This window comes from Ixodes scapularis, unplaced genomic scaffold, assembly GCF_016920785.2.
Source record: "Ixodes scapularis isolate PalLabHiFi unplaced genomic scaffold, ASM1692078v2 PGA_scaffold0__279_contigs__length_252992795, whole genome shotgun sequence".
Classification (NCBI taxonomy): Eukaryota; Metazoa; Arthropoda; class Arachnida; order Ixodida; family Ixodidae; genus Ixodes; species Ixodes scapularis.
Genome location: NW_024609835.1, coordinates 218,816,905 through 218,961,083, shown reverse-complemented (window position 1 = coordinate 218,961,083; position 144,179 = coordinate 218,816,905). Strand labels below are relative to the sequence as shown.

General features: G+C 47.1%; 4 protein-coding genes and 1 pseudogene across 4 annotated transcripts; 3 read left to right on the top strand and 2 right to left on the bottom strand.

Annotated features, from left to right (window-relative positions):
- The first annotated feature begins 14,617 nt into the window (after positions 1–14,617).
- LOC121047400 lies at positions 14,618–21,519 on the top strand. The gene is made up of 3 exons (XM_042294107.1): positions 14,618–14,731; positions 14,966–15,375; positions 21,426–21,519. The coding sequence occupies exons 1-3, from the start codon at positions 14,639–14,641 to the stop codon at positions 21,517–21,519; spliced, it is 597 nt and encodes a 198-aa protein (XP_042150041.1). The 5' UTR covers positions 14,618–14,638.
- Positions 21,520–23,869: 2,350 nt separating this feature from the next.
- On the bottom strand, positions 23,870–24,711 carry LOC121838077. Its single transcript, XM_042294105.1, has 2 exons — positions 24,345–24,711; positions 23,870–24,193 (listed from the first exon to the last, which is right to left on the bottom strand). The coding sequence occupies exons 1-2, from the start codon at positions 24,495–24,497 to the stop codon at positions 23,870–23,872; spliced, it is 477 nt and encodes a 158-aa protein (XP_042150039.1). The 5' UTR covers positions 24,498–24,711.
- Positions 24,712–33,109: 8,398 nt separating this feature from the next.
- On the top strand, positions 33,110–36,890 carry LOC115331002 (annotated as a pseudogene).
- A 19,793-nt stretch (positions 36,891–56,683) lies between these two features.
- LOC115331001 (serine-rich adhesin for platelets) lies at positions 56,684–132,296 on the bottom strand. The gene is made up of 5 exons (XM_029993045.3): positions 132,187–132,296; positions 123,227–123,283; positions 116,847–116,985; positions 105,201–105,297; positions 56,684–63,365 (listed from the first exon to the last, which is right to left on the bottom strand). Exons 2-5 carry the CDS (start codon positions 123,259–123,261, stop codon positions 58,438–58,440), a joined length of 5,199 nt encoding a protein of 1,732 aa, XP_029848905.3. The 5' UTR covers positions 123,262–123,283; positions 132,187–132,296; the 3' UTR covers positions 56,684–58,437.
- LOC115324321 lies at positions 76,163–81,777 on the top strand. The gene has a single exon (XM_029984852.3). The coding sequence runs from the start codon at positions 76,548–76,550 to the stop codon at positions 80,856–80,858; it is 4,311 nt and encodes a 1,436-aa protein (XP_029840712.2). The 5' UTR covers positions 76,163–76,547; the 3' UTR covers positions 80,859–81,777.
- Positions 132,297–144,179: the final 11,883 nt, after the last annotated feature.

The window sequence follows — 144,179 nt, the reverse complement described above, 5'->3', positions numbered from 1 at the left end:
GAGAGCGGTTCTTTTGCACAGCTTCAAAGCAAATGAACGAACATGTCTATTTAATCCCCACACCCCGGACCCGACCCTATCAGCTATTTTTCGCGAAGACCCGGAACACAGCCGGGAAGGTTTTTTGGAGATTATCTCAAAGTCAACGGAAATAATCCTCCAAGAACGTCGAACTGCCTGCGTCGCGGGCTGTTTGACGTTCGCTCTCTTCGTTCGTTTCCTGCGAAGGCCGAGCAGGCTACGAGCCCTGGTATTCCCTGGTTCTCACAGTGGAAGATAACATACAAAGGGTAAGCATCCTAAACAGGTGAATAAAGTAAAAACTTCCAAGAAAAGCCGGCGAACTCCGAATGCACAATGCAGGTGGGGAGTCACGCTGACCGGGTTTCCACAGCTCAGGCGGGTGCCAGCAATTCCTGGCTGATAGGGGTCGCTCGATTTGCAAAATGGCGGCGGCCAGAGCGCTCTTTTTGGAAAGGTCTATACTTCTGTGCAAATATTCTTCTAACAGTTTTGCAACGTTGGAAAGCATCGGAATGATTCAGAATCACTGCGGAGTTGATACTCGGGAAGATAAGACGGGCACTTGGGAGAAACGGACCGTGGCATTTGAGACAGGGGCACAACCGGGGGACAAACGTGCTACAATCGCATACCCATCCAAGGTCATCGCTTGGGCGACCGCGCGCGCGCCCAAGAGACCTTTTTTTTCTTCTTCTTAGGGGCGGTGGGGGGGGGGGGGGGGGGGGGAGGGGAGTGGTGTAGGCGCTGATTGTCTTCCTCCTTTATGGCTTTTGACAGACGCACAACGAGACTGGCAGAACAAGCGCATGATTCATTTCTTTCGATGGAGGCGTTCTGTCTGTGTATGCGAACATGATTTTTTTCCCCTTTTAGTAGTTAGTTGTTCTTGCCTTGACTCGGGTCCCAGTGGGTGCATTGTCGTTGTATGCCCACTATTTTTTTTTTTTTTTTTTAGTTTATGGTAGTTTTTGCGCTGATGGGGTATCAAGGTAGACAAAAAGAAAAAAAAATGAAATAGCGCCTCGACAAAAAAAAAAAAGTTGTTGCGACCAGGAACGTTTTCAAAGCGATTTTAGGAGCCTGCAGTGTTACCACAGGTGCAGGATTGAGAGCGTAACCCACGCACTTGAAGAGAAGGGGAAGCTCTCGTCTTATTGGAACTCTCTTTTATGGGTTTCCACGTCGCGATTGTCCTTCAAAATCAACTGTAATTTATTTCTCGCTCGTGGCTTCCAAGTACTGGAAGCCACGACTCGAGCCACAATAGTTTTGCGAAATCAAGGTTTCGCTGAAATGGATAACTCACGTACAGTTCGACGCGCAATACCTTTGCCGTATTGACTCGCGAGAGATGCCCCCAACACGGCTGAGTATGGCGGTGCTCCAGACCTAACATCTAAATTTTGTTGCCTTACCTGTTACTATTTCGCGCCCATTTTGAGCCATATCAAAATGAAAGCGCATGATGAAATAAAAACGACACTCGTTTTCCGCTCGATGGAAATTTCACGCCAGCTCGCTGTCTTTGCTGGTACCTTGAGCGTTTCCCAGCGATGCGAAGATTAAAAAAAAAAAAAAAAAAAAAAAAAACAAACACGTACGATGGCATCCTTTGCACACTGATTACTTCTATAACACTGAGCCACCTCGTATCCTTTTGTTTTTCTTTCATGGTACTAATTTCTTTCTGCGCATTACGGCTGTTCCGACGCTAAGTCTGTCTGCCCTTCGAATTTGAACTTAGGCTCAGATCAGGGACGAACCAGTTTAAATCAGGAAAATATAATTAACACTGTAGCAAAGTAAATCTATCATATCGATCGGAAATACGATTTGGCACATTCCATCTGAACACATATTGTGCACAGCGAATGCAATAGCAAGTCAGCGTGCAAAACGCCGCCACACTGAGCTACCATAACATCTCAGCGATTTTTGCATAGCACCGAGCACGGAAAAGAGAAAACAGTTATTCATTCACATAAACGAAGCAAATTTATTTAAAGCCCGGACACTCCGTACGTCCAATCTAGCTAAGGTTATCAATAGACTCGACCATGTCATTTGTCGAAACAGATAAAAGACGTTGTCAAAAATGATTAGACTGAATAAGTGAATTTAACGCACGTATTTTACCAACCGACGGTCGCGCGCCTTCAATACCCTTTCCAACTGTCATTGCGCACCTTGGACACACTTTGGGGAGCAATGCATATTTACATCGCCGCCCGAGGTCTCCATTGAACGTGTAGTGCTGACCCAACCTGACTCTCAATCGCTCACCGCAAAGGACGATTTCGAACAGGCGGTACTGTAGGTCACTTGAGATAAAAAAGAAAAACAAGCTATAGAAACGAGCGTCGTAAAAAAGGGGACCGGCATTTTTATTCCTACCTCCGAACAGAAACGAGCGCCACCCACTGCATCACACAGCGCAGAGGCCGGACTCGGCCACCGGGCGTATACACCAACTCATGTTTACAAACAAACCGGAGCGCCCGGAGCGCCCCTAGCGGACGCCACCGGCGCCGCGCATGCGCGGTGGGGGTGTGGGCAAAAAGCTCGCCGTCGCCCATAAACGAACCATTGAAATGCGATGTTGTCGGCGTCGGTGTGAGTCCCCCTGCCCTTTTTCGCGTTCGAATTGTTGGTTCTACGTCTTCCTGGCAATGTCTAACTACCTTGAGCGGCGTCAGCGAAATTACTGAGGCTCGTTACACCGCAAAACTTCGCGTGAATAATGTGACATGTGGCGATTCATTCCGCTTGGACGCCGCAGATTGTACGCTAAAGCCTGATTCGCATGATGAGATTTCGCTCGGAATTTTCAGTCACGACGCCGCTCGGGCTGCGAAAGCGTGAACCGTAGCTGAGATGGTCGACGACGATACTGAAAATAGCAAGCAGAATCGGACCAACTGAATTAGGCATAACAAGTCGGTGTTGGTCACTGGTAACAATGACCAACATCTCCTTGTATCTTCTGTTTACATCGAGCCTGCTTACCAACCTTCAAATTTAAGTCTTTTGAGGCCTGCACTCACTTCTTATCGCAAGTACCGGGCCAACATTTGGTTTAAGGACGGGCGTAAGAGAGCAGACGACAAGCAGAAACGTTTGAAAGAGCAGACGACAATTCGAACAATCAGGCGGCCGTTTGAACTTGAAGACGCACTGAACGTAGACAGGTGGTCCGCACAACTTGAGTTTTCTGGCGTTCATGTTGGAACAAAACAAATAAATCTGATGACCACACGTATTCGTGAATTCAGCCCAAAGTGCTTCCCGCCCAAGCAATCGTTGTCCGGCGGCGTCTGCTTTTCCCTTTTAACGGCAAATATCCAGATTCTCGGACGAACCGAACTCGTGAAAACTGACCTTCAAACCTTTCTCGACACTTTTGGTACGGCCCCAGTCGCGGCGTTTTGACGAGAAGGCAGGTTTTTGTCTGGTTCCTTTCAAAACAACGCAGGAATACACGTCTGGCATGGGGACTTCTGCCCACAGCCCCAGACCGGAAGTGCGACCGACGCGCCACCACCGCGCCGTGACGTCACAGAGATGAGTTGGTGTATACATACCAAGCGCGCCCGAGGGAGGGAGAAACTTCCTCCGCCGGGAGAACACGGCACATTTCGGGATCTATTTCACGCAGCGGATAACGCGGGCCTTTTCACACCTCGATACTGGCGCCATCTAGAAGTTGCGCGTTCAACCACGTTTCGAGCCGCGCGCCATCTGGTGGCTGAAACGGACGAATAAATAGAGGTACCGCGCCCTCTTAACGTCGCTTCGTCGATTGTTAGTATTTTTTACATTAACCTGTGCACCGCGCTCTATTGTAGAAGATGAAATAGATATGCCCATAATGCCTGTGAGCATGTGCGCAGACCTTGTGTTGAGTAAGCACCGAGGGTGGGCACAACAAAGGGGTCAGAGCGCCCCCTATATTTCAATCTCCTGCAACCACCCGTCCTGAATGCCTTCTTCTGAAAAGGCGTTCGATGAAACGACTTAGATGAAACGGCGTTCGATGAAACGGTGTTCGACGAAATGTCCAGACAGCCTCGATATGGCTACTTAAGGGAGCCTTCAAAACGCTGAAACAAGGAATCAATAGCTAAACTAACCCGCTCTTTTTTTATAGACTTGCCAGTTTGTAACAACACTACCCCGCCTCGGTCCAGCTCTTCCTTTAAGCGCGAAACACGTGTACGACGAAATCGTCCAATCCGACGTCCGACCACGCAATACGACGGTCGGAGGCTAGGGTTCTCAACGCTCTCCGATGCTACGAAAACCCTCGCCCCCCAAGGTCATTCCGGCAGTCCGCACGTCGGATCGGAAGGTTTCGTCGTACATGTATTTCGCGCAAGGCGCGAAATACATGTACACATGTTACCCTGCGCAGAGTTGTACGTAATCCGTTACATATTTTTCACGACACTCCCCCCCCCCCCCCCCCCCCCGGTTTTATAAAAAGGGTTGTTTCTATTTTGGCTCATTGACCAGCGCAAAAGGAAGCTTGGCACTCTTCAGTTCCCCAAAGCCTTTCTTTACAACACCAAGCCCCTGAATCTTTTTTTTAGACCCTAGCAACAATGTCAAAACCCCCAAATATGTATTTCTACAAAAAAAAAAAGAAGAAAGAAAGAGGTGGGGGCAAGCTATATCCGCTTTTTTTAGACCCTTTGTTTTTTTCTCTGCAATCGAAAACGGGGAGAGGAGGACACAAAGTGTTTGTGTGCTTCTTGGAGAGGCTCGAGGCGGTAAGTGCACAGACAAGTATTAACAATGTCCTTGTCGGTTGTAGTGACTACGACCATTTTCATCATGTCACAACACGAAACAACGCTCCGTCTACCCTAAAATACACTAAAGGAGATGTGATGATACTTGAAGGTGATATTGCCTCAAGCATCCTTGCTTGTTGCTGCACACTTCTCTTAGAAAACAGGATGCATTTTTTTTCAGCTTCTTTCCCCTTAATTGACCCTGCTTTAAAAGCTACTTACCTTTTTGTGTTCCAACTTCTAGGGTTGGCCCATTTTATTCGTGAATTTCGCAAGTTATCTGCTTCTCAGTCACCCTTTTTGTGAGTCAGCTTTTGCAAGCACTTCGAAAATGGTAATTGTCTTCCTCTTTCTTTTTTTTTTGTTGATGTTTGTACCCGAGCAGGACGCATCTTATCTCAAGCAGAGATTTTTACAAATAAAACATAATGATGGCTGACGTAGACTTGAGATTCTGGAATTGAGAAGTGGAAACATGTAGGCACCCTAGTGCAACTCATCGGTGGGGCAATAGTGTGGCTTAGTACTCTGCCCTTGACTGCCCGTGGTATCAGAGGACGTCTATCGGGAGAACACCGGAGTAAACTGCAATCGGTCCGTGCTCCGTGCGTTTCTAAAAGGCATTAAGGAAAGTGCCCACACGGCAAACGTGCGTTTACATTTCCTTGTTTTAAGCGACGTTCTTATTAGTTGTTGTTATGAACGTCCTGGTGTTTATTTTTTTTTTCTTTCTATTACTTATATTTATATACTGGAAACGTTTTCTTCTTCACGAACTCCTCAAACGATGCTCGACCTGTTCAGAACCAAAGGAAGAAGAGTATCGAGCCAAACCTTATTTATTATTTAATTATCACCGTACTGGTACCATCTATGTTTTGCTTTTGACTGGCAATATATGCCAGTACAGTAAGATTAACACAAATCAATTCTTATTTCAGTTTTGGCTAGTTGTATGACGACTTCAACAGCTTCGCGATTTCGACAATCGAGAGTTTTAGCAGATCATTCCGATACCTCCGATAACGGAACTCGATAACGGCATGACGCATGCGCAAAGGCGGTGGCGGAGTATCGGATGTCGTTATCGGAGTCATCGGGACGATTTACTAAAACTCTCTATTATCAGGCAACGGCTGCAATGATGAAGCTTTGCTCTATCTTCGAGGTAAATAGTATTTCCATCGCTTCGCTGAAGCTCAGTGCAGAGCATAAAGCACTCAAATGCTCAAGGTCAATAAATGAAACAGGTGGCAACAATAAGAACGCGAATAACCCTCTTCCCTTTGTTTCTCAGTTGAGGACAATAATTTTGAAAGTAACATTACGAAAGTAACGGATTACGTTTTGGTGTAACGGTCACTTACTTTTATTATTACAATTTAGTCTTGAGTAATTGTAAATGTAATTCCTTAATATTTTCCAGTGACGTGTACAAGTCTGATCCTGCGTACATCCCCAAAGCAGCGTTGTTCAAGTCTAAAGGAACTACCACTAATCTCGTCACATACTTCACTGACTGATTAAAAAACGCTGAGCGCTGTTTACTAGACGAAATTTTGTACACAACTTCATGATTATTGGCTACAATATCCAACCTAGATAAATATTGACTGGCTACCATATCCAGCCTAGACGAATATTGGCTACAATATCCAACCGTGGCGCCCTCAGAAGTAAAAGAAATTGAAAGAAAAGGCGTTCCGACTATATTTGTTCTCCGGGGGAGGGGGGGGGGGGGGAGTATTCTTAATAAAATGTAACGAAATACATTTCATCCTGATTGTATCGCGATACAGCAGAAGCCTTCCGAATGTATTTCGATAGAGGAATAAAAATACCGCTGAAAAAAAATGGATCGCGATACAGAAATACAGATACGAAATGTATTTCTGAAATACTATCGCGATACATCTATATCGCGATACTGCCCAACCCTGCCTCGCAGCTGGGCGCCTGTTCCCATGGTCGCCTCGTCGTCAGCGAATACGCCTTTTCAAAGCCGGTCTCCCCCGCGGACAAACGCAGACACGGATAATCCGTTCATGGGAGCACGTAGCGACGATGCTTGTTCACGTAATCCTTCGCGTCCTTCCGACCTTCCACGCCAGGGAGACCTCCTCTTGGTTTAAAACGGTTTGCTTGTCAGGCGTGTCAGGATCGTCAGGATACCATAGTCGCCGGCGAAAATTGCGAGTCACCCTTGGGAGGGCAGCATCCGCCCTGTTTTACCCGGCGTCAGCGGCGAAGTATACACCAACTCATGTTTACAAACAAACCGGAGCGCCCCTAGCGGACGCTACCGGCGCCGCGCATGCGCGATGGGGGTGTGGGCAAAAAGCTCGCCGTCGCCCATAAACAAACCATTGAAATGCGACGTTGTCGGCGTCGGTGTGAGTCCCCCTGCCCTTTTTCGCGTTCGAATTGTTGATTTTACGTCTTCCTGGCGATCTCTGACTACTTGAGCGGTGTTAGCGAAATTACCGAGGCTCGTTACACCGCGAAACGTCGCGTGAATAATGTGACATGTGGCGATTCATTCCGCGTGGACGCCGCAGTATGTGCGATAAAACCTGATTCGCATGATGAGATTTCGCTCACAATTTTCAGTCGCGACGCCGCTCGGGCTGCAAAAGCTTGTACCGTAGCTGAGATAGTCGACGTCGATACTGAAAATCGCAAGTAGAATCGGACTAAGTCAATTAGGCATAGCAAGTCAGTGATGCATGGTCACTCGTTACAATGATCATCTCCTTGTATTTACTGTTTACATCGAGCCTATTTACCAACCTTCAAACTTAAGTCTTTTGAGGCCTGCACTTACTTCGTATAGCAAGTACCGGGCCAACATTTAATCTACGGCCGGCGTCGTCTAAGAGAGCAGACGACAAGCAGAAACGTTTGAATGAGCAGACGACAGTTCGAACGATCAGGCGGCCGTTTGAGCTTGAAGACGCACTGAACGTAGTCCACAGGTTGTCCGCACAACTTGACTGTTTTCTGGCGTTCATGTTGGAACAAAACAAATAAATCTGATGACCACAAGTGTCCGTGAATTCAACCCAAAGTGCTTCCCGCCCTAGCAATCATTGTCCGACGGCGTCTGCTTTTCCCTTTTCACGGCACATGTCAAGATTCTCGGACGAACCGAGCACGTGAAAACTGACCTTCCAACCTTTCTCGACACTTTTGGTACGGCCCCAGTCGCGGCGTTTCGACGAGAAGGCAGGTTTTTGTCTGGTTCCTTTCAAAACAACGCAGGAATACACGTCTGGCATGGGGACTTCTGCCCACAGCCCCAGACCGGAAGTGCGACCGACGCGCCACCACCGCGCCGTGACGTCACAGAGATGAGTTGGTGTATACTTCGTTTCGTCTTGTTAAACCAAAACAACCTTCTTTTTTTTCTTCTTTTTTTTCAATATCGTAGCACTAGCACTGCAACGAGACGCGCAGTCGTCCGGATGATCTCATCGTCGCGACGCGAGACTTGAACCCTTGACGGTCAGGTGCACGTACTCGCTCATCGTACTTCCCGAACGTCGTGGGAATAAAGAGGGGCCAGACATAACAATCTCAACTTGCCGAAGAAAAAAGAAAAAAGGAGGAGAGTTTGTTACAAAAGACCCTCTAGCCGAGGCAAACCTCACATGCTTACCCGACCTCGCACAGACTGTTTCTCAAATTCGACGCTGCCGCTCAATCCAGCGCGTCGGTGGAACATCTTTTTAGCTTGGCTGGGGACGTCTTTAGGAGGGAAAGGGGAAAACTCTTCTATCAAGAACTTTGAAAGTCAATTGCTTCTGCGAGCGGATAAACTATTTTCGTGAAAACGCAAGCCATAAAGTGATTGAATTTATTTTAGGCTCGCAGGGTTTTTCACAGATCAGAACTGCTGTTCATTTTGCTACCACAAAAATTTAAAAAGGTAACTTCGAAAGTAACTTCAAAGTAACTCGCTACTTTTTACAGTAGTTAGTACTTTACTCAATTACTATTACCAATGCGTAATTTCTACTCTACTCCAATTACTTTTGGCGTCGATACTCAGTAACTTAACTTAACTACATTTTTTTAGTAATTTGTACATGTCTGGTTGTCATGCGGTAAAAAGTACATCGGGCAAACAGGCAGATGCCTAAATAATAGGTTACGGGAGCACAATTTGAGTGTTAATAACCACCGTGGCGGTCATCTTTCAGTTCATTGTCACGATTGTGGATGCAGGCCCTTGTTCAACACGTGCGCGATTCTAGCCGGACACAAGGATAAGACGGTCAGGGAAATAATAGAATCAGATTTGATAAAAACAGTCCGGATCACAATGTCAGCGTTGCCTCCATTGACCTGTTAGACAGAGAGATAGCGTTTTTGCGAGCGACGGTGAGGCCTGGGATTGGCTGAGGTGAAGCGGCTTGAGTGTATATATGTCCCCCCCCCCCCCCTTTTTTTTTCAAAAATAAACAGTTGAAGTAGCGCTCCGTGTTGTCTAGTCCCCCTTTTGTCCTCGTCTTAAGCGCCATCATGAGGTCGAATTCCCAGTATCAGCTATCCCAACATTCTGCATTGATGAGAGAGCAAGCCCTGGTTTTAAAGGAAAAACTGAAATTGAGTGGGGGCGGCAGCTTTCCTTGAGTCATGTCACTCAAAACCGCATGGATCGTCTTGCAGGTTGGTTACTATAAGTTCGACTTCGAATTTCGATCTAATGATGCATGCATTCTTGTGCTGCCGCACTCCACATTTCTTTGTGAGATGTTGAACTGCTGGTGGTCTGGAAATGTTCTGTTGTTATCCGGAGATGCAGAGGAAAACCCAGGTCCTGACAGCAGTACTAAGGAACTGCTGCAAGAAATATTAGACAAACAAAAGGAAATAGCTAAAGATTTAGCGGAAATTAAAGCAAACGAAAGAACCGCGGATAATAGGCTTCGGGGAATAGAAAATAGGCTTGGTCGACTAGATGAAATCTCAAAAATGATTACAGAAAACAAAAATAAGCTCGTTGAGGTCACAGTTACCTCGCTAGAAAAAAACCATTGAATTGCAGCAACAAAGGCTAAGTAACCTTGAAGATAGAGAGAGGCGAAACAATATGATTGTGTTCGGCATTCCAGAAGCGAACAATGAGACAGCTGCAGATTTGGAACAGAAAGTGATAAGAGATATCGTCTTAGGACAACATGGTGTAATTGTGACGTCTGTTGAAAGAATCCATCGTTTGGGCCCGAAACGACACAATAAGAACAGACCCGTCATCCTCAGGATGTATAATTACACCGAAAAGCAGCTGGTGTTCAAGAACTGCAAGAAACTGAGAAATACCCTCGTGAGCGTGTCTGATGACTGTTCAAAAGAGACAGTGGAAAAGCGACGGCAACTTTGAAACTCGGCACGACAAGAAAAAGAGAAGGGAGATAAAATGCGACTTCTGTATGACAAACTTTTCGTAACTGACGTAGCTTACGTGTGGGATTCTGTAACGAACACACGCATTCAACAGAATGCGCACGTCATACCAATAGCCTCTCAGCCAAATTGACATAAAAGGAAAAATGATTGAATAATCACAATAAACGCACAAAGTATACTAAACAAACCACCGGATTTGGAATATATTATTATTCAGCATGATCCACATGTTATTGACGTATCCGAGACTTGGCTACATAGTAACATTGCCGACTCCGAATTATTTCGAAGGGACTGCAGCGTGCTACGGAAGGATAGAGAAACTAGTGGAGGAGGCGTTGCCATTCTCATAAGGGACTCTTAAAATATGAGGCGTTGTCTGGTATTAACGACCATGAGAGCGTATGATGTAAACTATTCTTTGACGAGATGGTCTTCCTAATTGGTGGCGTGTATAGGGCCCGAGCACTCGAATTAATTTCCTCGAGAAAATAGACGATTCTTTAAAAACACTTGTGAAAAACAGAACTAATATTATTCTAACCCGCGACTTTAACCTGTCACATATTGATTGGCACGAACTAAGCCCAGGCAGAGGGGATAGATTACATGGAGAAAATTTGTTTGATATAATGCTTAAATATGGACTGACACAAGTAGTTCACGAACCAACCAGAATTCAGGGGTCATGCCAATCTGTATTAGATATCTGCCTGGTATCTGATTACTTTTCGAATCACAAAGTGTGTGTAAAGCACGGAATTTCAGATCATAAAATGGTTATCTTGACAATACAGTTGGGCAGTCTACGCTTTCAGAAAACGGACCCTAAAATTGTTAGTGATTTCACACGAGCTGACGGTACATCAATATTAGGTTATCTCGAACTATCTTTAGGCCGCATAGATAAAACTAATGACGCAGATTATTTATGGGGCTATTTCTCAAAAGCAGTCGCTTACTGTCTTGCAAGATTTGTTCCAAAAAAACAATAAAAAGAAACAAGTCTAATCCATGGATGACACGGGACATGATTCACCTTAAACGTAAACTAAAACTAAAAAGAAAGCAGAAAAATAAGAACGCTCTAGAGATTGCTAATCTAAGCCGTGAAGTACGATCAGAGGTCAAGGGTGCTAGAACAGAGTTCTATTCGACTACCTTGAACGATTACTTAAGCGATTCGCCACGCAGATTCTGGCAGTATCTGTCATGTAAGGAACATAGAGTTAACGAAATAATAAAAGATGGAAAAGTATGCAGCAATCCAGCAATTGTGGTGACTGAATTTAATAGGTTTTTTTTCATTCTGCTTCTACCGAAGATAATGACCATGAAAGTGTCATAACTAATGTTACTGGCCTGCCTGAAACAGAGATTGTAGTCTCGTATGAGGGTGTTCTTTCTATGCTACTAAATATCGATGTCAAAAAAGCACCGGGTCTAGATAACATTCGAAATGAATTTTTGAGGCGTTACTGTCTAAGAGTTACTGAGTTTTTAGTACTTATTTTTGAAGCGTCACTGAGCCAGAGGACGCTACCTATTGACTGGTTACTTGCGCGAGTAGTCCCTATTCATAAATTCGGGAGTCGACTTGATGTTGCAAATTATTGGCCGATATCTCTTACTTCTACTGCCTGCAAACTCCTCGAACATATTATTTGTAAACATCTCACAGAGTTCATCGAACAGAATGGCTTGTTTTACGAAAGACAACATGGTTTTAGAAGGAAGTTATCAACTGTCACCCAGTTATTTGAAACCATTCATTATTTCGCATCTTTTTTTAAATGAGCGTGGTCAAGTAGATGTGATGTCAATTGATCTGTCAAAAGCATTTGACCGAGTCACGCACTCGAAGCTACTAAACAAATAGTTGGATTTAGGGGTAAGTATGTCTATTGCTTCTTGGATAAAATCTTACTTGTCAAACAGATTTCCATTGGCTGAGATCGCGGGGGAAACTTTCACGCTACTGCCAGTCACTTCCGGGGAGCGGAGAAAAGCTCACCGGAGATAAGCTTACCGGAGATAAGCTCACCGGAGAAAAGCTCACCGCAGAAAAGCTCACCGGAAAAGTGTCGAATGCGGAGAAAAGCTCACTTAGATTTTGGTGCAAGTAAAAAAGTTCACTAAGACTGCCAGAAATAATCATTATTCCTACTTGTTTTCTTTTTTTTTGCCGAAACTGAATGAAACGACAAAAAAACTTTTGGTTTGTTGCGTTTTTATGTAAGAGAGGGTAAAAGCGCTAAAAACAACGGACAAGTTAAAGAGACGTACAACACAGAGCGCTACTTGCAACTGAAGTTTATTCCCAGGAAACACACATATATACACACCGTGAAATCGCGACATGTACTTTAGAAATGCGACATCACCCCCTCATCGCTCGTCTGTCCGCTATCTATTTTACAAAAGATTTCAAAAACGCCATCTCAGAGCCAAACAGGGCTATAGATGGGGCGCTCAAAAACGCCATCTCAGAGCCAAACATCAAAAACGCCATCTCAGAGCCAAACATCGTCCCATCTATAGCCCTGTTTGGCTCTGAGATGGCGTTTTTGAAATCTTTTGTAAAATAGATAGCGGACAGACGAGCGATGAGGGGGTGATGTCGCATTTCTAAAGTACATGTCGCGATTTCACGGTGTGTATATATGTGTGTTTCCTGGGAATAAACTTCAGCTGCAAGTAGCGCTCTGTGTTGTACGTTTTAGCGCTTTTACCCTCTCTTACATGGTTCTTCTGTCGTTTTTATGTATAACATCCTTCTGACTGGCGCTGTAGCTGAAGACCTTGACATTGTAGGGCATTCCTATTGTTTCCCATTTTTTTTCTGGGAACAAGTATTTCTCCGCTCTCTTTGTGAGAAATACAGTCTGCTTTTTTATTGGTCAGAAGCTGTATGGTTACGCAAGAGGAGCTAAAGGAAATTGCATATATAAACAGCACCTCCTATCAAGTGACCAGTCCTGCCTTCCTTGTGTCATGGAGGTCATTCTGACCAATAAGGGAAAGAAGAAAGTGCTTCTAGATGGGTACGAATATTGTATGAAAGTTACAAGAAACGACTGGATACGCTGGCAGTGCCGGTACCAACGAACAGGTTGCTGCAAGGGAGCCATCACCACCAATCTTGATGTAAGTACGAAATATCATACTTTTCGCTTGTGTGCAAGTTTTGCAGTAATGTTTCACTTTATTTGCACAAGCGTTTTTACGTAAAACTTTCTTTCGTTTTTACATTTAGAGTTACATATACATTATTGCTGACACAAATTTTTGTCATTTTTAAACGCAGATTACCCGCTTTTGGTCAGTGCAGGCGCACAATCATGCAAACAATCATGGCCTTTCTGATGTCACCAAACTAAGGAGCCAGCTAAAAAGGAAAGCTGTAGAGACCGCAGAACCTCCTAGCCGTCTGCTTACTTAGGCTTTGAGCAATTCAACAACATCCGTGCGCGAAAGCATCGGTAGCCTCGAGACTATTCGTCGTGACCTGCGCCAGCAAAGAAGTAAGGTGCGTCCGCCGGAACCCCAGACCACTGCTGATATTCAATTACGAGATACCTGGACAATGACCGGAGGGCCGGAAAAGCAACCGTTTTTGATCTATGACAACGGGCCGGAGAGGCGAGACCGCATGCTCGTTTTTGCAAGCCACGAACAGCTGCGGGCACTATCAACAAGCCGAACCTGGTACATAGATGGAACATTCTCGGTGTGCCCAAGACTGTTTAAACAGTTGTACGTTATGAGGTGTACAGCTGGGGAGAGCACCGTGGCGTGCGTTTATGCTCTGCTCCCAGGCAAAACCTTCTCCATATACGAAGAGCTTTTTCAAGCGATTTTGGACACGTGTGAAGCGAACGGTTATGCTCCATACCATAGCCTCCTCTATACGGAGAAAGCCTGGCGCGTCGCGTGAAAAGACGGCCGCCGTAAATGGGAAAGGAGGGGCGGAGAAACGGGAGCGGAGAGAACCTTGCCCGCTAGCGCCACAAAAAAGCGAGCGGCCAAACGCAGAAACAATCTTTTTTTTTTCCTCTCTCTCTTTTCTTGTCGCTATCGTGGAGAGGAGAAACTCAACGTCCACCCTTTCCCGTTTCTCCCTGCGCGCTTTCGAATCTCCGCGCCCGTTTCTCCCTGAGTAGGAAAACGAAGGTCACGAAAACACAAAAACAAGCGTGGTTCGGGGAGCGGCCGCTCATGACCCAAGCGCTCGCTGTCTAGGTCTGCCCTTTCTGCTCTGCGCTACCATATTGGTCACCGTTCGGCGCGCTCCTCCTCTCCTTTTTCCTGCGGCCACGCGCTCTATGGCTCCGTCGTCGATGTGCCAGGCTTCCTCCGTATAGAGGAGGCTATGTCCATACCCTGAGATCATCATTAGCGACTATGAGATGGCCGCCATAAGAGCGTCGAAAGCGGTCTTCGGAGAAGATGTCACCACGAAAGGCTGCTTCTTTCACCTCTGCCAGAGTACCCACCGCAAGGTAACGTTACTCCCAAAATAATCTTGAAAAGAAATATGGACGCCTCTAGTACCAACCATCTATGGCCAACCAACATAAAACCTATGATATGACATCAAAAACAAAGAAAAGGCATTTGACTAATTTTGAAGTGCTTAGCTCCCCAGTACCAAGATATAGCCTCTACGTCAAACTCAATTAATGCAACCGCATCAGGATCTCATCGTATCTCTTTTTGTTCTATTCGTTTTCAAGGTACGCGAGCTGGGCCTCATCAGCAGGTACAAGACGGACGACAGGTTCAAGAAGATGTGTGGAATGCTAGACGGCCTCGCATTCCTCCCTCCCGACCTTGTTCCAGTTGGGCTGGACTACATCCGTGGTCAGGCTCCAACAGACCTCGATGACCTCATCGACTATTTTGACGCGACGTATGTAAACGGAACGTTCCGAGCAGTGTCATCGAGAGTAGCCGATGGCGCATTAACCACAACGATGCGCCGACGACGCCCCGAGTTTCCGCCGACAGTGTGGAACGTGTTAGAAGCCACATTAAACAACGAAGACCGCACAAATAACGCATGCGAAGGATGGAACAGCGGGTTTAAGAAGCTTGTCGGGCACAGCCAGCCCAGTATATGGAAGCTGATCGACTGCTTGCAACAAGATCAAGCCCTATCGGAGGTAATACTGCTGCAAATAAGCCGTGGGGAACCGCCGACGAAGAAGACCAAAAGGGCGACAAGGCGCCTACAGGACCGCCTCAGGAACATCTGCCTGGACTATCTTGAGCACAAACAAGTTCCAGCCCTTCTGGAAGCGGTCGGAAATTGTATTCGATTCTAACGTGCGTGTATGAAAAAAATAATTCATGTTTGAGAGAAAATAAACGCAAATCATTCAATTTATGACTCCTCTGTGCAAAATCACTTTCGCTCTTTGATGCGGAAATAATATCTGGAAGTGAAAATAGACGAGTCACTCATTGAGCGTGGTGAGCTTTTCTCCGCCTTCTCCATTGGTCCGGTGAGCTTTTCTCCGGTGAGCTTTTCTCCGGTGATTTTTTCCGGTGAGCTTCTCTCCGGTGAGCTTTTCTCCGGTGAGCTTTTCTCCGGGAGAAAAGCTCACCTCAGGGCTTTGTTTTGGGGCCAATTTTGTTTCTTGCGTATATAAATGACATTGCAAATGAAATTCATCCGTCTGTTGAAGTCGGCATTTTTGCAGACGATTGTCTAATGTACATAAAAGTTAATTCACAAAGGGAACAAGTGCTATTAAACGACACGTTAGTGATTATGCACGAGCGGTGTCACAAATGGGATATAAAGATAAATTTTGAAAAGACAACTTTTGTAACAATCAGGAAAAAGAGGTCAACTATTATATTTCGGTATTTCTGTAATGATGCACTTTTTAAACGATCCGAAACTTTTAAATACTTAGGAGTCACAATTTCTAACGATCTAAACTGGAAGGTACATATAGAAAATGCCTGTAGTGCGGTTTTGCGAAAACTTGGTTTTTTAAGACGGACACTCAAATATATAACGCCTGAAGTTAAATTATGTGCGTACGAGACTCTAGTTCGATCATCTCTTGAATACGCGTACGTGATCTGGGATCCATATGTCAAATATCAAATAGAACAACTTGGGCGTATCCAGCGGCTTGCAGTAAAATTTGTTTATTTAGAGTATCGCCGCACGGAATCGGTAACAGAACTATTAAAAAAAAGCGGGGCTGCCAACCTTGGGTCAGCGGAGAAAAATTCGAAGGTTAAAATTTTTCAATCAACTCTACAATGGGCATTATAGCAGTTCGAGTGACTATATACAGCTTCCTTGTAGAAGGTCACCGAGAGTAAATAACCAGTTTGGAGTCAAGCCGTATTTCCCAGATCTCGATGTTTTTAAGTACACTATTCTCGTAAAAACAATTGAGGAGTGAAATAGTTTGGATCCCCTCTTTGTTGAGATTGACAGTGCCGATAAGCTTGAAAGTGTATTATGTGATTTTTATGCGGAGACATACTAGCAGAGCTGGCCAAATTACTCATATTTTGTAATTAAATTACATTACTAATTACTTTGCTGAAAATTGCTGAAATGTAATTAAATTACATTACAAATTACCACAGCCAGAAAGTAATTAATTACCATTACAAATTACTTTTAAAAGTAATTACATTACTTTCGCATTACTTTTGTATACTTGTAAATATAAAGGAGCTATTGATAACTTCCTTTTGCAGATAACTTTATTTACATTATTTACACAGTTCATGGCGCACAGCTAGAACTCTCTGTTGCATGTTTACCGATGGACAGAGGAACGCACGCGACTGATCCGTTTCCCACCCCAACCCGGACAACTATTTTTGGAGATGAGTGAGGACCCTACGCGGATTATCTCTGGGAGGGGGGAGAACAATTGTCATTGTTCGCAAAATCGCGTCGAGGGCCGTTCCACCAGGGGCCTTAGTTCGACCTACTTCCCCTCCTTCGTTTCCCGAGAATGTCGAGCAGGAAAGCTCGAATGCCAGGCACTTACCAGCCCTATTTCTCACAGTGGAAGATAACACAGAGAGGGTACGCAGCATGCATCAGAAAAAGTAAGCGGAAACTTTCAAGAGGGGCCAGAAAACGTCGAATGCAAAACCGCAAAACATAGGTAGAGAGTCGCGCTGGGCGGGTTTTCACAGTTCAACAGAGTGGCAGAAAATGTCTAGCTGATAGCGGGCGCGAGAGTCGCACCAGCCGCATTAGCATCAGCAACATAGCGGCGGCCAAAGAGCGTTTTTTGGAAAGGTATAGAGGAAAAAGAAAAAGTAAAATAAAAAGAAAAGCGCTCTTGTGTATTGCGGACACAAAAATTATGCCTGGTGCGAAAAAGTAATTCGGTAATTTAATTACAATTACCGTCGCTGGAGTAATTCATTACATTACTAAATTACCTGCTACAAAAAGTAATGAATTACATTACTAATTACTGGAACAAGTAATTAAATTACTGTAATTTCATTACAGTAATTACATTACTGCCAGCTCTGCATACTAGTATTCTTTGGTGGTGGTGACTTTTGGTGGCGTTGTTCAACCGCAATTGTACTCAAATGATTGTATTGTGGTGATTTTTCTTGATCTTCGGTTCTTTGTTTCTGTTGTTTTATTGCTGTACACTCCTGAAACAGCCCGAAAGGGCTTTCAGTATTGTAAATAAATAAATAAACAATATCGGTATCAGCGAAGATTTTTTTCCTTTTCGACTCGTTTGGCCCGAAGGAAGCTAATTGAGTTCGGGAAATAGCATGGAACTACGTTTAAGCTAAACTACAACAAATTATATCTGAATGAAAAATATTACGTCTATGAGCGCAAATCGGGAACCGTCACCGAACCGTTTCGTCCACATGCCTCCAACAGTGGTCCACGACATGGCACAACTGTTACTGTAACAGAAGGCGCATCCATTCCTACTTAACAATGGCAGAGGGGTAGTGGCCACCTGCATTCCTTGTCAAACGTATCTATTGTTTCTACAAATATACGGAGCTTATTAAATAAACGTGATGATTTATATTCTGCGATTGACTCCTGCGATGCTAGCATTATTGTGCTAACCGAGACGTGGCTGTCGGCAAGAATCGGGGATATCGATTATTCCTAGGACAAAACAATTCGCTACCTTTTGGCAGGACAGAGTTTCGAACAGGCGGAGGCGTGCTAATTGGAGTAATTAAGAGTATACCATCATTTGTTGTTAATATTAATAGCCCCTTGGAAATAATTTGGGTGTGTATCAACGTTCAACATAAAAATATATATATTGGCATGCTGTTATCGTCCCCCTTCATATGTCTCTGATTGTGCTGATAAACTACACGATGCATTGAATGTGATTATACGCCCTTCCTTTTGATAGGTGATTTTAATTACCCTAGCATTGTTTGAGACCCGGGAGATCCCAACTCTGACCTATTTTCAGCAGACTGTTCGAAGTTTTGAAGTGTGCTTTCTGATTTTCATCTTACTCAGCTAGTTCATAGCCCAACTAAAATGACTTCAAACATTTTGGATCTTGTTTTGACTACGATGCCGAACCTGATTGGTCCAATCATATACCTACCTGGCCTCAGTGACCATTGGTTATTACATTTTACCCTGAGAGTTCCTAAAATTTGTGTTAAAAACCATAGAAAAGTCATTCGGGACTACAGCAAAGATAATTATGATGCTATTAATATTGAATTATACATTTTTTAGATACTTTTTGGGGTAACTTCTAGGAATATTTTGTTGAATCCAACTGGGCGCGCTTTAAGGAACTGATAATTTTGTTCACTGAGAAATATTAACCTTTCATAATCATAATCGTAAACTCTAATTATCCGTGGTTCAACAGGGTGCACCTGAGATTGTCAAACAAAAAGAAGCGTTTATTTAGAGCTGCGAGGCACACATCCTGCTCAGTTCGCTGGCAGAATTATTTCAGTGCTGCTCAGTGCTACAAGAATGCTGTTCAGTCTGCTAAGTTCAACTTCTTCTCCTTACTACCTTCCAGGTTAAAAAATAACCCGCGTAAGTTCTGGAATCTGTCGTCCCATCGAGATAGGTCTTCGTCCATTTTATTGAAAACTACCGACGAAACTTTGATCGATGAATCCTTATGTGCCACCATGTTTCAGGAAGTGTTCATTCGATCTTTTTCTAACACCCAAGGCAATGTGAACCCAAGCTACAATGTTGATCCTTTCCCACTCATGGACCCTATCATAATCAGCCCCGATGGTGTTCTGAACCTTTTAAATGGCCTAAAGCTGTCATCGGCTACTTGTGTCTACGAAATTAACTCGAACTTCCTTCAAGCTACTAATCAGTACTCCTCTGTAAGTCTCGCCTATATTTTTCAGCAATTGCTTTACACATCATTGGTATTTTGCGACTGGAAAATTGGTAAAGTTATTCCTCTGCGTAAATCTGGCGATAAGCACTTTCCTATCATCTATAGGCCCATCTCGCTAACCAGCGTTCCCTGTAAAGTTCTAGAACATATAATTTATACGCAACTTGTTAACTTCCTAGAGTCAAATTCATTTTTCTCCCAAAATCAACATGGCTTTAGGAAATCTTTGTCCTGTGAAACACAGCTACTGTCTAACGCTAACAATTTTCATTCAGCATTTGATCAGGGATATCAAATGGACTGCATATTCTTAGATTTTGCCAAGGCGTGCGACAAGGTATCGCACAGACTTTTATTGCACAAATTAAGTAAACTCAACGTTGATTCTAACGCGTTTAACTGGTTGGTATCATTTTTAATAAATCGTTCGCAATTTGTAACATGTAACGGCATGAACTCCTCCTCCACACCCGTCACTTCTGGCCTACCCCAAGGAGCAGTTTTGGGGCCTTTACTTGTCCTGATCTATATTAATGACTAGCATGAGATGGTTTCTTCTTCAATTAAACTCTTTGCTGATAATTGTGCTATTTATCGTGGGATAACTAATGACTCGGGCTCGCGAAAACTACAACATGACTTCGACTCCATATTTAGATGGTGCAAACTCTGGTCAATGGAGCTTAACAATAACAAATGCAAAATCATGCGCATAGCCAAATTTACTACCGCTTATAATATTCAAAACACACCCCTGGAACTTGTGGCCTCCTACAAGTACCAAGGCGTGATCTTAAGGGACGACCTTTCCTGGAAACTTCATATTAACTACGTGATTAACAACGCTAACTGAATGCTTGTCTTTCTCAAACGTAACTTTCCTTTAGCTCCGTCGTCATTAAAACTGACTCTTCATAAAACACTAGTTAGGTCTAAGCTCGAATATGCAGCTTCCATCTGGGATCCCTCAACCATTTACCTCATCAACTCACTTGAAGGTGTTCAGAACAGAGCTACGCGCTTTATACTGGCCAACTATAACCGCACCTCGAGCGTAACGTCAATGAAAAACATATTACTTCCAACCCCCGCACATCGTCGCATGGTTTTTCGAATCTCCCTCTTTCATAAAATCTACCACCATGTCCCTTACCTCAAAGCCGAAATTATAATCCCCCATACTTTCTTTTAGCACGCCTTGATCATCGTCACAAAGTTGGTGTACCATTTTGTCACTCTAACGTTTATTATGCGTCTTTTATTCCGAGAACTTCTAAAGATTGGAACGGCTTACCTGCATCTCTCACATAAATTACTGACCACGCTTCCACGGAGTTTTCACGTTCACAATTTTCCACCACTTGAGTATGATGTCGATGAAAGTAGCTGTGGCCTCAAATGAGAACAGGTTGTGCTTCGCTCCAAGAGCACGCAACGCCACAGGCAAGGAATCATTGAAGATTTGCAAGGCAAGCTTTACGTTCCGCCTTTCAATATTCGACGGGCAAAGGGCTTTTCTCGATAGCCCATAGCCATATTTCAACAGCTGGTCACATTCTTTGCTGTGAAGGTCCCTGATTGTCGAAAATGACGCTGTTTGCATGCGCTCTGAGTGCCGCATTTGTTTGCATCTCAAGGAAGTAGAAGCAAACTTGGTCGTTCTTCTGGTTGATCCAGTTGTTTCGTATGCATTTTACTATGTGTACCGGGTCTATAACGAAAAACAGCGGCCTTGCAGGGTCTGATGGGTGTTGATACACAATTCTGTTAGAAGCGGGCGATTCGAAGTGGGACATTGCTTTTCTGTTTACAGAGTTGTCACTCACGACGCACACTACGCGATACCCAATCTTTTCCAGCCCGCAAATCACATCTTTCAGCATCTTGTGCAGGAACTCCGCGTCTAGTCTGTGCACTGGCACGATGTGCGCAACTTCTTTGAATTTGCACTTCAGGCTGCGCACCATGAAAACGAGCGCACAGTTTGCAGCCTCATTTGAGTTAAAGGGGTTGGGAAACGGAATTTCAGCGCTCATTTTTTGGTTTTAATGTGTTGCATGTTGCACCCTAACCTCAAAAACACCAGTCTTCCGTTGAAAAGCACAAGAAACCTAATTTTAAAGCTAAATAAACGATCTTTCAATGTGCACCTGGTGGATGCACGTCGAGCCTATTTGGGAGGTAGTCTAGCAACGTTGTGGAATCTGCTACGTAGTCGTGACGTAGCAGATTCCTTCGGAGCAGCGCCGCCTTTTGGATTTCCAACATTTTCCTTTTTAGCTTTCCTCCTAGCTCAACTCACAAATCGCGTGTTTTTGTTGTAAGCGTTGACATGAAATTATGGATAGAAAATAGAGTCATTGTACCAAGCGGTCCAAGAAGACGGAAAGGAAGGACTCCCCTCTTTCTCGAACCCTCGTTCGTGCAACCGAAAAAGCCACTCTCCCCCTAGAAGATTAGCCCGTCCCTCAAAACTCGAACAAAAGTTGCTTTCCCCACCCCGTTCAGCCCTAAGCTGACAGTGTTGTGGAAGCTACGTGCTCCTTGGGCCAGCCACACGCTCGTCACCCCATGGGTACTTCGAACGGCTCGGTTGTAACGCGCTGACGCTACTGACAACCCCACAACGCTGATAACGCCACCAAGGGCAAAGCTCATAAGCACGCCTGCCTTGCTACTCCACGAACGCGGGAAATCTTTTCTTTCTGGTTTTGTTTGCGCCGGACATCCCATGACGCATCGCGCTCTCCGCTCGCTTCTCTTCGAGCGCTTGCTCGAGTGCACCGTCTGGAACGAATAATATGGCCAATCGTTCAAAATACAAGCGTGCGATTATCATTTACGGTTATTGTCCGTCATGCTTGAATCCTTTCCGAACGAAATTTGAACATTTCAATTTTTGTTTCCGTACCCTTTAAAGGATGCATGCAAAGGAAAAAAACTTTTTTTTTTAACGGCTTAGATGGAAAAAGGACGCCATAAAACGATTTTACAACGAAGAAAAAAATTTTAGAGCTATATTTACGGCGCAAAACGAATTTGTAGTTGGCGCCCGCGCGCACCGCGGAAAAGTGGTCTGTATTTATCACGTGACTGGTCTTTATTTATCACGTGGTGCTTGCGTTCTTTCGGAAGCTTCTTATGGCCTCTAAAAGTAACTTATTCATCTTTGTTTGAAGTATAACAAAAAACTAAGATGAATAAGTATCTTTTAAAGCCCAAAGGAAACTCCTGAAAAAGCGCAAGCAGACGTGATAGACCTGTGCGCCGGCCAGACGACGGCGGCGGCGCCCCGAAGCAGACGAACTTGTGCGGCGGCGGCGACGGCGGCGTGGAGAAACGCGTTGAAGCGGCGTTCGCAGAACGCTCAGCGTGCGGCGGCGACGCAGCGCGGCGGCGCGCGGGCCTACCACGTGACCAGCGGCGGCTCCCGCGAGCGCCAACTACAAATTCGTATAGCGCCGTAAATATAGCTCTAAAAATTTCTTTTCTTCGTTGTAAAATCGTTTTATGACATCCTTTTTCCATCTAAGCTGTCTAAAAACATGTTTTTTTCCTTTGCATGTGTCCTTTAAGCGCAGCTCCGGTAATATTGCCCCCTTTGTATTCAAAGTAAGGTTTGATGTGTATTTCGTCTACCATTACGGTGACGAAGCGCTGGTCATCTTTGAGGTCAGAAATTTTTCTCGCCATGTAACTGAGGAATGCTTCACTCTGCTGCTCTTTGTTGAGGGCCCATGCCATAAGAGGAGCATACCGATCTGATCGTCATGGGATGCGGCAAAGTGACGCTTGCATGGCTGCGTATATAAGCGTATACGCATGGGGCGATATGGTGAAAAGAATGCAACAGAACGCCATGAAATCTGCAAAGTAGCGTCTGCGCTGTTTTTTCGCATGGAACTAGCTTACTTGCTCTCGCAGAAATCTAATGGAGTCGGCGTCGTCTTCTGCGTGGGACGTGGACAACTGATCCAGCAGTAGGCAAATAGCCTCGCAAATTTCCTTGATTGAGTTGGAAATCAGGTCCTCGTCCCACTTCTCGATGCCTTCGAGTTCTACTATACCCTTCTTACTGTCAGCAATTTTCGAAACAACCAGATTTGCACCTAACTTTTTTTACCGCCGGTTTCATGACATGTAGCGTCACGCCCATGTCTCCTTTTACGCAGACAGAGTACTTCAGCCACGGGGCCTCATCGTCGATGATGTGGGTAATAAAAAGCCTTTCGTCCTTTTATATTATGTTCCAAAACTTCATCTCTTGCTCCGCAAGTGTCCGATTAGTTCTCCTAAAGAATGGACTTTGTCCTTTTCATGTGCCCTGTTAAACATCTCCTCGGACTCCGCGATAGCTTTTTGCATAGCAGCGTGCTCCATGCGCGCCCGCTTGGAGTCGAGATCTTCTCCTCTTGTGGCTTCCCTAGACAGGTAGGTCGGGCAGCTAGGGAACTTCGTCGGTACAGCGTCAGGGCGAAGACGGACATGGGATAAGGGCACTGTGATGGTGCGGCCAGTACTTTTATCGGTATGCGATGCTTCTCGGATGATGTCCTCATGTCCGAAGTGAAGTTCGTATACCTAGAAAGGAATTTTGCGTCCAATGAACAAACCAAGGGGTATTTGACATAAAGCGCGGATTGCGAGCCACATTTATACGAATGTATGCATATATTGAATTTCCATTTCCAATGAAACAATTAATTCTCTACCAAAAAAAAGAAAAGCTTACCCTTGAATTCTCGATGACGGAGAGGTCTTCCCGTGGCACAGCGCGTATCCATGCGTCCCTCAGTGTTTGATCCTTTGGGAACTTGAACACGTACACTTTCGTGTCCACGGTGTAGTTTCCGCGGCATCGCGGCACACAGCACTTGCACGGCATCTCACCGTCACTCTTTTCACATTTCTCAAGCTTGCGAAGACGCGAAAAAACTCACTGCGACGCGCAAAACACGAGAAATTCGACAGAACAGATATGCACGTCGAAAAAGACACTCGGAAGCAGGCCGATTCTGCGGTGGACTGGTAGAGCTCACTGCTCAGCCGCACCTGCAATGGGGCGACATGCCTGGACAGGTCCGGACCCGTCGAGCCGCCTCTCGCAGCCGCCCCCATTAGCTGACGTAGTAAGAGTGGAAGGGGGCAGAACCGAGGCTTTCTCCCTTTCCAGTTGGTGTTGGCACGCCGCGCACATTGTTTAATAAATGTTGTTGAGTTAGTTGATTGAGCTTCAGCGGCCGCGAAGGCCGCCTGTAATTCCGTCTTCTAGTCCAAACGTGCAGAACATTTCGGTTGCATTGACGTTTTAGAGCGCAGCTCTTAGGGGCCCGTTTCCGGCTTGAGCGGCGTCGGCGTCGCCATCGGCGTAACCGCGCGGTGCATTATGGGAAATGTCCCATAATGCACCGCGCGAGCCCCCCACCGGGGTCACGTGACCTCGTGGAAGGGCACGTGACCCCCCCCGAGGTCACGTGACCCCCCCCCCCCCCCGAGGTCACGTGACCCCCCGAAGTCACGTGACTCCCCTGAGGTCACGTGACCCCCTCCTCGAGGTCACGTGACCCCCGCCGATGTCGCGTGACCCCCCGATGACGTCATCGTCACTGATGACGTCACCGGCATTCACATCGTCATCGTCATCATCACTGATGACGTCATTAGTGACGTCCTGATGATGTCACTGGCATACACGTCGTCATCGTGATCATCACTGATGAAGCCACCGGCATCCGCATCGTCATCGTCATCATCACTGATGACGTTACAGACATCCGCATCGTCATCATCACTGATGACGTCATCAGTGACGTCACTGGTGTCGTCACCGGCATCCGCATCGTCATCATCACTGGTGAAGTCATCAGTGACGTCACTAATGACGTCATCGGAATCCGCATCGTCATCGTTACTAATGACGTCATCAGTGACGTCAGTGATGACATCATCGGCATTGGGGGGTCACGTGACCCCCCCTGGTTAGTTGAACCCCCCCCCCAGTACCCTTCCCTCCTCCTCCTCAAGAGCTGCGCTCTAATTCGGCGTTACAGGGAGTTGTAAGCGGCTTTCATGTTTTTTATCACTAATTTTATCAAACGAGCAAACGAAGCCGCTAGAAACAGCGAAGTTCCGGAGCAGTGCCAGCAGCGCTACGTACACTGCATGGGTAAGATGCAACTAGATAGAGGGGCTTAGAGTGATAAACCGAAAGTTCGGAAGTGGCACCCCCCCCCTCCGGTTGCCGCCATGTTTTACGCAAATGTGACCACTCGTCACGTGACCTCACAAAAGGTGTGACGTCATCGGTAAGATGGCAGCGCCCAGAGCTAGTAAATGCGAGTTTGTTCGTTGCGCGGTAGCCGTGATGTGCAGCTGCTTCCGACGACTTCGGGCTTTTTTATGCTCGCTGACACAAGTATAATGTGAAAACATGAAGGAATGAGACATTATACCCTTTTTGCGCAAGATCGCTCTTGATCATCTGGATAGTAACGCCAGTAACGCTTGTGAGACAGCATCAGCCGTATGGCCATACCGGTGTTCGGATTACCGAATGTGTTCGAGGATTGATAGAACTCTGAGTGCTTTTAGCATGCGATTTTCGCATTCTCTTAGCTTTGGTTGAACGTTGGAATGTCTGAGAATCGACGCGAAATATATGCGTCGGACGTAGGGCCTAGGGGAATTCGTTTCAGCCCTAGGAAACTGCATAATCACAGCCAACTTTTAGCGAGGAAGTTCCTGCGACCTTTACGTATTGTGCTAATCGATGATTCTACATTCCCTCGCTTTTCTTCCTTTTTTTGTCAGTGCAAAGTGCACACTTAATTTCAGCTGCGAGGTAGACGTTTTATTGAGTGTGGGGATGAATAAATCGTTGCGGGCACCTGCTTTAAAGCTATTCAACTTGCTATAAGAACAACTGTTTTGGTGTACGCATAGATTAACTGCACATTTTTCTATTTCGTAGCATTTAATGCAGCAATACTTTTTTTCTTTTAATCACGAGTGCATTGTATTAGTCGGTCAATTATTTACTTGTTCTAATTACCTGGACAAGATAATTCATATTTGTGTTCACCCCCTGCCCGAAGAGCAGTCTTGTTGAAATATGTTGCCACATCCTTTCGGTCTCTTCAATAGACTTTTTTCAAAAGTGTAAGTTGCCTATACTTAGTATCACCATAATTCGGGAAAGGGCAACCACCACAGCCCCCTCGGGCCTATTAGAGAGACAGAGTGAAGGTATGTGACATATCTGGGCAGACGAGCACTCTGATGATATGTTGCCATGTGCCTCTCTCCAACATGCATATTGACTCACCGAGACTGTAGCCTTTGCCGTTTGCCAAATTGTGATGGAACGAATTACAGTAGCTACTACTCTAATTACCCAAGGCCTTCATACTTTGGGCATTTGTTCGTCAACAATTTTATGTCCGCCGTCACTGTGAACTTGGCTCAGCGCCTATTGGACCCGAGTGCTGCGTTAGCCTTCGACGTGAACTTCGACCATTCGTGTGCTCTACGCCTAAAAAAAATTGTGACAATTCCGTTGCTTGATGGGGTTTTGCGAATGGTCTATTGTCTCATTCGTATCGCAAATGTCCTGCTATAGAACAATGTATCAACACATTTAATTAAACTAGATGCTCAGAGCTGTATTCGTCTTTGCAATTAAAAAGTTACAGCAATAATTATTTCTTACAAGTGTAATATTTATTTTTGGTAGCTGGGTTGGTTTTGTGCTCATCAATGTCAGTGTGCTATGATGTTATTAACATGTGTGTAGTTTTAAGTATCCTCTCTGCAATGCCTACGCAGGCCCCGGGAGGGAATAAATTAATAAATAACATTTTCACATCACTGGAGGGAATACGTTAATAAATAACATTTTCACACCACTAGAGTTTATTTTCGGATGCACCACATGTTCAGAAGAGGTGGAACGAATGCAGCCCCGTGCAACAAGTCTGCCAGTCTGGTATGTCCCATTGATTAATACTGAGGGGTCAGAGATGGTGATTGTCCTCAGAAGGTCCAGCGTGTGCAGTAAACACACTTCTCGGTGTCTAGACTCTGAAGGCGTAAAAGCAAGCGTAAATATGTTTTTTTGGTTAGTGTATCAAATGTGTTTATTTCAACTTGATTACATAATTATGGATTCTTAGCAAATGGTTTCATAATGAGTCCTTTCTGTGACAGTCTCGTGTCAGGCGTTCAGTTGTTGTAACTCTACTCCTTGTTGTCGGATGACGCTCCTGGCACGTCTGTGTTCAGTTTGGTCGAGTGGCAACTTCTACTGACCGATGCCATCTTGTAATCATACGCCATGTGCCGCACCTGACATCTGATGCACTGGAGCTGCAGGGCTGGCCTCTAAATCCGCACATTTTCCTGGTAGCTTTCTGCGTCAATGCAGCAAGCTCGGCATGAATTGCTTACATGGCTTTGCCTTTTCCTGTACCATTGACTTGGTGGCTAGCAACAATGTTTAATTGCTATCCAAGCCATTTCACTTCCATTCCGTAATGATGATTTCTTCTGCATCATCCGACCACTGCAACGTGTGCAAGTCCCGTGTGGCAAAGTGAAGTCGGGTGATGCTTGGTGTCCACTTTTGAGAACAACCAACCATTCCATTTCTTCAAGTCACTCAGCGGCATTCTCCTTCAAAGTTAGAAATAGTTTGCTTCGTGGCGTGGACACAGATAATTAGTGTCAGCAAATTATTAGGTATTGTCCTTGGACGACAACCGACACCAAATCAACTGTCCTTGCATTGCCGCTCACCTGCTTTGTCGTGCTTACCTCCCATAGAGGTGAAGGGGATCAGAAGCTTCGGGGTAATGTTGGCACCAGGGACAAAGGCCACCGAAGATAATCCTTAATGCTTCGCGGACGCTCGTCGAGACGTGGTCGAGGGTCGTTCAGCTTGAACCCTTGCAAGCCAATTCATTTGTATGGGTACCTCCAGTAGACATGGTCGGCCTCATGCAATGGTAGCAGAGTGGTTCTCGGTCGACCATTCGCAGCACCTCCGTTTTCCTCGGTGTATTTTGTTCAGCGCGAACCTACGCAGGTTCTTCCTGATGTCGGGAATGCTTCGGTGTTGGGGTGTCTCGTTGAATTGATATTGGATAGTAACAGGTAGCTGGTGGCGGTCGTCGAGACTTTGTGGCATAAGCCGCCCTAGGTTCGTCAGATGCCGCTTCGGTCGGATAAGTCTCCAGTTGAAATGCCTGTCGAACTTGTTCCGAAACAATCTCGGCAATCAAAATAAAAGCCGGGCAACAGATGGCAGGAACTAGCTTCCTTATCTCCTCCCGGACACTGTTGTGGATGATGTCGCGGATGCCAGGGGGGCTGGCGTCGAAGTTGCAGCTGGACGACTCGAGTGTCGAGACGCTGGGGAGTTGTTGATATAGACATGCTCGGGCCTGCACCGTACATTCAATGTTGGAAGCCTCGGTGATACGAACCCTTCGACTGCTGGCGTGGGGTTGCGGACATGGCTGCCGAAGGTGTTGTCCCTCACATGAGGGACATGAAGTTCTTAGATTCTTGTCTTCTGTAGCATCAGGGTTGGCATTGGTGTCCGATCAGGCGCAAAACATCCTCCTCAAAGGCGATGACGCTCTCGTTGGGGCCGTGCCCTGGAGAGAATCAGGAATTTGGCTCTCTCTCATCAATGTTGGCTGATGAACATGCACTTCAGCTCGATCTTGCAAACTTCCCACGACGTTAAAGAGGGTTCGTGGTTCTCAAACCAGTGCCTGGTAGTTTCTTCCACGAGAAGTATAGGTCCTGCAGGAGCTGGTTGTCCGTCTACCCACTATAGCGGGCGACACGGTCATATATTTCAATCCAGCCTTCTACGTCTTCATACACCTAACGTGAAAGGTCATCGGAGTGCGATATGTGACGGACATGCAAACGATGGTGGGAGCGGACACGGTTTGCTGCTACAGATTTGTCATTGTTGGCTTCGTCAGGTTCGGTTTTTCTGGCAAAAGACTGAATTCCGGTGGTTCTTGCTGGTAGCAGCGACTGGCTCGGATTTCAGGTTCTTCGAGGTGTATTTCCAAAGTTCGTCCTTGTGGTAATCGCTCGTATTTCGGTTTTTCTGAAAGGCTCGGGATAAGACTTGGTTCACGGCTGGCCGGAGGTTTAAGACGCGGTATAGTCTGCCACCCGTGTCCCGTTATCGGGCAACTCGGCTGAGGAGCTGCCAGGGTGCACACAGAGTGAAGGGCTACGGGCAAAGTACCCAGCACCTCCACCAGAACATACGATGACTGCTGTGCATGGCCTGGAACTTTCCAAAACAGTAAATATTAATAGAAGATAGGACTGGAGCAAGCATCCGTGACAATATACAAAAACTAACAGAAGAGAGTCTACCCTTACCGCTAAAAAAGCTGCATTGTTTTAGAGACATTCTGCCCGAACAAATCCTCTCCTTCGGGGTTTGGCGGCTGCCGTGGATGAACTGAACTGAAATGAATGTGGGACCACTTTTCTGGTAATGAGCCGCTGCAGACTGTCGTCGCAAAGCGGCGTGAACGGGTGGACTGGGTAGGTAACACGCGCGATGAAATGTCAATACAGCTTGCAATTCGCGTACCGAGTGTTGATGAAACTTGTGTCGACGAAACGTGCGACAGACCAGCGGAATCAATACCAACTGCAACACCTGTGCTCCGCGAAAGTGCACGTCTACGCCAGAACAATTTAGGAAGCAGCACAGCATCACCTGAAGCACGGCACAGGAACTACCAACTTGAAGGGAGCTCTCCGGTGCGCCGCACAACCAAAGTGAGCTTCGGTCATTTGAACGAAGCGGCACTACGATTGCAAACTGCCAAGCACGATCGACTCACGCAATTTCCGTCGCTAAACCGTGTATCCAAATATATTGCACACGCTTCACTGCAGACCTGGAAGATTCCGATGGTCAACGAGAGCACAGAAACGTTGCCTTAAAATTTACTTGCGGTATCCAAATCAATCCGAGGTCCGAACAACGTAGGGCCGATTGTCTCTTTCGTGGCAATATCTCCGTCGGTCACCAGCGAAATGCACACCGTTCCTCCTTCTGCGCCCTACGTCAGACACCACGCTGAACTCTAAAGTCGCTTTCGACCGGCCTCATATGACGGCTTCCGCGTCTAAAATCAACTCGCCGACACGAACGACAACAAACAAAGCATCCGACAAGCTCCGTCCCAGTTGGGACCAGCCGCTGCCTGGGCGCTGCCCTCTTTCCTGTGACGTCACGTATTTGGTTTGGTCATGTGGCGAGTGGTCATATTTGCGTACAATAACAGCCGCCTTAAGGGGGTCACTTTCGAGTGCAGACCGGAACTCTGGTTTATCCCTCTAAGCCCCTCTACCTCGTTGGTAAGATGGCAGTCTCCAGATTGCGGGACCCACGCGGAACTACAGTAGCGGAACCACGCGGAGCTATGTCGACGTTTTCAACGTTATGGAAATTGCAGGAACTGCGTCCAAGACAGGCAGGTTTTGCTGCCGGCTGCCTTGCGTGCTGAGTTCGGTTCTGTTTTCCGATGTCGAGTGCCAACCTGCAATCAACGTGGCTCTGTGTTTCTCCGTGTCAGCAACATAGCAGCAACATCGTGATGGCAGTGTTGCGCGTTGTGAACACAGGACTGGATTATCGCCGATGTGACTGTGTGTTCGCGTATCAGTGGTGTAACAACAAGATGAAATGACGTAAACTGTCGGGCATTGATGCCGCTGGTCGGGCCGTGATTGGAGGGGGCGGGGTGTCGCAGGTTGACATTCCGCTCTACATTAAAGAGTTTAAGACCACTTGAAGGATTAGGTGCAATCGATCAACGTACGGGTAGTCATATTGGAACGCTGGTCTGAAAGTAAGTTCCTATCGTACAGTAGCCAGTGTGACTGTCGGTGGTCTCGATCCCCGAGATTCGATTGCGCTCTGCAGGGAGAGGACTGAACAGTACGAAATTATAACGGAAAGGCGTGTATTTACAGCGTGGAATTTTAGCATTAAAAAAAGTAGTATGAAATAACAAAAAAAAAATGCTACCTTTTATCTTGCTGTTTAAATATACTACGGTTCCTGGAGAAACTGCCCTCCAAGTGGGACGCTGGGATGAGCGATGGAAGTCTTCCAGCTCGTTACGGCGTAGCTCCGCACACTTAACAACTGCCGCAAGTCGCGGCTTTGACTGCATTCAAGTTGATCGAAGAGCGATGTCTCTGCCCGTGAAGCATCATTTTCAGCTGGTTGAATATCCGCCCTACAGAGATTAATTCAAGACGGCAAATGCAGACGAGCGCGAACAACACCGATGGAAAAACAAACACTACAATAGAAATGCAGGCTACGACGTGCCGTGCGGGAAAACAAACTCATGGCTTCGAACCGCATTGCAGAGCGGCTTCATTTATTGGCTTTCAAATAATTACAGAATGATCCAGCGTTTACTTTTTAATAAGAAATTCGTCCCCTGAGCCATTCAAAATACTCTCAGAGGCATGACATTGCTGAAAAAAATCAACAAGCTGGGAATATTTTTTATTGCTTAAGCAGTCACCGAAAAATTCCGTACGTTTAAAACGACCAGTATAAATGACGTAAACGCAAAGCTCGGGTGGAGTGTTCGGGTTAGTGTGCCGTTGTATTGATATTTGTGTCATGCATGTGATGCGCTCAATGTATGTTCACCTGGTGCTTATATTATGAGTATGTGTGTGTACACCTGTGTACAGTACAGGTTCCCGAAGATAGCGAAGCGCTAGATGGCCTGCGGAAATTGAAATGTTTTTTCTAGAACATGAATGGGGCGGTACCTAGCGCCACCTAGCCTAGCTACTAACCCAGCTTCAGCCACGGGAAGGGCGACGGCTCGGCGACGTCTTCGTGCAATCGGCTTGCTGGTCGGGCGTGTCGTACGGGATGAATATAAGTTCTTTTGATCGGTCCAAAATTTCACGTTTGAAGAAAGACAGAATTCGCCGGTACCGTGAACGACAGTTCTGAAGTAGAAATCCAACGCACGCCGTCCGCTGCCATCCGCTAGTCCCATCCCACGATACGCGAAACGAGTGAACGCACAGAATGCTTCCGGTTTTCTGTGTTACCTTTTTGTTTAGAGCGCATTTCTTAGGGGCCCGTTCCCGGTTTGAGCGGCGTCGCCGTCGGCGTAACCGCGAGGTCACGTGCCCCCCCCCCCCACCAGGCCACGTGACCCCCCCCTGAAGTAACGTGACCCCCTAAGGTCACTTGACCTCAAGGAGTCACCTATCCCACAGTGCGCTTCCATCCTCCTCCTCAAGAGCTGCGCTCTAATCCGGCATTACAGGAAATAGGCCTTATGCGAAATAGCTTTGTGGTCTGACAACACTGAGAGCGTCGCCATATTGAGTTTGTCAATCGTCGTGAGAGAACACCGCAGCCGCCGAAGCACTGGAAGCATCGGAAACACCCCGTACGGGCAGTGTGCGATGGCAGGGCCGCGGTGTTTTCCGCCTTCGGACCATAGAATGTGGACAAACAGCCTGACTAACTTGCCTCAGCTATCGGACGAAACTCCCGGGGGCCTTTGCACGATGGCGACAACCTCGTCAAAGCAGCGAAGCAAGTCCTACGTCTTCGCTGTGGAAGCCTACACAGTGCCGTCTTCCGTGCGGACGAACATCTGCGATTCAGGGTACTGTGAACTATGGCCTCTTTGGTTAACATCGTTAATAGGTGCGGTGCTTAATACTTTGTAATCAAAGAGTTGCGGCTGTATGCGTACGTGTGTGTGACGAGCGCTCTGCGTGCATTTCGTAGCGCGCGCGGGCGTGGTATTGGCGCGTTCACACCGGCGATGCGATCTAGTCGCGCGATAACTTTCATCGCAAAAGCGACCATTCCGGCAAAGAAAGCGACACGATTTGAGCAGTCGCTACAGGCGCATTCCCCCCAGCCTTTTGCGATGCGATCTAGTCGCGGAGCGGCTGTTCGGAGCGAAAGTTTTCGAGAAGCGACTCGCCAACGAAGGCGTTGGACTAGCTCATCGCGCACGCCAGTGTGACTATCTAATTTTTTTGCGATGTGATCTAGTCGCATCGCACGACTGCTTTCATCGACGGTGCGCACACGCCTAAGATCGGACGCATGGGCCCGTGCTTCTTGCGACGCACTGACACACTAGTGACAGTTATCGCATTGCAATGTGCTGTTTTCATCGCCTTTCTTGGTTGTTTTTTTTGGCGGCCGGCCAGCAGACGTTTTTACGTACTGGCACAAGCCTTTCTGCACCCCCCCCCCCCCTCGCACACACGCACAATCGCTCTGTGCAAATAAAGACCGTTATGAGCCATGCGAACACTTGACGCTGTCTCGTATGCTCGTCTGCTCTAGCGTTACAGCCCATGACAAAGTGCTGTATGAGGGAAGGGGGAGAGGAGGCCCCGGCAAAATGGTAGATCTGGGGGGCGGGGGGGAAGGGGGGAAGCCGGGCCCTATGGGTTCCCCCCCTGGCTACGTGCGTTATTGTAGCATTGTTATTGGAAGAAAAGCAAAAAGTAAATTGGGTGCAGCTTGTAATTTTTTTTTTGGTATTGTTGCAGCCTTGGGATCCTCTACGGCCGAGCGGTGTGCTACCGGAGCCAGAAAAAAACTGGTCTGCCCTACAACGTCCTCCTGGTGTTCAAGGCTGACAGTGGTGAAATTACAGAATCAAAATGCGCGTGCCCTGCTGGTGCATGGGGTGTGTGCAGCCATATAGTTGCTGCTCTACGGCTGTTTATTTTGTTGAAGAAAGAGGGATTTAAAGAGGCACCGGCTGAGCTCTCATGCACAGAACTTCCCCAGCAATGGAGGCGCCCTCGCCGACAAGGCATCACGCCGATGAGCGTCCAGGATGTAGACTGGGGGAGTTTTCGGGAGGGTGGCATGGAGATGGCAATGCCAGTGCAGCTCTACGATGCACGAGCTGAGAAGCAGGAGGACGAACAACAACTGCAGTCTTTTCATGCACTAGGAAGGGGCCTCGAGAACATTGGAAACTTTGACTTCGCGTCAGTTCTCCTAGCAGCACGAAGGCAGTCTGTGGAAACAAAACTCGGACCTGCCCCTGCCGGCTCTCCAATGTCCTAGCAGCAAGCTCAACTACCTGCAGGCTTCACAACATGGATGTCGGACAACATTGTCATGGAAGCAGGCACCATGAGCTTGGTTCCAGCACCGTCTCTCTTCAACAGAGCTTCACAGCCCACATTACCTGGCGGGTTGAGCGCTCAAGAATAGAGCATATTGACAGTAAGTGTTGTCGATGCGGATGACATGCCATCAAGGGTGTCATCAACAGTACAGCAACAGTGCCCATGCTGTTCGTTCAGGCGGTGATAGGGCAAATCATTTTGCTGGCTGTGAACAGTGTTCCACAACAGCAATGGCACAAGTAAATGCGTCTTACATGTAGTGCACAGCTCGTGAAGATAAACCACAGCCGGACTGAATGCACACTCTCTCACGGCCTGTGCAATGCGGCGTGAAACTGCCTTTAGTACTATTGCGGACTCTGTTAGCTATAACACGGCAGCCGTGGCTGATCCCTACCCCTGCAACACATAGCAGTTGCCCTCTGAAACACCGCACCTAGTCTGTGCGCCAGAATCGTCCTTCCAGGTTGCGACCACACAAGGTCACAACCTGGAGTGAGCATGCGCAGGTGGAACAGTGGATAAGAAGAGCTGCAGCGCCTCATGCAGAACGGCATGCATGCTTCTTCAATTCCGAAGGTTGTATGAAAGCACAGGAATCCAGTCCGGCCGTGGACAAACAAACACAAGTGTTGTAACACTTCACTAGTGTCGTATTGCACGAAGCACTGAACAACATTAAAATTTGGGGTCAAAATCAGATTTCATGTAGCGATGATCAGCGTAAATATCAAAGCAAGCTTCGCTTAACACCGATTCCCACATGATGTGGGATCCACATATTTTATTCTGTCCTGCTTTGCTTTGGCGGCAAGCAACAATGTAGCTGCACGGTGTACGACCGCTCCAAAGCCAGCCTGGTCACGTGCAGCTGAATTTGCGCTTGATGCCTAAGCGAGACCAGCTGCAAAACACAAAGCTAAAATGCACCTTAAAGCCTGGAAAGACTTTGATGCAGATTGATTTACTTTTTGTGGGGGTGGTAAAAAGCGTTCACAGTTTAAGAGTGAAAGGTTGTTCCAGCTATCAGTCGCAACAAGTGCGGCGATTGTAAGGGTGGGTAAATTTGCGGGTTTACATGCTGAACTACCGAATGGCATTTGGCACGCCCCAGTGGGAGACAGGGTTAATTTAGACCACCTGGCAATTTTTGACAGCAACCCAACCCCAATCTGAGTTACACAGTGCCTTTCCGCATTAAGTCTTAGTCAAGTTGCGGGCAGCTCGGCCAATATTCAAACACGCCGACTGGGGATCCATATGCTAGCACTTTGCATCTGAGCCACCTAGGCGGCTAGTGTGGCAAGTGTAAAATGCTGTGACCAAAGAATGAGCTGTTAAACACTTGTATTGTCCTCTCATGGAGTATTCTGTTTTTCGCAGGAAATCCAGCTTTCACCAGAGGAGGCGAAAGACCTGGAGCGTAATACCAGGCAGCAGCGACACAGTCAACGCTGGAAAAAAGCACGGGTGAACAGACTAACTGCATCGCGTTTTGGATGAGTCATCACACGCAAAGAGTGGACGGAGAAGGGCCTCAAGAACCTAATTGAGCCAAAGGACCTGACACGCGTTCGTACTGTTCAGCACGGGATAGGAAACGAAAGCTGTTGCAGTGTGATGAAGTACTATGGACACAATGTGTCAATTCAGCCCAACGGCCTATTTGTAGATCCATCATGCCCTGGCTAGGTGCAACGCCCGACGGACTTGTCTATGACCCAGAAGAGCTGTCGTACGGTATTCTAGAAGTCAGGTGCCCACATCCTCTCAAAGACAGTGAGCCAGACTATGCAAAGAAACAAAACTTTTCTCTAGTTTTTGGAGAGAATGACAAGCCACAGCTAGACAGAGACCACGATCACTATGCCCAGGTTGTGGGACAGATGGCTCTGACTGGCTGTTTGTGGGGCGACTACGTTGCTTGCTCGGAGAAATGGATCGGCGTGGGCCGTATTCGATTGGATCAAAATGAATGGCTCGAAATGCGCAAAAAGCTGGACAGCTTTTTCTTTGCATACAACCTTCCCTATCTTGTCAGGAGGCAGGACACGTGCTAGTGTCTAAAACAAAAGGCAATGAGCAAAAGCCACTTTGAGAGTGGAAATGCTTTCCTCACATTCCTAAGTAGCACACTTGACCGGCGCAAGCTAGAGGCATACCTGGCCCAAGCTTGTGCCGGTCAAGTGTGCTACTTGCGTTATGTAGACATTGCGACATTGTTAGCGCAAACACAACATAACTGCATTTTCTCATTTACTTCGAACGAGTATTAGTGGGGTGCAAAATGTTACCGCTACAATATAGTCCTAAATGAGCCCTTTCCATTAAATAAAAACTAATTACACCGTTTCGATTTCAAAAGAAAAACAAAAAATGTAATGGCTTGTTCGCACTAACAACGTCGCACTCTGTACGGCATTATACATTTCAGCACTATTGTTATGGACTGTAAAGGCGCCCTGGTGTAGCCGTGTATGTGGAACCTTACGGATTGCTGTGTTTGCAGTAGTTGTTGCTTTCCGACGTTCATTTCCAAGCTGTCTAGTGAGAGGTGTTTGTGCTAAAGATGTTGAGTTACATACATTTCTGGATCTGCATGTTGGTGATATTCACTAGTCGCAGCTAGTGCTGTAATCAGCAGACACTACTGCTGAACTGAAAGTGACATTTTGTTCTAAATTTTATTTTGTTCACATTGAATGTGGAACCGACAGATAAAGAAGAATCAGGAGCGCCATATTTAGCTCTACTTTAAACACCGGTTCATTCGCACAGATTTCTTTCCATTTTAGTTTGTAATAACAGGTTTGCAATGTTTAAACATTATTTGTGTGACTGCTTGCGTGAATATACCATGCCTGCCTCATGCCAGTTTCAAGCACCCTGTCACAGTATAAAGTGTTACTGTAGATTCTACACCAACTCGTTTGTAAATAAACCCGTTTGCTCACAGCAGCTGTGGGCACCGCGCACATGCAGAGGCCTGTTTACGAACGAGCTACGCATATACGCATGCTCCGTTGCGAGGCCATGGTAGTGTTGCCGAATGGATGCGACGTCGGAGACCTGAATTTTTGTATATGGTGGGAACGAAAAATACGGGCAATACAAAAGTTTCAAAATTTATGCAGTTTTAATATCTTGTCGAACTTTGGCACAGCATGCTGTCGCACTGCTCTGCAACCGCTCGGGTTACCACATTCTAGAAACAAAAACGCATTCAATGCAGCTGTTTTCCCCCAAAAAATGCACAAGCATGGTGTCCAGGATAAGGATTTTTGCTGCGAGGGAGAGATAGGGGTGATACTACGTCACACAACAAGAAAGTTATTTTGTGAAAGCCCACAGGCTAATACATGTATGGCCTCCATACTTGTCACTACTCAGTCCACCGTTTCAGGCAGGCTACCCAAATGCTGAATAAGCGAGCACTGAAAATTGCTGAGGATTGCTGCCACAGTCCAAATCTGGTTAATCAGTGGAGCCAGGGTAAGAGGTATGGGCCCATCAAAAATGTGATACGCATTTATCCTTTGTATCCTTCGCTCCACATGTATTCAAAGTGAGGCAATCTCTGGTTTCTTCGACTTGACTGGGCGAGAATATGCGGCTCGTCAAAAATGGGGGCAAGTTCAGCTTCACATCTTTTTTTTCCAAAAGGTCGTGGATGCGAAACCCTTTATCCGCCATTACGGCATTACCAGCAAAACTCTGTCTAGAAATCCACAGCTTATTACACATTCTCTGTCTGAACTTCGGCCTGTAAAAAGCTCTGAAACAAAAGCTACAAGCCCGTTCGGAGAGACACCAATAAGGCCCTTGAATGTGTTTGTGGACTTGTATGACGAATAGGTAGATGACTGGAGAGACAAAGAAGAGGGCACCTCACACTGAATTTCAGCGGCATCCAAAATTACTCGTGTCGACGGATACTTTTCAGCAAACTCTGGTGGCATGGTCGCATCAACTGTTTCTCTAGGCGCCCACAGAGGCAACACGTTTAGTTTGGCATACAGAAAGTTCATCCACGATTTGCAAATTCTTGAGACTGTCGATTGTGCGACAAAAAATCTATGAGCTAAATCTGCCTCAAATAGACCAAGGCGTAGCCGAACAAGAACTAGGAATAGTTCGTTTTCGGTGCTCAGCTTTCGTTTACGCTCCTTCAATGATCCTGTTCCGCTGCTGCCCTCTGCACGTGAAACGTTGCAGCCACCATCCCCGGGGTTGATGTAAAGAAGCAAGTCAACAAGGTGTTTGTAACTTGGAAGGCCGGTATAGAACATAACGTCTTCATCACTGTCCTTGAATTGTTGAATGGTAAATGGAGAAGCGTCTTCTTTTTCTTGAGCAAGTTGGCAATCAAGAGAGATCTTCTCTGCTTGCAGTTCCCGAATTGTTTCTCGTGCCATTTCCAACTGAGAAGTCCACACTCATCTCGAAGCCTTCCAATTTCTTTGTTCAAGCCTTCAATGATGCTTGCCAGACGTGCACTGTCTGTTGCGGGTAATGTGCTGTGGTCAGTAGGCTCTAGTGGGTTTTCAGCTGCAGCCTGCGCTTCGTTTGTGCAACACACAGCTGGATCATCCAGCATAGTGTTGTCTATTTGTTGGGATCTTGGCGCTGGTGCATCAGCCTTTAGTTGTGGCGGTGCACGCTTTTTTGGAGGCTTTCGCACTATTTTCTTTTTGGAAAAGGAGAAGAAAATGGATGGCACTGCCGTATCACGAAGGAGCTTTCGGCCACTCACAACGCTGGGTATGTAGTCACTTTCATGAAAGTGTTTCGAGCACAGCTTCGTCCACTTGCTTACTTGAAACTCGGGGCCTTCATCCCTTCTAATCGCGACAATCCATTTTTCGTAGACCATGGGATGTTTAGGGAAGCGATGGAATGATACCTACAAGGAAAAAGCAGAAGGAAAGTTTAATGAAATATTTCAAGCAGGGTTCACTTTCACTCTGGCTCACAAATAGCCAAGCATAGTTGCTAATCACCAGCAGCGTTCGTGAATGAATGTGCGCAAATGCCATCGCAAATGTGTTGAAGTAACCCCAGAGGCAACGTGAGCTGAAACGCTCGATTCGGACTTAGTCTACGTATGCGGTTTCCACAAGCTCCATAATTCTCAATTTGTCAAATAGTTCAAAGTACGGCATCTTAACTATGCATTTCATATCTAGTTGGAACCACAGCTGTATGGAAAACTGGCAGGTAGGCAAAAGAAGCACGAAGGGCTGTTTCAGCTCATGTCCACGATTGCAGAGTCGGGTACGGTCTTTACGCGATCACGCGGTTCGGCCGCGAGCGCGGGCCGGTCCCTCAGAGGCCAAGGGCCCACGCCAAACATCTATGTCTCTATGAAGGGGCGATAAAAAGCAAGGAACCGCGACACGTTCCCCTCGCCCAGCTTAATCCTTGCTCGTCGGCCTCTGTGACCGCCTCCAAGTCGCTCCTGCCACCGAACTTACATAGTAGTAGTTTTCATATACAGAACACGGAAATTAAAAATCTGTATTGTCCCCCCTACACTTTGCGAGGGTAGTTGCTTTGACAAAGCGAAGGCTGGTCTGTCGGAAACATCTAATCCAGCCGTAACGTCGCCCGGCACGCACGCAGAAAACATCGACTACTTTTTATGGCCTTTCATTGCAGTAAAAAGCCGCTACTCGGCCTCTGCGTTCATCCAGTTAGGCAGACTCCACGTTACCGTGCAAGGAGAACGCCCCGCGCACCGCACAAGACCCTCGATCAGCGTGCTTGCAAACACTCCGTCCGGACGAGAGCAGTATGAAGCGACTTCACGCACCGCTTCTTCGGCAGTTTCCGTCTGCTTCGTTTACCGCTAAGAAAGCAAACTTTGTGCCACATACCTTATTTCCATTGCTGTCCTTGATTCCTCGCTGTTTGCACAACGGGGCGCGGCAGTGTACAGGAATTTTGCCGGTAACGAACGGAATGGTCTCACAGCACGCAAACCAGACCGGCTCCGCTTCTCGCCAACATCAAAATGGTGGACGTTCTTCTTTTTGCATTCACCAGATGGCGCAGCTAATTTCGCATAAGGCCTATTGTAAACGGCTTTCATTTTTTCAATCAACGTATTTGCAGCTTTTTGGAAGCCACATAAAATGGGTTTCATATTTTTTCTATCTTTAATATTGACTGTGTGCCTTCAATGACCCATGACTTTTATTAAATTTGGTGGTCGCGTCGAAACCTTAGAAAACGGCCCGTGACCACGGAAAAGAGAGTGAACGCGACTCAAACCGGCCAGTTCTCGATCGGCGGTTTTCGGGCGGAAAGAAACCGAATTTCGGGCCGCAAAATCTGTTCTGGGCAGTTGGGCTCTTATATGTCACGTAGAACTAAAAACCTCGGCGAGCATAAATACCTTGACAGTGTCCCTTTAAAACCCCATTCGAAATGGCCTAGGAACGTTCGTATGCGAACATTCCCTGCAGAAGCTGCTCAACATTCTAGGAATGTTCGTTGGCGAACATTCGTATGCACAATGTTCTCGGAACGTAACCCTTCGATCATTCATATGCGCAACATTCTTGGAATGTCCGCTTGCGAACATTCCTGGAATTTTCGCAGTTTCGCAGGTGAAGACAACTTTACGGAGCTCTGACGCAACTTGTGGTTCGAAACACCATCCACTCACTATATGCCACTTTGTGCAAGAAATATGGAAATTAGGTAGAGTTTCTGGAAACTTAGCATAAGGGATCAGGTTTATCTTAAATGAGTCTACCGAGAAATCTGATACAAGGTGTAGGAGAAAAGCAATGGTTTTCAAAACATCGTAGTGAACTTGGCACTCACTGCGTATGTAGAGGGGCAGTTTTGAATGGACCAGATTTTTAGTATCTGGGGTTTAAAACTTTGAAAAAGGTATTTCCTATTTGAATGTGGGATGTCATGTGTATTTGTTATTAAAGGGCCCTTGAAACGAATTTTGGGCTGGGATAAATATATTTAGATTTGATTCTACTAATAGCACATCGTTCAGAGGGTCAAAAGAAAAAAATGTAGAAAGTCAAAAGCCTGACTTTCGGTACGAAAATTTGAAAACACAGCGGACTATTTCGTACCTCCTTCTCTTCGTAAGCTCTCTGCCTTTTCACTGCGATACATCCACAATCCCCAAAGCGCGTCACCGGGTCCAAACGCACGTCACACGACACCGGACCTCACTTCTTCCCTTCACCCCTAAGCTGACATTGTGGTGGAAGCTACGCGCTTGCCGGACCAATCAGCCGCCTCCCTTTCCTCATCTGACCTCCTTCTCTGCGCGTAAGTATGCGTGAGAGAGCGTGATCGCGTGGAAAACATGTGACTGGCCCAATGAGCACGTAGCTTCCACAGCACTGCCCGCTTCGGGGTGGACGGGGTGGGGAAAGCAACCTTTGTCTGAATTTTGAGCGACGGGTTAATTTTCTAGGGAGAAAATGGCCGTGTCCGGGTACACATACGAGAATCCGAGCAGGAGGGGACCCCCCCCCCCCCCCTCCCCCCTTTTCCATCTTGTTGAACTGTTTGGTAGAATATGCGATTTATGAGTTGAGGAGGAAACTTAAACAGGAAAAAGTTTGAAAAGCGTTTCAAGACTCCTTTAAGCTCGGAGTGAGCAATCGGTTACGCATACAGCATATTTTGAATTAAAGGAGCTGTGCAACAATTTCAGGGCTTTGCTTATTGTGGAAGTTGCTGCCTGACACTTCTGAGGTGAACTAAAGAAAACAGATTTTGCCTGGATACCCTAACTTTTATTTTTAAAAAAAACGAAAAAAATCCAGGTTTTTGTTGCCTCTCAACTTGTACGTCGTCTTCCAGGTCACGTGCACAGTGACGTTGCTGGGGCAGGCGCGGGGATCCGGAAAAGTTCTTTCTTTAGAGCCATCAGTGAGCAGCGAGAACTCATCCGCTCGCGACCGCGTGACCACGTGCTGGCGAGCGCCGCGCGAACAATACGGTGAAAGGAGGAAAGTCTCATCCGGGTCCGGCCATACCCGTCCTTGCCCGTCCCGCGCTGTCCCCCTCCGCCTCCGGCTTCTGGCGGCTGTTCGCTGTTTTGTGGCTAGGATAGATGGCGCCACTAAAACTCCGTACAGTAAAAGTTTTGTCGATGATACTAGGGTTTTGACGTATTTATATATATGTTGGAACGACAAGATTTATAGAAAAGTTACCTTTTATTGAGCAGGTATTCGCACAACTTGCTATCTTTCTACAACATTCCCTATTGACGTCACGCCGCTTGGCCACCGCTCGCGCATGGCCGCCGCTCGCGGCTGCAGGTCGGGAAATATTCTAAGTTTTGCCTCGCTATTACGCGGCGGGATCGCAACATTTCGATGAAAGGAAGTGTGTTTTTTGTCATTTGTAACAAGTTGAACAATATCAAAAGCAGAAGATGCCAATTCTTTCAACGTTAAAGTTGTTGCACAGCTCCTTTAAAGAACTTGACAAGTGACAGGTAGGAGTAAACTGTCACCAGTATGTGCTCAAGCTAGTGCGCTGGGAAAGCGACGAGCTTGTGTTTGCGCCTTCTAAAATCTGCTTCGATTAAAAATATCGCCCCGTGAGGAGCTTTATCACATACATATACGGGGTGTTTCACGAAAAATGGACAAATTCGATATCGCAGAACTACGCGTCGCCAAAAAAAAAGAGGCTTGTGTTGTTTTGGTTCTGGGCCAGGAGCCCATTTAGAAAAATTGTTAAAGTTTGAGATAATTAAGTTGCGAATTATTTTTGCGAAATTTACTTCTTAATATTTTGTTTAAGGACATGTAACAAGCTAGAAAATTGCTCAGCGTCATCGATAAACACTAAATCAACAAATCGCAGAACGATAGAAGACACGCGCAGCATTTAACGGCTTCCTGAAAAACCGCACTAATTCCACGGGTTTTTTATTTTCGGTTTGCAATCGGAGTGCTTCTCGGCTCCGACGGCACCGCGCCCCGTAGAGAAATAGTGCAACCAACTTCTGCTGCGCCATCCTCGCGCAACGCAGCAGAGGCTGGTTGCACTATTTCTCCACGGGGTGTGGTGCCGTCGGGGCCGAGGAGCGCTCCGATTGCAAGCCGAAACTTAAAAACGCGTCGACTTAGTGCGGTTTTCAGAAACCCTGTCATGTGATTGGTACGAGTAATTTTGGAGTAACTCTTGGAGCAGTCAAAAGAAAATTTCGCAACAGCAATAAGGGGTTTTGGAGCAGACGCGCACACTTCATCTTCATTCATATCACTGCAAATATTATATTAATATTCATGTGGTGGCTTGTCCAACTAAAAGGCACTGTCTACTTTGCCATCTCAGTTATATGTAACCTTTCGTTAGCATAGTTTGCACAGCAGGAGCGACTCCCCTCTTCTTTAAAAAAAAAAACATACGAACAGAATTAGTTGTGTAGTTGTGTGTAGTACCAGCAGACACCGACGCAAGGTGATGACTGATAAAGGACAGCGCAAACTGCCGTAAATGGTTATTTTAGGTACGAAGACCCGCTGAAATAATCTTAGAATACAATACCGCAACAACAGGGAAATTTATTTCTTCTTCAAATTCTAGAGGTTTTTATAAGACTGCAATTCTTAATCAGATATAAACAAATCATAAACAATATACCTACAGAAGAGTCCTTCTCTTGTCTTGCCGAGATACCGAGCCGCTGAAAAGGGCATTGCCCAGCCTCCACAGAGGCCAATGCTGGGGCGGAGGACCCAGTAGAATCTAACATGGGAAAAAGCCTGGCCTGCTATGGTAATGATGAAGTGAAATAAATATAATAAGACGGAACATAAACTGAAGGTCGTTTATGGCGGCGCCCATGCATAGCTGCTACAAAGCGTCTATACATCGGAAAGGTCAAGCCGAAGTTTTATTAAGAAATTATGCCACGTTTCGCTTTGGACGTGTGCTTTCCCCTTAGTACGGTGGTACGCTGCGGCGAAGCAAAACATGCAAAACCGCGATGTGTACTTTACGGTTGCCGCTTCTCTGCAGTACACCGATGCGCGGAGAGAAGCGCACTCAATGAAGCTAACTGACACGCCAGAATAGACCACGAACTTATTGCAAAACTTTCGAGTACTCTCAGTCTTTGATACGAAATGTAACTAAATAGTGCATTATTTCAGGCGATATTCAAAAAGCCCTGGAAACTCGATGAGACTATAGTAATGATCCGGCCGTGTAGCGAGTCCTGAGCTATTTTCGGTAATAATTAAAGTGAAACGAAGTTTTGGTGCAATGTTGGCACAAATTTCTCACATTGTGGTAAAATGTAGCAGGACGTAGCAGGATAAGGACTTCGGCGCAGTTTGGCGCAGCAATCACACCACTGAAAACCCGTAAAATGCTGCGCGTGCCTATTTGTTGATTTAGTGTGGTTTGATGCCACATCAAACCACACTAAATCAACCTGAAATCATGCCCTTAAACACAATATTTAAAAAAATTTAATTTCGAAAAAATAATTAACAACTTAATTATCTCAAACTTTAATAATTTTCCTAAATGAGCCCTTCGCCCAGACCCAAACAACACAGGCTTTTTTTTTTTGTTTTTTTTTTTTTTCTTGTGCGACGCATAGTTTTTGCAATATCAAATTCGTCCACTTTTCGTCAAACACCCTGTATATGTAGTGCGGCTCATTGGGGCTGTAGCCTAAGCAAGCCGTAATTGTGGAATCTTTGTAAATAGTCCTCAGAGAATGTTCTTTGAATTTTCAACATTGTAAAACCCGAGACGTAGGACAAAAGGAGAAGAAAAAAGCCTACGGCTCGGGTTTTACAATGTTGAAAGTTCACCAGCTCGCTTGTATCTTCTTTGTAATTTCTATACCATTCTCTGAATTTTTGCGATGTACCCACGCCACGTACTGAGGAGATTGAAAAAATGTCCCTGCAAAAATCTTCAACATCTCAAGAAAGTTGAAGAAGTTTTTGGATGTTTTGAGCACGTTCTTAGAACCTTGTTAGGATATTTCAATGTTGATTAGATGCCTTGGTAATGCTCTATGTCACTCTCAGAACGTTCTAAGAATGTCCCTTAGAAAACATTCCCCGAATATAGCGATAATAAGTTCTTGCGCCACATTCTGACAGCTTTGATAGAATGTTTACGTAAATTTTCAAACATTCCAAGAATGTTGCCTATGTTCTTTTGAACATTCCCGGAATGTTCTCAGAACGTCCTCGTGCTACGTGGGGTATGTCGTGTTCCGTGTATTCGACTTTGAGAACTCTCGCTTGTGCTAGAACTTTTGTTTTGGACTTACTGTTATAAAAAAAAAAAAAAACGATAACGAAGTTGTTAAAACAGCACAATGTTTTGATGACGCACATAACATCAACGGCGAAAAAAGGGATTCATTCTGCAGTTCGAATCTCCCTTTGCCGAATTGGCATTGGCCACGGTCTTGGCCCGATTAACTCATTTTTTGCGAAAGGCACGAGTAGCTTAAAGGCTATATAATAATATATATTTAATATTACACAATTATTCGGGCAAGCGAGGGAAATTTCGACAGAAATAGGGAACTTTCAGACGGCCATTAGGGAAATTCTGACTTTCCGTGTTGGCAGCCCTGCTGTGTCCCTAGTTGCGTGCAGTACAGGCGAAGGCAACGCCAGGCTAGGGGAGAGAGGGCAAGACCTAGAAAGGCTGGTGCAGAAGAGATAAACCTCCTCTCCTCTCTAACGTTCCGAGTGCTTTCTTTCTCCCCTCGCCCTCCATTCATCTCCTCTCCTGTTCCGCCTTCCTAGTGCTCGCCCTTCCTCTCTTTGCCTGGCGTTGCCTTCGCCTGTACTGCACATAACTGGTGACACGGAGTACAGTCGTGGAGCAGCTCAGCCAATTAGCGGCATTCGGAGCGATAGTTTTCGAGATGATGATGATGTAAACTTTTATTTGAATATGGAATTATCCGAAGATGGGTGGGGCCCCTAGTCCGGGGCTGCAGTGCTGGCCGCTGTTGCCTTAGCCCGCTCAACCAGACTACACTGGTCGTCCGGGTGCGAGCTGAGCAACGCAGCTTCCCAAGTCTCCGGGGAAGGGGAGGAGATGGGGGGAAGGGATGGGTGGGATTCGCAGGCCCGCATGACGTGGTATAAGGAGGGGTACTCTGAGCAGGGTACATGATGGGATAAAACTAGCAGGGTACATGGTGGGATAAAACTAGCAGGGTACATGTTGGGATAAAACTTGTGGAGGAGGGCGAGGTGTCTGTAGGTTTGGGATTGGAGTTGGCCAGATCACGGCCTTTTCCCGCGTTAGGCTCCGATGTGGAGGACGTTATCTAAATCTCTCGCCTCGTTGATGAATGAGGATTTCAGACTATTGGTTGGGTACGGGAATATATTTAAGAATTGTGTTGTGGTCCTCTGTTTGTGGCACCCGGTGTGTACAGGCTCGGGCTACGGCATGGGCTTGCCGATTTCCATCTACAGATTCGTGGCCAGGAGTCCAGATGAGCTTCGTTTCTGGAAGCGGGGTTTTGAGGTCTGTTAAGATGCGCAGAGCGCATGGTGAGATCCTGCCTGCTCGGAATCGTCGCAGGGCGGTTTGGTAATCGGAGAGGATATTGAGGTATTCCTTGCCGGAGGCGATTGCCAGGGCGATGGCCGTTTTTTCTGCCTTCACTGAATTGATAGTGCAGATGGAGGCCGTAACTACCGTCTTTAGGTCATGGTCTATCACGCTGACTGCGGCCGCTGGTTGATCCGAGTATATGGCAGCGTTAGTAAAACAGGTGTCGGCCTTGCTGCAATATTTCTGTTGCAGGGCCCGAGCTCGGGCATGCGGCGGCCGGAGCGAAGGATGGGATGCATGGTTCTTCGGGGTCGGGGCCACTTGAATGTGGTCTCGTATGGCCGTTGGTAGGCGAACCGTGTTCCGCACCGAGCTGGGTATCGGAAAATGTGAGTTCTGGAGGACTGTGTGGAGGGTGAGGGCCAGCCGTTCTTGCTGACTGGCTAGGTGTGCTTGTATGAGCTGTAAAAGGGTGTTACGTACGCCCATGGCTAGGAGCTTATCTGTGACGGCGTAAAGTGGTAGGCCCAGAACAATCTTGAAGGCTTTGCGGATAAGGATATTTATTCTGTTCTTCTCACCCTGGTTTAGGTTGAGGTATGGGGTGGAATAGGTGATACGGGTGGGGATGAGAGCCTGGGTGAGCTGGATCACGTCGGTCTCCTTGAGCCCGTGTTAGCGGTTTGTGACGCGTCCCACCATGCGCATGATTTGGGTGACTGTTTTTTGGAGGGTTTGTATGGTGTAGTTTGCCCTACCGTCTGCCTGCAGATGGAGGCCAAGTACCCGGAGCCTTGGCACCGTCGGGATGGGGATACTGCCATTGCGGTAGAGTTCGATATTGCTATTCTGGTCGGGGTGCCGCTTGTTTCGGCGATGCAGGAGGAGTAGCACTGATTTCTCGGCCGAGCATTGCAAGTTGCCTGAAGTGAGATATCGTTGGACGGTGTCTACCGCGGTTTGTAGTGCGTTTTGTTAGGAGCCCTCCGAGCCCGAAGTGGTCCAAATGGTGAGATCGTCTGCGTATAGGGTGTGTCTGATGTGCGGGATTTCCTCCAACTCTTCAGGCAGCTTGCGCATGGCCAGACTGAAAAGTGTGGGGAGACAACGGAGCCCTGTGGGGTGCCCTTGTTGGGGACAGGTAGAGGGTCTGTTCGGATGGAATCTATACCAATGGTCGCTGTGCGGTTGCGAAGGAAGTTACACATGTAGTTGTAAGTCTTCTCTCCGCAGTCTGTGGAGGCCAGGTTCTGGAGAATCAGGGTGTGGCTGACGTCATCGAAAGCCCCTTTAATGTCTAGAGCGAGGAGAGCTTGGGTGCTGCAGGAGGATATATTATCTAGGAGGTCTTCTTTGAATTGTAGAAGCACGTCTTGAGCGGACAGGTGGGCTCTGAATCCAATCATGGTATGTGGGAAGGCTTCTGTGTCTTCGAGGAAGGGCTATAGGCGGTTAAGCATACGTACTCGAACAGTTTCCCGAGACATGATGTAAGGGAGATAGGCCGTAGGTTGTTCAGGCTGGGTGGTTTGCCGGGCTTTGGGATTTGAACGATCTCAGCATGTTTCCAGTCTTCCAGGAGTTGGTGGGTTTCCCAGATCTGGTTAAAGTACGTGGTGAGGTCTTCGAGGGAGTCAGGATCGAGGTTGCGAAGGAGGCGGTTCCGGATTCCATCCTTACCAGGGGCCGTGCTCTCGTGAGGGTAAGCACAGCATGGGTGATCTCCGTTGTCGTGAAAGGTTTGTCCAGGTCGGGATTGGCGGACCCCCTGTAGTTAGGGTAGTCTGTGTTGATCGCTGGGTCAATATATCTCTCAGTGAAATCCCGAAGAATATCAGCGTTCGTGCCCGGGTGATCGTGGATTATTTTACGGAGCGTCTGGCTTGGTGGGATCGAGAAAGTGCCGGAGGAAGAACCACGTGCGCGCGGTGCTCAGCGTGCCCTGAAACCTGTCACACACCTGGTGCCAGTTAGATTGCGCTAATTTGGAGGCATATTGGAACGCCTCCTCTGTCAGTTTGGCAATTTTTAATTCAGGCTTGCGGTTAAGCCTTTGGCGGCGCCATCGTTTAAGGATGCCTCGCCTGGCCTCCCAGAGATGGAGAAAGTATGGATCTACTGCTGGGGTATCTGGGGTGAGAGTAAGTAATTCTGTTTGTTCTTTAGCGTCCGCGCATAGTTGCTGGAGCCAAGATTCGAAGTCTGGAGGGGAGGGGGAGTTTCTGTCCTTTCGCGTTTTTCGGAAGGCGTCCCAATCAGTAAGCGCCTGCTTCCGAAGGGCTTTTCTTTGCGAATTGAGAGCAATTTCAATTTCAATTATGGAATGATCACTCCCGATAGTTTCCTCTGTGCTGGTCCATTCCGCGTGAGGAGGGAATTTTACGAAGGCGGAGATCGGGACAAGTGTCCCTTGTGATGCTGTTGCCTGTTCGTGTCGGGCAGGTGGGATCGGTAAGGGTGGTGAGCTGATGTTGACATATCGTTTCGTATAGCCGATTTCCCGTGGCCTCGGGATAGCCCCAAGCCTGATGTGGGGCGTTGAAATCACCAACAATGAGAAGCTTTTGTTGGGATACGGTTAAAGCACTCGAGAATATGCATTCAAATGCGTCTTTACGGAGAGTGGAAGGGCTGTATATATTGAGTACGAAAAGACTGGGGGAATCCTGCGCGTGGGGAGGAGTTCAACTAGAACGTGTCCAATTGAGGTCCCCGCAATAATCTGTTGCTTAGCCGTGATGTGGAGCAATTACCATGGCCAACTGCGGATGGTCTGGGGAGGTAAAGGCTTGGTAGCCTGCTAGGGTGGGGATGATACCAGTTTCCTGCAGGGCAAGAACTTCTGAAGGGAATTTCCGATGGGCAATGTGCTGCGCAAGAGCAGCGCGTTTCCTGCGGTACCCTCGACAGTTCCATTGCCACACCCAAGTTGGGTTACAACTCGGTGGGCGTCGTGCCTTCATCGTACGGCAGGGATTGTGGGGGGTATGGTTGGCAGCGTGTTTCTATCCGCCTAGTTTAGCGGGTGGTGTAAAAATCCTGGTTGGCTTCTTTTAAGTCATGAATGTCGGCCTGGATTTGGTCGAATTTTTGGTTGTGGGCGCGGATGTTATCTGTAACCTCTTTAAGGGTGTGGCAGATTGTTTCTGCAAAAGGGACACTCGTAGTAACTGGGGCAGCAGGATCAGTGTCTTGCTGCTCCTGCGCAGTAATGCGCACTCCCATGCGAGTGAGGCGCTCCATGATTTGGAGGAGGAAATTTTCTACCCTCTCTTGCCGCGCATCAGCTAGGGGAATAGTTGTGGGTGCCGCGGGAGGGGAGGGGTGGGGTAATGGGTTGATGGGTGGGGGCAAGGTCTGAGACCCGGAGAGCCGCGTCGCCCAGCTCACCTGCTGTGTGTCGGTGCTCCGTCCGGGTGTTGTCCGGTTGAAGAGCCTGGCACTGGTGGCTTCCTGTTTGGCGGATGCTTCCGCTGGTGTCCGTTGGGGCCCGGGCAGGCTTCCCCGAGGTTGCTGGCCAGGACGGGAATTTCGGCGAGAGGCCGGGCGGGATTGGGAGCGGGTCTGGTTCTGTTGTCGCCTGCTGTTGCTGCGGTCACGGCCTGTGTTGCCGTGTCGTCCCCTCCTACTAGGGCGGCTGACGCGCTGAGTTGCTCGGGGTTTGGCAAACCGCTGCGGACAGCTTGTATCATTGGTGGGATGGTCGCCGCGGCACTGCGTGCACTTCGGGGCGCACACATGGTCGGTTGAGGGGTTGGGTACTGCACACTTGAGGCATATTTTTATGTGCGGCGTGTGGCAGACGTCGGCCCAATGCCCCGCCACCAGACATTTAGTGCAAACCTGTCTGATGGGCCGGTAGGGGAAGCAGCGTTGAAGCGCGCTCTGGTACTGGACGTGCGGGGAGACCTTGCGTCCCTCAAAAGTGACGAGGGCCGTGTCAGTGTTGCCTAGCAGACGGGCATGCAGGATCCTGTATCCTGGATCCTCTAGGTGATGGAAGAGTTTTTCGGGGCTGGACCCCGGTTTGATGTCGTGGACTACCCCTTTGATGGAGTTGTCCGGAAAGGCCACGGAGATTTCTCACGGTCGCTCGTCGCGTCGTTCGGTTTTTAGATTTGTAGAAATCGTCGTTCATCGTCTTGGTCGCTTGCTCTCGTCGCTTTCATGTGGTTTGCCTCGTCGCGCGAGTGACCGAGCGGCGGCGAAGCGGGTCGTCGTCGCTTCTGTCGTCTCGTCGCTCGCTAAATTGTTTACATGCGGTTCAGCCTTTACGCGCAGTACTCGGCGGCAACATATGAAGCTAATGAAAAATGCAGCGCATTTTCCATTCGCTGCGCACTCGGTGAGCCGCACAGTATTCTGGGTAGTCCTTCCCGCCAAGTCGTAGGTGATGGATCTGGGTGAGGCTTAAACGACCTCTATGTGGGCCGTGCTTACTATCACGATGTTGCGGTCGTGATTGAGTTGGAGTTTGGTTGCAGCGTGTAGTTCCTCGATGGTGATCTTAGCCTCCGTGCTGATCTGTTGGGCAACCTGGTACGGTTTCCAATTGGAGAGGTTGAGGCCGTCTCGCGGACGCATGACGACTCTGAATTCTCCCCTCGGCAGCGGGGGTAGGCGCTGAGTGAGGTTTTTTCTGTGGACGGGGTATCGGTGGGCCGGGCTGTAGGGGATTGCCGGTGGTGAGATCCACTTCAGCGGTTGGAATCGCTCTCAACTTGTGCCCGCCGTAGGAGGCTGTGAACCAGCCGTCAGGTGGTATTCACTGGGCCTGCAGGTTCGGTTTTGCCAGGGAGCGCCACCGTCGATCCGCCATCTTCGAGGTCGCGCGGTTTGACGTTTGACTGGCTTGGGTACGCGGTCGTCCGTTGGTAGTGTGTGCTAATTTCATATCTATGAAGAAGCTTCGTTGAACTAAAAATACAAAACAGTGTATCTCGGGGGTGGACCGTTTTAATTCATATGTTGTCGCCGAGTACTGCGCGTAAAGGCTGAACCGCATGTAAACAATTTAGCGAGCGACGAGACGACACAAGCGACGACGACTCGCTTCGCCGCCGCTCGGTCACTCGCGCGACGAGGCAAACCACATGAAAGCGACGGGAGCAAGTGACCAAGACGATGAACGACGATTTCTACAAATCTAAAAACCGAACGACGCGACGAGCGACCGTGAGAAATCTCCGTCGCTTGTCGCCGACTCCCGTCGCTGTCGCCGTCGGTCGCTTACATGCGGTTCACCCTTCACTGTCGCTCGTCGCGTAGCTCGGTTTTTGGATTTCTAGAAAACTTAGCGCTCATCGCCTTGGTCGTTTGCTTCCGTCGCTTTCATGCGGCTTGCCTCGTCGCGCGAGTCACCGAACGACAGCGAAGCGGGTCGCCGTCGCTTGTCTCGTCGCTCGCCAAATCGGTTGCATGCGGTTTTCAAATCGTTCGGGCTAATGAAAAATGCAGCACTTTTTCCATTAGCTGCGCACTCGGTGAGCCGCACGGTATGTTTCTGCACAGGAACGAACACCGAAGGCACGACGTACGACACGGAGGCGATGGAGCAACACGGTTACACGGCAGTAGTGCAGAAAATCCGCTACAGAAAAAAACAATAAGGAAACTAGCAAAACAAAACAAAGAGTAATCACACCGTGCTACAAAAGCCCCAAAGTAGAAAGATCACAGTTCTTGCAAAAGATTTACAGCGGAGGGCACGGCGCGCGACACGGAGCACTGCATGGAGCCGATGGAGCAACACGGCCGCGGTGGAAAAGTCCGTTAGCGACAGAAACGAACTGAAACAGACAGAAAAAAATATTCCTACGGCGCTTCAAAAGCACCAAAGTCTAAGAATAACCCGCAGTTTCGGCCAAAAAGACCCTTTAAAGTTGTAAAATGCTGCTAACCCATGTTGAAAGGTCCGGCCAGACGGCACCCGACCCCTACGCGAGATAAAACAAGACCTCGAAGATGGCGACCGTGGTGGCCGATGCTAGCGTACCTAGCGAGTGACGTCAAGTGAATGTCACCATCTCCTGCCGTGGTAGTTTCCATGTCAGTTAGGGAGGTTTCTGGCGTTGACGAAGCCATCGTGGTTGTAGTTCAGGCCGGGACGCTCCCTGCGGCGCTGCGAAAATGGAGCGCTGCCGGCGCGGAGGTGGCTCTCCTTCCAAGAGCTCCAAGCTTCGGTGGGCTTAGTGCGGCGAGGCCACACTCGGAGATGAAGAACGTCCAAAAAGTAGGTTTCTGGGCCGCTCACTTGGTCGATGATGGTATTAGCAGGACCGGAACGGTGAGAGGCGTTGATTTATCCTATCTCAAAAGAGACCTATGAGATGGACCGGGTTACTGAGAGAAAAACTCGCGGGGGCCCATGTGGGACTTTTCCGCTGGCTCCGACCTTCTTCTTTTATTCTCGGCGGACGTGCAGCGGCGGGCCGACGGTGCGGGGCGGTGCGAAACACATGTACGACGAAACCGTCCGATCCGACGTCCGACCGCGCAATACGACGGTCGGAGGCGAGGGTTTTCAACGCTCTCCGATGCTACGAAAACCCTCTCTCCCCAAGGTCATTGCGGCAGTCCGCACGTCGGATCGGAAGGTTTCGTCGTACATATGTTTCGCGCAAAGCCAGGATCGCGTTCCGTTCTCCGGGGTTCGCGGGGTCCGGAGGACGACCGCTCTCTTTGGAGGTTCGCAGCAAACTCCTAGCTTTCGAGAGGCCTTTATGAGCCCCTCGCTCGTCGCAAGCGCCTGTGTGACCATCTCTTTTTTTTTTTCTTCTTCTTTTTGCGACGCGATTTGGTCGGATAGCGCGGCTGTTTTACATCGCCGGTGTGAATGCGCCTTTAGACACAATGTCATCCTCTCCTGCTCGAATGGTAAAAAATTTGCAGTATTTTTTAAATTAAAAATAAACAAGTGACAAGTACCAATTTCTTTTTGTTGTTGTTGACTCGATAGCAGCTTCAAAAAAATTTAAATAACTTTCAGAATATATATTTTAAGAGCAGCAAGGATTTAGAGTTAGTACAACTGTAATCTTCCTAAGTTTGGCATCCGGCGTCAAAGGGTTTCGTAAGACAAAGTATAATTAAACGTCCACTTATTAAATGAAATGGTGTTCAATAGAAGTTTTGAATTAAATGCCCTTAGTCGTGTCAAACAAGCGAATAAATAAAATGGCGTCATAAAACGTGGAAATGAATTGCAGATACTATACAGAACGCATGCCACCTGTACTAAACAATTGAGAAATAAAATAGTAAGATGCCGTCAGTGTACAGAGACCTTTATTGTCTTTGCTAAAATAATCAGCCAACATTCACAAACACCCCTAATTCGCTTTTGCTGATTTGACTGTACATTCAGATTTACATTGCGCCGGTAATTTCCATCAGCATTTGTACAGTGTCACGGGAATTAATTTATTGCAAAATGTCACTACATAAGAAACAGCAATCAACAATAGTGCATCATGTAACAGTGTAAACAGGAGCACAGTCATGATAACACAAAAACAGCCGTTCCAAAAAAGGGTTTACTTTTTCATCCAGGAAGTTGGAATGTATGGAGCCATCGACACATGATACCGCTTGCTGATCAGAAATTTAATGGACAAAGAAAGCTGCTCGGGTGGTATCTTTTAAAACGTATTTACAGTGTTTCTTCCAAGAGTAAAAATGTGAGTACAATAAGCTCATTTACATGCAGTACAGAGTAATGCAGTCAGAGCACATAAATACATAGAAGTATACACACACAACTCATACTTTTCATAATGAAGCAGTATGTCTCAAGTCAGATGCCTTAAAACACGATTGGAGATCTACACGCTTTGGTGCATCAACTCTACACATTGTGACAATGTCAGCACCATGTGAAAACAACATGTACCATCAATGAGCGTGATCGAGCGATGACATTTACAGGCTTTTTATTGTACAACTGTGATTTGCACCATTAATTTAGTTTGACAAGTAAGACTTCACATTGAGATAACAGGAGCTTTAGGAAAGCTGAAGCAGAATCTATTTCCAGAGGTTAGATGAGCACAGTGAAGCAGTCCCAACTAGCTATGTCAGGGATTTGTGGCGAGCAACACATCAGGTGCAACCGACCATTTAGCTCAAGCAGATAACACAAGAAGTGAGCAGTCAATCAGGTATGATGACTAGATACTGAGGATCTATCAAGTGTTTGCAAAATTTAACTGAATCCTGACTTTGAGGGTTGCCCCAGATTCCAAAGTTACCTGTTAAGCTACCGAACCCCCCCCCCCCCCCCCCCCACCCCCTCTAAAAAAAAGTAACACATTTTTGCCATGCCACAGAATTTCAGCACATCCTCAATGTTATTATCGTCTCAAGTTTGGAAAAGAAGCTTATATGTATGGCGTGAATATTCACCGGTTAATTCGTCAGTACTTCAACAAATGCATGTGAGAAAAGTACACTTGCACTCATTCAAAACATTGCTCACATTCCACACATTTATCTTACAAACACATTGGCTAAACAATGCAATGTTCCACAAAATTGCATACACCAATATTTATAAACAGAAATATCCACAGTGCACCATCTTGCATCCTTCAAAACCATGTGCCGCACAAAGAAAAAAAAAAAAAAAACTGGGACAGAAAAAAAGCATGTTGCTTTTGTAGCCACTGAATTACTGTTTTGTTAGGCAGCCGTGTGATAACAAAAAAAGCATTAATAGTCAGTTATTTCTTTTTCGTAAAAAAAAAAAAGCCATCATCTACTACACATCACAATTTTAACATAAAATGATACAACACTCCTCCAAGATATAGACAGATGCTATCAATGACTTAAGTTCCTGCACACAAAAGCAATGTAATATACATGGGTATGTTACCTCTCGTAGGCCTTTTGCGAAATTACTCGGGTACCGGGGAGTATGCTGTCAGCATAGTTATATGCAGCGCACATGCCGACATCTGCAGCAGCAACTGTTCTAAAGCAAAAACGTGAATGTAGCACTTTGCATGTGCAATCATGAACCGCCCATATTGAGGTTTTTTTAAAAATATATTGTATTGATAAGTTGAGCACATCCAGTTCACGTACCTACATTGCAAGCATTCTCCTTGGTGTCTGGATAATTTAACAAAAGATCGGAGTTTTCATGCTACTGCAAAAAAAAAAGCAAGGATATCTTTTTTTTTTTTTTAAGTTTTGCTTTAAGACCCGATTGACCCCTGACCCCCCCCCCCCCCCCCCCCCCCCCCCCCCCCCCCGAGACTAAGGAAAATATGAAGGACAACACAACACACAGAGTGTCTGCGTGTTGTTCTCCTTCGTCTTTTCCCCAGTCTCGGGGGTTAGTTTTAAATTATGTTAAACCTTCACCCGCTCATTTGCACCCTAACCTTTTATAAGGATATCTGTCACACATATTTAGCATGTTCCACAAAAGTATATTTCAGAGGCAAATGTCAAGCACATGCAACATGCCTGTGGCAACTATTTTGCCAGAACAAAAGCAGTAGACAGTGAGGATAATATCGGAGGAGTCAACTCATTAGTTTGCTGCCTCTGGTGCAGTGAAAAAGCTGCCACAGCATGCTACAGATACAAGTCGCACAATTATCCTGTCATTGTATGCCCCCTGAATGATCTGAATTAAATTGTAAAATGTTGAGTCAGCAAAAGATGTTTAAAAACAAACTGACTGTTTAATAAAGTCACCATTCAAAGCTACCCCTGTATCAAGCTCTCACATACTTTTGTATGCCATGGAATCAATGGTTCCAGTTTCCTTCCATACCAAAAAAAGGTATTATTGTGTATAAAAATAAAATCAGCTGACAAGTATAACGTGTAGGCAAGCTAAGCAACGGGAGAAAAGCACAACGAGAGAAAAGCAGAGCTCTAGTAAGGACAAACCAGAAATGTGCAAGTTCATAACTGCTACGCTGTTCTATAATGGTTTCATCCTGCAACACACTGTTCCTCAAGGTAAAGGCAGATTTTCTTGATGTTAAACAAAAATCCCAGATGTTTGTCTTTCACCTAACCTTTCAATACCATTTCAGTTTTGACCAGTTATAAAAAACTTTCGGAATCTTGCATTTGACATCAGAGAAGTATGAGTAGTTCTAACAGAAGTGTGTAGACAAATGGTTAAGAACCCATATACTTTCTATGGTGCTTCTCAAAAAAGTCTATGGCTAGACATTTGTGGGGTAGAATTAAATTGCCTCACCAGTGCTATGCATGGAAATACTTTTTTTTTCCTGTATGTATCTCTGAAGGAAATGGGCTCTACGTGGGCCCTAAAATACTGTAAGGTGCAGTTTTGTTCACACATGTTTGCATTCTGATATCATCAATATAAGAAGGTCAAGGCAACCTAAAGATTGCATATTTTCTTCACCTTTAAAAAGGAAGATGTCTGTATTTAGAATCCACTTAATAAAACCATGTTTTCTCCCTGATTAAATGCACACAAATCAAAAGCTTAAAGCCTTTGGTTCTCGAAATGAGAACACTTGTCTCACACACGAGGCACACACTCTACAAGGAAACAATTACACTAAAATGGTATTCCCTCTCAAAGAAGGTTCACTGTTTGATTGTTAGTATGTTCTTTCTTCCCAGACTGCTGAGCAAACAGGCCAACTTTTCAGTCAACCCTTGTAGAGAATGTGAGCTTTTGAACCCCCGATACCCAAATGCTCAACAACCCACAGTACATTGAATCAATTTAGTTTGGAGTGCAAAGGCATCCAGGTCTCACAAAACAGTTATCACTGAAACACTGAAAAACGGCTGATCGATGATTTCAGCCGAGAAAAGTTAATTATTGAAGAAATAGTATGACACATGTGAGATGAAGAAAACTAGAGGTAGGTAAGTCCCATGCTCATCTATAAATTGTGCTCGTTCAGTTTGCTATATCAATGAGGCACAAACGAGAAATATACAAAAGATATCAAAGCAATCTGTAGTACCAGCCTGAAGAAGTAAACTATGGCTTGTGCCCACTCCCCAGAATACTTTGAAGTTAAAAAAACAAAAAAAACAGCAAGAGCAATCAGAATTCAGGATGCTCAGTGCTCGTGCATCGGGAAGGTGAGCGGCGGTATGACGTTAGAGAAAGACGGCGCGTGCGAGTGGTGACCCGACGGTACAAAGTTGTTGTGCGGAGCTGGCGGAGGAGGAGGAGGCAGGATGTGGTTGAATGAGTTGTGAAGCATGCGACTTGGTGGGTAAAAGTGCGCGGACGACCCCCGACTCTGTTCGGCCGAACCGGCACCGATGTCTGGAAAAATGTTGCTCAGGTTGAAGTTGGGCACGTGATGCGACGGCGTAACTGCACAGTTCGCGTAGTGACCCTGCACGGCCGACGTGGTCGTCGAGGTGGGGTTGGGGATCGACGAGGACGAGCTCTGCTGACTGCTCCTCTGCAGTGGGCTGTGATGATGCGAGAAGGAAGGAGGTGCCAATGAGTGAGGGGCCGAAGGGGGAGGCGGCCCGGGAGCATTCAGGTTGAGGTTGATGCTGTTTTGAGACTGTGGCCTGAAGAGGGGATTGTACGCCATGCTGCTCGAGTTGGTGCTGCACTCTGGTTCCGCGTTGCTGCGGACCGCTTTATGATGCTGCTGATGCTGCCAAGATGACGAGGAGTGAGGTAGCTTTTGTGTGGTCACGGGCACCGCGGCAACTCCGGCCGGAGGTGGTGGCAGCTGCAGCAACGCGTGATTCTGAGATTCGGTTCTCATGAAATCCGGAAAGTAAGGGATGGTGGTGACGGAATTGTGCGAGGAACTGGAGGCTTTGTTCTTTTTTGATTTAGACTTGGGATTCTGCTTTTCGGTGGTATCGGAGCAATGCGGTTCCGGAGTCGGGAGCATCGACGACTTTTCTCTGCGCGGCTGTTTTTCGGCGTCGGCCGTGGGCAGGGACAGCGGAGCATTGCAGATCGAGGTGCTCGTCGTTGCAAATGGGCCGGGTATCAGGTTATTCACGAGATGGGGCGCCTGAGCACAGTGCTGCGAGAGGTTGCCAAAGACGGGCGGGGGAGGGGCCAGAGGCCCCGAGCATTGGGACCCAAACTCCGAGGCAAGAGGAGGCAGGATCGGAGCTCCTGAAGAACTCGGAAACAGGCACCCCTGCTGCTGCGAGGTGGGCAGGGGCCCCTGCATCCCGAAGTGAGCCTGCCTCGGGGACGATGACTGCAGGCAGCTCGAGGGAGCGCGACTCAGGGGCGGAACTTCGGGACGGGACGAGCAGGCGCTGAAACTAGGACTCCTGTGTCCAAGTGTAAAGTTGGGGTACGGGTAGTTTTGGTGCTGAAAGACGTTCTGGCTTGCACTGGCGTCCGGCTGCAGGTGATGGCCGTGCGTGGTAGAATGCGAAGTGGAAGGTGCAGCATGCAACGACGAGGTTGTATGGAGACTGGGGAAGTCATCTTTGCCGTGATGGTAGGAATGGAGCGGGTACCTGGCTGGGCTGCCGGCCAGGTTTTGCTGCACGTGGTAGCTACTGTTCACGGCCGCGGGTCCGCCCGACGCTTGCAGAGTGTGGGTTCGGTTGTCGGCAATCGATATGCTGGGATTCAGCTGATGGCTCTGCTGCGTCGTGCTGGCTGGCACCTGCCTTTGGTGTGGGTGGTTACTGCTCTGCAGCTGGCCGCTCATCTGGGGCTGGGTGTAGGGTAGCCGATTCCCAAAGCCGGGATGGTTAGTAAAACTGGCCGCCTCCTTAGAGCCTCCCAGGGCATCCTTTTTGGAGTTGCTTGCCTGCGACTGGATCAGGCTCTCAGCCGAGTAGGATATCTGAGGGCGGGATGACTGGCGGCACGACGTCATCTGAGTGGTTGGTAGCTGGGTGCAGGGAGGGGCCATGCGGTACGAGGACGGGAGGAAGTTCTGCGTTCCGATCAGGGCTTCGGCCGAATAGCACGACAGGGAGGTGCTGTGGCTGCCCAGCACGCCGCCGCTGGTGCTGAAGCTCCGGGCTCCGGCCATGTACTGGTCAGGTCGAGGGAAGCAGGTCGTCGCCATGTACGAATTGATGGACGTCGGAAACTGGCTCGGCAGACTCTTGTTGGGCGTTGCGGAGCGTCCCGAATCGCGGGCCATTCTGCAAGGGGAAGGCGGTGGTTTGCCACTGCCGATTGGCGGAGGAAGAGGATCGGGCTCCTTGGGAGCGGCAAATCCCTGAGCAGAGGAAAACCCGGGCAGCACAGTGTGCGAGTTCTGAACTTGTGTGGGAGGGAACTGTAGACTCCTGGACTGCATTGTGAATGTGGGCGGTGCACTTGAAACAAAACTGTGGCACGATGTCTCCGTGAGCAACTTTGCCGAAGATAAATTCTGCAGTTGCGGCGAACGGGAGGCATGGTGGCAGTCTTGCTTGCTGCCACTGTTTCCCATGGCATGCAGGTCTCCTGACCGCGGGCCCGGATATGCATCTGACGTGACGTAGGCGTAAGCGTTTACACTCTCTGTGGAATCTTTTTTTTTGCTCAGACTAGAACTGACTGATGCCTGTGCGGTGCTCACTGACAGTGATGGTACGAGAGGAGTTATGGAAAATGAAGGAAGGCTGCTGGAGCTCTCTACATTCTTGTTCGTTCCATTATTTCCCAATTCCTGTTCCAGCTGATCACCCGGAGAAAGAGAGGGGAACGAAAGTCCAGGGTTTGAGTTGCTGTTAAGTGAACCATGCCCGTCATCCTCTGGAATACTCAGGATAAGTGGCAACTCTTGATCAGACGTCAAGCTGTCTGTACTTGAAACAAATGCTTTGCTATTGTCCTCACTGCCCTTGCTGCTTGGTGGAGTCAACTGGCAGAGAATTGAGGCTGCACAGTCGGGCATCTTGTTTGCATTATCTGGCATAGTGTTACTGCCATTATTTGCAGCAACAGAGACATAGCTTTCAGTAAACGTTGTTGAACTAACACTTGGAGATATGTCAATGTTCTCCTCCATGACAATGGAGTGTAAACTCAGACTCGATAACTCATTGCGATCTGTTGTTTCAATAGAGTCTTCTGCCTCCTTGGCTGAAGTCCCCTGCACGTTGCTGGTTGCCTGGCCAGGCGATGAAGTTTCTGCATCCATCTGGACAGAGGACATGCTGCTTTGAAAGGTTTCCTCTGTCTTAGAATCCTTGTCAACAGTCGTTTGAAGAGCTTCATTGCTGCACACTGCTTCCACCGCAATAGATGCTTCAGAACGACGGCTGTCTGGCAACTGGCCAGAGCCTGTGTCCGACGAAGCCGCAGTGACAACCGTCACGAGCGTGTCCCTCCTCTCCGTGACTCCTGTAGATACCGAAGTCTGAAGGGCTAAAGTTGCTGACTCAAGAGTGGAGGCACTGTTGCTGTTCGATCGGCTGACAGAAATATCTTGAGGGGGCAACTCTGCAAGGGCGCTCGAGAAGATAGACTCTGTTGCCTGTGCCAGGATGTCTGTTGCAAGGGGCGGTGTTCCTTTATTGCTGGTACTGCTCACACTTTCCAGTCCCTGACTGGGGGCTGTGGCGACGGCAGAGGAGCAGGAAGTAGTGCTCGCAACATTTTCCTCGTCTGACCTTGCAACTTCTATGCGTGCCTTCTTTGCAGCCACCTCGAGGCACGGTCTTGCAGCCTTCTTGCTCCCTTTGCGTGGACACGATGGCTTGGTCTGACTAGAGTCTGGCATCTGGGATGTCGGCTTGGGCCTAATCGTGCAAAGGGCCTGTTTAGACGCCGAGTGGATACAGGTCGCTTTCCCTTTAGAACTGTCTGGCAGAGTCTTGCCCTTTGACGAAGATGATGACGAGTGCTGAGGGCAAACATTTTGCTGCTTCTTGCAGCAGCTCTGCTGGGACGATGCGCTAGCCGTAGTGGTGTTGCATGCGGGAACAGTGACGGAAGAGGTCTTGTTCTGTACGGCTTGAGTGACAGATGCTTGCTCCCTGCAGACAACACTCCGGCTAGTCTCGCACACGATCGTCTTTCCGCGAGCAGCCAAAGAACTGCAAGAGTTTGTGCATGCAACATTGGGCATCACCTGACCATTCATAAGATGCGGCGGCATAGGTGCCCCTACAACCTGCGGCTGAGACACAACAGGAATAATTTGCCCAGAGGGGAGGAGAAATGCAGACGGTACTTGAGAGGGTGCCGTGTTCTGACCTGCGATCATGGCCGCCCCTCCTCCGTAGGACAGAATGGGCTGGTTCATCATCATGCCGGTACCCGAGAGGAATGTCGCATTCTGCATGGGCGGGACACCACACAGCTTGGTCTCCTTCAGCTTAGGGTCGCATTGCACCAGGCCTCCCAAGGCTGTGGGAGCATGCTGGTGGTGTGCCACGAAGTCCTCCATCCCTTGCCCCGCTGTTGCCAGCTGAACGTGCGCTCCGCCCAACATTTCTGACCCGGGGAAAGAGACCACTGAGCCGGGAGCGCGTGCCATGGTGTGCCCCTGTGGGTTAAGGATGATGGAGGTATTCTGAAAGGTGACAACGTTCTGCAGCACGGGCACTCCCTGGTCGTTGATGACAAGAATCGGCTGAGACATGACGCCGGCTGCCGCGGCCGACGGAGTCATGGCCGCCAACGGTTGCTGCTGGAACACCGTCACAGCCGAAGGCTGTGCGGTGGACATGACGGGAGCCGAAGGAAGTGCTTGTGTTACCAGTGTGCAGCCGGGTGCACTGTCGCGCATGAGGCCAAGTTGGGTAGCTGATACATTACTTTGCCGCTGCGTCTGCTGCTCCGTGATGTCTGCTCGTGATGATGGTGGCGGCGGAGTGTTGTGGTGCTGGCAGGACTGAAGCGCAGTCTTCACCTCTGTGCAGGTAACTAAGGCACGTTGCTTCTCCGGTGAGTGCTTCAGAGAATACTTTTTGGGCTTGTGGTCCCAGATCTCTTCGGGAGTGCCGTTAAGAGGAATACCGGCCGTCGTCAGAAGCCGGGCATAGTTGGCGTTCAGGTCTTCCAGCTCCCGTATCTGCTTCCTGAGCCTTGCAAAGATGGTGGCTGTTAAAAAGAAGAGGACGCTGTGATTAGTTAAATTCAGGTTTTAAACCAAGACTGCTCCTCACATTTTTGTTTGTTGGGATGTGGCATTAGCACCACTTGCTCCATGAAGGGGCCTTTCACACCACAAAATTCCCTTTTCAAAGTTTTCAAATGACAGAGAAGACCTATGTCACCATTCTAAAATATACAACAAAAAATGCACTTCTGGAAAAAAAAGTTAATGTGTCATTTACTTTTGCATGAGAGCAGAAAATCTTATGCTGCCCCTGAAAGTGTTACAAATTCTACATTTGCAGGTTTGTTTCTTTATGCCCTGATGCCCATACCAACAACCTGGGTTCAGTTTGTCCAAGGCAATTGACTGTATTAGCGGTGAGATGTTTCGGTGGTGCCTTCGTTTGGTTACCTTTCGTGACGTCAATATCTAGCCTGCCTACAAAATTTCTTAATATTTCTAGCATGTTGATCATCAGTGTTTCGCAAAACAGGTTTCCAGGAGCAAGCGATTCCCCAATTTATCCCCAAGAGTTCCCCAGGTCTCCAAATTTTCTCGCACGACCGTACACCTAGTACAGCATTTTTCTAGTTTGAGTTTTGCTGTTAATATAAGTCGAGAATTTTTCAAGAATGAAAGGTTTGTGAGCCTCTGCACTACACTCAAAACAGGTTGCAATGAAGGTTACAATAATATTGATATGGAAGTTAGTTTTACTTTGCTGAAGCTTAAAGGCACTAGCACAATCCAACTAGTATAGACATTTTGTTTCCCGTCATTCTCAGTCATGTGGGTTTCGAATCTGGTATGCGGGATGAAAAAATAATAAAACGTTTCAACCTGTAATATGCGAGAAAAAAATAGGTGAGGCAAAACAAGAATATGTGACAATCACACATTTTTTGTAAAGACCTTCCAGCAGCGTGAAGAGATCAAAACAATGTTTTACCGCATCTCAGAAGTGACGACATTCAAGAAGGTTGTGCTTTAGTGGAAAAGGTGTATACTCCCATATAATGCCACTGGCCAAAAAGCTTCGTTGTCAGGGCGCGATATCAAGGATATAAGCAGACTTTTTAAATCTCTCCCATTGTTATAGCGACATGTGAATTATGAAAAGCACTGTTCATACTATACAGAGAGTGACAAAGTTCTGGCACTAAGAAGCGATCGCCGGTACTTCCCAGTTTTCTCATTCAACTGCCAGCATAGTGGAATGCATAGTAATCTTGGGCAACGACCTAGCTTATAAAATTGATACGGTATTCATTATTGCTTGTCTCAGAAAAATGCAAAACTGCCGATGTGCTCACGCTGACTGTCGGGAATGCACACCATCAATCAGGAGGACTTTGTACGGCAATATGTTCCTTCTTTTATTTCCGAACTTCCTGTCAAATTAATTGTTATAGACATGTGAAGAGAGCTGCAAATGACAATGATTGCAGTTGCAATGTGCAACGACGAGAACATCAGCAGACGGCCGTCATCTCCTCGTGCGCATTTCAACTTAGCTACAGATTTGCTGAAAATAATTGTTCTCTCACTAACTTGTCTTATTATCCTTGCACAAAATTTGACGTCTTTTATGAGCCCAGGTGGAACAAATTTAGTCTGTGGAGCAGACCGCACCTTTAAAGCTACAACTGCCCGTCACAAAAATAAAAAAAAATGATGCCGAAATTGTTGCTGCTGTTATGCCCATTCTCAACAAAATGCGTGTGCATTTAGCACGGGGGCTCAGACTCGGCAGGGATAGGAATTCCAACCTTGCAACGATCTGCATACTGTTGCCTTCGGACAGCCAGTCTGATCTCCCGTATGCAGTCCCCAAGGCTTCCCTCGATCGCACGAATGGCGTCGTCGCTGTCCCTCGGTTTTACGTTGTCGCTTACGTTGTGTCACGGCCGCTCTATCCCTTCCTCTCCTCCCGCGACGCGTCCTTGCAAGCGTACGAGAAGACTCGTTCCCTCTTACGCAAGGGGGAAAATGGATGCAACGAGCAAACAAACCGAATGAAAGAGCACGGCGGGAACCACACCGTGCTTAGTCCAGCCCAGTTCAAGCCAAACCATGACCTTAGAACGAAAGACGACTGCACACACGAAAGCAATAAACGCTACCACATTATTATACTTTTTCAAATTGCTTCACACCTTTTTTGTGGTTTCAATCATAGAGTAGCTTTTCCTCTGACAAATCTGTGCTTCAACAGAAGCTTTCCGTACCATGCCGTCAAAATCCATCAACGCTGATCGACGATTTGCAAGCCTCGTTGCAAAGCCTCCGATACGTTTCTGGACAAGATACAGCACCTGGCGGCTAGAAAGACACTCAGTTGCAGTTTCTGTAGAGTTCTTTTTTCCCACGAGAGAGCGGTTTATTATAACCAAACACGCAGCCGACGAAGAACGCTTTGTGCCGCGAACATGGTATCTTCATCGTGTGGCGCGCCTCCTCGGAAGCGTTTGAAGTACAGCCGCCGACCAATCTTTCAAACGCCGATAACTGGGCTTGTTCAATATTTGGGACCTAAAGGAAGGACCGTGACCTACCAAACAGAAATAGTGCATATTCGCGATCAATGTTTGAGACAGCATGAAGAATAAAAGTTCGATTTTTCGGACAAAATTGTCGAGAGAAATCAGCGGGAAACCACCGAGAAGCCGCCATTATAGATTCTATGATGGCTCCACATGAATTGGCTTGGTCCTACTCCTAGGTGAAGCCATGCTACGGCTTTTTTTCTTCTCTAGCTGCGCGTCATTATCATCATCATTGCTGCCATTTTACTTTTTTTTTTTTTTTTATTTAATTTACCTCAAAGCGCCCTTTCGGGCATTGTATGAGGATTCTCCATTCTGGAATCGTGAAGTTGCACCCCTCACCTTGTCTCGGTGAACCATGTTTTTGGACTACGCTGGCCTGGACGTCACGGCACCATCTGCTCTTCTGCTGCCACAAAGTGTTGCTAAGAAGTGCGGAAACTACTTGACCACAGCGTTAGAAAAGGCAGGGATTCTCAAGCTAACAGAAAGTGCCGAATGCAAGCGGAGGCATAACCTGGAGCAAGGCACTATTCACAACTTTTTTAAGCACGCCTAAACATAATAAAGGCAAACTTTCTAAAATGACGAATTTTCGGACTGCACCGTTGTTCGGACATTTTTTCGGCCCCTGCAAAGTCTAAAAAATCGGTCGGCGACTGTACTGCAATTTGAGGGAGTCTGCGGTTGATCTTGTTGCTGATAATAGCACAAGTGAGTCGGGAGGTGATGTTAGATTATTGAATTTCAGTTCTGACAGCGATGACCTGTCAAAGAAGCTCTGAACATCCACAACTGCACATCGGTAAGGCTTGTTTTGGCTTCGGCTTTGGTTGTCATGTTCTCTGCTTGTGTACCGTCAAAGTCTGGGCAGTTTGCGCATGTTGGCAATGCATCTATCTGGTGGTTAGGTTAGAAACACTAGTTTTAGTTTCTGTATACAGTCCAATCCAGTTATAACGATACCATGTATAACTATGTACTGCTTGTAACAATCAGTTTCTAGAGTTTCTAGACTGGAAATGATCAGTTTCTAGTTCAGGTACGACAATATTAGGTTATAACGACTGAATTTCCAGGTTTCTTTCAATATCATTATTATTAAATTGCACCGCAGTTTGTTTTTGTTTTGTTTTCCCACAATTTTTTTTTTTTTTTTTTTATAATCAAATGCGTAAAAAATGAAGAGCCTTATTCATGCGGCGCACCTCCTGGGAAACATTTGAAGTCTCGCAATTTGAGGGCTTCTGTGGTCAATTTTGTTGATGAAAATGGCACGAGCTAGTTGTAAGGTGATGTCGGATCATCATAATTTAGTTCCGAGAGCAAGGAGATAGGGCTCGGAGGGGATAGTGCTCTGCGTTGCGAAGTGGGGAGAGGTGGGAGGAGCTTCCGCTTCGTTCTTGCCCTGTCACCGAGTACAGACTTTCTCCCCCTCTCGGAGCGGTTAAAGAGCCTGTGCAGCATGACAGGTGTTGAAATCAGACTGCTGGCTCCATTGCTGGGCAGCGTCACGCACATTGAAGTCTCAAACCTGTGGCCAATCGGAAACCCTGCTCGCCATCCGCTTCAGGGAGTCGAAGGCGGCAGCCTGAGAAGCCCCCAGGTCCAGATTGCGTCCTTTCTCAACAGAAGCTGGATCGGCGCCATGACAGTTCACAGGCTGGGCAGGAAACGTCCGATATGCCTCAACATGCCCGACAGGTGCCGCACCCCTTGCACATCTGTCGGAGGCTGCATACTCGTGATAACAGAGATGGGTGTGCTCAAGGCATCAGCGTTCCAAATCACCCCAGTTCTTGCAAAGATGTTCAACCTATTTTTCATGTTCAAAAAAAAAAAAAAAAAAAAATTGGGTTGTGTGTATGTTTATACAGCCTAGAACTTGGTCTGCCTCACAGGGGCGACGAGTCTCCCAGCTATAGATGAGAAATTTAGCCAGTGCGGTACAACTGCTAGCCTGGGGTCTTTAATGTGCACCACGCAGTAGTGATACACGACCGCACGCCGGTACGATGCTCATCCAGATCGAAACGGGCAGGGGTGGGGCTTGAACCCAGGATCCCTGGGTTCTGCAGCACGAGCTTTCGCTCCCCGTGCTCCGAGCTGGTGTGCGCTAGACCACTCGGACACCGATCCCCCCTCTTATGTTCAGCTGCCATCCCGTCTCCTGGAAACTAGCGTACGTCACTCCTCCCTTCAATGGTGCATGGGGCCCACTCTGGCAATGTGTCTGGCTATCGCCAATCTGAACTACTTCTGTCGTCTGTCACACAATAGAGCGAGCTCTTTCCAAGCAGCTCTCCAAGCACTTGCAGTATAGCACAACCTCATTTCCCCTCATCGATATAAATTCAGGCTGGGGCGTGGCTGCGACTCTGCGCTCACTTTCACGATCCATACCCTAAGCGAGCATCTTGACAGTAAAGCCCCCTGCAAACTCATTCTACCGATTTTTGTCAAGCTTTTGACAATGTTAGCCATGCACTGCTGGTTGACAACCTTATACCCCTGTCAGACGGCAGCTAAAATGGCATTTACACCAAATGACATTCAGTGTAAATGTCATTTAGGCATTGCCACACGGCAACTCAAATGGCATTTAACCTAAATGCCATTTCGGGTAAACAGAGTTCCCCAAACTCATTTACGGCTCGCAAAGCGTACTCTCGATGGCAGCGCTCGACACATATTACGGGATTGTTTTAAAAAAAGAAGGCATATATTACGGAAACAATTTTTACATCATTTTAATTACGAAAATAATTTCTTTAACGCGTATTTCGCACGCACTTTACGTTCCTAATTGTTTAACCTACTCACGACTCCAGTTACCCAGTAGGCCTAATGGCTCTAAACCGCTGAACTTGTCGTGTGCTCGCCTCGGTCGGCTCTCGGTTCGTTGGTTCCACTTGCGATGCGCTCCTCATTTACGCGTTTTTACGATATCGGAAGGAGCGCCTGCCGACAAAAAAAGGCGACCTGTCCCGCGAGACGTCGGTACTCAAACTATGTGAGACGAGCACCTCGAATAGTCTTCGGTAGCAGAAGCGGAACGGCGGGTTCTGCACCGGCCTACGGGCGATTTGAGAAGCCCTCCGTTTCCTCGAGATATACGTCGCGCTCCATCACAATACCGAAACCTCAAGGAACATTTTTGGGTAAGATATAACTTTAACGGTGGGCATAGCCAACAGGAGCACGCAAAACAATTATCGGAGCGGACGGCCGCCTTGTATTCGTTTTGTGTATGTGGGTCGTCGCAGCACTGCGTACCTCGAACGAGTACTGCGTACCTCGAAGGAGTTCATTGCACGGCCGGCTTGGTCGTGGTTCATACTAGCTGACTTCGCCTAGCAGCGCTTTAAATTTCGCGTTTGTTGCTCTGGCAACAGCTTGCGAAGTTGACTGAATCTTTACTTGGCTGCCGCGAAGTAGAGATTCTGGGAAGAATGCAATACGACAAAAAGAGTTTGCTTTTCTTTAAGTGGTATAAATCTTGTAAATGCCCTGTTCTAATAAACGTAGTGTAGGTATTCGTCACCCTGACTTTTGACCGGCTTTTGCATTCCCATTGACATCCTCCAAAAAGAAATGCTGCGTGAAGTCAGTCTCTCAATGTTTCTATTTCTAGCTTTCTTTGATGTTGGATAATCCCATACTGTTTTCAAAGCGAAATATGTTACGTGTGTTTACATGATACGTGCACAATTTTATTCCAAAACATCCTACAAATTGTTTAATAATGCATTGCATATATACATTGAGTACAGTTGCTGCACAGTTGCTACTTGAGATATTTACGTGTTCCAGAAAACATTGCTGCTGGGGGCCACCATAGAAGTAGGCAAAGTAGTGAGCTGGCTACATTACAAAGGAATCTACAAGTTCCCGGGATCACTGTCTCTAAATAAGTGGCAGTTTCTTGCAGTCATGGCCACTTTTGTGACATTCTCCTCACTTGTTTTCAGACGTGCAGTGTAAAAGTATCGCAGAAAGCAACCTGGGTGAGGTACCTTCTAGAAAAGCAGCAATAAAATAATTGTGTGAGGCTGACGATGACAGTCCAATAGCCAGCATCAAGGCTGTCACTGGTATTGACGCCAAGATACCTGAGACTAGTGGCGATGTCAGTGATGATGCCACAAGTATCAGAACAGCCCGACGAAGCAGTGGTATAAGGGCTGCACAGCTGCACAGTAATATGCAGCTGAGCTGACAAGTGTGAAAAGGAAAAGGCCACATAGCCATAGAAGCTGTTTCGGCTCGTTGAAGCAGCCCGACATGCCCCACTAGAGCACTCGGAAGATGCGAGTCGCAGTAGCAGTGCCACGAAATGTTGGAGAAGCAACTGCTCGCATTGCGCAGAAGGTCGAGTGGGTAACTACGTTCAGTAAAGAAGGCGGTCATCGTCTTAAAGACGAAAATTGATTTCGTCGCTGCAAATCTTATGGAGGCGAAGGAATTGTGAGAATGGAATAGAGTTGATTTGGGATCTAGGATGGATCAAGGAGTAAAGAAGGTAGCTATGGCTGTCAGTGGGTTTATAGTGCACAAAGGTGTGGAACCTGTGACCGTCACTAGTGACTTTTAAGTCTAGGAAGTTGACAGCGCATTTCGATATCAGTGAGGTAAACTTGAGGGAGGGGTAGGCGTTACAGAGTGCAGACCACCACGTTTCCACCCTTATTGGCTGGCTTGGTTACGAGGTTAGTGCGGTTTCGAAGGGAGTTTAGAGCAGTAACTTCTTGTGGGGTTGCGTTGCGGTATTTAGAGATTAGTTTGCTAGAGGAGTTGGCAAGAATGCTACGACATGCTTTGATTGAACTGTCAGTTTCAGGGTGTTTGGCGGGAAGCAGGGTCCGGATAGTAGTCTTTGGGTTAATGGTGTCGAACATGGTGCAATTAAAGTTAGACGGATGCTGGGTGAAGTGGGCATCTAAAAGTAGGCATCAGAAGAATTGTTTGCTGTCCACATGTAAAAACAAAAAAGGGTAAGGTCGGCTTTGAAGTGCAGGAACGAAGGACGGGCCCTTCGATAAGATAACGTGTTCAGGGGCAGTGAGGGGTAAATCGTCTCGTATGGCGACATCATCAATGCGTTGGACGGAAGCCTCACCTTTTCGGGGCAAGAGAGTGTATAGTTTCCTTGATTTACAGGTGAGACCATCGGCATAGAGATATGAGTTGACTTCCAGAATTTTGTCAACAAGTTTGCATGAGTGTGAATTGAAAGATGAGTCGAGGGACTTGAGGAGTCGTAGCGACGGTGAGCGTTTGGCGTAACTGGGCACAGTGGTCATTATGATATCTTAGATGTGCCTTCACTAGCTGGAGAGCAGCATTATCTAATATTTGTGACACTTTTGAAGGGCCGGAGGAATTCTCATTGGCAGGTTGTAAGGAGGGCCGGTGTGTTTGCACGCAAGACATGTCGGAGTGCCGCACGGCGTGGTACCAGGGAGCAAAGTCTGAGGCTTTGTGGTCTGGTTGCTGCATACTGGAAGGGATCATAACTTGGGCTGTCGATAGGAAGTTAGGGCGGGTGCTTTAGAAATAACTGTAGAGTCTTTGAGGTGGGAAGTGGTTTCCATGATTAGTTTGCCGAGCCTGGGTACGGAGGGATGGAACGTAAAGATGAGGGGGTTTCGGAATGGTTGCTGCATACTGGAAGGGATCGTAAGTTGGGCTGTCGATAGGAAGTTAGGGCGGGTGCTTTAGAAATAACTGTAGAGTCTTTGAGGTGGGAAGTGGTTTCCATGATTAGTTTGCCGAGCCTGGGTACGGAGGGATGGAATGTAAAGATGAGGGGGTTTCGGAATGGTTGCTGCATACTGGAAGGGATCGTAAGTTGGGCTTCGATAGGAAGTTAGGGCGGGTGCTTTAGAAATAACTGTAGAGTCTTTGAGGTGGGAAGTGGTTTCCTTGATTAGTTTGCCGAGCCTGGGTACGGAGGGATGGAACGTAAAGATGAGGGGGTTTCGGAATGGTTGCTGCATACTGGAAGGGATCGTAAGTTGGGCTTCGATAGGAAGTTAGGGCAGGTGCTTTAGAAATAACTGTAGAGTCTACCAGGTGGAAAGTGGTCTCGATGATTAGTCTGCTGAGCCTGGGTATGGAGGGATGGAACGTGATGATGAGGGTGTTGCATGGTGGTTTAGATCTTGGTTGGGGAAATGGAGCGTTGTGGCGCGAAATGTTAGAGACGCGACTGCTCGCACTGCGCAGAACGCTGAGTGGGTATCTACTTTCAATAAAGAAGGCGGTCATCGTCTTAAAGGGGCACTCAGGTGGATTCTGAGATCGTCTATTTTATGTCATAACTCAATCTATGGACTCTAAGCATCCTAAGAAACCCAAAATTACATACAAGGGCGGTCAATCTCGCTATTTAAAATTCTATTAAAAATTGCGGCATGCCCTCTTTTCTGCGCTGTGGCGCAGAACGCCAGAGGGTGCCATCGGACGGGAAGGCAACAGGGGAGGGCACATGACAGCCAATTACGAATAATGGCTTCCCGGCACACTAAATTTTCAAACATGTGCGCCTTTGAAAAATCAGTCCGCCGTGAAGCCGTCACTTGTGACTGGCTGTCGCATGCCCTCCCATGCTGCCTTCCCGTCCGGTGGCACCCCCTGGTGTTCTGCGCTACGGCACAGAAAAGGTGGCGTGCCACAATCTTTAATTGGATTTTTACTATGAAAATCGGCTGCCCTTGAATGCTATCTTGGGTTTTTTAGAATGCTTAAAGCCCATAGATTGAGTTATGCCAATAAATAGACGATCTCAGAATCCACTTGAGTGCCCCTTTAGGCTGTTGACGGAAATCAATGTCGTTGCTGCAAATCCTACAAAGGCAAAGGATCTGCAGCCTCAAACGCCTTTTTGAGCTCCAGCACTGGTTTGCCCAGCGGACGACGCTGCACCCTTTTGTCCAGGACACCACACACCAGACGGTCCCATAGCACGGCTGACAAGGTCTCACCAAAGTTGCAGTGTTCGGAGAAGCGGCGTGGGGCGGGGACGAAATTCGAGATGCTTTCTCCAGGCTGTTGGCTGCACTTATGAAACGCAAAGCACTGAACAATCGCTGACAGGCACGGTGTGAAGTGGACGGTGAGCTCCAACACAATGTCCGCATAGGGAGTCCACTGGCACACACAACGAGCATACGACGGAGTAGATTGTCGGTCCACAAACGCTACACGGGACTGCGCATATTGGGGACTCCTCGACGATGTTGAGTATAATGAAGAAAACGTTTAGTCGCTCCTGGTACAGGGGCCATGTTTCAATCTTTTTGGGTCGAACTCTTCGAGATGTCTCAGCCGCCCTTTGATGACAACGTTAGGCTCGTCTTTTTTCGCCATATGCTCTCGTCGTTGCCAAGTTGCCACGAAGCTGTCGTTGCTCAAAAAAGTGTGGTTGCGTGCCTCGGAGTTTGAATTTCTTCATTCTCGTTGTTGCCCAAAGCTTTATTCAGGCGGCCGACTTGGCCGTGCAGAAAAGAGGAGTTAGACAAGAGACACGTGGTTTACGACGAGTCCCCAGAATGACAAACGGTTCGGTAAAACCAGCTTGACTCGCCTTGGCTTGACTTCTGCCAACTCGCCGATGATGCCAGATGCACACACAACACTCACGACGCAAGATTTCGTTTCATTTTAAGTGCAAGATCCAGGCTTTCAATATCGCTACCAAGCATGCTCGGTCATGTAGTGTTAGCATCGTTCAGGGCAACATGCTCATGCTCATAGCTTCAGCTTCACTTGCACATGAAGTAAATGAAACCATAGCCCCTGTATCCACTCTAATTCTCCAAGTCAGTAGTAGGCTGAAATTTATCCATCACTACAAGAAGTTGGGAGTGATGCTGAGAAGTCTGGGAGGGTCGTCGCATGTACGGAATTGACTGATCGACGTGCCGTTCCCTGCAAGATGATGTCCTGGGTTGGGCAAGGTTCGAGCATGTTGGATGCTATCAGGAACACGTGGTTACACAGGATCCGTGGGGACACGGCGGTCCCATTGACTGTGGCCATATGTGCCTGGGGCGTCACTGCTTCCCGAGTGCTAGCCAGTGCCAACCTCCGGAAGATGGTCACGAAACTGCCTCAGCATCCCAACATTGAGATACTGGGACTGGTAGCAGTGGTCTAGGAGAGCCAGAGGAATCACTGTAGTTGGATAGAAACATTGCAACAGATGCATCAGTCCTCTAGGCATAAAATATCTTACACCTTAGACATATTATTCTCAAAATTGTAGATTCAATGGGGAAGCAGAGCAGTCAAAATTTCACCACACAGCTAGCTTGGAATATTTCTTGGAAACTTCACAGAATGGCAAACATTCTATAGCTTCTAAACATAGTATTTACAGTGCTAGAAGCTGGCACCCTTGTCTCGTATTCAGAAACAGTTATTCAGTTATTTTCACCTCATCAAAGATGCACAATTGGGAAGATGATCAATCCAGTTGTTTTATTCACATTAAAACGAGTTAACGAATAACTTTAGAATGCTGACAGGAGCTATATCAGTTAGTTTTGAGTGACATTCAGTAAAAGGAAGACAAGTGAATTGTTTTTTATCTTTTTAATTTTGTGAGTTTGAAACAAGATTGCCTGCATTTTCTAAGAGCTAAAAAAACATGTAGGGATATTATTTCTACTAGTTCAAACATTATTTCTTTTTTTTCTTGGTTTTCGCAAAAAAGGGTACTTACTATATTTATTGCGCTTTGGTAGCCGCTGGTGCTGAAACTTGATGTCCCAGGTGGCATTCCTACAGCGATTCCCTATGACCTGAGGGAGTCCAGGGGTGCTATGTTGCGCTTTTTGCACTCCCAGGAGACTTGGAAGAGGGAAGTGACGTCAACGACACAGCAAATGCAGATTGGATGTTGACAGAAGAAAACGAAATGAACACCCAATCTGCGTTTGCTGTGTCGTTGACGTCACTTCCCTCTCCCTAGTCTCCTGGGAGTGCAAAAAGCGCAACATAGCCCCCCAGGTGCAGTTCGGTTATCCCGTGTGTGTTTAACCGTTCAGCGGTCGCGGCGGCGCTCAAGATCTTCGGCCAGTCGCGTCGGAGGGGTGCGATCACTTGGCAGTGGTTTGCCTCACGACGAGCAAGTTGGCGATGGTTCTGTCCTCCGCAGGAGAGTATAGCTTTGCAGCGCCGACTCACTTTGTTACTGGGGTGGTTAGGTGCACGCAAGTCACCTGGCGAACCAAGCACTCTATGTAACACCGACACACATTCACAAGGTGCCTGATCACGTCGCCGACATCAGCCAAACGCCTGCTTGAAGACGCAGTACGTTAGTAGGTACGGTAGCCTGTCTTCAAACCGAAGCTCGCGGAATGCGTCTACGACGATGATGGACGGCCTTCTCAACAGCCGGAGACGCTCGAACCAAGATCAATCCATACCGCCGTGATAGTGACGGCGGAAGCGCAATACGGCATCCAAGATCCCTCGCAGACGTAGGAGTGAACACGGCAGCCGAAGATCGAGCGTGAGGGACAGCCAGAGCAAGCAAGCACTACCGAAATTAACGAAAGAACTGTGCGAACAAGCTGTCAGCTGTAGTGGCGGAGCGCGGGAGGCTCGGCTTACGGATCGGCTTATGACGACGTTAGGTTGGCTAATGGATTTCGCCCCACGCTTCGCTTTATTTTTTCGTCAGAAACTAGTGAGCGCAACTTTCTGTCTCATTTTTTTGTTATATTTTCTTGTCCCAGCAGACAACACACACAAAAACAAGTGTTTTGCCGTGTTAAAATTGTTTATTGACGAAAACGTGTTCTATGTGCACGAGACGAATTTGCGATCGCAATTGTAATAGACATCACTTAAATGTCATTTTAGTTGTCGTCTGGCAGGTCCCATCATGAATGTCATTTGAAAACCTGAATGTCATTTGGCGTAAATGCCATTTTAGCTGCCGTCTGACAGGGGTATTAGTTACTATGGCATCGAAGGAAATCTGCTCTGGTGTCTCACAGACTTCCTAACTTCTAACCAGCATCAAGTTCTCTTTCATAGTTGTCGATCCCCTCCCAGGTTGGTCGCCTCTGGTATCTCCAAGGCTCTGTCTTAGGACAACTGCTGTTCAACATATTCATTATGATGTCACCACTAATTTCAGGTCTCTTTCCCTCCTTTATGCCGACAACTTTAACCAACTTTAAAAAGACATTGGCCTAATTACTACACGGCCCGTCTACAATCAGCTGCCTTGTTACGATGCGATGTTATCGCTTATCGCTGTCGCGGCCGCAGCAGAACTGCTGAGTCAGGGGGGCGTACCTCTGGTGCTTGCTGCCGATATAAGCGGCATCGCCGGCAAGCTTTGTGCTCTTTTGGTTCCGGCTGCCGAACAATAAACGCTGCCAAATAAACGTCGGTCTCCGGATTCGTCGATTCTCCCGGAGAAACGTAACAGCTGGTGGCAGCGGTGGGATGGATCGACGACGCCGGGTTCCATGGGTGCTGTCGGTGAGTGCCTGAGGCTTCCTTTCCGTTCACCGAGCAGCTTAAGTGTTTAAGGCAGTTAGTTCTGTGGTGTCGCCAAACGGTTGATACGGGCGCTGGGCAAAAGTAGCCAAACTTTTTTGGAAATTTCTGAACATGGATCCGATAAATCTCGCGGCGATTGTGAAGCCCGATTTAATGCTCTTAGCGGAAGAGCTGGGTGTTAAAGTGGTCAAGGCCATGAGAAAGCCCGAGATTATCAAGGCCATTGAAGATTGTGGCGCGGGCGCCGACGAAATTTCCGAGTGTTGGAGCGAGGTGCAGAAGAGACAAAGGGAAGCGGAACTTCACGCGGCTCAAGAAGGGCTTCGCGTTGCTCGAGAAAAACTTGAGCTAGAAATGCTTCAACGTAACTTTGACGCTGGTGAGGCCATTGTGGTGGATAACAGCTCGAAAAAGTTTGACATGCGAGCCCTTTTGCAACCTTTTCGCGTCGGCGGAGACATGGGTCTCTATTTAGTAAATTTCGAACGGGTTTGCGTTAAGATGGGTCTTGTAGAGTCGAGCTGGCCTCAAAGGCTCTTGAGTTTACTGCCAGCGGAGGTGGCCGACGTTTTGGCCCGACTAGATCCTACAGCAGCCGATGACTACGCGTCCGTAAAGTCATGCCTGCTTAGGAAGTTCAGGTTGTCGCCTGAAGCTTTTCGACAGAAATTTCGAGAGACAAGGAAAGGACCGGACGAAAGTTACGCGGAGTTCGCTTATAAGCTTAAAGGCTTTCTGGAAAGTTGGCTCCGTGGTGTCAACTCTTACGAGGATCGTGAAAAGGTGCTGGAGCAGATAGCACTAGAGCAGTTTCTCTCCTGTATTCCGACAGGTCTAAAGGAGTGGATTCAGGATAGACCGGAAGTAGAAACGGTGCAAAAAGCTGCAGATTACGCGGATGAGTACTGCTCTAGGCACGGGAAGAAAGTTGTTGAAGAAAACCGTAGCTCAAACCGTTTCTACGAACGATGCGGACCTCGCACGTTCGTGAAGAAAGGCGCCGAAAAGGGCAAAGAGAGTGAAGTACCGACAAAGGGAGTGTCTGATTCAGACGAAAACAAACGTAAAATGAAGGCGTTCGAGGAGCGTAAACCAATAGTGTGCTACAGGTGTAAACAGCCTGGTCATGTCGCTTCTGGTTGCCGCGTCCCTAAAGTTGCTCCCGTTAACTTGTGTCTGGGAGAAGCGGAGGACTTACTCAGGCCGTATCTGTACGACATGAAAGTAAATGGTAAATTCTGCAAAGGTTTACGAGATACCGGCGCCACGTATGATCTGGTACACTCTTCGCTAGTGGAGCAAGAACATTTTACAGGCGACTGTGTGTGGATCCGTCAGGCCTTGGAAAATCGGGCAGTTAGTCTGCCCGTCGCTAAGGTAAAACTAAACGGACCTTTCGGAGTAGTGGAAACGGAAGCAGCTGTTTCTGACGGAGTGCTTCCAAACTGTCCGTACATACTGTCAAACAGAACTGCAAGGCAATTGGGCGAGTCGGGTATACCGCTTGACATGAATCCTGTTCTAGTCGTCACGCGCTCAATGACAACTAGTGCAGTGCCGGAAACACTTCAGACGGAAGCGCGCGCGTCGACTGGTAAAACCAGCAGCGGGCCCGATAAAGAGCCGAACGAAGGAGCTGACATGACCACGCTGGTTTCGCCGGAGAGCAGCAATTTTCGTGCGCTAGCCGGTGTAGATAAGCTTACGCTTATCGCCGAACAGTCATCCGACCCGAGTCTTTCAAAGTGTCGTGATAGCGTGGGAAAAGATATCAAGCCGAACATCTCCTTCTTTATGAGCAACGGCATTCTTTACCGTAGTTTCAAGGACAAATCGGGGAACGAGGTAGATCAGATTGTCGTTCCATCCAAGTATAGAATTGCATTACTCGAGCTTGCTCACGGAGAAGGGTGGTCGGGACACCTAGGAATCACAAAGACCAAGTGCAGGCTTTTGGCAGAATATTATTGGCCGGGCTGCTTTAAGGAGGCTGAGCAATTCGTCCGTTCTTGCGACACCTGCCAAAGAACAGGACGACCAAACGAGCGCCGAAAGGCGCCTCTGACACTAGTGCCCATAATCACGGAACCTTTCAAAAGGCTAGTGATAGACGTCGTAGGACCCCTACCTACAACTAAGACGGGTTTTAGGTACCTTCTAACGATATTATGCCCAGCCAGCAAGTTCCCAGAAGCCGTTCCAATGAAAGAGCAGACATCGGTCGAAGTAGTAGATAACTTGCTCTCGGTCTTTTCTCGGATCGGGTTTCCTAGTGAAATTCAATGTGATCTGGGTAGTGTTTTTACCAGTGCTCTAACAACCAGCTTTTTCGAGAGGTGTGGCATTAAGATTGTTCACAGTTCTGTAAGCCACCCGCAAAGTAACAGCGTAGAGAGAGCGCACTCGGTAATGAAGCGCATTCTCAGGGCCCTTTGTCACGAACAGAAAAAAGAGTGGGACTTGGCATTGCCCGCTATGCTTTTCGCGTTGCGAACCGTTGCTCACGAGTCAACTGGTTTCACGCCAGCGGAACTGGTCTATGGACGCAATTTGCGTTCACCTTTGCGGTTGCTGCGCGAGGGCTGGGAGGGTGAAGCCGAGAACCCAACAGTGGTGGAGTATGTGCTTTCCTTACTAAACCGTCTCCACAAAACGCGTGAGCTAGTTGAGGCTAACCTGGGAAAAGCGCAGTCGCGAGGTAAAACCTACTATGACAAAAACAGCCGCCTCCGAACGTTTAAGGTGGGTGACAAAGTCCTACTTTTGAGGTCTTCTAAGGCTCATAAGTTGGAATTGCAATGGGAAGGACCAGCAACGGTCCAGCAGAGGCTATCAGAGACAAATTACGTGGTAAAACTGCCAGGTCGCAGAAAAGAGGTCCGCATATACCATTGCAACCTTATGAAGCCGTACGTGGAAAGGGTGCAAGTAGTCAGCATTGCACTAAACCAACCAGAGGAAGTTCCTACACGAATTCCTGAGCTGGGAAAAACCGACGGGATCCTGACAATCGCCGAAGTCGTAGAGGCCGCAGTCGATAAGACGCTCACCCAAAACCAGTTTTCGGATCTTACGGCATTAATTGGCAAATACCAAAAATTGTTTTCAACTATTCCCGGAAGAACGAGTCTAGTCGAACATGACATCGAAGTGAGGACTCGGTCAAATATTCAGTGTAAGGCCTATCGCTTTTCCCCCCGCCAAGAAAAGCTATTAAAGGAGTCCGTAGATCAAATGCTAGAGCTAGGGTTGATTGAGCGGTGCGAGAGCGACTTCGTGTCTCCTATGATTCTGGTAGAGACTCCAGGAAAAGAACCTCGTCCCTGTGTGGACTACCGAAAGTTAAACGCGGTAACGGTAACAAAAGTCTACCCAATCCCTAATATCGAAACTTGCCTTGAGAAAGTAAGCAAAGCCAAGTTCATCTCAACCATCGACCTCGTTAGAGGTTACTGGCAAGTGCCACTTACCGCGAACGCCAGTAACCTTGCCGCCTTCATGACCCCGTTTGGTGTTTTTAAGCCGCTTGTCCTGAGCTTTGGACTGAAAAACGCACCCTATGCGTTTTCGAGACTGATGAATCTGGTACTGGTCGGAACCGAGTCTTTTGCGTTACCGTACCTAGACGACGTCGCTATATTTTCGGACACGTGGAGAGAGCACGTTCAGCACCTAGAACAGGTGTTCTCGCGCCTGCAAGACGCAGGACTTACAGTCAAGGCGAAAAAGTGTAAGTTTGGCCGAGGCGAAGTATCGTATCTCGGACACGTAGTCGGTCAAGGAATGAGACGTCCACAAGAACTCAAGGTTCAGGCCATTAAAGAGTTTCCCTTGCCACAAACAAAAAAAGATTTGATGTCCTTTATCGGACTGGTGAATTACTACCACCAGTACATTCCCCAGTTCTCTGAAAAGGCGAGTCCCCTGACGGATGCGCTCAAGAAAACTGAGCCCACTAAGATCAAATGGGACGATCGCAAGATAGAGGCGTTTGAGGCTCTTAAGTTAGCCTTGGCGACTCAGCCCGTATTAGTCAGCCCTGACTACACAAGACCCTTCTTAGTGCAGTGCGACGCCAGCGAAAAAGGACTCGGCGTCGTTCTAAGCCAAGAAAATGAAGGGGAAGAGCACCCCGTTTTGTTTGCCAGCAGGAAGCTAACTTCAAGGGAGCAAGCCTACAGTACCATCGAAAAAGAATGCGCTTGTCTCGTATGGGCTGTAGAAAAGCTTCGCTGCTATCTCTATGGTTCGGAGTTTATTTTAATTACAGATCATAGACCGCTCACATGGCTTCAGCAGCTGTCCCCCAAAAACGGTCGCTTGTTACGCTGGAGCTTGACCCTCCAGGAATATTCTTTCTTGGTTCGACATAAAAAAGGAAAGCTTCATGCGAACGCAGATTGTCTGAGCCGAGCGCTCTAACCGGCGCACAGTGCGATTTTCTGTTTCTTTTGTCTCATCTGCACATTTGTAAATAGTTCCATTCAATTTCATTCATTAGCTGTCTATTCCCGAAAGATCGGGAACGATATTTTCAAAAAATTCTGGCTGCGTTTGGGGCATATTTTGTAACCTATTTCTTTTGAATAATTCGTGCTCTCGGTGAGTGGAAAGGGCGTTTCGGGTGCCTCCGCAGTTTCTGTGGTGCTTGGTTGTTGTTGGCCCTTCTCATTCCCCTCAGAAGCACGACGGACCTCTGTTGTCATCCCGACGTCCTGGCACCGACGGCACGTGACAGCCGCTGCTACTCCTGGGCCGCTGGCGATTTTGGCTCATGGTCGCAAGGATCGCCATCACCGCTCCTTCCTGCTCCTCTCGGACCGCACAGTCGACGCTTCCGACCAGTCAAGGACACTGAAAACTGCAGTGACGGTGTTGGGCCGCGCGTCGACGCTTCCGGCCAGTTTCGCAGACGGTGTTGGGCCCTGCGTCTCCAGGACTTCCCGCCCTTCGGATCAGCGCAAGCTGAACCTGTATACGCTGTGAAGGTTTCTTCGAGCAACGACTGTGAAGTTCTGCGCAAGCAGCACTAGGATTACGCCGTTCGTTTGTCTGTCGAACATTCCCAAGGACGTGCTTGAAACCTGGAGAGTGGCGGGAAAATTGTTTTATGCGGTTTCGCCCTAAAAGGGGGAGGAGTTGTTACGATGCGATGTTATCGCTTATCGCTGTCGCGGCCGCAGCAGAACTGCTGAGTCAGGGGGGCGTACCTCTGGTGCTTGCTGCCGATATAAGCGGCATCGCCGGCAAGCTTTGTGCTCTTTTGGTTCCGGCTGCCGAACAATAAACGCTGCCAAATAAACGTTGGTCTCCGGATTCGTCGATTCTCCCGGAGAAACGTAACAGCCTCTTAACCTCTTAAAGTGCGTCACCACGCAGATCACCACCAGCCATTGCAAACACAACGATCAGCACTGTCTGCAAATAGTCAACCAGCCACTAAAGAGGTGCCTCAAATGAACATCCTGGAAGTAACGGAGGACCAACAGCTCAAGTTTGATGTGCACATGAATTCGATTGTAGCTCGTACACGTCGTATGCCATCTTTCTCACAAGGTACCACACGTGGTGCCGGAGCAGGCGTTCTGCGTATATCGTACACCACGCTCATGCAATCACAGCTCGGGCACTGGACACCAATCTGGTTCCCTCACCAGGAAACTCGTCTGACAAGATTGCAGTGTCCAGAGACACGGAGCCTACGTAGAGGTCTGCAAAGTTCATTGCCCCACTCGTTCCTACAGATATGCGAATTCCACAGCTACTCTGCTCAGTCTGCTGGCAGCCCATCCTTGCGGCATGACACGGCACCCCTCCAGTTCCTCTTGACAACGCTTCATCCTGCCGGTGATTTCCGTCCGTTGGCCTCCCAGATCTACCGTGCACGGAACAGCGACATGTCCCCTATCCTGGCACGCACCCTACACCACCGGATATCATTCCTTTCATGCACAGTCCAGCTGTGGCGTTCCCTTCCACACTTCACAAGAGACCACAGGCCTAGTGACCCAGAGGGCACAAGGACGATCTGTCGCCCAGCCGCGCAGCATCTCTGCGCATAGCCGCTAAGCCGCACATAATTTTGGTATACAGTCGCCGTACCGCACTTCATCTTTGTTCATAGTCACCAAACATTACAGCATACTTGTCAATAGCCTTATATCTTTTTTTTTAATTGATTTTGAGTGATGAAAATCAGTTGGACCTTGCCTAGCAGGTTTTGTAGCAGGCAAACTATTGGTCTGGAGCAGCCAGTGACACTTTTGGAGCAGATGCCAACATCTGTTAGCACGTCACTTGAAAATGGAAATGTGCTTGCACCGCTAAATCAGTTTACATGTGAAAATGATTAAGGGTTCCTCTTTGATACTGGATCATATATCTTATTACCTTTTGTAGTAAGTAAATGAATGAAAATGAGTAGAGAGGACACAAAAGAAAACGCAGCTTTCTTTTTCGGAACAAGGCTAGAGTAAACTTCATTTACAACGGGTATTAAAAGATCAGTAGAAATGTGAGGCATAGCGAAACAACTTCAGTTGACATAAAGCCTCTCTCTCCTTTTCATGTTCACGCTCCATAACGAGTAAATATAATTTCTGTGAAATGCCGGCCAATATCAGCATATCCACTGAAACGTCTTTCAATACCAATTTGTCCCCCCAGCACTTGCATCACTGAAATTCTTTATTTCGGCGTACTTGGCCAACTGGTACGGTCCTCTGGCCTTTCTAGCACACCTTGACCCTCTTAGGTCGAAAAAAAAGATCATAATTATTATTGTCTCGTCAGGATCGGAAGCGATGGCTTCTGCGGCGACCACAACTCTTAGGACGCTCCGAAGCACCACTTGGAGGCATTCGAGGTAACGCCAGCTGGACCGAGTCTCCGCAGGACAACTTGCAGTCTGCAGCTGTGCTCCGACCGACCTTTGCTGAAAACAAAAGTGTCGTCGACCATGTTCATGCATCCTTCGATCCCCTCGAGGACTCGTAGTGACCTATGGTACTAGAGTGCCTCAGGAGCCAACGTCAACCCAAAGGCAACCGTTACAGCAGTGCCCGAAAGGAGTAATAGACGTTGCACGCTCCTGGCAGCTTTCGAAAAGGCACACCCGATGAAACCCAGACGCTGCATCCAGTTTTCGAGGCTGTAACGCTTCTCGGCAGTTCGAGCACCGGGTCGACGGTCAGCACGAAGTGCTTATCCTTTAGACCCACCCAGTTGAGGTTGGTTAAATTGACGCACAATCGACAGCACACCCCGTTGCTTTAGGAACCACGGTCAGGCCAACACACCATGCCGTCGGTGCCTCAACGTCACGGACAACGCCTTCTCTCTCCATTTCATTGAGTTCATGCCTCACCACTCCACAAAAAGGGACGGGGATCCTTTTCGGCACACCCGGCGAGGACGAAGCTCTGGGTTCGATTCGGATGCGATATTCTTCCAGCATCGTGCCCAGACACGCAAAGGGCGAAGCCGCCGTCGGAGACGACGCCGAGATGGTCTTTTGCGGGTCGGCGTCAGTCACAGAATCGACGAACTGGGCGACCCCGAGTGCGGCTATTGCCACGTAGCCCGGCAGAGGAGTGTCCGGCGAGGTTGGCATCCGGAAAAGAACGAGGGACGAAGAAAACGTCTGCATCGGAGTTTACCTTGAACCGGAGGGGGCAGCCTTGCACGTGCACTATGACGAACTGGCCGTGCGCTTGCGACGATTCCACCAAATGGCCTAGGAGCAACACGCAGGCGCAAAATGTACTTTCTGGCGGCAGTGGTTGCACGCCACCTTCCTAGCAGGGCAGTCGAATTATTGGTGCAAAGCGTCACAGGCGAAGTCGCCCAGTGTCTCCGTTCCGGCTTAAGGCTGGCAGTGTTGACTCCTTCAGTTTCGAGAAGCTCTCAAACCCTCTCGGTGGCCGCTGTCTTGGCTCATTTGTTTGACGCAACGTCAACGTCGAGCGCGAAGGGCCGTGAAACCGCCGCTCGGCTTCTGAAAGCAATGGCTTTATTGGTGACACTTTTCAAGGATTTCGGTGTCGGTATCAATTGCTGTCCGTTGTCGCAGAAGAGACGAAAAACACCTCGTCTCCCCTAGTGGCACAAGGAGAGAAGTCGGGAGTTCCCATCGGCTGCGCACACCGTGGTTTGCAATCCACGAAGAGGGAAGATTATGCGTCCCCTTTTTGCTCGTCGCCGTACGTCAAAATCACACCCTCACTTCTCCACTCGACAACACGAGAAAAACCTTTGCCTTCGTTCACGTTGTCGCCGCTGCAGACTTTTCCTAATGACGACGCTGCACTGAGGCCGTACTTGTCTTAGGACCGAATGCGAAGATAACGGCTGGCTTCCACGATCTCTGCGGGCGAATACCTTCGACGTGGCCGACCTGCAACAGACGTTTCACCAGTTTTGTGCTTCGCAGATTCCGTGCTCTATGCGACGATGACGCAGCGCTCGTCGTAACCAGCAACTTTGATGTCGACCTCGCGCTTATGAAGAACATTGACACGCACATCCCGAGTCTCACCTCACCCACTGACTTTACCGATCACGCAGTGCTCGTGGCAGGCGAAGGTGGCATCCATGACGCCGACCGTGATGGCAATGCATGTTAACCGCATCCTACCTATGTTCTTAGGTACGAGGCTACACCATTCTGCCAGCATTGTTCGAATGTGCTACGGTCATCACTTTTACTTCTTCACGCATTGTGGGGAAAAAAGGGTGGCATATTTCTTGTTTTCAACGTCCTTGTGCCGGCGAGCCTGCAAGGGCAAGTCTATGAGCGTGGGCTTCGAGTTTCTGCGGAGCCGGTCTGACGGCCGTGGGTCGAGCGGACTGACGACGAACGCGTCTTTTATGAGGCGGTCTTCCACCGCGGATGACAGAGTTGCACTTCTTCGCAAGATTTTATGGTGCAGCGAAGAATGCGTCCCCAATCTCTCCGGCTGTCCGTGCAAGCTTATGGAAGCGGCTCGACTCATAAGTTTCGTCGACGGGGTGTACCAAGGAGCTTGAGAACCGCACCGCGCCGGCGCCGTACGAGCGGTAAGCTTTTACATTCGTCATGAAGGACGAGGGGACGACGCCGGCTCCAGGACCCGTGCAGTACGAAAGGTTACGGACCTTGGCTTCTTTGGTTGCAACGGTGAGGTCCGACTGTTGTAGCCACGCTGGTCGCCGACTCGCATCGTTGAAGTTGAGCGCCGGCAGGGTATGAAGGTTGAAATCGATGGTCAGCGGCTGGACAGCTGAAACTAGGAAGTTGTTGTCCACCCCCCTCCTGACAGCACGAAGCGGAGGCAAGTTTTAGGCCGGGGTGACCAAATTAGCCAAAGCAGCAGCCGACTCACCCGTGAGTGTGCAAGCGCCAGAAAAAGGCCATTTACTCGACTGCCTTTGTCCTTGGAGGCAAGGTGGGGACACCACAGTTAGGTCCTTTGTGCCACGAACACGGCACTCTCTACGGATCACCGCCCCCTTTAGGCCTAATGATGGGCGCGGCAAACAACATTACAGGATCGGCTAAGTTGACAGGCTCCGAGAAAAAGTGACGCGGTGCCATTCACTGCCGCGTAGCGGAGCTTGTGTCTCAGCCCGCCCAGTCCGCTCTGTGCGACTGGCTACGGTACCCTTAGATACTCTGTGAAACACATAGTTTTTGTGTGGGTTCACGAATGGTATTACAAACGACTGTTGTGAGATAACGCCTGGATTGAGACTACATTTCCAGGGACTTTTTAGGTAAATTCATGCTTGCCGAGCCTTCATACTTTTGCAAGTCTTCGACATTCGGCACCAAGGCAAGCAAGCTCGGAGAAATGGCTGCGTCTCGTGGTTTCCATCACATGGACCGTTGTGTTTTGGTCATTTACCGTTAACTTCCCTCTTCTGGTGCTCTGTGTTTGTGTGAGAAGTTCAAGCATAAACTGCTGCATACATTCCAAAGCCGTGTTAGGAAAGGATGCCAATTTGAAGAAGTCTTCCTCATTTGAAGGAAACGGGCTGCTTTTGTATTTGTAATCGGCTACACAGAGGACGCCTACTCCTAAAACATCCTAGGTGGTAAAAACAGCCAAGTTATTCCTCTCGTGTTTTCTCTACATGTGCGACAAACTCACTCCCCTGCGTGTGCGTGCCATTTAGGAGACAAATGACTAAGGGGTAAGAATTTCAAGACATCACTTCCAATCAGCTGTTCACCGCAGATTCGTGTGTGTATAAACCTTTCTTGTGCACTCTCGTCCCCAGCCACCTAATACGCATATCCGGTATGGGTGACAAAAAACTAATAAAACATTTCAACCTGTGAATAGTAAAAAAATATAGGGGTGGCAAATGAGAATCTGTGACAGTTACGCTTATATCCTAAATATCTTCTATTGGCATGGCGACGGCAAAACAATGTTTTCACCCATACTGGAAGTGACGACATTCAAGATGGTGGAGCCCTCGTGAAAATTGTCTATTCTTTGGAGATTTGCGCGAGAATCTGCGGTTGATACCGGAGCTGTTGTTTTTACGGTACCTGCTACAGCTTCGTTGCAACAGTATACGAAGTGCGAGGCATTCACATTTACGTGAAACGAGATCACAGCGCCTGATACAGCAACATGCATTGACATGTTTTTATGACAGCATGCATAAATAAGGTGAAGGTTTTGTATACCTTGAATAGATGGCGCCACTAAAACTCCGTATGATTAAAGTTTTGTCGATGATACCAGGTTTTTGACACATTTATATTTACGTTGGAACGACAAGATTTATAGAAAAATTACCTTTTATCGAACAGGTATTTCCACAACTTGCTATCTTTTTACAAGTCCCCCTTTTTCTGCAGCATTTATTGCCTTGGTGCTTGCAGCTGTCTCTGTTATGGGCCATTGTGGTTTGGCCAAGACTGCACTGGTAATGTGAGGCCGTGGTGCGTTCTTGCCATGCTATATGCTCCGTCTGTTTGCTCGTCACATCCACTTTCACCCTTACGTAAGGGAAAAGAGTTTTCTCACAAGCTTCCAACGATGCGCCACTGTTGATGCGCACCCCTCTCATAATGCACTGGGTCATAGGCACAGGGTTTCGTTTCCCAGTTTGCACAACGTACAAGGCGACGTAAAGCAGAGGCGCAGCGACGATGCCGTTTGCATCAAACCGCCAACAACCAGGAGGAAAGACTGGCTCCCCCAAGACAACGGTGTCCGGACCGTCGAGAGGTTGGAATTCTCCGTCATTCACCGAGTTAAGGGGAGACACTGCTCTTTAAAACAAAAATATGCTAAAACAACAAAAAAAAAAATTTGAAATTGTGTTTTTTGAAGATTGGCAGGCACTTATCATATTATATTGAAGGTTTTTCTTAATCTCTCTCATCTTGAAATATTCTCTTGGAAACAAAGTAAAATGAGTCTGTGGATGTTCTTTGATATTATTTCTGAGTGAACTATTTACACCCTTTACTATTTTATGGCCGCCATATCTCCACTTGCACATGTCTAATCTTCACATTTTTTTTTCTTTCTCTGGTAGGTGTATGTGTGACATGTGCAATAAGGGGTATAAATATATTAAATAGGGTTATCAGTAGGGCTGGGCAATTGATCGATTAACCTTCCGATTAATCAATTAAGGCTTTAAGCGTGATCAAACTTTTTAACCGGTTAATCGTTTTTTTTAATCGGTACTCAAAAAGAAGTCGACCGGACGCACACATGGCTCTATCCTGGACGACCTGCTTGAACGGGTCCATATCACATGAGCGAAAGACGTTTTAGCAAACAGCGAAATTTGAGCAAATCGACGTTTTAGCGAATAACAGGGGCGCGTGTTAACCCATCCGCCGCGCTGCGCTTACGCCGCTTCGCGGCGACAGTCTGCGGCAGCTCATTACAAACATTTTAACCCACTTGGCCTACTTGAAAACGCCGCTTAGCGGCGTCCGACTATTTGCTAAAGTGTCATTCGATGAAATGTGAGCGTTCGCTAAAACGTCATTCGATCAAGTGAGTGCCTCCCGTCCCAAGCGGTGTTCCGGTCCCAGCCAGGTGCTATGAGCAAGGTTCAATTTTCGCGCTCGCAAAGCGTCATGTGCTCGAGGATATACATTACAGTTCTGCCGAGGCCAGACGCACAAGCTGGGAACGCAATTGATCCCCGCGCAACTGCGAAACTTCACGTGTTGAGGATCTCTTACACACCCTGCCCAGGCAAGACAAACAAGCAGAAAAACAAGCTGGGAAGCTAACAACGCCATTGACACCATGGCTACTTGTTCCAGTATTCGGCCCGTAAAAATGGACAAGTTTTTGCTGGAAAGTTTGGGCTTAACGTAAACTCCAGAGTGAAGTTTTTAACTCGAAGGAAGTCAAAAATGCCGTTTTCGTACAGTGTAAGCGTAAGTTCGCTTCAGTATCACCTACGAGCGAAGCACCCATGTACGCCGCTGCAGCAAGGACCATCCGCCAAAACACAGAAAACACTGTCTTTGGAGCTGGAGCAAAAATATGTGAGCCTTTGAATCGTTGAACTATATATGTATCCACAATTCTAAATGTCCTTTGCGCCGTGTAACAGAGAGTAAAATAAGTCTTCAATGTTCAAAGGCAAGACGAGTTGTTGCATTCTTTCTAATATATTATTATAAAAATCGACGCAACCGATTAATCCATTAATTAATCGATTAAAGGGTGGTGATTAATCGGGTTAAAATTTTTAATCGACGCCCAGCCCTAGTTATCAGGCTTTATTTAGGTGCCTTTTAGGCATCCCGCAAATAAATCATTTCAAAACTGGAAAGTTCAAAAGTGTCCTATAAAGTTTATAAAGCATCCTAGAGTTTTCATTTATGCGTTATTGGATTCCGTGTACCTTCTAGTTCACTGATATATGTTTATTTTTTTATTTCAGTATTTCAATGTCTTAATCCTTCCCATAATCTTTGAAAATACAATTTTTGATATTAACAAAACTAATTAGGTTACATTAAAACCAAGTACATATTTAAGGTCAGATTGTAATGGGAAATAAGCTATGTAAATTTCATTTGAATTGAATCACAAGTTATATAAAAAAACTCTAGAAGCAGTGTTGCCCCTTAAAAGCCCAGTGCTGGATGTTGACGCACGTCGTCGGGAATCGGCGCAGCGACGGCGGCCTACGGGCACAATGGACGCACGGCGGAAAAAAATGAATGCACGCTAGTCATAGGAAAAACATGACGATACCGTGGGCTTGTCGTATCCGTGACTTTTCCAACCCCGTGAAATAAAGACCCCAAAGAAAGAAAAGTGCCCATGCTCGAAGAAAGTAGAAAAATCATTCGTGTTCGGACCGAAAATAAAATTTTCGTGGCATTTGTAGCGGCGTATGTGGACTTCAATGCGAGCCTCGCCAGGCTTAGTGGTTCGCCAATAAAGGGGCACGGAGTTGGCGCCAAAAAAGCTTTAACTCGGAATTCACGAGGGCCCGACAGCTTCCTTTTCCCTTCTCTCAAGATTTCCGAGGTTTTCTCCCCGCATTAGCCGTGCGAGTTGGGTTGTCTTCGTGGACTAAATTCGTATGCTCGTAAATTACATTTTTAATGCATGGGCTCTTCGCAGATGCATCATCGTGGGCATTAAAACTAGATTTATTAAATGTAATGCTAAAAAAAACTACATTTCCAATTTAACCCCTCAAGTGCCTTGGACGAGCCGAGCTCGTCGGCAACTTTCTGGCTAAAAATGCCACGGACGAGCTAAGCTTGTCCAGTGGTTTTTTCGGTAGCCCTCAATTCCACAGACAAGCTAGGCTCGTCCGAGTAGTTTTGCGGCGCTGATCATAGATGGCAGCACTCGTTTTAGCGGGCAAATATGTCTTTTGCCTCCGCTGACTTCTGCGTAATAAACATTTTAAATTTTATGTGTAACACTAGAGGAAAACAACTCAAAATAAGAACATCTGGCACTTTGAGGTTATTCTTAGAAAAAAAGTTTGTCACTTAAGGGGTTAACAAAGTTTTCATTTTAACACACTAATCCACAGCTTTCCTCACGATTTGTCAGACTAAGGGAGGACACAACCCAAAAAAGAGAATTTTCGAACCACTCGTCTGATTTAAATGACAATTACAGGGCTTCTTTCTGTTGACGTTGAGAATATTTCTGCGAAATCTTGTTAACCTGGGTGAAGTACAAAAAAAATTGCAAATGTTTAAAGATGAAAGTGGGCGTGTCTGCGTAGGAAAACTATTGTTTCGAAAATATTTATAAATTTGTCGTTTTCGTGTTATATTCCTTTAGGACAGTCCAGAGCAGATAGCTATGGAGCCATATTTCTATATTATACCATCTTTCATGACAAAAAAGTCACATAAACTCAAATACTGTTGTTTAGATTTCCATTCTTTGTCCAAAATTTTCATTCTTGAGCATGAAAAATGACAAAAATAAAAAATACAAGCTCATAGCTATCTTACCCTTTAAATTTCACTCTAGAAGAACTCATAAAAATGAATCCAAGTTAAGTAATAACAAAAGGATAGTTTTCCTAAAGTGAAATTTATGCCAAAAAGTTGAACGGAGAAAAATGTGTTTAAAGTGTTCCAACCCCTGCCTTTTCTTTAGCATCGGAGGGCCGAAAATAATTTATAAAAAATTAACTATGCAGTGTAAACTAATGAAACTTTCTGGGAATACTCTCTAGATGTTGGTGAATGTAAATAGGACATTTCTTTAATATCAACTTTTTTTGCCGAAATTGTTTTTTCTGGGTTGTGTACCCCCTTAAGGTTTAACTGCACCACCACTGGTTCAGCTCTAGTTGCAGCACAAAATGCTTGCAGCAGCTCTAGCAGTTATTCTGTCACAAAATGGTGCCACATCTTTGGAATCTCCTGGCATTACCATTTTGTACCATATAATAATATGGTTATGTCATCCCCTCAATCAAGCATTGTCTTCTGTCTCATGGGTAATGTCACGGAAAAAAGATTTGTGGTGTTAGTTCTGCCACAACTGTCAAGGGAGTCGGATGGTCCGATTCCCTTTGCGTGTTTTGGCATCCAGCCAACGGTCGGACCATTATGGGCCTCATCAAATCCAATCATGTAATATTATTTTATTACTATAATTATTATTATTAATAATGTCAATATTATTATTATTATTATTATTATATGCAATTGGTGGTTAAGGCATCTTTGCAGAATATAACACATCGGTTCTGAATGTTGTGATGATTAGGAACACCAGTGAAACCATGCAAGGCAACAGTGACTAAAAAGATATTTAAACTTTCTTTCCCTTATTTCTTCAAAAGAGGACCAAAAAGATCCCTCTTCTCCCCTCATCCAAACATAGGCTTTGCACTTCTATTCCCCATTCATAAACTATACTTTTTATGGATGAAGAAACAATAAAACAATTAGAACAGGGACAACACAACCACATCTTTCAAGTAGCGACAGGTAAATTTCAAACAGCGAGCAGCCGACTATACCAAGGAGGTAAAGGGGGGAGAACGGGAGAGAAAGGGAGAGAAAAAACGCAAAGTGCAATTCAGAGAAGTGGGTTTATCTTGGATTTTAAAAATTCAACCTCAGTTTTCGTCAGCACGAGGAAAGGGTTTGACACATTGTTGTTTGCTGTGGTTATGGCAAATGACTCTATGATCTCCCTGCCAAATCTGCTGCCATGCTCCCCCAGGATATTTGTTTCATCAATGAGGGGATGACAAAGCAAACACGACCGGGCATATATGGCTATGGGATGATAAGAATCTGGAGAGGCCTTAGAAACTTTGTTGTGATGTTCCCAAAGTCTGTGATTGGTACATCTGCCGGTCTGACCTACCATATTTACTCGCATAATACTTTTTTTCCCAAAAAATTCACACATATTTGGGTTCATTACAAGGGGTAAAATTTTTGCATTTACATACTTTGTGCAAATGTCATATTAGGTGCCAATATGGCACAACAGGGTACTGTGGCACAGCACAATAACCATACTTTATAAATTGCAAACCTTTTTAGGGCGCTTTCGGGGTGCCTTTTGCCGAAGGAAAAGCACCCTACGAGGCTCACTCAGTACCAAAAGCAACACGACCCTTCTTAGGTGATATATATTGCTAGTAGCCGGCGGGCACGCTCACGTACATCCGCGACTGCGCGTATAAGAACTCTGCGTATAATAACTCGTAGGAAGTCCAACCCCCAACGGACCTCGGAAGCCCGCTTGTATAGATCAAGTTTCGCTCACAAAGACAAGAACTCATAGGAAGTCCAAACGCCAACCCACGAAGCCCGCTCGCTAGGCTTAAGTTGCTGTTCACGAAGAGGCTACCGGACACTCTTGACCTACAGCCCAGCCTGCGTGCAACTCCAACTCCCTGTGCCGTTCTGTTAGGGATTATTAAATAAACTTAAATAAACGCATTTACCCCGAGTGTGTAAAATTAAGCCTAACCACTTTCAGGATTTCACTGTCCGAAAGCAGACAACAGACTAAAGCTTGTTGTCATCAACGCATCCGATAGGCGAAGAATGTAGGGTGCTCGGCAATTCCTCGACCTAAGCTTTCAAGTGCGCGCGAAACTCTGTGTCACGGTTGATCACTTTCGTAACTACCGCAACTATGTAATTGCGGCCATTATTACGAAAGCGGCTTGGCTTGACTTGGTCTGACCGCTTGGCGGCAAAAGAAAACTGGCTTGGTGGCTCGTTAAATTGGACGCAATTCGAGACTCGCGAATCCGAAAATAGATTACTTCCATAAAGCCCTGCATGCAACACGGTGCGCATTGCACTCTGGGAACTAGTTGGCCAGGGAGGAAAGTACCATGGCTTCTGTTTCGATCGACACGTCGACAAGCGATTATACACAAAGCGTGGACTTATAAATGGCTGTTATTTTATGTTTTCTGGTCCCGAGAGCATCATTTGTGGTCTCTAGACTAACCTAAATGGCCAGACCTCGAAGCTTTAGCACAAGCCCGAGACGTATAGCTTGTCTTAACGCAGGCTTGTAGTATTTTTGTACTTGAGCCTTTCTGTTAGCGTTTCGAGGTATGTGGACCAGCCAGTGCTGGTAATCTCGACGCTGCGAAGCTCGGGGATCTTGCTCGTATACGAATCAACAAGCTGTAGACACCAGCAAGTATGCATACATCGAGCTCGCGCCTTTACATTAGTGTTGTTGATCAAGAAGTTTGTTTGTTTCGTGCGTCCATAGACGAAATATAACTTTTTGCCAATTACTGTTTTTCTTAATACGCCTGAGTATGCGAGGTAAAACTCGGAGGTGCCATTGAAAGGCTCCATTTGAACACGCTTCTCATCATTTATCTGTACTGCCCCGCAGCACTGCATGAATAGACCGATCTCACGAGGAGTTGTGCGACGCCACCACTGCCGCGGTGCATTCTGGTATCTGTAGTTCTCCCCAGTTTTCCGGCCGTGTCGGCGCGCATGTACGCCCGCTGTTTGGAAATTTTCGGGTTAGCACGAGACTTTTAGCCAGGTGTTGACTCATGGTTTTCAATCGGTGACTTCACATGGTGTATGCCACGGAGCTATAATAACAGCACCAGGCCAAAAGGCCTCGGATATTATGTCTTCCAGCAAGAAAGAAGCATGGCAAAGAAAGGTCGACAGAGCCCGACAGAGCGGCAAAAAAAAAAAAAGCGTTTTACAATTTGTTTTGCGATTTGCTTCATAATTTATATCCAATTATTGCACGTCAGCTAAAATATGCAAGATTACAGGGCCGAGACATAGAGCGTGCCCGAAGTGTTCCGTAAGCTGAAATCTGACCATTTGCTCCGTAGCGGCCTATTCGTTGGTCTATCTCAAATAGGACCTCCGCACTGCTTTGCGGAGGCCGTTCTTAATACATTTCTTACTCGGTGTATTTTGGTGGTTATAACTGTTATTGCGACGACATGTTTCAAGCACAACTGTGCTTGAAAAGATCAGGACAATCACTAAAAAAGAGCAGCGATTCCCGATATGCACCACTTGATATAAAACAACTTTTTTCCGGAAGCAGCCTTCATTTTTTTTTTTTTTTTTCAAACCAACGCGAAAAGATTACATAATGCAATTTAGAAGTGCAACACATACTTACCGCCAAAAATATAACAAACGAACATTATCCATCTTGTGGTGGTCTATTAGGCTGGTGTTACTGATCCATTCTGCACTAGCACCAGTCGAGACCGCAGAGACCGAGACCGAGACCGCTGACCGAGAAAGTCTATTTAGCTCCTCTTACTTGATGGTGATTAAACGTTATGCACAAGACTGAGCACCACCAAGCTCAGTTTTTCATCACATTTAATGCTGGTCCGTGGTGCTACACCTAGCCGATGGTCCCTCAAATTTTCTAGTTCTTTGCTATTGCACTAGATGTTCACTTGTTTGCAAGCTAATTGAGACGTCCGAGGAGTCGAAAAGCTCGAGTAGTGGAGCTGCTTTTTTTTTTTTTTTTCTGCGGTTGCAGTGGGATTACCCCGTGAACGGCAGTGGGCTCACGTGTTCACGAAGACGAAGAAGCAGACGACGACGAAGCAGACGACAAAGCGATTCTAAAGCGATAAGAGGACTGAAACTGCTTTTCTGCACTTGCTGAGGAAAGTAAGGCATCACAAACAACACAATCTTATGAAGTAAAAACATGCAAGAGAATCAAGGTGATACCATGGCGTGCCAAATGATAATCTATAATGATGTATGTACGCCCAGCCGTATGTAGCCGGGAAGCCGGGAAGGGATGACTACAAGTAGCATGGCGGCGGCACCACTTCCAGAATGCGCGCGCCTGCGCAGTTCGCTTGGTGACATCGGTCTATTGTGAAGTCCCCACCCGCTTGCAGTTCGCTAATATTCAACAGTGCATATACGCATAATGTTATCCTGCTATCATATAGGCACATTCGCACATACAAACCGTTTTAAGAAAGAAAAAGTCGAGCACTTGTGTGAAGAATGTCGCACCATTCGGTGGAAGTACGCCAAACTAAAAAATTTATTCAAAGCGCATTTGACGGTTGCTAATGGTCATAATATTTGTTTTGTGTTCGCTTTCTTCCTTACTGAGTATGCCGAGATGATTTCACACACACCGTTCAGGCACAGATCTTAGGCGTCAGTAAAAGGTTGTCCAAAAAGGCTTAGCAAGGAGTAGGGGACGCTTGTTAGGGCCTCCGTCGTAGCTAGCCGATCTCAGCGCTTGCGAAAACTTAATCTTATATCAGCATAAAATTTAAGTGTGAGATATGTGATGACACGAGAAGACATCATAGTAACTTTTGTGCAGTAGTGAGGGTGAATTTATTGCGTTTCCTTAAAAGTTAATGCGCCAATGCTGGCACAACTTTGATACTCCTGTGAGGATGCGGCTTGCGTTTCGCCCAATGAAGTAACAAGCAGACGTTTGGCAAACAAAATATGTGTAGGACTCAAGGTGACCAAATTTTAGGTGTAGTTCACTGGTACTAGACGGGATTACTGACACGAGCCCAAAGATGCACTCATGGGGTGAGGTGACTAAGCCAAGTCTTACAACGTTTGCATACGCACGCACAATATACGGTGTTTCGGGAACCAAGGAAAGTGCCCCAGCCTTCGTTTTGTATCGCTCGAGAATGAGTGTATTGTACATTCGTGAAAAGTCAGATAGTCGAAAACACAAGCAGCGCGTTCGGTCACGGCGTGATAGCATGAGATGAAGCTGCTCAGTCGAAACCGAAACTGAGTAGCCAACTAGTTCCCAGAGTGCATTGCGCGGTATTTCGCTGCAATGGGGCGCGTTGGTTTTGGAAGAGGTCGGTGGGCTGAATTGTGTACGTAAGGAATGACGGCGAATTGGGCTTTCTTTTTTGTGGCTGGTGACTGGCGATCAGGCCCGTGAATCAGCCTTTTCATTACTGATTGAAGAAGCTCGACGGGAAACACTGCCCTGACGAGCCTCATGTACTGGAATTTGAAGCTATCTTCTGAAAGATGACAGCAAGACTTTGTGAAGGATGAAGAAGACAACGATTTGATGATTCCATGTTTCACCAACTTCGAATGGGCGCTAGGAAACGGTAAGACAGGTTTAGCAGACCTTTGTTGAAAGGCCCAGTCGAGTCCGGTGGCACTAACATGAAGCCGCTAATCTAGGTACTGATGACCTTCATTCGAAGGTTCTTCCTTCGTGAAGGTAAGGCATGACGAACAAGCGGAAAAAACGGCTGTAATGCTATCTGGACACATTCAATCAGGATGAATGATTAGGCAATCATCTACATATTTGAAAACATGGCAGCTAGGTGCGCAGATGTCCAGTTGTGCTTTTATAGCTCTGTCGACGAATAAAAGAAATAACTCGCTGAGAAGGGGGGCGAGGCATGAACCGATGCAAACTCCTCTCATTTGGCAGCAGATCCCTCTCTCATGTTCAACTAAGGTGGACTGGAGATATAGATGAATCAGGTCCACGAATCCAGCAACGGAGACATTGGAGGATGTATTTCAATCTAGATCCTACTGCATTGCTTGCTTCAATCTCTAACGCCATCTTTGAGCACGGAGCCGTGGATTTTCAGAATTCCTCTGGTGTCTCCGTTGCTGGATACGTGAACTTGATTCATCAATATCTCCAGTCCATTTTAGTTAAACATGAGAGAGGGATCTACCGCTAAAAGAAAGGAGTTTGCATCGGTTCATGCCTCGCCCCCCTTCTCAGCGAGTTATTTCTTTTATTCGTTGACAGAGCTATAAATGCACAACTGGACATCTCCGCACCTGGCTGCCATGTTTTCAGATATGCAGACGATTACCTAATCATTCATCCTGATCGAACTTCTCCAGATAGCATTACAGCCGTTTTATCTGCTTGTTCGTCAGGCCTTACCTCGACGAAGGAAGACCCTTCGAATAAAGGTCTTCAGTACCTAGATTTGCGGCTTCATGTCAGTGCCACCGGACTCCGCTGGGACTTTCAACAAAGGTCTGCTAAACCTGTCTTACCGTTTCCTAGCGCCCATTAGAAGTCGGTAAAACACGGTACAGTGTAGACCGCATATAACGTATGTCGCGGGAGTCGCGAAAATTCGCACTATAAGCGGTACCGCGCTATAACCAAAACATCAATTTTTCAGGCCAAAATACATGCCATCAGACAAGTTACATTTGTAAAAGAATTTATTTTATGTTAGATGAAAAATAAAGCTTAGTTTGAGGAAAGTCGTCTTTATTTCATCAGACTAGTACACTTCTCTCTTAAGTGTGTCACACATTTTGAAAGAAATGAGTGACTTTTGCCTGGCGCAACCTTTTAACGGCGTCGCGGGTTGCGGACGGACGTTGCAAGCGTTCAGGATTGCTAACCCTAATCACTTTTCTCCGGCGATGAAAACGCGTGAAAATTCGTGTCCTTTATACGGTACGCGCCAGTAATACCTTCAACTTGAGCACAGGCATGAAATGCTCCAAATAAGAAATCCAGGCGATGTTCGAAAACACAAATGTTTAGAAAGCACCACTGTAGTCGAAGTAAACAAACACGACGACACGGGCGTTTCTGCCGTCTTGAGAGTGCCGCCACAACATCGCCGCACGAGTAGGTGGATCTTCCCTTCTAGTACATGCTGGGTTATCATAGCGACACACAAAGAAAATTCACAATCAAGGATAGCGCTTTTACGCGGACCGATGAGCTCCCATCACACCGTAGTTCACTTTAACGCCGTCTATGTCGACGATCACAACCGACGTCACGTTCGCGGATAGAAGCAGCCGGCCCGCGACCGGCATGCAACGCGCGCGAACACTTCTCCTCGACCTGCAATTGGTCTGTCGTTGTGGTTGTTTGTTTCCAACGCAGCGGAGGGACGCACGCACGTGAACGACACCTGTGTGCATCACTCCGTCGCTATGGCAACTGAAGCCTCTCTCTTCGCTTCTCCCCGCTTCTTCGAGCCTTGGAGCAACCTCCTTGCCCCGCGAGTGCCGCTTGCGGCCATTGCGGCTCGCGACGTTATCTAGTGTCGCACAGGGAAGCGTGCTCGCTGCGCCGCTCAGTCGGCGCGCTGTTCCAAAAACTGCACTATAACCGGTATTTCCCTTCGTGCGCCTGCACTTTAAGCGGTATGTAAATGCAGTGATGTGATTGGCCTAAGCCACTTTGGCGCATGTTTCGGAGCAATAAAAACAGTGTTTTGGAGCAGCAAATGTCGCCCTTGGAGCAACCAAAACAGTGTTTTGGAGCAGCAAAAGCGGCTTTTGGAGCAGATATTCATAGGAAAATAAAAATATTTGTTTTATGTGCTGTACAAACGAAGGGCACTTTGTGTTGTGTTGTGTTTTGACGTGACGTGCTGTGACGGAACTCGCTGCTTTTTTACTGCCGAGAGATCCCAGAAGTGTACAGTGCTGTAGGCCTTGCCGAGGAATTCCGAAAAACCGCTTGCCACCGTTTTACTGGTTCCCAACATGTCAGATTTTTGTCAAAAGTAAGCAAACGTTAAACAATAGATTGAAAGCGTCCCCGCTGGTGCTTCCTTTGTGCAACCATGTTCGCATGCACGTAAGGGCAACTTCGGCAGGCTTGCAGTTGCGCGTGCTTCGTCGAGCAGGGGGAGACGACAGCTGTTCGACCGAAACCATGCCACTCCGCTCCGTCGCCAGCTGCTTCCCAAAATTGTATGCAAAATATAACTGTCGAGCATACGAAAAAAAACAAAAAAACAGTCCATCAGCGCGCTTAACAGGCCAGCAAACAAGGTACAAGTTACACACACACACGCACGCGCACATGCGCACGGACACATGCACGCACACAGACACACAGACAAACGCACGCACACACACACGCGTGCACACACACACACACACACAGAAAAAAAAAGAACCTGAGCGCATCGATACAAAACATAGCGAGTCAGGGTCAAGAAGTTCTTGGAGCGCTTTGAGCAATGACTGAACCCGGGACAAACAAGCGCGCTGTGCGCGTTCAGCATGCAAACATTGCCTTCTTTGCTTTAGCTCACTTCTCTTCACCAACTTTCTTCTGAGGCAGATTTTTCACGTAGCAAGGTCCCTCCAAAGAAAGCCCACCGAGAGAAACCTAGGCAATCAATACTTCTACACAGCTGTATTTGAGTTACAGAGGGATTTGTATGATTTAAACAAGAACAGGAATGTTGATGAACATACGGCGTTATTTAGTTTAATTTTAGAAAGCGCCATATCTGCAGCTTTGATGGCAACACCCGACGTCGCGGGACCACGGTGACTGGACCAAATATAGTTTTCCCACGCTTGTTGCTTTCAGGAGCGAGTGCTTCAGCTCGCAAAGTAACTCCCGCAGCGTAAAAATGTGGTTCGTTTCACAGCACGACGGCATGGCTGGTACCCGGCACGATAGAGTCCGAGCGTCCGCACACACCCGCGTCTATCGTCCCAAATATTTTTTTTTTTTTAAATATGCGAGACGAGACCCACGAGACGACCAGAGCGTGAAACGCAAGACGGCGGGAAAACCATGAAAGACTGGATGGACAATTGATGCAGGATACTTTGTGTCGGGCGGCCGCTTGCGCCACGTAACACCCGCATGCTCAATTTCGGTACTCAGTTTAGTTTCGGTTTTGAAAGGCGACTGGTCTTTTGGTGCAGGTTTGGCGCACATTATCTATATTGTGGTAAAATGTAGCAGGATTTAGCAAGGTTAGCCCCTTGGCGCAGTTGGCGCAATTGGCGCAGCAATCACATCACTGACCTCCCCTTCTGCCCCCTTTCCCTCCTGGGTATAGACTGTTCCATTAGGGTCATAGCAGAGAGGGTAAAAAGTGATAAAAATGCCCTCCCCCTCTCGCCCGGATGTCGTCTGCTCTGCCGAGTGGGCAGTACCTAGCATCCGGCTGGCGTACAAACTCTGTTTAAAATCGCGTCATTTTGGGAATTTCAAGCGCAGATGCGCAGATTTTGGTATGCCAGTTATCGTGTATTACTATGCTAGATAAAGAAGACTAACAGAGTCCAATTGCGCTGTTATTTCCGTGCAAATAAAAAAAAAAAATAAGGAAAACTGTGTCAGACTGGCCGGTCTCTCCGGCAAAAAGTGAATCCGGTGGCTGTATTTTTTTTTACTATACAAAGTTTGTACTGGTGTAGGCCTTTAGCGAACATGAGTGGATGTCTGAAATAATAAATAAAAACGTGCTCTCCTACCGCAATACACGCAGTAGTTGAGTGTAGTACTGCCGGCTGACTCAAATGTTATTTAAGCAACGGAAAAAAGATATGTCAGTTGATCATTTACCGAAGTAGAACAACAGAGAGCTCTAGGCTTATTTTGGAGTAGCCATAACTATTCTTAGAACGCGAACCACTTCACAACGGCAGCCACAAGCGAGAGTTCGATGTTCAGTACAGCCCGCCGATACAGCCCAAGGTGGAGAATGGCAACCTCCCGTTTTGTCGTCTCCTAGCGGAGTCGGAAGCGTGCCCTCTCTCTCGTTTTACCCCCCCGAACCCGCTGAATTTCCCGGATGTATGGAGAGGGCGCTGTTGTCGAACAGAATGGTGCCGACCAAAGAGCGCTAAATGGAATGGTCTATAGTCGGCTGCTCGCTGTGAAAATTTTACTCGTCTGTTGCTAGTTGAAAGATGTGGTTGCGTTGTTCTTGTTTTAATTGTTTCGTTCTTTCTTCATCCATGACTCGAACCAACACGCTCTTCTCCCAAGCAAGTTTACTTTTTAGTTGTCTATTAATAAGTTTGATTCTTTTAACCCAAAAGTACTTGTGCTTGCACCTCTTTCCAGATGTGTTTTGTGGAAGTTAGGTTGTGGTCCTCAGATTAAAAGCTATTGCAAAACTAGGGACTCAAAAGCACCCTTTGTGTGTCCTCTTCAGTTTGTTACCGTTCACAAATATGAAAAAAAAAAAAAAAAAAATCCTCTTAAGGCGAGAGACTGGTTCTAAAATGGACTATTTTATTTTTGCAGCTATACTAATGAAAATCACTGTGCATATGTATTCCTTCTTCCTCAATTCAAATATGAAATCAGTTTCAAAATATCTCAATTAGTTTTCAAGTTATAAAAAATAGTGTTGCCTAATTTGGTTAATTTCTTACGGGTCGTTAAGGCCATTTCGAACAAAAATATTTTTTTTTATTGATGTAGATGCATAGCTAAAGGTCTGCCATGCATTATAAAGCTATTTATATTTTCACAAAATTACATTATAATACAAAAATGTACTAATTATGCTAATTATGACACTAATGAGGTCGCATTATTTATCATAAAATTTTCGTTGTCATTATCAACTGCAAAAAAATAGCTTTACTCCACAGTCCAGTCCTTTCTGAATAAAACGGTATAAAAAGTTTCAAAATGCTACGATAAAAACCTCATGAAAACCCCCGTAAGGCTAAGCACGTTGACAAAAAACATGAAGATGAGAAAATCAAAGTTAAAGTTTTGACATTGAACATAGAAAATTGTGTGAACAATGATAAATAATAATTGCCACCAAGGTGTAGTGTAAGTCTTCATTAACAACTTGACATAAAAGATGATGTAATCCATTTATGGGAACATTAGGAAAAAAATATGAAAGAAGTAAAGAACGAGTGAAATGTTGATAAAATCACATTTTCCTGTTTCGACGCTGACTACAATAAATTATGTGAAAACCCTTATGCAATAATAGTTATCAAGATGTAGTGTAGTGCATTCTGAACAAATAATTTTAAAAATTGCAATAATTTGTTTTTGAGAAGATTGCAAAAATGATGAAGAATTACTGATACAGGCTAAAAATTGCTTCTAAAGTGATGAGCCGACAACTTTGGACAACGGGAGAGGCGAGCAAGAGTTTCAAGCTCCAAACGTAATTTTGTTTGGCCCTGAAAAGGGCCTTTGTTCCACATGGCACTGGAAAAAGCCATTACAGCTGTCCTGGGCTGTAATCTCGTGATGCTCCTGCCTGGTGTCGCTTGGAGAACCTTTCCTTCACGCTACTGCTGCTCTGGTGCACCGCGTTTGCTTTACGTAAACGGAGACTGTCCTTTTCGATGCTTCGGCGGACAAGGCAGTCACCGGTGGCGTAGCCCAGGCCTGCAGCAATGGACTCGTTGGTCGCTCTCCTTCCCTGGTTGTAGACAGCAACAGCTTCAGCCGCAGCCCTCTTCACGCTGTCCAGGGAGGCATTCGCATTCTTTGAAGTCTGCGTCCAGATCACCGAATGCAGGCTCTCACTGGCATTCTGCGTCTTTCCCTCACTACACCGTGCCAACAGGTCTTCATTGCTGAGCCTTTCAAACACTGGCTCCAGTGCAGCCCGAACACAATCCGGAAGAGGATTCTTGTGCGGCGGCGGAGGCTCACTGTTTGCCAAGGCCCTGTTGTACTTGCACCAGGACTCCGCTCCCTCGGGGCACTTGCTGTGGTCTGGGGCGCCGTCTGTGGAGGTCATGTGCAGGAGTGTGGCTTCCACCGCCCTCTTCATCCCTGGAACGTCATGGCTGTTGCTCCTGAGAGCATAGCCATAATAGTTAGTGATCTTCTTGATCTTTTCCTGTGTCAGCTTTCCTCTCCCACCAAGTGACTCGCCTTGTGCCTTCTTCTTCTCAACAACGTTGCGCAAGGCAGCTCCCATCCGCTTGTGGACGTGGTTCACGCAGTCCTTCTTCTCTATCTTGATGAAGCCGTAAACCTTCGCTTCAGACAAGGCATGGAATGTCCGGCTGTCCCCATCCGAAAGGACGGTGGTGTAGCGGAGACCATGCTTGGTCAGAGACCTCTGGAACATTGTGAGCGCAGCCTCCACCTCCATACGGCCAGCATTGCAGTCAATGTTCCTCTGGCAGTCGTGGGTTGCGTACCAGTCGCTGTAGCCATCGTCCTCGGGCTCCGGTCCCAAGGCACATCCAAGGCAGAAGTTGGAGTACACAACATGGTCGATGACGAGGCCAGAGTACAACTCCACAATGCAGCCTACACCAATGTGGGAGCTGCGTCCTCGGGTCATCCATGATCCGTCGAAGATGACATCGATGTTGCCAATGGGGTTCATGAAGCCTGTGTAGAGCCCCTTGACGACAGCAACACTGGTGGCTTCACTGTCGGTTGCTGCATTCTCACATGCCCGCACAAGCGTTTTCAGGTGTCCCTGGTACGTCTTGTGGTGCAGGCCCCGATGAGAAATGTTCATGGAGGCACAGAAGTCTGCCAAGGCTGTCACTCCTTTGCCAATGGATTGGATCCCCTTCATGGCCCTCATGTTCACTTCAAAGGGGGTGATCTTTGCTGTTCCAGCAACCCTGGGAGAGGAGAACTGCTTCTTCTGGAAGTCGCAAGTGCTGCAGACGAGCACAAGCTTGACGGCCAAGCCGTACTCCTTGTCCGCGGCCTTGCTGAGCGTGAGAGATCCCACACCGCAGCTTCCACACCTCGCGTGCGCGAAGAGGTCGTTGAGGACTTTCATGTCGACGATGACAAACTGGGTCCCGGCATCGCTTGTTTGGCATGATCCGTTGACTTCAAGCAGATCGAACTTCCGCTGGGTCGCCGACTTCTCCGATAAAACGCGCTTGCTTTGCTCCGATCGCTCGGCGCGCTGCGCTTGCTCGGCCGTAGAGTAGTAGGTAGAGTCGACGCGAGTGGTGCCGGCAAAACTTGAGCCATCCGGACCAGAGCTTGAGGCCGCAGCATCGTCAACGGGAAGGCTAGCCGATGGTCCCGGCAGATCCAATGCGTTCGGCAGTGGCGCAGATCGTAGCGGCGCACTTGCAGGTGATGTCTTCCGCTTGTTCCACGCACGTCGCGTCTTCCTCCCGAACGTCCGCCGCATACTCTCTTTCTATCGAGAGTCCCCCGGCATCTCGATCGCTCGAAATAAAACTCCCGCAACTTCGTAGCGAGAAACCAACGATGTCCGACGCGAACGCGCGAACGTAAACGATTTCGAAACAACGTGCACTCAGCCGCGGAACGAACAAAGCGACGGGCCAAAACGAAGCAGACGACGCTTCTCCACGCTCCCCTTGCGCTGCTGGAGGCGCGCGCGCCAAGAGGAGGAAAGGAGCAAAAGTGGAAAGGGGCGCGTCTTGGCCTATGACAGGTGCGCGCGGCACGACGTACCCGTGACGTACGCGCGCGGGCCAATGAGCAATCGTTATTCCGGTCGTGAAAACCCGCGGAATGCGGACGCTCTCCAAGGTTGTCGCGATAGTGAGTGGGATGAGGACGTAGGGAAGAGAACCAGCTCCCCAACAAGACCAAGATGGCCGCGATCCGACGATCAGTCGTGAAGCGACGCGGGCGCGCAGTTTGACTATTTTTTTGCGTTGGATTCGCGATTTGAGCGTCGCGGAGGCATCGTATTTATCGTTTTTTTTATACTTAGACGTCGAATAGGACATTGAAACTTCGCAGGCAGGTACTTCAGACTATATTCTATCCAAACATGTGATTTTTGAAAAACCCCAAATTTCGCGATTTTTTACCATTTTAAGACCCGCGTCTCGCCTTAAGTTAGTTGGATGCCAAGCAAGCCCACAAGATTGGCGGCTGGCAAAGTCGTCAAAATAGATTCTACCCCGGAGATAAACCGAGGGTCGTAAGGTTCGTTTGTCAGATGCTCGACCTCGAAGGGTGGTATCTGGCAGCGCACAAGCTTCAAACGCAAGATCTAAGCTTCTTTCTATGCAAGATCTAAGCTTCTGTTTATGCACGTCTCAACTATTAAAACTATTATTTAGATAAAGATTGTTCCTACCTTCCATATCTGATGCTTTCTCCATCACCAGCTTCTCGTTCAGATCTTTCAGGTAGACTATGTAATCAGATGCCCGTTCCAGGATCCCATTCTTGCTCTGCAACGAAGTGGTCAAAACATTTGAACACTGCCCATAGAAAAGCACAAAGCGAAATAGACAAACGGAAAGCAAGACGAGTTATAAGACCTGAGGAAAGTCTGAGAGAGCTCAAAAACAGACTAAAGAAAGAATTAGGTATCACTACCCACAAAAAACATCGGCCAAAAAGGTTAATTTTGAAAACTGCCGTATTCATATCCACCAACATCTAGAGAGTATTCCCAGAAAGTTTCATTATTTTACACTGCATAGTTAATTTTTTATAAATTATTTCTCGTCCACCTATGCTAAAGAAAAGGTAGAGGTTGGAGCACCTTGAATGCAGTTTTCTCCATTCCACTTTTTGGCATAAATTTCGCTTTAAGAAAACTATTTTGTTTTGTTCTTGCATAACTTGGATTCATTTTTATGAGTTTTCCTGAAGTTAAATTTTATGGGGAAGATAGCTATGAGCTTGTATGTTTTATTTTTGTCTTTTTTAATGCTCAAGAACTAAAATTTTGGAGAAAGGATGGAAATCTAGAAAACAGTACTTGTGTTTAAGTGGCTTCTTTGTCATGAAAGATGGTATAATAAAGAACTAGCATAGCTCCACAGCTATCTGCTCTGAACTGTCCTAAAGAAATATAATGCATCAAACAACAAATTTATAAGTAATTTCAAAACAACAGTTTTCCTAGCAGACACGCCCACTTTCATCTTCGAACATTTGCAATTTTTTTTTTGTACTTCACTCAGGTTAACAAAATTTGGCAGAAATGTTCTCAACATCAGCAGAAACAAGCCTTGTAAATGTCATTTAAATCAGAAAAGGGGTTCAAACATTAACTTTTTCAAGTAGAGCTCCTTGAATTTGAACAAACGGTAAAAGTTGTAATTAATTAATTAATTAATTTTTATGTACAGCTGGGCCATGGGCTGTGGCAAGGAGGAACATACATTTAACAAAACAGTAAGGTTCATACCTTCAATGAAGTATTAAACAATTTCATCTCCACAATATCAGAGACAAAATTAGGCCAGAGCGCAAATGAAAAGAAAAAAAAAACTGAAAGAGGTTTGCAAATCTCTGTAAAGCAAAATTAGAGCACAGCTCTTGAGGTACTTTGATTTTGCGATATACCGTGACAGGAGGGTACGCAGGAGAAGGAGGGGAGGGTACAGAGAAGGAGGAAGGAGGGAATTGAAGGAGAAGGGAAGGGTATGGAAAAGGAGGGAGGGTATGAAGGAGGAGGAGCGGAGTAGGAAGGAAGAAGGAAGGGAGGGTCTTCATTATCTCCTCCTCTCCTTCTCTCCCGTCCTCCTCATCCTTCATAACCTCCCTCCCTCCCACAGTTTCCCCACTAAATTTAGCTGAAAAACTGACACTAAGTGACTTCAGCACCAATTCAGTTTCCCCGCTAAATTTAGAGGGAAAATGACGTCCCATGACTTTGTGTCAAGTCACATACGAACAAATTTAGTTTCTCTGCTAGACTGAGCGAGAAAATTAAAATCACGTGACCTTAACACCAATTCAATTCCCCACTAAAGTGGGGAAACTGAATTGGTGTTGAGGCCATGTGACGTCGGTTTTACCACTAAATTTAGTGGGGAAACTGAATGCACGGTGTTGCATTATGGGACATCAAAGACCTACACACATATTCAGTTTCTTGGCTAAATCTAGCGGGGAACTGAATTGGTGCATAGGTCTGTAACGTCCCATAATGCAAAGCGCGTGGCGACGGCAACGCTGCCAAATACGGGAACGAGCGCCTAAGAGCTGCGCTTTAGAAAAGGACTAAATGCATGTAAAAAGAGAGGGATAATCAATTTAAGAGAAACAATAAATTGACAACAATAAACAATGACACATGCCGTGTACACTAAAATGCAGCACATGATATACAGTCCGAGGCCAATTTTTCGGGTGCAAAAGTTTTGGACGAGCCCGATTATTAGGAAAATTTTCCAGAACCATCACTCACCCCACATAGTTAATGTAGTAAGCATAACGGCGACTGAAAATCCAGACAATGTAAGCCTTGCTGCTAGATCTTTCAAACTTTTTAGTGGCCACCATACCGCCACCACAAATCAAACTGCCGCCATTTTTTTGTTTGTTTCGAATTGTCCTGTAGCCTTGACACCGCATTCTACACATGCACTATGTCGGGAGGCACTGTCAGAGGTGACATCAGCGCAGTAAAACCTACCGGCGCACCCCCAACTCGCCGCCGCTAACATACCCATTCTCCTACTGCCAAGAGAACTTCCGGTTCCTGTGCCAGAGTACGTCACGGCCGTCAAAATTACGCCGCAACTTGTTTTGCGGTGAGTTGGAGAGAAAGAAAATTTGATATTTCAATAATTTTTTGTGTAGAAGTTAATAAACCGAGACGAAAATGGATGCCTGTTCGGCATTCAGTGAACATTGAAGGTTTAATGTAAAAGTTATCTGGTCAAAAGTAAAAAGGTCATTTCATGGTCCCTTTAAAGAGTTGAATCTGAAGTTACTCATTAATTTTATCTTCGCCTTAATTAATTTTGACTTGAGGGTCCTACATGTGGAAAACTTATGTGACATAAAAAGGTGAACAGACCAGTGTCTGCCTAGCCGGCTTGCCCTCTATGTGTAGTACTACAGAGAGTTGGATCTTGGATTTTGTGGTGGAGGTGTGCGAAAATCAAATTTGCAACTATGAATCAAATGTGAGCAGAAAGAACTGACTGCAAATCAAATAGAACATTTTCAAATAAAAATATTTTAAATTGAAAGTCAACTAAGCGTGAATACTTTGCAGATCTAGTTGGAACTCTTTTTTCAGAAACAACGTATAGATTGCGACACTGTTAGCAGGAACACGACATCAGCGCATTTTCACATTTTACTTCTAAATAGTATTAGCGAGCACGAAATTTTATCGCTTACATTATAGAACGAGATGATGTCTTTCCATAGCAATAATAACTTGGATCACATCCCTTGGTTTCAAGGAGAAAAACTGGAAAAATTGGCGATCGCTTGTTCGCGCTAACAGTGTCGCGCTCTGTACCTATGGAAAGCAACAGTTTACAGTCGCCGACCGATTTTTAGGACTCCGATAATTCGGACTTGTTCGATAGTTCGGACCTAAAGGCGGAACCGTGACTTACCCCATAGAAATAGTGCTTATTCACGACCAATGTTTCGGACAGCTTGAAGTCCGAAAGTTCGATTATTTGGACAAAATCGTCGCAAGCAATCAGCGGAAAACAGCACCGAGAAGCGGCCATTTTGAATTCTATGTTGGCTGCAAATGGATTGGCTTGGTTTGGCACCACTACTTGAGTACTCCTGAGTCCTACCGCTAGGTGACGCTATGTTAGACCTTTTTTTACATTTAGCTGCACGTCATCGTCATCATCATGATTATCACTTTGCTTTGCTTTTCCGTTCCTTCGCGTCGCCAGTCGCCATTTTGCGCTCGTGAATTTGCGCTTCTTATCTCGTTCGGACAGCGCTGGTTTGGACGTCATGGCCCCATCTGTTGTTCTACCGCCGGGATGTGTCGTTAAGAAACGCAGAAAGTACTCGACCATAACGCTAGGAAAGAAGGCACTATTTACGGCGTTTTTAAGACCACTTAGAAGTAATAAAGGCAAGTTTTTCAATCTGCTGATTTTTCGGACTGCTCTATTATTTCGACGTTTTTTCGGTCCCTGCGAAGTCCGAATAACCGGTCGACGACTGTATTTTCATGGGGAGTTTAATTGCGCGTTTCAAATACTCACATTCAATAAACGAAGTAAAGCCTCTGATAAGGCAAGTTGGGCAACACATAATTTGACATGGCACGCGAAGCAATAGCTACCCGATTTATTTGAATACAGGTTAACATTATTTGGACAGCATTGTCCTTTAAACCATGATCATTACCAAAATGGCTGACCTACGACAGCGAGCACTATTTCTGAGGCCATCGAAACAACCAAGATGCTCGTCCGCGTCAGCCACTCCTCCAAACGCGCCGGTGCAAAGCAGGGAAGCTTGATGCGCGTGCAGTAAAGCCCGACACGAGGGCATCAGTATAAAAAGGCGAGGCGCGAATTCTAAAGGCATCAATTATAATTCTCGAATTTTCCGAAGACTCTCATTCTTCGGACAATTCCGGTGCGGTGTGGGTCAAAATGAATAGCAAACGCTATTTGCATATTGATGAAATTTTAGAATATTCACAGACCCCTACACCAGAGGGGCAAAGACACGCTTAATGTTCTAGTCCTCTCGTAACTCCTCGCGGCTTCTCTGGCATTTTGGTTGGCGGCAGCTTGGGACTTATGATCTGCCGCATGTGCTTTGGGAATCCCTATTACAAGAAAAGCCATAAAGTAGAAATTATTGTGTTGCACGACATTGTCACTGTTTCTGTAAGTTGCAGTCCACGAACGAAGTCGGTGCAGTGACTGCTTTCTTGGTCGCAACAGCACGGTAGTGCAAGGAAGCTCTTTGAGTATGGGGCATGAGTACGAAGACCGACGAATGTAACTTAATCTCTGCAACTGCAATTGATTACAATTTCAGAAACTAATTAGTCCTTAAGTTATAACAGAGTATTAGTAACCGCTAAAACATAATTTTTTTTCCGGTGCCTTTGTCGTTAAAATAATTTCTATATAAAACATCAGTGCCGTCAACGCTGGAATATGCAGCCTCCATCTGGGATACCGGTACCGCCTACCTTACTGACTCGCTCGAATTAATGTATTTGCACGTTTTATTATGGCTAATCATAATAGCACCACTAGAGTAACATCAATAAACAAACCAATTATTGATACCCATCTCACATATGGCTGCGAAATGTCTAGTATTTATTTTTTACGCAAAATTTTCCGTCTTAACACTGCAATCAAGAAAGCATCTCACTACCTCACCATCATTTGTTTCCACACGCCTAGATCACCACTGTGAAGTAGGCGTTCCATTTTGCTACTATAACAAATATTTTGCATCATTTATCCCTAGAGTTTTGAATGAATGGAATCCTCTACCTGCATCCCTTACATCAATTTGCTGATGGCGTTCTTTTTCGTTTAAATGCTCCAAACCATGTATTCCCCGTTGTTTGACTATTTTGTATTTTCTATTGTTATTTTGTTTGTTCTATTATCACTCCCCTCTTAATGCCTCCGACTCTGAGGGTAGTACAATAAACAAATAAATATATCTGAAGTAACTTAACGTCTAGTTCAATTACAGTCACTTTTCAAAGGTCTCAACACCTCCAGGTGAACACACAAGGCAGTTTAGAGGGAGCTTTCATTTTGTCTGGCAACACTACACAGTGCCCGTTACAAAGGGCATAGCCAATATCATTATCATCATAATAATCCAACAGACCTTCATTAGTATAGCCAGGCCCAACTTTACATACGACTAGCTCACCGCTTTACTTCATTGAAGCAAGTGCATCATTTAGTATCAGGAACTAACAATGAACAACAACAGATACGTGTCACCCTTCTTTTCGTTCGTGAACAGTGTAGTCTGTTCATAATTTTGATATGTTTTCAGGGATCAATTGAGAAAGTGGAACCTGGTTTGTCGCCCTGCATAAAGAAACTATGCATCGCAGAAAACTGAAACTACATTAGAATGTGATGCCAGCGGTGGTGATAAAATGCAAGTGTGAGCACACAACATTTGCTGAATCCCCAAAAGGGACAAACGAAAAACAAAATTTCTCCACGAATGTTAAGAAATATGATTCTATTTTCTTTTTAGCTGAAAAGATTTATTTTTACTGAAATAAATGCAACAGGCACCCCAAAATCTCACATTTCAATTCAATTAATATTAGGCATAGGTGGTCGTGGGCCGATAGAGAAGTTTTTATGTTTTGTATCTGTTGATCCAGGTAATGTCACGTGCTCAAACAGTCGGACTTTATTGCCACTGCTACGTCATATTCTCATGGAGTTTCAGCTTACTTGCGATGCATGGTTTCCCCATATGGGCAGAAAAGCCGGGTCTCGTTTTTTTCGATCAATCCCGGCAGTTGAATTATCTTCTATCTAAAAATGAAGAGTCGCTGTTATGTTTCCCGGGAGACGTTCATGACCTTGGGTTTTTAGAACTACAGTCAAACCCGTTTATAACGAACAGCAGGAAACGTTACGATCAGTTCAACATAGCAAGTAATTCGATATAGCAAAAAAACATTTACAACCAACTTCCACGATATGTTCGTTGTAAGGAGAGAGCTTTTCTTTCTTTCTCATCTCTTCGCTTCCGCCTTGTAGCACCCGCTAAAAAGTTACTTTTTTTTTTTTTCTTTACTCTTGCATGCGTGCAGAGTTTGTTTTTTAGAGTATCTCCTCTTCTGAATTGCTCCTCTTCGTGAGTAACGGTTTTGGGATAATTTTTTTTTTCCTTTGCGTGCGTGCAGAGTGCATTTTTTAGCTTTTTCCCCTCCTGGATCACTTCACTTCGCTCAACTTTGTTCGCAACTTGAGCTATTAAAATTTTCTTCCTTCCCTACTTTTTTTTGAGAGGGGGGGGAGGGACAGGCTAGAAGACGATGGTTTGCGTGTTTTTGTAAGTCATTTCGGGGGAAAAGGTTCGATATAGCCAATATGATGTTAGTTATAAAAAGTGATTTATAGATTCATTTTGATATAAAGATTCCGTGAGTTCGATATCAACAATAATTCGCTGTACGTGGGTTCGTTCTAAACAAGTCTCACTGTACGTCACACTGTTTCTTTCTCAGTGATGAATAAACCAAAAATTTTAAGCAAACGCTTTATCCTTTTTTTTAGATTCTTTTTTTAGACCCCATATTGCAATGAGCTCCGAGTTACAAAGAATAGTGAGCAGTGGCAGAGGCCTCTGTTGCTGCTTTCAAAATGGTTTAAGAATTAAAAGAGGCACTGTCTTAACTAGCTATGCCCATTGGCTAAACGTGGCTGACTCTTAAAGGGGTAATGATGCAAAAATTAAATGGATAGATCATTCTTGAAATGGAATGCTCATAGGCTACTTAGTATATACACCAAGTTACACGATTTTTAGTGCTCTGGTAATTGCAATAATCAATTTAAGAATCTTTATCATTTTCATCTGGCAACCAGGCAACACTGCCCAAGTAGTCACACTATGGTGTCCATAAACTATTTGATCATGAACGCTCTCTCCCCCATGATCACCCAAGCTCTCCTTGCCACGGTACGACCAAAACCGCTCACGCAACTCGGTAACCCGAACGCTATTCTTGCTCTCGCCCCCGGCCCGTTGACCTTCCACCGTGCGTGCGCCTGCGAAATATTCCTGTACAACGGTGACCACGGCGAGTTTGTCCGTAAATCGCAGTTGCTGGAGCCGGTCGCCAGCGGGTCGCGGTCAAAATAAACAGCTTCCAACATCTATTGATAACAATTACTCTCATCGCTACTGCGATCAATGTCAAACACTTCAACAAGGCGAGCGATGCCGTAGACGTAATTGTCACGGACCACATACTCGAAACGTGGAAGGTAAAAGAGGAAGCTGAAGCTCGAAACTCCAAGAGAGCCAAGTCTGAGAGTGCGTGCAAGGAGACATCGCGCGGGAGGCTGGCTACGTAGCCAGCCTTCCGCTCCGCCCGGATCCGCCCCTACGAGGGACCCGCATATAAATCGACTTATCCACGAAACTATCGCGCCATTTTCAAAACAAATTTAGAAGGACTATAGGAGCATACAATGGGTCCGAACCACATTGTTATCTCATATTTTATTTTTGGCGTGTCATAACCCCTTTAAAGGGCAACTCCACTTCATTTTTGTTTTTGAAAACATAACAATGCAGACCTCTTGAGTATCACCTAAGACCACACACCAAATATTACATCTAAATGTTTCTTAAACGGTCCAGCCAACTTTGGAACGCATCAAGTTGCCGAAGTCGGCTGACTAGTGGGCGAATCGGGGCACAATCAACACTGCAATCAATGCTACAGTGTTGGCATAGAGAGCATTGAGCTAAACGTACAAGAGTGCTACTTCTTGTTTGTTTTTACTTCACCAGGCAAGCGTAACAGGTATCGTCAGCGGTGTCTCCTCTCGGCGCTCAGCAGTGTCCACGTGATCGGCGTAACACGCCTGTGCAGCGCTTGGGAGGCGTCCGGCCTTTACCGCCGTCTCTCGTGTCACAACTGCTGTCGTCTCGCCGTTAGTGATTAGAGTGCAATCCACTAATAACGATAATGAGAAAACCCTAAAATTCAATTGTTACAACCGATTATCGTTGTACATGGACTAGAAACTGATTGTTTCCAGTCTAGAAACTCTAAGAAAATGATTGTTATAAGCAGTACATAGTTATATGTGGTATCGTCATAAGTGGATTGCACTGTATCGTCTCTCAAAGTGTCGTTAACACTACATTGCAGACCGATGCCGCAGTTGCGCAGACGTCGTATATCGTAGACACCAAGACGTGGTAAAGACCGCGGTGCAGACGACACTTGCGCCTTGCACACGCCCGCCCCCGAGCCCGCCCATTGTCACGTAGAGGATCACATAACCGCTTGTACCACGTGGTGGCTATGTTTTTGGCGGCCCGGGGCCAATGTTCCCTGACGGAGCTGAAGTTTCGGTTTCTTCCTCTGCTCACATATAAAGCAAGATTTCCCAAAATACAGTATAGACAACTTACTACGTGTAACCACTTATAGTGCAGGACCGGGTATAATGCGGCTTTTTTAAACCACCGGTTCGCCTCCCATAGAACTCCGTGTAATTACATACCGCTTAAAATGCAGGCGCGCGAAGGGAAATACTGGTTATAGCGCGGTTTCTGAAACAGCCCGCCGACCGGTGCAGCGAGCACGCTTCCCTGTGCAACGCTAGATAACCAAGATAACGGCGCTAGCCGCAAGCGGCACTCGCGGCGGGGCAAGGAGGTTGCTCGAAGAAGCGGGGAGAAGCGAAGAGAGAGGTTTCAGTTGCCATAGCAACAGACAGACGCACGCACCTGTCGTTCACATGCGTGCGTCCCTCCGCTGCGTTTTAGGAAACAACCAAAACAACCGCAATGACAGACCAATCGCAGGTCGAGGAGAAGTGTTCGCACGCGTTGCATGCCGGTTGCGGGGCAGCTTCTATCCGCAAACATGGCGTCGGTTGTGATCGTCGACATAGACGGCGTGGTGGAAGCTCATCGTTCCGCGTAAAAGCGCTATCCTTGACTGTGAATTTTCGTTGTGTGTCGCTATGATAACCCCGGACGTACTACAAGAAGGAAAGATCCACATACTCGTGCGGCGATGTCGTGGCGGCACTCTGAAGAAGGCAGAAACGCCCGCGTCGTCGTGTTTGTTTACTTCGACTACTCTAGTGCTTTCTAAGCATTTGTGTTTTCGAACATCGCCCGGATTTCTTATTTGGAGCATTTCATGCCTGTGCTCAAGTTGAAGGTATTACTGGCACGTACCGTATAAAGGATGCGAATTTTCACGCGTTTTCATCACCGGAGAAAAGTCATTAGGGTTAGCAATCCTGAACGCTCGCAACGTCCGTCTGCAACCCGCGACGTTGCTAGAAGTCTGCGCCAGGCAAAAGTCGCTCATTTCTTTCAAAATGTGTGACACACTTGAGAGAGAAGTGTACTAGTCTGGTGAAATAAAGACTTTCCTCAAACTAAGCTTTATTTTTCATCTAACGTAAAATAAATTATTTTACAAAGGTAAGTTGTCTCATGGCATGTATTTTGGCCTGAAAAATTGATGTTTTGGTTATAGCGCGGTACCGCTTATAGTGTGGACTTTCGCGACTCCCGCGACATACGTTATATGCGGTCTACACTGTACATCCCATTTTCCGTCAAACGAATTACGTAGTGCCTTTTATTAGCGTCTTGTCATGTGAAATTGCTCACACTCCTTCCATTCAAGAAAGAGGGAGACCCTGCTCCTTTCCGCAGGGAGTAGCTCAGATACCTTTGGGGAAAGGAGGGAAGAATGCAAGGGGGAAGGGAGAGAAGGAGACTCGGAACCGGTTTTCTTTCTGGCAGTAAACGATGCTGTACGTGCCAACCTTTAAAGGGAAACTCCGCTCAAAGGGCAACCCTTGCCGTTTCGCCGATAACAGTCGTGGTTGAGGAGTGGCATGTTTGGCCAATCGTGATTGCATCGAGGGTCGTGCGGTTGCCTTTCTTGACAACTGCTATTTCTCGCCCTCGGTCACCCGTTCGCTCGGCGCTCCAAGCCTTTGCGCGCAAGAACGGGGCGGCCGAGCCATGCGCCGGAGCAAGCAGTGGCTACTCAACAGCATAAACGCACCACTGAGAGAGAACGTCGCCAATGTCTAGGCGCTGACGGTCTCACCATTCGTCTAGATCATGTTGTGCGTGAATGTAAAGTGGTATGCACAAAAAGATGTTACCAAGCTGAGAATCAACTTGTGCGGCGCGTCCACAAGAGGGTGCTCAGTGCTAGCTGCCCTCAGAGCCGTATATGGGGAGAGTATAGTCAGTCTATGATCTCGTCGCCGTAACACTCTCTTCCTAAGTGAGCCAATCAGCACGCGCCGTAGAGCGAGAGGCATGAGCGCATGCGCGTGAACTCCTGGCTGCTCCTACCTGAGTGGGGAGGGCCGCCATCTTCGATCATTCTCCTGGCGGAATGCGTGGGATCGGCATCTAAATCTCGATTATTGCCTCTTATATCGCTGGCTCTGGCAAGAAAATGACATTCTGTTATTCCTCGGTGGGTTAAAAAGCTAATAAATGAAGATTTTAGGGCGTATGGCCACAAACTTTTATCCAGGCGAAAAAGAAGTCGGCCCGTAGCAGACGACGTGTAGCCTCAGCAGTGCTCTTCTCCGACCAGTCTCAGACAGCGTTGCTAAAAAATGGCGGTCGTCTCCTCTCTGCTCCCTTCTTTCTCTCTCGCTCCTTTGGCGCTCTCCTCCCTTTCATTTACTTTTCTCCTCTCCGGCGCTTTCGTCGCCACACCCACTGGCCAAACTCTCCCAATATACGGCTCTGGCTGCCCTGTGTGTGATTAGTTGTGGCTTACGCGAGACATGGTGTCTTTGCTGGCGTCTCGACAGGAGGTTTGTCGGTCGTCGTACCTGGACAGTGACCTGACTGCCTTCAAGGTGTGCTACGTGCCTATGCAGTATTTGTGTATAGGCGCATAGCACAGATGTAACAATCACTATGCAATGCAAAAAAAAAAAAAAAAAATTGTAACGTCACTGCACGACGCAATATCATTGAAATGTCGCATCAGCCGACGCTGTCCCTTTGTATCATGTTGGGTGATCATCTGGGCAATTTTTGTTACCTTGATTAAACAGTACCAGGTAGTACCATGACTTGGGACAAGCATTTCTCATTACATTTGTTACGAATTATTTCCCAAATAAAGAGAGGTAAAGGAGGGAACATTGCGCGTCGTTTACTTTGTCCAATCCATATTTCGACTTTTATATTTCCAACACTTCTGCCGGCCCTGTGCGATCTGAATTAATGAGGTTTTACTTTAATAAGGCCATTGCTACATTATTCTTGTTGTATTCACAAATATGGGCCTCACCTGCTTTTTGGGGTCCTTATCCGGGAGCAAGTCTCCCAGGCGCAGAATGTTGATGTTGATCTTGTCCTTCCGCCTCCTTTCGACCACATTGTGGGTCTCCTTGCGCTTGTGGTTGACAAGCACTTCCCCATTGCAGATGCTGCGCAAGATTAGCAAGCACAAATCATGTTAATTAAGGGCGGCCAGCGATATAGCAAGTCTTTTGAGGCGGCAGTAAAGCAGAATGGGAGTTGTGCAAATGAAGAATAAAATGCACTCACAACAGGGCCCTTCATGTGTTATATGCCGCACAACATGATTAGTGCAGACAAGGAATTGGTACTTTTTCTAATCTTGTTTTGAAGGGCTGAGTTAAGTATATAGAAATCATGCTTATTAATTAAGGTGTTTTCTTTTGTTAAAAAAGTTTATCTTTCCAGAGTTGCGTCGGCAGTTTTTTTTTGTTTTTTTTTTTAGCTTTTTATGTTTCTGTTTGCGGGGCCAGAGCGGCTGCAATGCGGGAGCGGATCCCCCGCAGTTGTTAAGAAACGTCTCGGGTTTCGGGAGTCTGCTCGGACCGGGACCGGGAGAGCCCGCGCTTGAAGATGCTTGCGGCTTTTAACCAAATGTGCCTGTATATAGAGGGTTTTGCCGCTTAGTGGGAAATTGTCACTTTTTGCCCGATGCAATAATTTAGCGCTTGGCACCAGCCAGATTGGCAAAAATGCAGAGAATGACTCTACAAGGAATTTGGCTTTGACGGTTTGAGCGCAAGGCTGACAACTCGCCGACAATTGGAGAACCGTGTACCACGTGTGAGTGGTGGAATTTGAAGAGATTGGTCGGTTCCTGAGGGGAAAGGAGGCCCCTACGAGCCTACAAAAGGAGTACGGAGAGGAGTTGGAGGGATTGGGATTTGATTGAGGGAAATTGGGAACGGGGGTCGAGACTTTAAACGAGGCAGGATTGTCTCCCAAGTTGGGACTTGTAACTAGAGTGTAAATAAATGCACATAGTTCTCTACAAGCAGTGAGTCGACCCGTCATTCAGCGACGTTCGTGCCACCACGCTCCAGACAATCGGAGCGGAACCTGCCCCCCACACCACTGGGAGGACCAACAACTCTAACTGGCTGGGCCCCAGTTTCTACAACTTATATTAGTGCCCCATATGAGCAATTACCAGTGCACAAATAGTTATGGTGGCAGCCACTCAATTCTAAAAGCAAACCAGAAAAAAAAAAACATGTGGCAATCATTCGTGTCTTTTAGCAGTGCCACACTATGTAGAGAGCGCGACACTGTTAGCGCGAACAAGCGATTGCCGGTTTTTCCAGTTTTTCTCTTTGAAACCAAGGATGCCATCCAAGTTATTATTGCTACGGTAAAAGCTCGTTTAGTTCTATAATGTAAGCGGTACATTTTCGTGCTCGCTAATACTATTTAGAAGTAAAATGTGAAAATGCGCCGATGTCGTGTTTGCGCTAACAGTGTCGCGATGTGTAGCTCCTGCATCAAGGCAGAAAGATGTCTCGAGAGACTAATTGCCCAACTCGTCACGAATTTTTTACTTCCAGCTTAGGAGTTTTGTACCTGCCAAGCAGCAACTAAAGCTAGGATAGCTTACCAGAGTGTAACACACCAAAAATCGATGAGTCATATATTCAGATCTGGCTTACCATATGCTGCGGTACAGATCTGCATATTGTTACGATGCAAGAGGTAGCGGCCAAAGCACCTGCTAAAGTAATTATGATTGGGCAAGTGTACAAAGGAGGCAAAACAGAAGCAACCGGCAATCATTTAAATTACATCTTGGTAAGACTGAACACCCAGAAAGGCTTTTGGAGAATGTTGAACTGTGATCAATTCCTCTTCAGAGGAGAGGAGGCTGCAGTTTCAACATACATGACTCCCGAAATTCTGAGATCTCCAACTTTCAAAGGATATATATATTGTACCATCATGACCCTCTCTGAAATTTTCAAATAAATGCCGACCTGTTGATTTCCCCATGCACTCATTAATCTTTCAATTTGGTCTGTCAAATGTTGCTTGGTTGGAAAATGAGACTTCATTCAACCATGAACATGAAAGTTTGCAATGACCAACAGCGATTGGTTAATTTAATGCCACCGTACCAAGGTTCTCGATTTCTTACACTTTCTAGGTCTGCCTGTTGCCTACACAGATTCTGTCAAACTAGACAAAAATGGGAACCCTTTGCAATGTGAAGGTTATGAAGCTTCATCATCAGTCTATAGATATATAGAAAAGACAGACAAAAAGCGACGTTTTTTTTAATTCCAAGATCGAACTGGTCTGACTCTTTTATTTCACGCAATCTTCTTCTTTTCCCAGTGGCTAACGCCACAGTAGCACCTGCGACCCGCATCAAACACTCCAGGACAGCTCACTGGGATGACTCCGTCTCCAAAGGTACTCAAAGGCACGCTAATTTTCTTTTCAGACGAGGAACACCAACAAACCTTTTCTAGAATGCTACTGATGAAATGGCTTTCCAAGCCAATATGATTTATTTTTGGACAAAGTTCTTTCAACGTGGAAAGTAGCAGCCAACCTGACTTCTTTTTGCCCCGAAAAATTTTCAATCAACAGAGACATCTTGTTATTGATGAGATGTCACTGGAAAGCCCCAATTTATGGACGGAGCAAACATTAATGCTCAAGGTGTGTACCTTGAGCACCAAGCATACAAGTGCAACGCCCGAGGTCTTGAGCCCCAAATGGGAGCGCCCGTCTATACCATGGGATGTGATGCATGTTGATTTTGCCAGGCCAATAGCAGGTCAGTCATATCTCATTCCGGTAGACACCTACTCGAAACCGCTCGAGGTGAAACTTGTAAACAGCATGACGTCAACGGCGGTAATTCAAGAGCTCCATAGTATTTTTGCCACGTTTGGGGCACCCCGTGAAGTCGTCTCAGACAATGAAAAGGCCCTCGTCTCCGACGAAATCAAAAGATTTTATCGCTGGTGCACCGCATCACCTAGCCACTAATGGGCAAGCCAAGCACAAGGTTCACAAGTCGAAACGCGCTCTCACAAAGGGAAGACGAGTCGATCTGTGCTCTCTGTTCAAGCAGCACACGACCATCCGCACGGCGACTGGGAAAACTCCAGCCTGGATGCTGTTCGAAATGGTACGCAGGCAACTATAGCACTGCCCGCAATAGTTAAATTTATTCCATGTCACAACTTTTGCAAGTTCATTAAGTGAGGGCTACGGAGCAAGTTGAGAATAAAACAGGCTGTCAGAACGACCTGCCAAGGGTGACAACCAAAAAATGTATGTTTTTCCCAGCGAGCAGAACTCATACCATGGCCTACATGTTAAAGAAGCAGTGCAACAATTTTAACGTCGAACGAATTAGCAGTTTATATCTTTCATGTTGTTTATCTAGGCACAACCCCCGAAAAACTACTATTCTGCTCCGTAATCGCAAAGGAAAAAACAAATCACTTGCGAATCTGCAGCCATGTGTGGCGGTTTATCGGGTCTCGAGTGGCACATGTCATTGGGGAACACGCACAAGCCAACAAAATCTGTCCCCCTCCGCTGCTACACTCGCCATGAGCCCCGTGGCGAAACGTCTTTTGTGTCAACCACCCGCCGCGTCTTTCGGCGATGCCAATCCTTGAAAACTTTACAATCGTAAGGGAGGCTCCTGGTTCTCTCTGACAAAAAACCATGTGGTCCCCCAGAGACCCCCCTCAAAAGACGGCGCCACAGCTGGGGGGCACTTTGACCTTCGATTTGTTGCATTTTTTTAAATAAAAACTGGCACAGGCAGGAGAACACGGTGTTCTGTTCTGTTTTATAGGTGACGCAGATTAATTGCCACAGCTAGTTGGCCAAAGCCGGAAAATGAAGATAGAAGCTCCAAACTGTAATACGCAACCTGGCAAAAAAAAAAAGAAAAGAAAGAAACCTAGAATTTTTATTGCATTGACTACCATGCATTCCTATTTGGAATGTAGGAATTAGGTTATATTATGTTTCACTAAATAAAAAATCACCATCGATAATATTCTCGGAGCTTCAAACGTTGTGGGCGCATAAACTCTGGTCGGAAGGATAGATGATTCTAGCTTAAATAAGGAAACTACCTTTGGTTAGTTTGCACGGTGAATGGGTCAGCCCAAGAGCAATGAGCAAGGCTTGGGCTTCACGGTTGCAACTGGGGAGGGCCTGGGTTGGGCAAGGCCCTTGCATTCAAGTCTATGAGGTGGGACAGTGCTTGGGCCACTATTGTTTTTAACATTCATTAATAATATTTAAACCAGAGTTCCTGCCAAGCTGGGACTGTTTGCTGATGATTGTATTCTTTTTCATGAAATTAAGAGTTCCACTCACTATGATATACAACATCCTTCTTTAGAAAAAAATTCCTGTGGTGCAAAGATTAGCAAATGTGCCTTATCTTACTAAAACTATGTGCATGTCTGTCACTCAAAAAAGGAATCCTATTTAATTTAACTATGCTGTCGGCAGTCATAATCTACCTAGAGTGTCCTCTTATATTAGTACCTCGGTGTCACCGTAACGTCTGGCTTGAGCTGGAATATGCATAGTGGCCAAATTATCACAAGGGCAATAAATAGGATTTTCGTCGAGGATTTTTAAACATGGTTCAAGTGATACTAAGTTGTAGTTGTAAAAAACGTTTATTAAGGCAATTCTAAAGTATGCTAGCAGTGTCTGGGACCCGCACACAACTTGTTACATAGCTGATTTAGAAAGAGTTCAGAGACTTGCAGTGCAATTTGTTTTTAATATGGATTCTTATGTGTCCCCTACAGACTTGTGTTCTAGAGCAGGACTCCAAATGTTACAGGAAAGAAGGAAACAAAATCGTCTGAAATTTCTTTATTCAATTGTTAGGAATGAGCTGGGAATCGACAAAACTCAATACATTGAATTTTTTTTGCGCCAGAGCATCCAGATATTCACATCAGAAGACACTCAAACCATATAATTATAAAAATGATTCATTTAAATATTCCTTCTTTCCTAGGAGAGTAATAGACTGTAAAAACCTGCCACTCAATGCCGTTAATGCAGCCACCTATTCTGATTTTTGCGAGGTTTTTTGTCAATGAGTGCACCATGGAATATTTGTATCTATGTGTTTTTCACTTCTGCTACAACCTCGAAAGAGGTTAGCAGCACGAATGAACAAACAAAAAACAAACGAACCACAACTTTTTTTTATAGCTTGAAAGTTGTTTTGGGGGTTGGGGGAGACACCACAGTGCAAGACCCAAATCCCGAAAGCATGCATGTCTGCAATTATTACAGTTCGGAGCATGCACAGCAACCGCTCTTCCGGAGCACCAGCATCGCGGCATTCATTTATATCGCCGGCGGCACCACCGTCGTAGAGTCCAGTCACTTCTCCCCCTCAAGCACGCATACACAAGCGCCTACACAATGCAGACTCTGTCATGTGTAAGCCGTCTGTGCGTACGAGTGCATGCACCCACAATATGGGTGAAGAGAATTCGCTTCCGTCAAAGTGGTTCTCTCGGGGGTGCTTTTCCCAACCAATTTCTCGCGGACCGCCGAAAGAGACGGGGGTTTCTTTCGGAGGAGTTTTCCGTTCGGTCGTGCACAGCAGGAGTGGGCAATTCAGAACTTCGTTTGTCTTTTGTCCGAACCTGACAAGACGCTTCTCTTTCTTTTCAACCTTTGCATGTGGCCTTTGTTTACCCCCGCTTGCCACTTTAATTTTTCTGTCCTTTTCGATGCGTGGCTTTGGTCGAAAGAAACGATGACAAGGGTGGCCTTTTTTTAACGCACCGCTCGGACTTACAGAATGCATTGTCTCGTAATGGCAGCAAAAACAAAAATAGAATTCTTATTGCACTGACTACCACACACAGTAGTAGGCATGTGTAGCAGTGGCAAGCGAGCTCGCCATGTCGGGCTTCTTGTAAGCTCAGCTTCGTATTGGGCGAAAATAGAGCGGGCCTCAGCAGGCACGCGAAAATTGGTGTCGGGCCGGGCCGGCTGTCGGAAGTAGATAGCAAGCCGGGGAACTGGGGCAGGCTCCGGTATATCGGCCCGTGAAGGCCCCTACCTACAGTCGCCAATGGGGTGAGAACAGCAGGGAGGTCCATCAGTTATCCCACTTCCAGCGCGACCTTCCTGACTTCGATACCACATCGGCGTCTCCTAAGTTGCTATCTTGGGCCCAGCAGCCAAAGCACGACAAAAGGCTCGAGCGCACGATGGAGCCGGGGCATCTGAAAAAGACGCTCCGCAATTCGCACCCCGTCAGCGGCTGTGCCCTGATTTGATTGAGTACAAGAACTGTATCGGCCCTCTGCACTCCCGAAATGCGCCACGTGGAGTAAAACGTGTTGCACCACTCACCAGGCCTCTTCATCACTGCTATACTGTTCTGACATAGCAGCAACTGTGTCTTGTACACTGAAAAGAAACAAGTGCTTAACAAATTTCCTCGTCAAAGAGAGCAAAGAGCCTTTAGCGATTGCAAGCGGCGTCGCACTGCAGTGAACCTTCCCCAATAGACAATTCGCTGCATTATGCAAGCACCAAAGAGAATGTTGGGAACATAGGTACACATGCTGTAGGTGCTCGCCTTCTTTATGAAAAATACTTTTAAGTAAATACACAAAATGAAGCGTCCGTGGAATGCGCGTGCAAAATACCATTAGTTTTAGATTTTGGCTTTCGAACAGTTAGAGCTAAAGACGACAGCACGCTCAGTGCATGTACCAACATTCCCTGCATATTTTTTTTTATGCTTGGGTAATTCGGCATAGGTCTATTAAAAATAATAACACAAAATCTGCATGTTTTTTTTTGTTTTTTTTTTGTTTATATTTGGCAAGTTGCTAGATATCAGAACTTGCTTGCTTGCTATATGCTTGAATACAAACCATCCAAGGGAAGTTTTTGTAAAATTGAAAATGGTGAAATTTGGTATCACAATTTATAAACCTTGCGTAACGGCACACTTGCGGTAGTCAGGAGAGGACTGTGCAGATATTGATTGTCAAATCAAATGTGTCTATTTTCCACCTTCTAAAAAATACAGATGGAGGGGCTGTGGAAAAAAATCTGCACTTAGCAGCTTCACGAGCCCACAGTCCCTGTATTAATGGCAACTAAGCAGCTAACCCGCATCCGCAAAAAGAGTAACTGGATTTGAGTGGCTCCTACAAGTCATATGTATACCGTAAAATACCAAATAAATGCCCCGCTAAAAAAGATTGTTCTGGCTCGATATAGGACTCACTCCACTTGCCATACTCCCTGCCAAAAAAAAGAATGTGAAGGAATTGCAAATTGGTAGATTAGAGGTAAAAGGGGCTTTCCCTCTAATCTGCCATGCACACGAGATTAGGCAAAGCCCTACTTTTTGCAACAAAGCAATAAACACAAAAAAAAAATATGCCAAGCAAAGAACTGCAATGAGAAAGTTCAAAGATTTCTTATTTACCATTTTATGTCATTGTATTCCATTTCAAATGAGGAGATAGTAAATTAAAGAAAACCATGCTGGACATTTTAAGATACTAGCCATACGTCATTTACCAACTTGGTTTAAAAAAAAGGTGACATCTTTCGCACGGTTTAGAGTGCCAGCAACCGACGATACCCGATCATTGTCTTAGTTGCCGTCCCTCTTCGCCACCACCGCCAAATACGGCAGTAATGTGTGGGCAGGGATAAATAGTAAAAAAAAAAAAAATGGCAGGGCACCCAGCTGAGCGCGACAGAGGCGCGTGGCGAGCCTGCCTTTCACTGTCCCCACCTTTCACACCTAGGTGGCGCAAGTAGCTGCACCCGACTAGAGTTCTTGCATAGCTACCTACGGTAGCAGAGTTGCGCATTCAGCCTCGGAGCGTGGCCGTAGCGCCGACTTTCCTGCACGAGCTGGATGCTTTGCTCCTCACGTGACTAAATTTGGCAAATAGCGGCGCCGCGCGCGCCGCCGCGCATGGAAAACAGGAACGGAGGAAAAGGAGACGGAAAGCAGGGAAACATACGCCGGGGCAAGAGAAACATCGGCGGAGCGACCGTAAAGGTGGCTTTCTTGCACGCCACCGGATGCTTTGCTCCTCACATGATGGATCTCGGCGAATAGCGGCGTGGCGGCGCGGGGAAAACAAATGCGCAACTCTGGCTCCCGTAGGGAGCCTATACAGGAACTCTACACCCGACTAGAGCTGTATGTTGGGAGAGTTTGGCCAGTGGGTGTAGCGACAAAGGCGCCGGAGAGGAGAAAAGTAAATGAAAGTGTTATGTATCCCAGGCAAGGACTCAAGCTCGGCGTAGACAAGCGTCCGGACGTTACTTTAATGGCGCCTAGAATGCCCGTCTCGAGGCCCAGAAACCCGTGCACCAGTCCCGTGCTCTTGAAAGTGCGGGAGTCCGCTCACGCCCTGTCCTGGCCACCGGCCGGTACATTACACTTCCCCCTCACTTAGTTGCGACTCCTAATCTTTCCGGTGGTCTTCGCACACGGTTGCTGGTGCGTTGGTGTGTTTCACTACGCGCGGGCTCCGGCCTCGGAGGCGTACGTGATGTCTCTGACTTTGGAGGTGCGGATGAGGGCTCGTCGGGCTCCAGGATCAAGTCCCACACTGGAGCGGGTGTACTGCTGTTTCTGTACTGCGAGGTGCAATTCCTTGGACGAATATGATCCATGTGCCGTCTTTCCTGGCCCTCCTCAGTGTCGATCATCCACGACCGGGGACCTAGACGGCGTGTAATAACGCCAGCTGTCCAAGTCCTTCCGCTTGGGAAGTTCCTGATCCACACGGCCTGACCAACCGAAAATTCCTGCGAGTGTGTCGAATCTGAGGTTATCAACGTGGTTGGAGGGTCATAAGTAGGCCGCTGCAGCAGTCTCTGTAGCGGTGATGACAACTCTCGACCAAGAAACATCTACGCCGGCGTCTTGCCCGTTGCAGTGTGTACCGTGGTATGCTGCTTGTATAAAAACCGTGCCAGTGTACGTTTCACCGTGTCTTTTTCTCCCTTCGCCAGAGCCTTCTTTAATTGCTGTACCATTCTTTCGGCTTGGCCGTTCGTTGCCGGGTGATAGGGTGCGCTTGTTACCGCTGTGATTCCATTGGAGTGGTAAAAGCTTTTTATCTCTTGCGATATAAAAGCGTTTCCGTTATCCGACATTACTTTACGTGGTATGCCAAACGTTGCAAAAATATTCCGTAATTCACAAATCACAGTTGATGACGTCATGTTTCGAACTGCACGAACCTCTAACCATTTAGAGTATGCATCTACCACGACAAGATAGACTTGTCCATCTACAGGCCCTGCAAAATCCAAATGGATGGTGTCCCAAGGTACTGTAGGTCTGTCCCAGGTGGGACTGGTGGCTTTTGGTGGTGCTTTCTGGTGTAGCTGGCACTTCTCACATTGAGCTACACATAATTCGATCTCTTTGTCTATACCGGGCCACCACACGTAGCTTCGGGCGTTAGCCTTCATGGCTACGATGCCTCGGTGTCCTGCATGTAGAAGTCTCATAGCCTCGGGTCTCATTGACGCTGGGATTACCACGCGCGCACCCCAGGTGAGACAACCACGATGGATGGACAACTCAGTTGCCTTGAGCTTGAACGCGTTGAACCGATCGCCCACCAGTCTCTTTACTTCGCCATTCTTGACTGCTCTAAAGACCTCAGCCAGAGTGGAATCAATTGCCGTTTCGTCTTCCAGTTCTTTTGCAGTCATGGGAGGCTTCGTCAGTGCCTCCAACATCAGGACATCGCCGGGGGGATCCTGTTCGTCCTGCGTTTCCGGCACCGGTAGTCGGCTCAGAGCGTCAGCATTTTGATTGCGTTTTCCCGCTCTGTAGATTAGGTCATAGTTATAGGCCGCGAGCTTGATACACCAGCGTGTCATGCGTGGCGAAAGCACATTCGGTACTGGTGATTTCGGGCCCATGATGCCCAACAATGGTTGATGGTCCGTCGTTATTTTCACGGGACGTCCCGCGACATAGCGATGAAAACGGTCCATTGCGAAAATGATAGCCAGCCCTTCACGGTCCAATTGCGAGTAGTTTTTTCAGCCTTGCCGAGCGTTCTTGATGCGAACACGATCGGAGCCTCATTTCCGTCTGCATCTAACTGTGCTAATACTGCGCCGACGCCGTAGGGGGAAGCGTCACATGACACGATCAAGGTTTTGTTCTCGTCGTAGTGCGCGAGGACCGTATGTTTTGCGATGGCCTGTTTCAGCTGCAGAAAGGCTCGTCGATGATTTTCGTTCCACTCCCAAGGTCTGTCTTTCTCTAGCAGTGCGTAGAGATCTTTTGTTATTGTTGCCCGATTTGCCAAAAATCGGTCGTAAAAAGCTAGAAGTCCGAGAAACGACTGTAGCGTTGTTCGACAGGTCGGCTCTGGCATCTCGTGGATAGCTTTGAGTTTTTCCTCAGTCGGGTGTATCCCGGCAGCATCGATGGTGTGTCCGAGGTATTGTACTTGTTCCACTGCGAAGCGGCACTTAGATCTTTTTAGTCGTAGACCAGCTTGAGCAAGTCTCGCCAATACTGTGTCCAGTCTAGTCATGTGCTCGGCATTGTTGGCCCCACTGATAATCACATCATCGAGGTATATCCCTATACCCGGGATTCCTGCTAAAACAGTTTCCATGAATCGCTGAAAAATTGCTGGAGCAGCTGCGATGCCAAATGGCATCCTCTTGACTCGATAGAGGCCTTTTATAGTGCTGATGGTCAACACGTCAGCCGTCTCAGTTGTCAGTTGTAGCTGTTGATATGCTTGGGTGAGGTCTAGCGTCGAAAATACCACACCTCCTTGCAAATTTGCCAGGATTTCTGGAACCGTCGGCATGGGGTACACTGCGAGCTTTGCTTCCTTGTTTACCGTGCTTCGGCAATCTCCGCATAGCCGGATGGTGCCATCTTTCTTTCGTACTACAACCACCGGTGTGGCCCACTCGGAGTGTTGCGTCGCTTCCAAAATTCCTTGATTCTCGAGACCCCGCAGCTCGGCCTCCACCGCGGTGCGCAGTGCAAACGGCACGGGTCGTGCTTTGAGGAAGTGGGGAGTCGCGCCTTCTTTTAATTCCAGTTTTACTAGTAGCCCTTTGTGTCCCGAGATCTTGGCGTCAAAAACATCCTCATGTGTCTTCAAGACTTCGGCGACGCTGCCATGGTTGCCGAGGTGATGGATTCCACTCACCCGGATCTTCAGGTCTCGAAACCAGTTCCGTCCTAGAAGGCTGCATCCTGAGCCTTTTGTCACGACCAAAGGCAAGATGTAATCCTTCGATTTATGTCGGACGTGTACACTTGCCGTCCCAAGCACTTGTAAGCCCTCTCCTGACCATGTACGGAGGGCCAGGCCCTCCTGGTTTAGCTTAGGAGCCTTCTTCGGCCAGAGGTGGCGATATGTAGCTTCGCTGATGATTGAGCAAACAGCTCCGGAGTCGACTTCGAATTCGAGCTCTTTATTTTCAATCCTCAGCGTCACCATAGACTTTGGCAGCGTCTTCGATGCTCTAACCATATTCAGCTCGTGCAGGCTCCATGGCGTATCCGTATGATCATCGTCAAATTCGGGTAGCTCATCTGGCTGATCGAGGCTGTGTGTCGTCCGCGATAGGTGCTGCGTTCTTGACTTTTTGAAACAGGCCTTTTCGATATGTCCCTTCTTGTGGCAGAAGCTGCACCGTGCGTTTCGGGACTGGCAGGAGTAAGCCGAATGTTGTTCTTGGCATCGGTAGCATGTCTGTAGATCCCTCTGTCTGCTGCCACTCGTACTCAACTGCTTAGGTGGTAGCTGTTCTTTCTCAACCGCATGAACCTCCTCTTTGTGTGTTTTCAAATCGCGTTGATGTTGTGCGGCACTTTCTGTTCGCACGGCCATGTCATATGCCTTTTGAAAGGTTAGATTGGTTTCAGCAAACAAACGTTGCTGGAGATGCTCATCAGTCATGCCACAAACGAAACAATCTCTGAGCATTACCTCAAGGGGTAGCATGGTCGGATTAGCCGGTGTGTGTCCTGTGGTTCCCGAAATCACAGGTGTTCCTTCGCTGGTGGCGCTGGTAGCAGTTGAAGCCAAGCCGACGCTTGTTGTACCGGAAGTTGTCGCAGTCCCCGGTGTCACAGGGATCCCGAAGTTGCAGTCTGCGGCTAACTTCTTCAAAGACGCCGCGTAGCTGGATATAGATTCCCCGGGTTGTTGGTCTCTTCTTTGAAACTTCGCTCGGCTGAACAGCTCTGACAGCCGTGGGTCGAACTGTTTCTGGAGTTGTGCCATGAGCTCGTCAAAACTGACGTTTGCAGGGGTTCTTGGTGCCACGAGTGCTCGTACGACCTCATAGGTCTTGGGTCCGCAAAGTGTAAGCAGTAGTGCTCGTTTCTTTGACGGCTCTTCAACTGCGTTGGCCTCACAGTAAAAGCTTAGGCGTTCGGCCCAAGATGTCCAAGCTGTTCCGTCGAACTCCTCCAGCTTGCCTTGAGAAGCCATCCTGCCCGCTGAAGTTCTTGACTGTTGACCTACCTCGTCGCCAATTGTTATGTATCCCAGGCAAGGACTCAAGCTCGGCGTAGACAAGCGTCCGGACGTTACTTTAATGGTGCCTAGAATGCCAGTCTCGAGGCCCAGAAACCCGTGCACCAGTCCCGTGCTCTTGAAAGCGCGGGAGTCCGCTCACGCCCTGTCCTGGCCACCGGCCGGTACATTACAGAAAGGGAGGAGAGCGCTGAAGGAGCGAGAGAGAAAGAAGGGAGCAGAGAAGAGACGACCGCCATTTTTTCGCAACGCTGTCGGAGAAGAGCACTGCTGAGGCTATGCGTCGTCTGCTACGGGCCGACTTCTTTTTCGCCTGAATAAAAGTTTGTGGCCCTACGCCGAAAAATCTTCATTTATTAGCTTTTTAACCCACCGAGGAATAACAGTATGTCATTTTCTTGCCAGAGCCAGCGATATAAAAGGAAATAATCGAGATTTAGATGCCGATCCCATGCATTCCACCAGGAGAATGAACAAAAATGGCGGCCCTTCCCACTCAGCTGGGAGCAGTTGGGAGTTCACGCGCATGCGCTCATGCCTCTCGCTCTGCACCGCGTGCTGATTGGCTCACTCGGAAGGAGAGCGCTATGGCGGCGAGATCATAGACTGACCAAACTCTCCCCATATACGGCTCTGCACCCAACGTAGCAGAGCTCATTCGCGCATGCTCGCTGCAGCACACTTCCAAGGAAAAGCGCCTCGGAATGAGAGTTCACTGCAACAGTGACCTTCCAGCAACGTGCAGGTTCCTAGCAGGCTCCCTCACAATTATTACACCCAACACGAGTTAGTCACGACCAAGATCTCCGCTGCATTCTCCCGTGGCAAAGGGTTTCTAGCCAGTTCTCGAGCGGTCATCGCACCAGAGAATGTGACTACATCACGTCTCCGACAACAGCTCACGTGTATTTTAAGCTTGCGTGAACGAGCATCCGTCCATCGCTTATTTCCGAACAAATTTAGCCATCAAATTCCCAAAGACTGCTCGCACGCAACATTTTTCTCCATTGATCTGCTCACTATGAGTGGGCGTTCAATTCAAGATGTTACATACAACGGAGGAACCTGCGTCCGATTGCCAACCGGCATTTGTTTCCGCCTTTGACATTTCGAAGGCGCTATTGGCACGGTGCGTGGAGTGCATTTCTGACTGGCATGTTTAGCGCACACTCTTTTGTGGTTCCTCGATTTCCACTGCCACTTCTGGCTGGCCAACAGACACTGAAGCAGACGCAAGGGGGGATGCCGTGGCGACGGTAACCTCACATCCACCCGCCTTTCAAAGACCAGCCGCCAGGATCGCGGCATCCAACAGCGTGACACACGGGCTTTTGCAACACAATTTGTTGCCACAAGGCCGCTCGGAAGTGAACGTACCTGTCGAGGACAAGTTTGAGGCACCGTACTACTGCTACATGCCCACTTAAGGAAACTAGGCCTCTTCAATACCACACGCCCGTCCGTTTATCTTTCATAGCGTTGCACGTAAACACTAGTGTCACGAGCCTGGAGGCAGAATATGCGGCGAGACGCCACGCTTGGAAACACCATGTGCGGCCGGAAGCATCGTGTGAGCCAAAGCAATGTTCGAACGATGCCCGGCAAACGCACTGTGGGACTATCATCCACCCGAGGGGGCAGGCAACGATAAGGTGCGATCCTCCAACAACGGCTACCTCCCGTGCCGGAAGGTGCAGACCGCATTCTTTAGCAGACTTCCGAACAATTCCGACAAAATCACTGGCCCAAACTTGCATTCGTCTGTAGAGCAGCGAGGCAAGACTCGGCAGGTTGAGGGGGTCGGGAAGCTAGCCATTACGGCACCCACGAAGACTTTCTTACAGCCCTTCTGGCGGTTCTCTCTCCACTCCCTATTGACCGGGCAGAATCGGCGACCTTACGCCGGGCATTTTCGCGCTCATACCATATTTAGTAACTCACTGAATGTAACCGATGCATAATCTTGTGTTCAAACTATTCTCATGTTATGTTATTGTTATGTTGTTATTCCCCGTCCCAGTGGTAGGCTAGTCACCTGGGGTAACGATTCCCCTGCAAATAAAGATTATTATTATTATTATTATTAGTGGTCACGAGCAACACCCGCCGCACGCATCTCGAGTGTTTCACGAGCGCAGACCTTTGAGCACTCATCCAACCTGCGTCCGCGGTAAACTGCCTCGTCCGCTATCCGCGAACTCTGATTACTGCTTATCCGTATCTGTCGGATTCATTGCAGGTAACAGCGGATCACCCGCGCTTTTGCAGGCATTAAATGATCGGAGCACATCAAACAATTAAACGTTTCAAGCACGCTTTCTTTTTTCACTCTTTTTTAAGTTGAAACTCAAAACGTGGTATGCTGCACCGACAAAACGGTAGACCTCACATTTTTTCGACAGCTAAAAACAAAAGTGAAGTTTCCTAATTGAATGCAATCCAGGAGCCCTGCAGCCCCCAGCAATTGTAACGCGGTTCAAGGCCACCGAAATTGAGAGGGAGAAATTACGGTTTTCGCTACTTAGTTCAAAAGTTGCTCGCGCTACCTTATGTAACCGATGGCAAACCACTTCGCTCCCGAGCCAAACAGGAGGGAACACGAGGCGCGGAACGATCGCGCTCCCGAGAACAGCTGTTCGCTATGCAACATCTCGTAAAACAGCCGAGATCAATTTGTTTACTTCAAATTCAGTCGCGACGTCCCGTGCTTCGCAAAAACTCGCATCGCCGGGCAAACGACACGCGTCCCCCACCATTATCGCCGCGTAGCCGTCAACGTGCACCACTTACCATGACAAATACCTCTCCGGGATACGCGAACCGGACAATATTCGCACAAAAGAAATTACAACTGCCGAAAACTGGTCCAAACAAAACTTACGGCCATTTTGAATAATGCCTCGATTATCTACGATGGGGCGCCACAAGCAAGAAACGAAAAACATATTCAGAAAAATGCGCCAACCACTCCCTTCAATTTTAAACAATTTTAAAGAACTTAGAAGTTAAAATTTCCCTGCATTTCATTCTTTATATAAAAAAACTAAACTAAATCTTATAAACTGTATCAAAGTCGTTTCATTTTAAATTGGGGGAAAAAACAAAAAGAAAAACTGCCCCTGAACATTGAAATACTTTGCTTGATTAAGTCAATAAAATTAAAATTCACTCTATGTTATTACATATTAAACGATATCATACGCTTTTTAGTTATTTATTGCAGTTTTGTGCAGTGTGCCAAAAAGAGCCAATTATATCAGTGTGAGTGCGGCAACACTGGCGGAAAACTGTTTAAACTAGAGCACTATATAGCTCCTTCGGAGCAGAGTAGCGCAATCTAGAACGCCGTCTCTCGGCGACTAGCGGCGAACGCCCGGAGGTTCCAACTGCGGTCAGAAATGCATGGAGAACGTGAGAAAATCGTTGTTTCTTCAGTTTTGTGGGGATGTGCGGAATGGAAATCATTTTTGACATAATAATGAAACATTTTAGAATGATATGCGATAAGTTTTGTGCCATACAAGGACGTAACTTTTTTTTAAAAATTGCCTGAGCGGCATCATGCAGCAGACGACACGGCGACGTCACACCATTCACGTGACCCGCTCCGGCCAACCCGAAAAGCCCATCTCCGCTGCGAGCAAAAATCGTCTGCTTCAAACGCCATTGCCTTGGAAATTGCCTTCTCAAAATTTGCACACGCATCCGATATTATTAAAACTTTGATAAAGTGTTTAGCGCTTTACTAACTTCACGACAGGTTAGTTTTGAAAAATGTGAACTCGCCGTTAGTTTTTTAATCAGCCGTGTTATGTCGATCTCCATGTATTCTCCCATAGGGCGGGCCGCCTCCTGGAACCCTGAGTACCACGTGACTCGCGCCGAGCCGCTCTGTCGGCCATGTTGTCGGCAAAACACGGGGTTCAAAGGATTGCGCTACTCTGCTCCGTAGGAGCTATATAGTGCTCTAGTTTAAACGTGAGGCGGGTAACCCGTTTTTTTAAAACTCGCGTTTTCTTGAACTTTATTCCTCTTTTGTATTTGGGGATTTTCTTTTCTCGTTTACTTGATTTTGAGAGAAAACGAGATACAAATCGTTTTCATTTCCCGGCGAGGTATGGTAACCAGAAAACCAAGATCACTCCGATATCAATAAGCGCGGTGTGTTTCCTAAAATAATTCCTTTGTAGGTTGCTCGACGGGTCCATGAGTGATACCCACCTCCACTCATGCATCAGGATCGGGAAGCGATCCTGGCAGCCAGAAACACTGTTCGGGCACGCAGGAGTTCTGGCCCAGAACTCCTGCGTGCCCGAGCAGTGCGCCACTCGCACTCCATACTCCCCGCCGCCCTCAGAGACTTTCTTGCGGCTCCCCCTGTCGATTCGATCTCCACTCCCCAACAACCATGACGAGTCCGCTGCCTTGCGCCGTGCATTCTCACGATCAAAGCACCTAAAATGAATCTACGCCGTGATCAGTGTTCGGTGTCACTTTGTTTTTATTCATTCCCTGTTGTTGTCGTTGTTTGTTTTGTTATTTCATGCCCCGGGTGGTTGGCTGACAGACACACTAGTGCACGGGCTCTCGCCTTTCCGTTTTCGCCTCGCAAGCCACCCGGGGTTACATTACTCTTGCAAATAAAGATTATTATTATTAATATTATTATTATCATTAGTATTATTATTATTATTAATGCTCTGCATTACGCAGTACGCAAAGAAACGATTGCGTTTTTGTTCGTATTTTCTGCAAATAGATTTAGGTACATGAGTATTGCCGCACGCGCAGCTGGCCAAGTAGGCAGCGCGCGCGTGGCCTAACGGTTATCGCGCTTGCTTTCCATGCTGAAAGCCAGGGTTCGATCCCTGGCCGCGGAGGCACATTTTTGTTCACTCTGTAAAGTAATGTCCTGGTAAATTCGAGAACGATCTTGCTGATTCGAGGTTAGAATGTTCTCCGCGCCGAACCTTCTACGCCGAACGATCCAGAAACCCACGGGTACAAAGGGATTCGGCCAGGCGAGCGGAGTCACTCGCCCCAGCGTTCGACTCTGCTGTCACGCCAACTTCGACGCCCGCGACGCTGTTATTACCTTTTGTACCCTTTTATTTTTGGCACAAGTTCGCCACATTAAACGTTTATTTCTTCTTGTTTATTTATTGTTTTTGGTCACCACCCGTGACAGTATTAACACTAATATCTAAACTACAAATGGTCCAGCGTTGTAGGGAATAAAGCGCAAAAAACAGAAAAGACACATAGAAGGGCAACATACACAACTAAGCGCTTCACCTGGTTTAATTTAGGAAAAAAAAAGTGAAAGCCGTTTACAAATCCCTGTAACGCCGAAATGGAGCGCAGCTCTTGAGGAGGAGGAAGGGAGGGTACTGAGGGCCACGTGTTCTCGGGGGGGGGGGGGGGGGGGGTCACGTGACCCCCCCCCCCCGAGGGCACGTGACCTTGGTGGAATCACGTGGGGGCAAACACGTGAATCACGTGACCTCGGGGTGCCACGTGACTCCCCAGGTGACGTGACCCCCGGGTCACGTGACCAAAATTTTTTCGCTAGATTTAGCGGGGAAATTTTTTCCGCTAAATTTATCGGGGAAATTTTTCCGCTAGATATAGCGGGGCAAATTTTCCGCTATATCTAGCGGGAAATTTTTACGCTAAATTTAGCGGGAAATTGTTCCGCTAGATTTAGCGGGGAAATTTTTCCGATAGATCTAGCGGGGAAATTTTTCCGCTAGATTTAGCGGGAAAATTTTTTTCCGCTAGATTTAGCGGGGAAATTTTTCCGCTAGATTTAGCGGGGAAATTTTTCCGATAGATCTAGCGGGGAAATTTTTCCGCTAGATTTAGCGGGAAATTTTTTCCGCTAGATTTAGCAGGGAAATTTTTCCGCTAGATATAGCGGGGCAAATTTTCCGCTATATCTAGCGGGAAATTTTTACGCTAAATTTAGCGGGGAAATTGTTCCGCTAGATTTAGCGGGGAAATTTTTCCGCCAGATTTAGCGGGGAAATTTTTCCGATAGATCTAGCGGGGAAATTTTTCCGCTAGATTTAGCGGGAAAATTTTTTCCGCTAGATTTAGCGGGGAAATTTTTCCGCTAGATATAGCGGGGCAAATTTTCCGCTATATCTAGCGGGAAATTTTTACGCTAAATTTAGCGGGGAAATTGTTCCGCTAGATTTAGCGGGGAAATTGTTCCGCTAGATTTAGCGGGGAAATTTTTCCGATAGATCTAGCGGGGAAATTTTTTCCGCTAGATTTAGCGGGGAAATTTTTCCGCTAGATATAGCGGGGCAAATTTTCCGCTATATCTAGCGGGAAATTTTTACGCTAAATTTAGCGGGGAAATTGTTCCGCTAGATTTAGCGGGGAAATTTTTCCGATAGATCTAGCGGGGAAATTTTTCCGCTAGATTTAGCGGGAAAATTTTCCGCTAGATTTAGCGGGAAATTTTCCCGCTAGATTTAGCGGGGAAATTTACCCATAATGCACCGCGCGGTTATGCCTACGGCGACGGCGACGCCAACGGCGACGGCGACGGCGACGCCGCTCAAGCCGGAAACGGGCGCCTAAGAGCTGCGCTCTAAAAACATATGTACCCCGATAGCAGAAAGATGTATCATCCAAACTTTACCAGCTAATCACTAATTTCTTCTTTTTTTTTTTTTGAACCGTTGAACAATTGTAAATATGATAATGACGAAAATAAACCCTGGAGAAGGGGAACAAGAGGGACTAAGGACAAACAAAAATCTCGAAACACAGCTAGGTGACGGGTGAGCGACCGAAAAAATCCGCCTGGTCCGGGTGTCGAACCCAGGACCTCTCCATTACAGGTGGAGCGCTCTACTTTGTCCTTTGTCCCTCTTGTTCCCCTTCCCCAGGGATTATTTTCGTCATTCTTGTCCCTCTAGCTTGCACCTTTGCATTTAATTGCATCATAATTATAACCTTAAATTGCAAGCTTCACCCTTGTTGGTGTTAGACTGGTGGCAGCTGATAAAACCCGTTTGCTCTACTGACGCCTAGCCCCTGGTTAGCTCAGTTGGTAGCGCGCTCCACCTGTAATGGAGAGGTCTTGGGTTCAATTTTTTCGGTCGCTCACCAGTCACCTAGGTGTGTTTGGAGAAGAGAAAATTAGGTGTTTAATGGCACAGCGGCAACTAAGGCCATAGTGTGCCAAACACAAGGTAAGTTAAAGGCAATACTGAAAAGACCTATAGTAGGTAGTTCCATCTTAAAACTATGGGAAATGAGTGTTTAAAACCTTACAAGATACAGGCCTATTAAGGCCTCCAGAAATTTTAACCAATGCTCCACTAACCAGGGGCACTCTAAAGGAATTTCATTCACGCTAGGGAGTATGGGAAAATGTGCTGATGATACAAGATCGCCGGCTCTCTGCCACCGCTAATCTTCAGGCAAATGTAATAGAAAAGAAAACAAACTAAAATTCATAGCCAATTGGATGCCAATGCTATCTAAAAACTTAAAAACTTGACGGTGCGGCACAACAGGTTCGTCACCCAATAATAATGCCGGGTGGAACGGGACGGGATTACGGAAAAAGGTAGAGAAAAAAGTGGTGCGTTCGTGATGGTACTTAGGACATACGATAGGAATATGCAAGACATTCAACGGCTCGTTAGAGTGTTCACATTTCGGAGCTGCCTCTGCCCGTAGGAGGTGCCCATGCGTGAGATGGGTGTGTCCCAGTCTCAGACGACAGAGCACAACCTCAAAGAAACGCTCCCTGTGTCGGCAACTTGCCCATTCCCGCAGGGTAGGTTTCACGCAGTGAAGCTTGTTGTCTATTTCTGTGTCCCATTCTAACACCCAGTTTTTCTGGATTGCTCTTTTAAGACTGTGTTTGTAATCAGTGTAAGGAATGTCCTTGATATCCACTTGCCTCTCAATGCACGTACTGGCAGCTCTATCAGCATCCTCATTTCCCTGAATACCGACGTGACCACCCAACAGAAATTGATGTGTAGGTGTGATTTTGCTGCAGTGTGCACAATGTTCCGGAGCCTAGTAACGAAGGTATTATTTGGTACTTCCAAAGAAGCAAGTGCCTTTAATGTGCTGAGAGAGCCAGAATAGATAACAGAATACTGAATAGAGTTTTCTATGATGAATTCAACAGCCAAAATTGAAGCATATAATTCTGCAGTGAAGATTGAGGCTCTGGTATCAAGACGTCTAACAACCTTCCATGTCTCGCTTATAACAGCACAACCAACAACAGAGTCACCTTTAGTACCATCTGTGAAGAAGCTCCTACACTTGCTGTACGTATAAGCAACCTGGGAAAACTCCTGCTGCAGGGCAGCAACAGGAGTTTGCCGCTTATTATATTTAATCAGAGAAAAAATGATTATGGGTGCTATGCACTCCCAACGGGTTACTGCAGGTGGGAGTTAAGCAACTAGGCTGCAGCTGTCAAGGTTGTACGCCTGTGAATATGCTTTAATTCTCTGCGTAAAAGGGAGTACCACAGATGGCTTGTTCTGAAATGTGGTTTCGTAGCGAGAATCCTGGGTTGCTTCTTGGACTGGATGAGAATTAAGGGATAGAGCGAATTCATAATACATACTGGAACCCTAAATAAAATTGTCTCTTTTCAAGTTAATATTCATTACACTCAGCATGCAGGCTAGGTATAGGGGACGTCCAAAAAGCACCAGTGGAAAACCTCAGCCCTTGATGGTGGATCGGATCCAACACCTGAAGGGTAGATTGGTGTGCGGATTCATACACTACGCATCCATAATTTAATTTTGAACGAACCAAGCAGCGGTAGAGACGAAGGAGGCATTCCCGATCGCTAGCCCAAGACTTGTGTGAAAGCACCTTTAGGAGGTTCATTGACCTTGAACACTTCTGTTTCAGGTTAAGTATATGATTACGGAAATTTAACTTTTTATCAAATATCACTCCTAGGAGTTTGTGTTCATTACGAACAGGAATTGCCTCACCCCTTAAGGTCAGACTAGGCTCTAGGACCATGCCCCTACGTAATGAAAAGTTTACACATACTGACTTCTCTGTTGAAAAACTAAACCCATTGGCATCAGCCCACCTCATCAGACTAATAATTCCCAGCTGTAGTTGTCTCTCGCAGACTGAAATGTCACACGAACAGCAAGAGATCTGCAAGTCATCCACGTAAAGAGAGTAGGAAAGTGACTGTGGGATAGACCTTGCAATATAGTTCATTTTTATTAAAAACAGTGTTACGCTAAGGGCACCACCTTGTGGAACTCCATTCTCTTGGACGAAACTACGAGAAAAGGTTGCACAAAGCTTGACATGAAAGTATCTGTCTTGCAAGAAGCTTTTGATGAGTGAGAGCATTTGGCCACGTATTTCATACGAGACAAGGTCGTTCAAGATTCCATACCTCCACGTTGTGTCGTAAGCTTTCTCTATACCAAAAAAGACGGAAACACAATGCTGTCTATTAACAAAAGCCTCACGAATAGTTTTCTCAAGTCGGACTAGGTGGTCCACCGTTGATCTGTGAGCACGGAAACCGCACTGAAACTTGTCAAGGAGGTTATTTTCCTCTAGAAAATAAACCCATCTTGAGTTAACCATCCGTTCAAAGGTTTTCCCCAAGGAACTGGTGAGGGCTATGGGCCGGTAACTTGAGGGTAATGATGGATATTTTCCTTGCTTGAGGAGCGGGATAACCTCAGCTCTTTTCCAAGAATCTGGGAAGACACCCTCTCTCCAGATCTGGTTAAAAAAGTTTAAAAGCGCCTGGAGGGTATTGGGAATCTGGGATGCAAATGCTTGAGCATACAGTAGTGGATCTGATCGGGTCCAGGGGACGTATTTTTACTTTTATTTAACGCTGCCTGTAACTCTCGAAAAGTAAATGGTCTAGGTTCTCGTAGTCCTTCAGAACAATTTATTCTGTTCTTCTCTACAACACTTTTATGCTTTAAAAATGCTGCCGAGTAATGCGATGAACCTGACACCGATGCAAAGTGCTCCCCTAGAATATTGGCCTGCTGCTCAAGACTAGGCAGTACACCACTTGGCAGAACAAAAAGCGGTATGAAGAAGGCTCGATAATCCCCATTAATCTTATGCACTTTTTCCCAGACAACTTTTACGCTAGTGTGACTATTAACGGAGGAGGTGTATGTCGTCCATGTAGTCTTTTTTTATTGACGACGAACATATCGAGCCTTCGCCCGAGCCAGTTTGAAGGCTAAAACATTTGGAGGGGTTGGGTACCAGCGTAGCACATCCCATGAACAATTTTGTTTTTTTCGAGTCTCACTGCACTCGGTTTCGGCTTAACAGGAAGACGTGTAGAAGACTGGAATAGCTTTATCAGCTGCCTCGATAATAAAGGCAGTAAGGCATTTGCAGGTATCATTCACATTTAAGCCAACTAAAGTTTCAGGCTTAATTTCAGATGAACTTTCAAACATGGCCCAGTTTGCCTGGTCTACCTTTCAGCGTGGCGAACGTGTCATGAGAGAGGCTGAAGGAGCAGTGCACTTTAAAGTTATGGGGAAATGGTCGCTACCATATGGGTTAGGATGCACATGCCATGAGAATTAATTTAGGGAAAAGTGTGGCAGTCCCAATAGAGAGATCAATGCATGATGAAGAAAGGTGTGATAGCTAAAAAAGGTAGGCTCACTAGTGTTAAAAAGACAAAGTGTTCGCGAGAATAAGACAGACTCAATAATTTTTCCTCGGATGTCACGACGTGTACTCCCCCATAGAGGGTTGTGACAATTAAAATCGCCCATCAAAAAGAATGGCTAAGGAAGCTGGTCTAAAAACGAATTAAAATTTGAGGATTTCAAAGTAAAGGATGGTGGTAGATACAAAAAGCACACTGTCAGAGCTTTGTGAAGCATGAAACGTACAGCCACTGCTTCCAGTGAGGTAGACAGTGGTACCTGTACACAGGGCACTTCTCTCGGGAGAACCACCACAACTCCTCCAGAAGAACTGACAGAGCACGGACGATTCTTCCGGAATACCTGGTACCGTTTGAGGAAGTTCGTATGGCTGGGGTTTAAATGAGTCCCCGGCAAGCAAAGCACACGTGGCTTGTGTTCCTCCAGCAAAAACTCCACATCATCCAGGTTACTTGGGAGCCCTCGACCGTTCCACTGCATTAGCACTGAAACCATTATTAAGATATGAAATTATCAGCACACGGGTGAAGAGTAAAAGAGATGCCATCACTTCGGAGGGATCACAGGTTTTTTAGTTTTTTGCTTGTTTTTTTTTTTGGATTTTGCCACTCCATCTCCTCCTTGTAAGACTCAGGGGTAGATGGGGAGGTGGATAGGGCAGGAGCACCGCTCTCCTGAGCTCCGCAAGCAGGCTTGCCAGCCGGTTTGGGAGGGTTGGAGCTGCGAGATCCTAACCTGCGGCCACGACCAGAACCGGACGGGAGGGTGGCAGATGTACTTGGGAGGGATTCAACCCCGTCCATCTGCTCCACCTCCTTCTGCGTTACAGAAGCTGCATGAGGCCCATGCAGCTCCTTGGTTGCAGGCGGTCTCTCCAGGGAGCGTGGCCGAGGGCCTCGCTTTTTTTTCCCTGGTAGGAGACCGTGTAGACTGTACACGCGTATCAGGCGCTGGCCTGTCTTGGGATGTGGGAGCAGCCCGCGAACCCTCTCCGCGAAGAGAGGGGGCCTGCTGCCCCTGGGTAGGCTTTGGGGTCCTGAGGGCGGTAGCCAGGTCTTCGAGCAAGACCTGGGTTGCCCTCGACTCCATACGTGGCGCAGGACCCCGGCGCGCCACGTCGGCATAGGAGCCTTAATTGTGCGAGGAATGACCAGCGTTTCTTGGCCTCAAGGTATGTGATATTCTCTTTAGCCTTTAAACTCAGGATCTCCTTCTCCTGCTTCCACAGGGGACAAACACGGGAGTACGCTGCATGGGTGCCTTTGCAATTGGAGCAGCACACAGTGTTTTCACAGACGTCTGCTACATGTTCGTTGCTGCCACACTTGGCGCAGATCTCTCTTCCACGGCAGCTCCTGGACCCATGCCCGAACCGTTGGCACCTGAAACACCTTTGGGGGTTCGGCACATGAGGACGGACACGGCAGTTCAGATAGCCTGCCTTTACTGTCGCTGGGAGACAATGCCGTTCAAAAGAAAGGATAAGATGTTTTGAAGGGATCTCCTGACCCTCGCGGCGAAGTATAATCCGCTTTACTGCAGTGACACCCGAGTTTTGTAGGCCTTCAAGGATGTCATCCTCACTTACATCCAGGAGGTCTTCTTCGGAAATGACACCCCGCACAGTGTTCAACGTTCTGTGCGGTGTTACCGTGACTGCGGTCTCGACAATGCTTTTCATCTTCTAAATGGCCACACTTTGCGCTTGTGTGGTGACCTCAACAAGAAGGTCCCCAGAATGCAGTTTTTTTGCTTGGTAGGAGTGTCCGATCAAGTGCGCAAAAACTTTGGCAACAATTAACGGAGACAGCTTGGCGGCAGGGCGTTGATTGTCTTCAGAGTGAACTACAAAAAGCGTTCCGAAGTGTTCTTTTTCTGGTGCTTTGGCGATGACTTGATCCGGACAGGGCCATTTGGATGCCTGCCTGGAACCGGGTTTAGGAACCGGGTTTAGAGAGAGAGGGAGCCATAAGAGGTAGAAAGTGTTCAGAACCTGTGGTATGCCGCCCACCACGGAGCCCAACGAGGGAATAGTTAACGGACCATAACAAAAAGGGCTTTGCTGGAACCGTTAGACTATTAGCACTGCCCAGGTACTATAACCAAGTGTGGTTTTGGACAAGGGGTCTGTCGCCATCCGAGGTTAGCCCTTGCCGCTAAAGGAGTTGAAAAAGGAAAGAAGAGAAATGAGAAGAATGAAAAAGAAGGAGGAGACACAGGTACAAGAAGGGAGGGGGATAGTAGAAGTGGCGACTGACTGAATCATCCTGGTCGGGCCAAGCCAGGACACCCGTCTACGAGAAGCGAGGGCCGAAGTGGTGTATTGCCTCACCCGGGGGGCCCCGAAGGGTCCAAACCTACCCCGGGCTCGGCTCAACCACCAGGATGCCCTTTTCCACGGACACGGGAAAGCCACGCACAGCCAGACGTGGGCGGGCGAACCCGCATGGCTCGGGGTCCGTGGAGTAGCCACTCTTCAAACACCTGCTTTCACAGGTGCCCCCTGCGGGTTAGCTGTGTTTGGATATTTGTGTTTGTCCTTTGTCCCTCTTGTTCCCCTTCTCCAGGGATTATTTTCGACATTCTTGTCCAGCTCGCTTGCACCTTTGCATTTAATTGCATTATAAATATGATAACTCAGAATCATTCAAGGTTATTGAGGCGGCACTGAAACATGTATGCGTCACACTCCGATTTCAGAAACGCTTCCACTATCTCCTTGTTTCAGTTACGTGCTGTGTAACTGTGTTGTCAGAATAAGGTACACATTAATTAAAGGTCAAGAGAAGTTTTCTGAAGAAAGAAAGGCTGAAGAGGACGAAGCAGACGGAACACTGGAGAGTGGAGGGGGTTTCCTTTTCTCCTCTCCAGCATTCCGTTGGCATTCTCCTCCACAGCCCTCCTTTCCCTAGAATATGTCTCTTAACCTGTAACCCAAATCAAATCAAATTTACATGACTACAGGTGACTCGGACAAAAAACTGCTGAGTGGCAGCTTGAACGCGCAGTTCATAACAACAGTGGGAAGAATACAAATAATATACTAATGCATGGTATTCGGACCACTTCCGGCCGTCATGATATGGAGCCGAGAACTGTTTCGCTTCGACTTTTGTTTGAATGTTTTTTAAAAGACACTAACACGCCCCAGAAAAAAAAAATATAAAAAATTTCAGGCGATTTATTATGGTGTGAGAAGACTGCAGTCCCAATAAATATTTTGCTACAGCGTCAAAAATATTGTAAAAAAAAGTAAAACAAAACACACAAAAAGTTATCCGAAGTGACGTGCCTATGCAAAATTTTATTTTATTTCAATCAACGTATTTGCAGTTCCTTAGAAGCCAGAAAAAAATGAATATCATATTATGTCGACTTTTATTATTGAGTGTGTGCCTTCCATGACTCATGACCTCGATTAGTTATCTTTGGTGGTTGTGTCGAAACCATGGAGTTATTCAGGCGACACTGACACCTTCCAAAACGTGTTTTTTTTTTTGCCGGGCGATTTATGATGGTGTCGGAAGACTACCCAATTAATATTTTGCAGCAGAGACACTTATATTTTTATTAAAGCCAAAAAACGCGACTGCTCGAAACCGAAACTGAAACCCTCGCACGGAGGTCGGAGGAGTAAAGAGGAGAGAGTGAGTGGCGGAAGTCACCTGGCTACACCCGACCGTTCGTTTTTTTCCCCCTCTAATTTCTTTTTTTTTTTTTTCGCACAGCAGACGACACTGGTGGCGGGCAATGTTTTCTGTGCGATTCGTTTGCAGTTATGTTTGTTCCGCTCGCTGTTCTGTACTTCAAGATGAGTTGCTTTGTACATTGAGGAGTTGGCAATGATCGAGTGCCCGTGGTGAATTTCCGTGATCGGCTCCGAAAGAATACCCCCAAGATGTCGCGTGAAGAGCTGCCTCACATGTCCTGCGTCCGAAAAAAGTGGCATTGTGCGGCAGATTCTGCAGATGTTTCCAAAAGATCAATGGGATCGGGATCAATGACATGCTGCAATTCCTGTAGAAAATTTACGGCCACCCCGGAAAGCAGACCCGATTTATGTGGTCCTTGCATTTTGTGAGAAGTGATTACATT

Bases quoted from the DNA above. Each gene is read 5' to 3' on its own strand.
- LOC121047400 (XM_042294107.1), top strand. From the start codon at position 14,639: ATGGCCGCCATAAGAGCGTCGAAAGCGGTCTTCGGAGAAGATGTCACC. The intron at 14,732-14,965 runs GTAACGTTACTC...TTCGTTTTCAAG, and splicing joins GCCAGAGTACCCACCGCAAG to GTACGCGAGCTGGGCCTCAT. The intron at 15,376-21,425 runs AGATCAAGCCCT...TTCTGTTTACAG, and splicing joins CTGATCGACTGCTTGCAACA to AGTTGTCACTCACGACGCAC.
- LOC121838077 (XM_042294105.1), bottom strand. From the start codon at position 24,497: ATGCCGTGCAAGTGCTGTGTGCCGCGATGCCGCGGAAACTACACCGTG. The intron at 24,194-24,344 runs GTAAGCTTTTCT...ATTCCTTTCTAG, and splicing joins CCGTCATCGAGAATTCAAGG to GTATACGAACTTCACTTCGG.
- LOC115324321 (XM_029984852.3), top strand. From the start codon at position 76,548: ATGGATCCGATAAATCTCGCGGCGATTGTGAAGCCCGATTTAATGCTC.
- LOC115331001 (XM_029993045.3), bottom strand. From the start codon at position 123,261: ATGTCAGAACAGTATAGCAGTGATGAAGAGGCCTG. The intron at 116,986-123,226 runs GTGAGTGGTGCA...AATCTTGCGCAG, and splicing joins AGCAGTGATGAAGAGGCCTG to CATCTGCAATGGGGAAGTGC. The intron at 105,298-116,846 runs GTGAGGCCCATA...ACTTCGTTGCAG, and splicing joins ATAAGGACCCCAAAAAGCAG to AGCAAGAATGGGATCCTGGA.